The sequence below is a fragment of the Protomyctophum parallelum genome, assembly GCF_964188405.1.
Source record: "Protomyctophum parallelum genome assembly, chromosome: 22".
Classification (NCBI taxonomy): domain Eukaryota; kingdom Metazoa; phylum Chordata; class Actinopteri; order Myctophiformes; family Myctophidae; genus Protomyctophum; species Protomyctophum parallelum.
This window is the reverse complement of record NC_139714.1, coordinates 1,950,534-2,094,712: the sequence shown is the minus strand read 5'-3', so window position 1 is coordinate 2,094,712 and position 144,179 is coordinate 1,950,534. Positions and strand designations below refer to the sequence as shown.

The following is a 144,179-nucleotide window of genomic DNA, read 5'->3' as shown; positions in this document are numbered from 1 at the left end:
AGATTTTGTCCAAACATCGCGCAAATTGGTACACAGTCTCTCTAGAGCCATTCAATGAAATGGGTCTTTCAGATTTCTCAGACTCCATCCTGATTGGTTAAGATTGGCTTCCAAAGTTCACAGGAGTGCTCAGTTTCAAACAAAATGCTGCAAATCATGAACACATCGCGTGATTTCCGTGAAATTGTGCACGCACATTCCCACTAGGCCGAGGAAGAAATTCCACATGAACAATTTCAACTCAGCCTCAAGGTGGCGCTATAACTGTCCGAAAAGTGTTTTTACCTCTAATTTTCATTGTTTTGTTCCACTTTTGCTGTGGCAATGTAAACGTCACACACACACACACCCAAACAAACATGTTTAAATTACTCCTAAACATTTTGCCAAACATCACACACTCTCCTATCCTCCTGGTGGAGACCTGTGCCCAGAAGGGCACTTTTTCTAGTTGTAGATTGAATTTAATTGAGAATGTGCAGATCTACTGTTAAGTCTATGTGAGGCAGGATTTAGACACACTGTAAAATCCAGTCATCCAATCATCTGCAAGGAATTTCTTGACAGGGAGTAGCTCATAACATGTTTACAGTGGATTTTTATTTAAACAAACACATTGCAGATAGAAAGAGGATAATTCAAGCTTTCCATACAGCTGCAATGTTGGAAGTTGCACCTAGTTAGCACCTTGCTGGCAAGATGGCAGCCATGTGCATATCGTCAATACGCCAAAAAATGCTGCTCAATGTTTTGCCACTGCAGTGTAGATGAGGGGGGCGTGTCCCGGTGGAAAAGTGATGCATGTGCACACTATTGCAGTGTCACAATTATTCAAACCCTTCATGAAAAGTGTCTTTAATACTTTAAAAACAGCTTATGGCAGCATTCCTGTGGCATTTATGCCCATTCCTCATGTATAGTGTCCTCCAGTTCACTATTAATCTTGGCTTGCGTTCTGCAACCTCCTCCTTCAAATCCTATTGGGATTTTATCTGCAGCATTCATTTTGGAGTTGTACTTCTCTGATTTTATATCACTGAATTCTGGGAATCAAAGTTCTAACTGACATATTTTGAAATGACAGAACTACAAGAGGTGTTGCAAACAAGATGACTAAAATGAATGTTTTACAGTATGACTTGTAACCAGAAGGGTCCATTCGTACACTCTCAGAGTTACAAATGTACAAATAGAGTACCGACATCCTGACTTCACTCATTCCTCCCGTGTCATGGAAGTAATTTCTCTATGGAGAATAAACATTCGGTCATCTTAGAATCGTCTCATATAAGAATTTTGGTCCAAAAATAAACAAACCTTCCCGGCAATAATAGTCGAGGGGGTGGCTCGAGTCGTTTACGATAGTCAGTGACTCCTATTTGATGAATGAAACTTTCTGGTGAAACTTTTATTGGTAGGTAGGATGCGTAAATGACGTCAGACTTCGGTGCTCTAGTAACACTGAGGATCTTTGCTGTGTAGCCTAGGTTTAAATGAATGTAAATATTGCTGTGTTAAGGTTTGTCAAATCATAGTATTGTAAATCAAAAAGGTTACATAAACTAGGAAATCCTGTACTGTAATTAGATTTCATTTTATATTTTCCGCTTTGTCCCATGTGCAAAATGTAACGACAGGAAAACACAACGGGTGCATTTTAATAACTTACAATATGTTTAAAGTCTCTCTAAATGTGTAGTGTAAAGAATTGTGAATCAATTTACTACTGAAAACCGAGACAGAAATCAAAGTTGTAAGTGAAAGTCACAGACAACAACAGAATAAATTGTTTTGGTGTTTGCATCTGTCGTTTTATTCACCGTCATCTTCATATTTTTCCCATTATATTTTCCCGTCCATTTCACAAGAGAATTTATGACATAATATTTGCATCTGTGTTGGATCATTATTTTGAGGCATTGTTTAACTGGCATCACAGTACTTCTGAATAATCCTCAGTCAACGTAAAACACAATGTCGTTGTCGGCACAAACCTTGTGCCGACTTTTTTCATAAATGAATGCGCTATGACTGCGAGATACAATATGCTGTTTTTGCTAAAAATAAATAAATAAATTTTAAATAATAATAATGAAATCTTCACCTAAAATGAGGCCCAAAATAGAGGTTAGTAGTTAAGTCTGTCTGTGGATTTTATAAATATTTAACCAATGAAAAGTATTAACAAGAGCATGTGACTAATATACTACACTGGATCCATTAGAACAGTGGTTGAGGGGGTTCCAGGTGGTCCCCAGCTAAATGATGGAGAGTTGGTAACCAAATGGACCCTTATAGTATATAATTCTTGAGAGTATACAATTATAAAATTCTACACTCTTATTATTATTGTTAAACATCTGCATTACTTAATTTACATTTACAAGAAGTCGACACAATTAGAGATTGTAGGCGAATTGTTATTTTGATCACCACATCATCAATACGGCATGTAATTGTGGACACAATCTTATCCAACAACAAAATATTTGGAAGTTTTGGAACTGAGAGGCTAAATCTCATCAAATGGTGGTCCGTGGCTCAAATGCCGAATAAATAATGGACCTTGATAAGAAAAGGGTTGAAAACCACTGCATTAGAACACAGGTTCTTTTGTCCATTTCCTGAATATAAAGTAATGGCTTTGACATACAAGGTTTCCACCCGACAGCGACTAAAATCACTTACATTTAGCATCTTTTCTGGAGTCTGCTCGCGGCAAAATCTTTCACATGCAAACGATTAAAACGAGCAAGAACACACGGTGAGGCCCCTGGCACGCAACTTGCTGGGTTTGGCGGCTCTCGCCGAATTGCACATGCGTTGCTGCATTTTGTACCCACGAATGTTCTGAATTTCACATTGTGAAAATGTTCGTTTTGGTATGTGTACAAATAAATGCAATGAGACTTGGGTACAAATAACTTAAAACACACAACGACCGTGCTGTCACCCTGTTGATTCAAACGAGGGCAGTTCTGTACAACTTGGCATTCACTAGAGCTGGGCGATATGGACAAAATTAAATATCACAATATTGATTGACTTTCTGTTATGTTTTTTTAATTTTCTAAAAAAAAAAGCTAAACGATTGCCGATCTACTCGTGTCTGTGTGACCTTGAAGATCGGCAGCTTTCGCTTTTTCTGGAAGGAAGTGTCATTTATATTAAAAGTATAAAATAAGGCTTTAAGTGACTAAAACTAGAAAAAGACAACACTTGCCATATCACAATAATTACAATATCCAAAATCCCCAGACAATATCTATTCTCATATCCTGATCGATATATACATATCGATACATTGCCCAGCCCTAATAACGTCAAAGTAATCGAATCTCTGCAAGGAAAATCAAGTTCCGTTTAGGATATTACATTCAGCTGATGTTCCCGAGGCAGTCGAGGAGCAGTGGTGGAAAGTAACTAAGTATTTTTACTTAAGTACTGTACTAGGTATTTGTACTACTTGAGTAAATGTGAAATTTTGTCCATTTCGTCAATTTTCTTCTACTCTAGATATTGATTATTATTATTATTACAAAACATACATTTCAGCCATTTGAAAATATCCGATCTACAAGCTTACAATGCCTCGCGATGTAACACATTGTGAGCGTGTAGATCGGCTATTTTTATAATTGAGATTATTATTATTTGAAAACTTGAAATGAGACTGTGTATTCTGCACAATGAGTACTTTTGCTTTTGGTACATTTTGATACCAATACTTTTGTACTTTTACTCAAGTACATTTTGAATTCTGGACTTCTACTTAACAAAGTAACAAGGTATTTCTATATTGCAGTATTGACACTTTTACTTAAGCAAAACAATTGAGTACTTTTTCCACCACTGTCGAGGTGTTAGTAGAGTTGATGACATTGTATTGCTCGTAGTTTCTTGGCGTATTCTTGATGACATCACAACATCACCAGGTGCTGGCGTGACCTTGTCCTGATGTGTCTGAGCCGGACACTCTAGCAGCCAATAGGAATGCTTCTTTGAAAGCCTGTGTCGTCCCCGCCCCCTGGAAGGGGGGGTGAGGGTTGACATTGCGGGGCGTTCAGAGTTCTTTATCGCATCTTGTAGTCGTGGGAAATGGCCGCCTCGCACAGTTGACCTTTGAAGTCCAGTTCCAGGGTGAACTCCAGGTCACGCTGCAGGACAAAACAATGACAGAATGAATGGTCATTTTAGACAATTAATACACCTGAGGCCGTGTTTAAAAATTCCTTCTAAAACCTAACCTATGTTTTCAGAAAAACGTCTATTTTTAAAATAATAATAATAATACGGTAATCATGTTGCTATATAGCAGAATCAAAAAAACTACACAGATTCTTTCCCGGTTTTAAAGGAATAACAACGTATTGTAGGCTCCCTGCTCTTCTATTGAGACATTTAGATCATGTTAAAGGTCATGTCTTGATTCATTGATTGATTTATTAACAGTTTGCAGAATTACAGTACATTTCAAGTACAACTCAATACAAAAACTGTGAGTGGACGACACTATAAAGCATTACACTTGTTTACCGACAGCATCTGACATGATTTTGTACCTGATGGTCAATATTTAATGTATCCCCTGAGCAAGCAAGCAGGCTCTATTGGCTCAATGGTAAAACTTAAAAAAGTCAGCACTTTTTTTCACACAAAGCTTGCAAAGCTCATGCCCAAGCTTCCGTATGCGTCACAGAAGGGGACGTTCAATTGGCCAATCGGAGCCAATGCAAACGTTTGTTTTCTCATGCCAATAAAGCTCCTTTGGATTTAATTGATACGTCCCGAAAATGACACGCTGTGATTGGCCAGCAGCCACTTGACTTCCGCACTTCCACTTGACTTCCACCTTATTCACACTTTTCCCCGCCAACGCACTGGGGACAGAGTCGCGTGTGCGGCCCATCCGGTGGGATGCTACCACGGATGTAGCGTCACACTGTTTACACTTTACACGCTTGCATGACCAGACTGTCGCCTCCCACTGTCCCACCCACATTCACAATAACGAATAGTAAACAACACTGACATTCATTGATTGATTGATTTAGGTACATTTCACATGAAACCTAGGGTGGCCAGACACTCAGCGCATAACGATAAGACGTACAGGTCTGACCACCTCTGCAAAAAGCACTGTTTGATTTTACACTTGAGTGGCTCTGGGAGGCTGCTGGAGTGTTGCCCTGTCTGTTTATTATAAGCGGCTTATTTTTCTGTAAAGTTGCTTGTAAATATTGGTAGTTGTACTAGTTGTGGTTGCTTTTCTTGTTTCTAAAGTGGTTATTTAGGCTTTTCTCCTAATGTTGTTTAAATCAGTGATCCTCACACAGCACATTCCCATGTCAAGGATCCCCAGATGAATGCATTTGCCCAACTAAGGACGGCTAATCCAATTTTTTTTTCCTTTTTTTTCCAAGATTACTTTTGAAAATAGCAGATCTACCAGCTCACAATGCATCACATTCATTCATTAAAACTATGAACTCTGACTGCAGGGGGATATATAATGATCATTATAACAATGTGCAAGAAAATATTTAAAAAGAAGGAAGAACTTTATATTTGTGGACAATCAAAATATGTTTTTTTATTTTATCTGGATATGGCAGACTCACTATCTAGAAAATAAAAACATGGCACTTTATTTAAAATAGGTTACAGACCCCTGTTATATGCGCTTCTTTTGGGATTATTTTTATATACCTATTTACTTGTTTCTATGAGACATGGCAACAGCGCTCTTCACTGCTGCTTTCTTAATAAAATGTTGAGATTAGAAACGGCCATAATTCTTTAATTTCTCAACCTTTAAAAAAAATAAAAACATCTCCATAATCCTTGGGAAGTTTGCTTTCATACGCTGTATCACACCCGATTCAAGTCTTCTTCAATAAAATGCTTCGAGCGAAGACCATATTAGTCCGGAGGCTTAGTGAAAGGATGGTGCAATTGCGGATAAAAGCGTAATTTTTTGCATGATGGTTCGTTAGGGTCAGTTATTTAATTTTAGCCTAGGAGCCCTTGTCAAATATTTATTTTAAATATGGAATTTCAAGACTATCAATATCAATGAAATATGTGAAATATGTGAAAATCCGCCTAGTATTTTTCAAACTATATGCATCATAAAATGATCAGATTACTTCCAAATGTGATAAAGTTGACTTATTTTTACTTTATTAAAGTCACAGAACATAAAATATCATCAATAACACATTTATTGCAATGAGGAATACACATTAATATGCATCATAGTGCGAAACATGTTATAGAGCTGTTCATTCTGTCTAGCTGTCACAATTGCATTTGCAAAGTGGGGAACAGTCCAAATTTGCATTGCTGCATTTGCAGGTACTACAGTCACCTTTACAGGTGCATCTGATCAGCTCTCTGCAAGCACTGGAAACCTCTGGAATGGTCAGCCAAACTGGCACCCATGACCCTTCTTTCTTGGCCCATCCATAGTTCTGTGGAGAAGGAATCACTTGGTGGCTTTGTGTGCTGGTGGCCCAGATGCCTGCTTGGTAGACTGCCCGTTTCACGTGCTGGAGGAGTGCATCCTGGGTGGGAGGTAATTTCTCCATCATTCGATTTTGTTCACAGAAGAGTTTCTTTCTTTTTTCGTTGATGGAGCTCAAAGGACTGGATTTGTCGTACAAGATGACCGTCAGTCTTTCAAGCTCCCGGAAGTGCTGGCAGTCAACATCTAGTTGCTGGAAGGGATGCTTTGCCAGATTGACAAATGTTTCTGTCGCAGCATCATAGGCTTGCCAGGCCCGCCAAGCTGACTTCTTACCCTTTCCATTAAAGGCGGATGTTGTGTCGCATCCGGAATATGCGTGAAACATAGGCAGGGCTCGAGATTTGGGTTCCCCTAGGCTTTTGCACATACTGTTGATGTGATAAAATCTGTATTTTCTGCCCATTCCAAAAGCCACCCAGATGTCAGTCAAAGGTTGAAGTACCACTAAATCATGGAACATGCCAGCAAGGATGACAATGACATCAGTGTCCACAGTGCGCACAAGGACAGTTTTTGCTCCATGCTCCAGTGCATGTTGTACATGAACCACAATCCTAGTGTCTGCCTCCTCATGATTGCAACAATCCATGCTACTGGAACCGAAAGATGACACAGCTTGCCCTGATGTGACATACAAAGCTTTGGTGGGTGGCCAGCAGAACTGTTCAATTCTGGATGTCAAAAAGTCAAACAGCTCCTTCTTATTGATTGGGTCACGAAGAAAATCCATCCAATTTCCTGGCAGCTTTGTCTGTCCAGACACTTTCCTGCGAACACCTTGTCCTCTCTTTTCGCGGGTGGACTCCTTCAAACTGTCTGGGATGTATGAGTCCCATACAATATCCAACCGCTTGGTATCCTGTAGCTGCTTCTCCAAGTAAGGGATGAAAACCTCATCTGCATAGGCATCAAAGGTGCTCACTCTCACAGTGGGTAGGCAGTGGACAATGACTGCCCCATCAAGGACTTTGGAGTCATAGGTTGAAGGTGGCTCTGATTGCCCTGGCTGCTCAAGACATTGCAGCAAGTCTGATTTGGTGCCTGTCAGGTGAAGTTTCCCAAAGTCGGAGAGGGAAGGAGGGAAGGACTGTACCTCATGTGCAAAGAATTCTTCCAAGTTACTCTCACGGCTCTGCATAGCTATAAATAACTGGCCAAAGAGTGCCACGTTGTTCTGAAGTACTTTGATCTTCTTTCCATGTTTAGGCATTGTCTTCCGTCGAGGTTGCCTGAAGAGTGCCATGGAATTCCTCTTGATTGGATCATGGATGGAGAGGGTGCGTTCATCAAGCACCTTCTTGACAAATTCCTGATATTGTCTCTTCCCTGTCTCCTCCAAGATGAGCACTGTATTTACGACTGATTCATCTGCACAGTTGCGGCTGTCAAGAGTCACTAGATCTTTGAAATCATCCAAAAATGGATTTCCCATCCTTCTCATGGTTTCAGATAGACTGAGGACCTGTCTCTGAAAGGTCTTCTGTGTTTCAAGACCCTGCTCATGGTGCTGGAAGCTCTCTTTGTCATCTTGGAGGTATTCTTTTTCAAATTCTTTTAGCAATCTTGCCATCTCTGGGCCTGAGAGCATCCATCTTCGGAAAGCATCTGGGTTTTCTGTGAGGCCAACTGCACCACCCGAACCTTTCACATTCTTGTTCTCCTGTTCATGCGCTTGATCGAATGGGATTGCAGAGAACTTGTTGTAGGTCTTTGAAAGAACCCAGTGTGAATTATTCTCAAACTCATCCTTGACAGTGATGGGCAAAGACTTCATGTCCCTGATATGGACAGGCAACCATCTTGAATAGTTCACATGGTCCAAGGCAAAGAATAAAGGGGCCAGCGCTTCAAGCACTTCTACATATAGTAGAAAATTCCGCTGTCTTTGTGCCCTGATGAAGATGAGAATGAGGGTTTCATATCTCATGATCAGATCCCAAAACATGAAAGTAGGACTCTTCTTCAACATATCATTTCTCCAAGCCAGGAAAGACTCATCATCTTTGGGGCCTGCACTAAGCCTGAAAGCCTCCTGCTGTAGATTGTGCAGTGTCAAGACAGTTACCTGGTGGGCATGCCTGGTTCGAGTTAGATGCGATGCTTTCAGATATGATGCAGCCATGCCACTTCCTGCCACATCTGCTTCTGTAAGTGCTGTTGTCCAACCAGAGCCTTCCAGCAGATCACCCAGTGTATTCCAGAGGGCCATTTCTGTGTGTAATCCACCGAGCATGACTACATGAACTCTTTCACCGTGTGTATCTGGCCATTTCCATTGTACTAGCTTTGCCAGAGCAAACAGAGGCTGGTCAAACGTTGTGACGGGGATCTGTCCCGGATTCAGATACTCAATAGCCTGTCTCTGAACATCCATGCCATGCTTAATCATGGATGGTGTGGCTGATTTCTCGTAGAAGAGAGGAAGGAGTGCACTTCGTGCTGGGGGGTCTTCCACTGAAGGTTGTTTAGAGGCATGATAGGCTGCCCATGCAATTGCATCTTCAGAAGTCAGATCTGTCTTCTCTAGAAGTGGCAGTGCTTGTTTGACCCAACTGTGTTCTTCTGCTGTTGCACTGTCCAATAAGCCTGTAACTGTATGTATTTCACACGCTGTCACAATCACAGAGGTGTTTTTCAAAGCTACAGCTGGTACACAGGTGTAACTCTCAGGAAGGGTGAGTTTTTTATTTTCAGTAGGTGGGATTTTAATGGGTGGTCTACACACACCTGGTTCACTCTTTGTTGGCAATTGAAACAGGCTGATCCCAGTCCCGTGAAAAGAAGTCACAGAAGTAGTCGAACTTGGGTTGTGGTCAAGGTTATCCAGTGCACCGACTGTGAACAGCCCTTTCCTGAGACACGCAGGAGCCACAACACCATCTTCTTCAAAGCCTTCACATGTAGAAGTTGCCAGCCAGTCTTCGATTTGCATAATCCTGTCATATGAAATACTTATGCCCAAATTGTACAACTGCTGGACAATTTTCTTGCTTCTCGTCTGTGCATGTATATTGAGGCCTATGTAGATCGGGAGTGGTGGTTCACGTTCCAGAGTGTGTCTGGTCTTCACTGCCGTGGCAGATGCCCTTTTCTTTGTATGGTACACCATGCACTGTCCAATGGTGAGACAAGCCTGAGAGTCACATTTCTCTTGATGTTTGATGTTGGAACCATTCAGCACCATTGAGACCAGAGATTTCAGGCTAGAAGGGAGTGCGTTTTCCTGACATTTTTCGGGGAAAGAGCCAGTGAATTGGAAGCCGGAGTGGTTGAATATGTCGTTTCTGATTATCTTTGCTGCTTTTGCCAGAATAAGAGCATCTTGGTCAAAATTACGTTTGTTCAGGGCTTCCTTTAATATATTTTTCATTTCTTCCTGGAAAATGAGAAGGTTGTTCTTCCCATCAAACTGTGTTTGTGCCTCTGGGAAGTTTTCCAGTAAACGATCCTTGAACCTGGTCCTGTGGACTAGTTTCTTTATCCCCAGCTCCTCGAGGCGATTCAGATACAGTGAGTGGATCTCAGACAACTTGAAGATAAGAACTCCAGAGTCCACAGATTTCTTAATGTAGTGGATCAATTCTATGAGAACTCGAGACTCATTCATTTTTTCGTCTGTGTTTTCTGAAGACTGGCCTGACTTCCGAGCTGCACTTCGGTAGCGATTTTTCAACTTGACTAGGCATGGTAAATGGTATTTTGCATCCATTGCCATCAAATCTCCTCCGACTATTCTGGTCATAAGCATAGTGTCATTTAATTCTGTGATCATAGTTCGGATATTTTCATCAGAATCAAATGATGACACCTCATGGAGAACACCATTTTCTGTCCCACTCTCACAGAAGAAGCAGTTTTTAATGTCTGGTTTTTGGCGTTTTAGCTTTTTCCCTTCAGAGTCACAAGGCTTATCAGGACTGTGGAGTCTCTTCTCTTTTGCCTTTTCCAGCTTAGAATTATTGAATTTCAGATGGCAAGATTTGTGCCAAGATGCAGAATGCAATGCAAAATTGCTTGCCGTCTGACCATGCCCAAAACATAGTGTGGTTGGAAGAGCATCAATGGCACGGAATTGCTCTACATTAGATAGAAATGAACTATAAGCTTCTGTTTTATCACCATCACTTTTCCCAGGACCTCTCAAGGGACATCTCAAGGGTTCAGCAGTGTCCTTCTGGCAAATGATGCAGCGATCCCAGTTCAGTTCCATGTTGATGCCTCACAAACTGTCACACACATAATGAAACAGAATTACACGAGATAATGCCATCAACTTTGCTTTCACTCTGTTTAGCAACATACAGCTTTGATTTACTATTTTCTTATTTACCTGAATTATGTACTCTTGTTTGGTTGCAGCTCTGTGTGAGGATCTACTGCATTCTGATCATGCTGAGTTCTGGCTTTCTGGCTGAGTTCAGTGTCATATGTTGGCCACACAGACTGTCATACAAATAAAATAAATTAAGCAAGATAATGCAATCAACTTAACTTTCACTCTTTTTAGCAACATACAGTACAGCTCATTGTTAATGCATTTACATTTACCTGATGAATTATGTAGTCTACTCTTGTTTGGTTGAAGCTCTGTGAAAGAATCTTCTGATCTTGCTGAGTTCTGCCTTTCAAGAACAAACGCTCCAACTGTGTGCATGCCAAGTGAGTTCCTTTTTAAAGGCCCCACTGCAATCAGGTGCAGGTGGTGTTAATTGCCATTAGGATCAGGTGTACAGTGTAAACTCAGTCTAGAGCTATTTGTTTAAATCTTAAACACAAATGGAGAGAGAGAGCTCTTTACATAAACATAACACCTATTCTTTTAAATTTCCGCCTATATTGTGCAGTACTTTATTGTGTGTGTACAGGTACCAGGTGTCTTGGTACTCTATTTTACACATCATTTTGGAGGTTTAATACTCAGTGGACAAATTTAAATCAGAATCACCTTCTTAAGTGGACAAAAAAAACCAATATCACCAATGTTCTTCTTATGACTCAAGAATGTATTTATTTCCTAATAAAAAAACTATAACTATGTTCTATATGGTTATTTCCAATATTTGCGTTGGGCTCCTAGGCTAAAATCCTTTAGTATGTCCTAAGGAAGCCTCATAAAAAATTTGGCGCTTTTATCCGCAAGTGCACTATCCTCCTAAAAAAGTGCACTAAGCCTCCGGACTATATACCATCGGGGCCACAGCATATACGCAGCACGCATTCAACTCATTCCTTCATCATGACTTGAATGAATGAAATAAAATATAATAAACGTTATTTTCCCATGTGCTTGTGCAGAGATAGATTAAAAAAACAAATATGCCGAAAAGAAAGACTTAATTTAATGAGGAATGGATCAATGAACTAGAGTTCATAAAGAAAAGTCGGATTGACAGTTTCCATGCATTTTGCACTTTGTGTAGAACGGATATTGACATCAGCAACGGCATGCACTGACAGATAAACACAAGGCAAATGTGAAGAGTGCAGGAGCATCAAGCCTTTCAGTATTTTACCACCCTGTTGGAACCACAGAGTTGAGAACAGACTAACAGCAGCTGGGAATGTGGGATGGGACGGGAGGGAAGCCTCTCCCCCGTGGGGGCGAGGCTTCCCTCCTCGTCACCTCCCGCGACCCCTCCCCGTGTGCAACCGGAACTGCCGCACACACAATCACAATGCATTATGGGCTGTATGAAAAGTGTGAATAGTGCGTTTTATATCTGTGGATTTAATTGACCATTTGCAGACCGCGGCCATCTTGCCATCAGAGTTTGGAAGCACTCGTTTTCAGTAAAGCAACGTCCTGCTGCCTCCTGCATTATGTGCAGGTGGTACGCAGGGCAGATGAGTGATATTTAACGAGTACTTCCTAACTGCAACACTGCAATCACATGCAAGGAAAGAAAGTGGCTCATAACATGTCTACAGTGGATTTTTATTAAACAAACACTTTGATGATAGAAAGAGGATAATTCAAGCTTTCCATACAGCTACAATGTTGGTGAGCATGACGTTGTTTAATACAATCGGATAGGACTTTTCTGTTTCGACGAATGTACTGTCAATGGGAAATTGCACCTTGTTAGCACCTTACCATTAACTTATATGGTAAGATGGCCGTGGTCTGCATATGGACATACTATCAAAGTGCAAAAGGACACAAGATGGCGCCACCTCTCCATTGAACGTTGAATGTTAAACTGAATTAGTGTCTTCCAGTATCATTATACTTCTACTAGTAGTATAGCCTGCATTTTATTGAAAATGGATGATGAGCTTGATAAAACAACCTGTTTTGCCCAAAACACTGTGTGTCAATGATTATTTGATTCCATGTCGGAAAATGTTCTTACCATGTTCTTCTCGTTGGGTCTGACTGTGAGGCTGCCAAAGATCTCCTCTCCCTTTTTGACGGTCAAATAATCCTCCATATAGAATACGGTTTGCTTCCAGTGAGTGTTGGGTGCATCTGGAGCTGTATGGAATATCATTTATAAAGCTAAATCAATATTAGATTGATTGATTGATTGATTGATTATCCTGAGGGGGGAAATAAGTCGCCCAGAGGCGGCACAACAACTAAGGTTACAGCTTTACAGGTAAGGGTATGAAAATGAAAAAGTACTGTTGTGTACAGCAATTTTTTTTAATATTCTTTTATGGAAAATGAATAAAACAAACATTAAAATACTGATGCATGTAGGTTTGAAGTGCTCATGTGACCTTTTCACTTAAGACATTAGAACCTAGAACCTAAACATTGAACCTCCTCTACAAAGTTACATAAGCATACTGTAGGACGTTGCATGCGAGGGTGCATTAACATAAGCTTACATAACACAATCTCTGGAGGACTGGAGGAGAGTATATAGTTATACTATACAAATTAACAATGGAGATTCCGGTATATGTTGGTTGGTTGTTCACAAATGGAATTTAGAATAGATATACAGACATAATGCTTGGCTTGATCAGAATGATCACACATTCTGAAATGCTGAACATCATTTTTGTATAGGGTCCCTGAGGACACAATCTAAGAACAATCATTTGATATCCAAAATAAATGTCCTAATCAAATGAAAGTCAGTTTGGGGGTCCATAACACATAAGAATGTGAAAATCCCCATTTAGACAGATGCTAGGTTTGATGTTTTGCCCGGTATTGTAATTATGTTGCATTTTCTTTGCATTTATTCTTCCATTTAGCAGGTTGTTTGGTTAACTGTAATCTTGCACTTGCACTCTCTGATGAGCGTAAATTGTGCTGTCATTGCTCCTGGTTGTCAGGGCTGACTCTTGATTATCAGGGAAACTTTATCTTGTCACTTGGCTGGCATACATGCAACACCACCACTAGAGGGGAGTAAAGAGCTAAGTGTTGCCCAGTTGCACCTATAAATGGGTCTGATTAGCCAGGCAGTCAGTACTGTTTGTCTTCTGCTCTGCAAAACGGAAAAGCTGAATAAAAACTTGTAGATCTGCTATTTGTGAAAACACATTTTTTAACTCTTCTGAGGCATCCCTGGCCGTCGCAATGAGACGCATTATGAGCTTGTAGATCGTCTATTTTCAAATGGACAAAAAGCTCTATTTTCGTCCATGCTAAACCCCTTATCCCTAAACTACTATTCAAAAATGTTTTTCAAGGCAAAGTAGTTTAGGGATAAGGGGTTTAGCATGGACGAAAATAGAGCCCAATGTGTCTGCATGCGATCTGTGAAAAGCAGAGGTTTTCTCACCGGTGGAGAAGCCGGTCTTCTTGTGACACTTGGTGAACTCGATGTTGAAGTAGGTGACCAGCGCGTGGACATAGTCGTTCCTCTGGATCTGCAGGCAGAAGGCCGAGGTGAAGGACAGGTCCTCGCTCTTCACGGTGTAGATGTCCACCTCCTGAGACACACAAGGATCAGAGCAGTTGATTTCGTCAACTAACACTGTGATGAAAAATGTTCGTCGACAGCCTTTTTTTCACGGACGAAATCTAAATGGAAGCTAAATGAAAATTAAGCTATGATGACAAAAACTAAGACTAAATATATCGACTTATTCCTTTTCATACTTCTTTGCCCAAGCAACTAGGAGCCAGAGGGCCTAAGAGCCACATCCGGCTCTAAAGCAGCAGGTCGCCTACCTCTGTTAGCTGAACAAAGTGTGCGGGAGGGCCGAAGGTGTAGGAGTGGAACACGTCCTAAAGGTAAGAGGGTGTCAAGCCCCCATATCACCTGGTCTATCAACAGTGTTGCGCTTGTGGGGTGTTTTGTGTGTGCGTGATGTACTGTATGTGTGAGGGAAGCGCACACCCACTTGCTTCTATATCGAGCTTGACTTCAAACGCTGCATGTTTTTACATTCAACACCTACCTCCTCAGTGCGAGAGCAGCAAGTTCAACACACCACACACATCATGCTGAATCACTCGACGCATGATGAAACATATACCACTATCTATCTCCTCTGGAGATGCTGAACGCTGGCAGCATCGAGTCTACAAAACGCTACAAGCATTCAACATACCCACTCAGTCAAGTTTACAAAAAAAAGAAAATTGTCCAAGTGTCCAAAAGCTACAGTAGCGTTTCTCACACATTCTCAAGTCAAGCGCGCCCAAATTGATATGATATTGAATAGATATTTAATAATTGTATACGTCCCACTACCTGGAACAACATATTTTTATATGGGGGTTGGAGGCCAATATAATTTTGAGTGGTCTTTGACATTTATTTAGCGAATGCAAAGTCCTTAAGCCAAGCGGTTGCCTCCTGGTCTGCTGTATGGAGGGTGATTAATCCTCCTTCCAGTCTTTGGAGAGGACACACTTCTATGATGTGCTCCATAGTTTGCTCCTCACCACACGCACACAGTGGGCTTGGGCTACTGCCCCATTTGTGACATGAAAACGTTTGAGCACCAATCCAATCCACTTCATATACAGTATAAAGCACATTTAAAACAACAGAGTTGAATTGAAACAAAGTGATGTAGAAAGAAGAAAAAAAGTGTATACCGTCTGCCAACCATTTCATCCATTGACCACATGCAAGCGTATTGCCTATACTGTACGTGAGCATGTCGCACAGGGAATAATTATGGTATACCATCTGAAAAAACAAGACTACAGCACTGCCCGTATGGTTGAGCAGAGTCCCTCAGGGCTATATACTAGTGTCGTTTCTGGGGAAAGCTTTTGCTGAAAACAGCCGATCGACAATCTTACAACGGGGCACGTTGAGCTTGTCGATCTGACATTACAATAGACCTACACAGCATTGTGGTTGTATAGCGCTGTGTCCCAGATAATTGTCCACTGAACAATGGAACGTAACCTTACCCCTACCAGCTGCCAGGGATTTTAAAGTGCAACCTGTTGTTTTTTGCCCAGATGGAGCCTCAGTGTGACATGTTGTGATTCATAAACACTGTCACTGTCCTTTACTGCAACACCAAGACAAAATGTCATTATAGAGGAAAAGGACATGCAGGACACCATGTATCTGTCATGTCAGTGTGAGCTATGGGTGTCTGTCTGTCTGTCAGTCAGTCAGTCAGTCAGTCAGTCAGTCTGTCTGTCTGTCTGTCTGTCTGTCTGTCTGTCTGTATGTCAAAAAAGGATGACAATACAAATTGTCACATGTTAAAAACATAATGGTTTTCTACAAAAGCTTTTGGTTAATTTTACAAACAACATTATGGATGGTGACTTGGCACAGCTATAGACAGCATAGTCAGACTAGTCGACTAATGCCGAAGAAGAAGAATAAGACTAGAAAAGTACAACACAGCATTCAAATCAGGACAAAGTCTGTTGAGACGGTGGAGAGGTATTTAGATTTCCAGCAGTGACTCACATAGTCACATTGTGTGTGACATTTCAAAATCACTTCAAAAGAAACCGAGTGCTAAAAATCCTATTCACACACGAGAGAGAGAGAAAGAGAGAGAGAGAGAGAGAGAGAGAGAGAGAGGTGCGTAAAAGGTTAAGAGGAAAAGGGTGATGTAGAAGTGGAAATTATCATGAAATGGATTTGACAAGAGGCTTCGAAAACAAAGAACAATGAAGCAGCGGCGACAAAATTGTATCGGCACAGTACATTTGAATAGAAATGGAAGAATATGAGGTTTTTAAAAAAGAAAGCAATGTGAATACAGAAACAAAGCTATTGAAAGACGCAGAGAGAGAGGCTGTGGTCGGCTTTTTATTGTGATGTTGATTTCTGTGATGAAAGACAGGAGACTTCACCCATTAAAACCGCAAAAGCATCTTTTTGAGTAGTTTGAGAACTTGAAGAAATTTAAAGCCGCATTTGCAGAATCGACCCAAGGTCTTAATGGGTTAAAAATCACGCTATACAGGCCCAGAGAGGACGAGATCAGATGAGACTTGTATTATTTGGACAATGAATGGGCTCAACAGACAGAGATAGGGGCTTGCTGATGGATTCATCATATCACACACTATTTTGAGTATTTTAATGTCTGTGTTGCAGCTACATGTCTACAAAATGCATGCACAGTAGGCTAACCAAAGCCAAAGCCTCCATTTTTCATGTACTCGCGCACACACGCACGTACACACACACACACACACACACACACACACACACACACACACACACACACACACACACACACACACACACACACACACACACACACACACACACACACACACACACACACACACACACACACACACACTGACCTTTAGGAGGCAGGAGTTGGTAACGACCTGCTTGGGGTCAACCACGTCCACCAGAGGTTCTTTGATGGCAACGTTACGAATGCAGCTCATGTCAAAACCGTACACGTTCTCCCACCCTGTGTGCGCACATTCACATACACAAACACACACACACACACACACACACACACACACACACACACACACACACACACACACACACATACAGGCCATGAGCAGGAAGCCTGTTCTTCGGTTTCCCAAAATGTAAGCGTTTTGTGTAAACGTCAGAGATTCAGAGTTCAAGCTATGGGATCTGTGGTCATGCTTACAGCCCTGGCATCTCTAGTGCCTGGCACTAACTTGGCTTACACGCCACAGTGGTGGCCTCAGGCCTAACATGCATTTTTAATGAGGCTACTTTCACCTGAGTAGGCTACTATAGCTCACATCCCCGTGTATTATGGAGTAGCCTACAAATTTAATTAAATGAACGCTGAAGCCTGAAGTAAAAAATCGTTGATCTCCAACTTCGCAATTTATAGATTAGGCACCGAAGTCTGAAGTCAATATCGGTAGAGGGCACTAAGTCCACAGGTTCATGTATTTTTTATTTGCATTGTAATCCCCATAGGGGGATTTTAGAACGCCTCATATAAGAACTGTGTTTGAAAAATAAACAAATCATCCAGTCCGTTTGCACTCATATGGATATATAGAATCAACTGAGAGAAAACGCTACTGCTGCTGAATTAGTTACATTTTCGCTAGTAACAGACTTCGCTGAAATATGACTGACTGACTGACTGACTGTCGTAAACGATACAGAGACACCTCCCCGACAATATCGCGAGATAGCATGTGCGTGCATGCGTGCATGTGTGTGGAGTGTGTTGCGTCGAGCCCGAATGGTCTATCAGCCGTTATTTGGCTTTTAACTTTTATAACATCAGCATTGGAAATTAACATTGTGTCCCTCCCAATTTTGAACCACTTTCCACCATGGCGTCCCTTTTGGGCATGTCATTATAGGTTGACAAGCTCACAATGTAATTCAGTGCATTCTTAGAAGCCCTAGACCAGTGGTTCCCAAAGTGGGGTCCGGGGACCCCCAGGGGTCCTTGAGGGAGTTCCAGGGGGTCCCCAGCTAAATGATGACACTATCAGAGTTAAATTAAAATTGCTTTTACAATATAAATCGGGGGCTCAGAGATAGAAATGCCATTAAATGGGGGCTGTAGATTATTATGCATGTCAAACTGGGGGTTCTTGAAATTAAACGGGTTGAGAATCATTGCTAGAGACGTAAAAATCATATCTTATGGGGGTCCCTGGCATATCTCTTCAAATGGGGGTCTGCGGGAATAATTAGTGTCAATTTGGGGGTCCTTGACATGAAAAGGTTTGGGAACCACTGCCCTAGACCACGAGTTCAGTGTCTGTTTTAGCCTGATTAGCAAACTGAAGCTAGAGGCAGTCCACTCCAGATAGTGGGCGGGGCCTACTATGGGCTGGTTCCAGGCTACATCCCATAGCCTATACCACTTGAGTAAGGACGCGCTGTGATTGGCCAGTGCACTTGTGCAGGGATGCGCTGTGATTGGCCTGTAGCCACTTTGAGTGGCGTGCAGTCGGGGCAAACGCTCACCCTAAAACATGATTTAGGATTCTGTGCCGCGGGCCGCAGATGGCCAGCAGGCTGCTAATTGGGGAACCCTGGTGTACTATAAGGGTAGCTGCATGTCTTATGGAGCCTGTCATTCTTTACTTTCAAGCTGAACTGGTAAAACAAACTCATTAGTGAAGTGGACGTGGAGGCCCCCCTACTTCAAGCATGAATATTTTGGGAACCAGTGGCACAGAGAGCATACGAGAAGGGTTTTCTTACAGTGTATCTTGAAGTCTTTGTACTGTCTGTCTTCTATGGCTGCAACGTACAAAGCTGCTCTGTCAGGAAACATCAGACCGCCTGGTTTCTAAACACACAGAGAGAGAGAGAGAGAGAGAGTTGATATGTTAATAAATGCGCACGCACACACACACAGACACGTGCACTTGCACGTGTGCACTAGCACCGCTCCAGTATATACATAGTACATATTGCATATTGTCGCTGTCAGGGCACAAACCTTCTAACTCCATATTTTAACTTTTTGTGTCTTTACGCAAATTAACGGCCTTCGTGATCATACACGGATCATACAAAACCATCAAAAGTAGCAGATCCGCAAGCTCGAAACATTGCGTTTTGAACTTGTGGATCTGCTACGTATGATGCTTTTGAATTGGAATCGTGATAAGTAACAGTTTTGGATATATGAGGTTTCCAACCTGACAGAGTCGATGTACTGAAAACTCTAGCACACTCTCTCTCGCACATCTCCCACGCACCTCCCACGCACCTCGTGCATGCCGCGGAAGCACGCACGTGCGCACACTCACACATGCATGCATGCATGCGCACACTCTCACACACACACACACACATACACACACACACACACACACACATACTGAAAGGCGCAACAGATCTATCCTGGTCATTGTCTTCACACCTGGCATGTAATATAAAACCACAATTACCCAGTTTACAAGCCTCAGGCAACAGCAGCAGCATGGTGTGTGTGTGTGTGTGTGTGTGTGTGTGTGTGTGTGTGTGTGTGTGTGTGTGTGTGTGTGTGTGTGTGTGTGTGTGTGTGTGTGTGTGTGTTTGTGTGTGTTTGTGTGTGTGTGTGTGTGTGTGTGTGTGTGTGTGTGTGTGTGTGTGTGTGTGTGTGTGTGTGTGTGTGTGTGTGTGTGTGTGTGTGTGTGTGTGTGTGTGTGTGTGTGTGTGTGTGTGTGTGTGTGTGTGTGTGTGTGTGTGTGTGTGTGTGTGTGTGTCGTACCAGCCACTTGTCCCTGGCGAAGATGACGGTGCTCAGCATGGACTCGTAGAACAGACAGTAGCCCATCCACTCAGAGATGATGATGTCCACCTGATCCACGGGAAGCTCCACTTCCTCCACCTTTCCCTTGAAGACCGTGATGACTGAGGGACAGGAAAGAGGGGGGGTCGCATGGACACGGACACAAGCACGTTACTGCCTTCACTAAGAAAAAGGAACGCCCCAAAACAATATGCAGCGTTGCGAAGGACTTCGTTTCTTGGGCCTCATGGACAAAGCTACGCAAATGTCCTGTATCAAAGACCAGGACAGAGACACAGCGAGACGCATGGAGAGGCATTTGTGATAAAAGCGCTTGGCTGGCGCATTGCTAAAGTCCCTGGTGGCCACCACCACAGAGGTTGTGGGTTTGAATCCACCGTGGGGCCACAGGCTTTGTCGGGCGTCTATGTGAACACAACTGTGCCGTGTTCAGGTGACGGAAGCCAGGCAGGGAGGTGTGATATTGGCCATTATACAACAGGTCGTTTCGAGGAAGCAATCTGATTGGTTGAAACGGCTTATATCCGTGGATCAAACCAGCACCATTCACCACCTAATCAAAACAAAGCCAAGGCACCTTAGGGTATTCAGCAGATGTCTCCTGGTGCTTTTGAGTTTTTATTTTTTATTCAAGCTTAATGCTGGAGTGTTTCAACTTGACTAACTGAGGGCTAACACACACAATTACCAGGAGATGTTCACTGTGTGTCTGACTGATGGTGCAATGGTCTAATGATCAGGCTTTCAATACAGATATTCCATGTTCAAGTCCCTTTCCTCCTACAGCTCAATGATGCAGTAATTTGATCTTTTCAAGGCTTGAATAAAAAATAAAAACTCAAAAGCACCAGGAGACATCTGCTGAATGCCCAAAGGTGCCTTGGTTCAATGGTGTGTTGCGCTTGATCGGTTGCCTCTGCTACAGACAGTTGGCAGGTTCAAGTCCCATGTCATCAAGGTGCTGGAGGACCATCGGGAGACGGTGCTCTCTCCCCCTGTTTCCTGAGATGTAACGTTTGGGGCTTATGTCTGAAAGAACCCTGTCCAGCTAACCTTTTACCATGAAAATGTCCAATTTAACATACTCTTACCACCTCTCAGTGTGCCCTTTTCCAACTGGCCTGGAAGCCAGACATAAAAGAGTTTTGGGCCACCAATCAGGGCCCAGTATGCAAATACACAGCCTATTCTGTCAGATGATGGGCCAAAACCATGAACTATAGTATGTCGTTTTTTCATCATTTTCATATTTGTTTTTGAAATCGTTGCGAAAACCATGAACTATAGTTCATGGTTTTTGCGACGATTAAAAAAAAATATGAAAATGATTAAACAAATATACTATAGCAATAGCACAAACTTTGGCATGCTACTAGTCCTACATACTTACACCTAGCAACCCCATTCTAGCCTACTTAGGTTCATCTTAGGGTGGACATGATTGCCTGAAAAGGAATCTTTGAAATGTTTCATCGTTTTAGAAATATAGTGCTTTCAAATTTTAGAATTTTACAATGGGGCTCAATGGCAGACATTGGCACGTCAAAAAAGCACTTTCACCTAGAAACTCCATTCACACTTTTTATTATTCAGCTTACTGTGCAGACACATGCTGGAACTTTTTACTTTGAAATGTTTTGTAGTTTCTGAGATATTTAACTTAAACGCCCAATGCATTCTCTATGGCAGGGTTCCCCAATTAATTTTAATTCAAACTTTCTCTACTCTCTCTCTTCCATTAAACCACACAAGGACAAATGTGTCTAGTGATGATAAGCTAAGGTCAATTCAAAGCCAAGCTAATCACGATGCTAATCGGAAATATCCACGGCGCAGTCGGCACACCCCATCTGTGAAGTTCAAGGCAGTCATTGAACACAATCAAATTTTGATTGATGGCAGATATTATAGTTATTTGGCTTCGGGTACAAGTTGCCAGTCGAACTGTGACAGATCAGTGGTGGAACGTACATTTACTCAAGTACAGTAGGTTATTTAAATACAATTTTGAGGTATTTATTTTACTTGACTGGAGTATTTCCAATTTTCAATGCTTTTACTTCTACTGCACTACATCTCAAATGCAAATATTGTACTTTACTCCACTACAATTATTTGAAATTTTAAGTTTGTAGATTCTGATTAGTTATAAAACCACTTCAGACCTATAGACTTGGGCAATTTGAAAATAGCAACATAAGCTTTGCGACACACTTTGCGCTTGTAGATCAGCTATTTTCAGAGGATTTCTCAGGTGGAGCGAAATTCCTTCACGACGGACGACGTACGTCGCGACGTATATTTTTCCGTCGCAACGTATATTCGAGTACGTCCTGGCGTAAATATCAATTCGTCCCGGCAGAACGGACTCGTCGCGGCTATATCTACCCGTTTGGGACGTAATAGGTTGACTATTATTTTCCGTCGCGGCAGAACGTGACTCGTCGCGACTATATCTACCCGTTTGCGACGTGCGCCTCGCCGGTCCGGTCTCCAGGCGAGCCTGCGTCCTTCATATATTTTTTTTTCTGCTCTCGTTGGACTTAACTTTAAAAGTCCAATGGAACACCTCTTTGTAATGGGCCGCTGTAGTATAGTGGTATAATCCCTCGCCTCTCTATTCTTTTTTGCTGAGGACGCTGGTTCAATTCCCGCTCGCGGCAGACCAAAATTATTATATTTTAGACAGACACACAGACAGACAGACAGACTGCCTGTCTGCCTGCCTAATGTATTGTAAATAATGTATTCATTCCATACGGCTATTTTTTTTTAATATAAAAACTTTTGTCTTTCGCGCGATTCGAACCAGCGTCGTCAGCACCAAAACATTGAGAGGCGAGTGATTAAACCGCTAGACTACAGCGGCCATACGTTACAAAGAAGTGTTTCATTGGACTTATAAAGACAATAGCACCCAGCTGCAGTCTCGCAAGGGGAGGGACCGGAAGTGCTTTTATTTCCGGCTTCCACGTGCACAAGCGCACATACACGCACGCGAAATATAATGCGCGTGCACGACACGCACTTGCTGGTGCGCGCTTAAATGCCGGGTGTATATAGTACCATCTGTGCTTAAACATAATTACGTGGTCGGTTTGGAAAAGTTTGAAGTAGTTTGTTGTAGGTAATATTTTAATTGAAAGCTTATTAGTTGGTGGTATAAGTGTGCATATTTGAAGAAATGCAAATCTAACAATAATAAAATGATATGCAATAATAGGCTAGGCCTATATGGTCGATTATAACATAATGATATCAAGGCATTTAAGTAATGTAATAAGTTGCTATAACCCCGTACCCCTGTCCCACACACACCATGTCCAGACCATAGACCACAGACACACGACCATATGCATTTAATTTACTATGAAAACCTGCATTTCCCGTCAGTCAGTCAGTAAGTGTGTCATGTCACGCCTCGTGTCATGCCTCCATATATGGTCACGCCTCATGACACGTCACACCACCATATATGGCCGTTTCCATATGATATAAGATCCCGACACTGACCTCATCAAACCCTGGATAGCCATACATTGAAAAGACTGGATCATCACCTAGATCTCCATATATGGAGCTGAGGCGGCCAGCAACTCTACATCTGACCTCATAATGTAATAATCAGCTCATAATGTAATTAAAAGACGAGCACATAACTTAATAGATTTTTCTATAATGTAATAATGTGTTACATTAAGAACCTCCACATAGGCGACTCATACTGTAATAAAACTTCATAATGCAATAATGTCTTTATAATGTATGAGCTGATTATTACATATTGCATTATATTTCGCGTGCGTGTATGTGCGCTTGTGCACGTGGAAGCCGGAAATAAAAGCACTTCCGGTCCCTCCCCTTGCGAGACTGCAGCTGGGTGCTATTGTCTTTATAAGTCCAATGAAACACTTCTTTGTAACGTATGGCCGCTGTAGTCTAGCGGTTTAATCACTCGCCTCTCAATGTTTTGGTGCTGACGACGCTGGTTCGAATCGCGCGAAAGACAAAAGTTTTTATATTAAAAAAAAATAGCCGTATGGAATGAATACATTATTTACAATACATTAGGCAGGCAGACAGGCAGTCTGTCTGTCTGTCTGTGTGTCTGTCTAAAATATAATAATTTTGGTCTGCCGCGAGCGGGAATTGAACCAGCGTCCTCAGCAAAAAAGAATAGAGAGGCGAGGGATTATACCACTATACTACAGCGGCCCGTTACAAAGAGGTGTTCCATTGGACTTTTAAAGTTAAGTCCAACGAGAGCAGAAAAAAAAATATATGAAGGACGCAGGCTCGCCTGGAGACCGGACCGGCGAGGCGCACGTCGCAAACGGGTAGATATAGTCGCGACGAGTCACGTTCTGCCGCGACGAGTCCAGCTCACGCCACAACGGGTAGATATAGCTGCGACGAGTCCCGTTCTGGCGCGACGGAAAATAATAGTCAACCTATTACGTCCCAAACGGGTAGATATAGCCGCGACGAGTCCGTTCTGCCGGGACGAATTGATATTTACGCCAGGACGTACTCGAATATACGTTGCGACGGAAAAATATACGTCGCGACGTAGGTCGTCCGTCGTGAAGGGATTTCGCTGTCTCTCGGATTTCTATGCATTGTAAACATTTGAAAACTTCTACTTAATGACAACTTTTACTTTTGGTACTTTTAAGTATATTTTGATGCATTTGTACTTTTACTCAAGTACATTTGAATATCAAACGTGTACTTGTAACAGACTATTTCTACGATACGGGTATTGATACTTTTATTTAAGTAGTAAAAAATGTGAGTACTTCTTCCATCACCGTGACAGATAATGGAGGTGTGACCGCAATGGTAGAAATGTAATAATTTCTACCATTATGGTCACACCTCCATTACCTCCATTAGCAGATCTTTCATGCACAGACAGACTAGACAGACAGAAATAGATAGATGGATGGGTTGATGATGATGATGATGGAATAGCATGCCACTTACCATTGTGAAGGTGATTAGACTTGATAATCTTTTCTGAATATTCAGATATGCTTGAACATTCGATCTGCAGACACAAGGATATACAGCAATGATTACAACATGCACCAGATAAGAGCCACAAAGGAGGGGAGATGGTAATATGGCAGAGTTTGGACCCCTTTTGGTAGACTGCAGGCATCAACTCTTTTTGCTAATTCTAGTTTCTAGTTTGCTATAGTTTCTAAACTAGTTGGGGCGGATAGAACTTCACGTCACCATGTTTGCCGGAAAGACGAGTGGACACCAAAAACCTAGACCAGCCTGGTGACGCGAGGTTACGCTCATGGTTGCTTGTAGATTAGTGAATTATTTGAGAAGAATCTTCTTAAAAGATTATACCCGCACGGCGCATACTGTCACTTGCAGGTTCAAGAGACGTTTATTTAGAGCAACTCAGAAATAAAGTTCTCTTAAACCTGCAAGTGGCGGCCTGGGCCGTGGCTCAGTGGTCCAGGCACCCGACGGCCTTTACTGCATGTCACCCCCCCATCTCTCTCCCCATTTCCTGTCAGCCTACTGTCTATCTCTCCATAAAAAATATAAAATAAAGGCGAAAGCCACAAAAAAAACATTAAAAAAAACCCTGCAAGTGGCAGTGTGCTGGTATAATCTTTTAAGATTCTTCGCACCTACTGTTTTGTCACCTATATGCACCTTCTTTTAAATAGTCTTTCTTCACTATTATTGAATTATTTGAAATTTCTTGAAATTTCTGAACATTCTATGTAAGTGTGACAAGCTCAAAATTAGGGCTGGCAGGTTGATCCCTCCCAAAATAAATGTACAATTTACAATTTACAATTTAGGCATTTAGCAGACGCTCTTAATCCAGAGCGACTTACATTTAAGCAAGAACAAAAGCATGGGAATACATCACATAAAAGCATTTATCAATATCATGAAACATGCGTAAGCTAAGAATGTAACATGAAATAGTATACACTACACAGCATGCATTGCATGAAATGTGAAATTATATTGTATTCATGTCCCTTACATTAATATTTAATCAAAGATAATAATAATAATAATAATAATAATAATAATAATAATAATAATAATAAAGTTATCAACAGGTTTTCCCATAATTATAAGGAACCTTTATGGAATAAAACTGTGCTCCTCTGCCCAAATGTCCACTCCTCTCATGCCGGATGCTGCTGTAATGTCTGTTTTGATTACTAATTAAATACATTTCCTGTCTATGAGTATAACAACATAGCATATAAATCATGCAGGAATGTGGTTGCGGTTGCTTGTATAATGTATTTGCTGTGAATCATGAATGTCAGAGCAGTGTTCCACACGGAGCCTGTTGGAGCGAATGAACATTTCTAGAAATATGATGAAGATTGTGGGGGGAATGAGGGGGAATCTTTAGAAAATGTAGACGACTGATATGTTTGATATTTGTCTTGTTTGATAGCTCTAGTCTCGGTATAGTCCCGGTATAGTTACTTTGCCATCAGTGTTAATTTTGCCTACCTATTTTCACTTCAAGTGTATAACCAGGCATTAAGATGCCATCAAGCATATATATATATATATATATATATATATATAATTTCAAGCCATCCAGGATCCTGGTGATTCATTAACCATAAAACCTTTGATTCTGTGAGGTCTATGGGAAGAATGAATGGCCGATTCTTCTGTGGAATCAGAAAACCACACCCACTGCCAATGTTCCCCCTAACGTGCGCCCGTGCGCGCGCGTGCACATGGCCAAATGCTCTCGCGCACAACTGAAATCTGTCGCGCACAGACACCGACGCTGGTGTAAAAAAAAGTTTTCTTTAAAAGAAAAAGGTGTTCCCCCCGAGTATCCTCTACATTACAGTAATAATACCTATCCCGAGTCGACAGTTGCCCACACTTTATTATTTCTATTTACTTTACAGTTTATTTAGATTACACATACAGGCGAGGCGACAGACAGGTCTCCTCCCCTCCTTTTTTGACTCTTTGCTCTCCTCTCCTCTTGTGTATACTGCGCCCAGTGCGCCGTCTGCGCGGCCTTAGGTGGAGACGTAAGGAGCAGGCAGCACTGCAGTGCAGTCAGTGTGTTAAACCCCAAGAACCAGATAAGATCGCGTTGCGCCTTGGACCCGTGCTTTGATGGGACATTTAGATTTAAAAGGCGAACGGATGGAAGTGCGGCTGTGCGCGCAACAAGGAGAGGGGGAATAACGTTAGCTTCGCATTAGCTGGTTAGCTAACGTTGTTATCACTACAGCACAACAAGCCTCTGCAGTCCAGTGTAGTGTGGAAGTTAACATTAATCTCTAGCGGTCTAGTCCCATATGGAACCTCTCTGTAATTATTATCCAATCTGTTAATACAGCTTTCTTCAATCAATCCCTCTGCTAGCTGGCGTAGTAGGGCTGTTGACGTTCGACAATCTGAGAAACTATAGGAGTTGGAGTTGACACACCAACAAACTCGGTCTTTGTGTGTGTGTGTGTGTGTGTGTCCCAATAAAGTGTTTACGGTTTCTCATGCCCCCCAAGTAATGCACAATTAGTAGGCTATCCATATACCAGTCGTTCTCAACCTGTGGGTCTCCACATGATTTGGGGGTGGGGGGAGGACCCCACCCCAGGCCCAGATGACAGTGAAGTGACAATTTAAGGACTTTTAAGACTTTTATAATACCTCAAAGACTCTAAAAGAAAAAATACCATTACTGCATCAAAAGTAATCAGCAGCAAACCATGCTATAAAAACTGGTCAAACTGGTGAAAATAGCCGATCTACAAGTTCACAACGAGCTTGTAGATTGGCTATTTTCACAATATTTATCTGTGGAACCATTCTGTTGCTTGTCTGGGTGGGGGGGTCCCCAGTTCAAATATGATTACTTTGGGGGGGCACAGCCTGAAAAGGTTGAGAACCACTGATAACTGAATATTTCTAAAAATGCTAGCCTACCACCTTGATATAAAATAAAAATGTTGTAACTTGCGTAACCTTATGTGACTATTCATTGATTCACTCGTATACCAAAATCCATTTTGAAAAAAGAAAAGAAATCACACATGTGTGAAGTGAGGGGCGCTCACTTCGCATTATGTAACGTTTGGATAGTTGGTGTCAAGGTGACGTATGTTTGCTCAGCAGTTGCTGATGTCTGCTCAGGAGGTTTGAGTGTTTGCTCAGACCGAAAAAAAAATAGAGGGAACATTGCCCACTGCTATGCCCTATATACTAGTGTTCACATTTAACCTCAAAGTCCGTTATTATATGCAAATTGTCCCCAACGGTCAATTGTATTCGCAGATTAATCTGATTTCATTGCAATCATTAGATAAGCAATTCATTGTATGCAACCATTCATTTATTATCCACTTTCAACGTGGCATCCCTAGTTTGGGAATGTCATTATACTGTAGGCGAACATTGTCAAACATCTACAAGGATCTACAAGCTCTCAACGCGATCCACTATTTTCGAAGTGGGGCTTAAGTGGTAATGGTATATATCTTTCTGAAGTGTGTGTGTGTGTGTGTGTGTGTGTGTGTGTGTGTGTGTGTGTGTGTGTGTGTGTGTGTGTGTGTGTGTGTGTGTGTGTGTGTGTGTGTGTGTGTGTGTGTGTGTGTGTGTGTGTGTGTGTGTGTGTGCTTGCGTGCTGAATGTCTGTCTTTGGGACAGAGGCTCTCACCCCGTACACGTGCTTGGCACCGGCGTTGGCGGCGAACATGGCCAGAATACCAGTGCCGCTGCCCACGTCCAAGACGATCTTGTCCTTGAACACGTGCTTGTTGTGGTACATGGCGTTCCGGTAGGTCAGCGTCCGCACCTCGTCCTTTAACATCTCCTGTGTGTGTGCGTGTGTGTTTGTGTGGGAATCAAAAATGTCAGAATAGCAGATTCTACTGCAGGCAGAGGAATGCAAAGGAAAGTATAGTTCACCCCATGAAGCCTTGAATTCATGAACATTCTTTTAGTTTTTGTTATTATTTGACCAGAGACTCCGCTCAGGAACGCGATAAAAAACTAAAATGGCCACACATTAAATTTTTGGGTTAGCTACTACTTTAAGCTGTGTTACATAATCCATATACCAGAGTGAAATATTAAAAAAAAAATCCACCATGCCAAATTTGTCAGTTGAAAACGGTGTGAACCGTATAGTGTCCCGATTCTGGGGTGAGTACATTTGGTGAAAATAGTCTACTGTATCTACAAGCTCACAAGGGGGGTACCCTTCCATTCATTCATTTGGTGAGGTCCCGGGCATTTACGCACAACATGAATGTGGAAGTGCCGTTCTCAAACTATAAGATGTAAAATGGTCTGGCAGTTGAAACGACATGGGAGCACCATGTAAGGGTACTGCGCTTTAGTCCGACGTCCCGTTAGTCCGACTACGTGGCCGGTTATCCCATTCAGGACGGGAACCCCTGTTGGTGTAGGGAGGTCCTCGAGGCACGTCCCACTGGGAGGAGACCCCGGGGCAGACCAAGGCGCAGTTGGAGGAAACACATCAACTCACTGGCCTGGAACGTCTTGGGATCCCCCAGGAGGAAGTCACTAATGTTGCTCTGGAGAGGGACAATGACAGAGTCGGAACTCGATGTTACCCCGTCTAAAGCGGACTTGAGCCACGAGAGGCGCCGCCGAGTGAGCCATCTGGCGAGCGAGTCATGGTGCCGAGTGTTGCTCCAGAACAGGGCCACTAGGGTTTACGTGGTTAAGTACGTATGGAAGAGAGGGACTATAAGAAGAGGCTGTATTTAGGCCAAAGGCCTCTGCAACCGTTAGCAAAAGCCTCTCAGAATAGAAGTGTCTTTAACATGAGGGCTTCTGGGACCTGCTGGCACCCATTCTCCCTGTGCACCATCTCACATCCTACTTTCACCTGCTCCTTTATCGAGGACAGACACGCCCCTGTCTGAAGTTACATAGACAGAAACCTGACCCACATACTAAATATGGACATCATTTAACATCCCCCAACTTTTCTTTCTCTCTCTCTCTCTCTCTCTCTCTCTCTCTCTCTCTCTCTCTCCCTTCCAGTTTTAACCCCTCTGTTCATCAAGGTCATTAACTGGGGTAGAGCTTTTCAGCTCGATTCTGGACTGGTTCTGTAAAGATGGGACATGCTTTTTCTGGACTGCCAGTTGATCTGGGCTGGAAGAACAAAGACATATTGTCCTGGTTGTGTGAGGGGAGCTAGCCTCTCCTACAGGTTTAATGTTTGTTTTTAGTTCAATGTTTGTTTTAAAACATCATACATCATATTGTCCCTCATTATGTCATATTGTCTCTTTATTGTTAATGGCATTTAATGTTTGTGTTGGCACCGTTTGTTTTACATCACCATTACATCACCTAATCAACATGAGTTAGACTTTAATATATTAGCGCCCCTCACTTCACACAGGTGTGATGTTTCTAGTCCATTTAATTTCAGTACACTTTAAGGGCTGTCCTCTCCTAAACACATTCTTACTCGACTTAATGGTCCAGTGAGAATGTGTCGATTCATGACATCAACAGATGTGCGAAATAGTGTTTGTTGCATCCAACAATGATGCGGAGACCAGTCTTTTTAGCGTTTTACAACACTTAACCCAAGACCTGAGGCCGATACAAATGCCTTCTTGCTATATATCGTCTCTGTCGGGTGGAAACCTCATATGTCCAAAACTGTTACCTTTCAGGATTAAAATTCAAACGTATACATTAAAAGGAGCCCATCTACAAGCTCAAAACTGCTACGTTTGATGCCTTTGTGTGATATATATAGCTATGCTATATACAATATATGATCAAGTAGGGCATTCATTTACGTGGAAAACAACACAGGTTAGAATATGGACATAATAGGTTTCGGCTGGGTTAGGGTAAAAGATTCACATCCTCGTACTGAAGGCCATTCAATCAATCAATCAATCAACTTATCTAAATGCGTACCTCGTGGATGCCAAAATGCGCATAGGAGTCAAAGTAGTAATCTCTGGAGGTCATTTCTTCGGGGCTGAGGAACTTGGCTATCTTGCCTCGCCCCGGGCAGGTGGCGTGGTGGTGGGCTGCCCCGTGAGGCACGTGGGGGGCACATGGCGGTACGTGGTGGTGGATAGGCACTGGTTTAGGCAAGGAGGAGGGCTGGGCAGACTGGGATAGATGAGAACCTCCCGAGGCAGAATGATGCTGCTGCTTTTAGAGAGGAGAGAGAGAGAGAGAGAGAGAGAGAGAGAGAGAGAGAGAGATTGATTGATTTGTGGAGGATTGTTACTAAAGCACGTACAGCTGCAGGAGAGTCGTGAGATGTGGATGGAGCTGGAGCAACATGATGATGCCTCTTGGATTGCAAACATTGTGACAGTGGTTCTCAAAGTGGGCTGGAGTCTGGGCTCTGGGGACCCCCGGGAGTTGGGAGGGGGGTTCTCATCAAAAATGAGGAACAGCTAGTTTTTACCCTATTTCAAAAATAGTGAAAATAGTCGATGTACATGCTCATAATGCATTACTATGTGATTTAATGTTGATGTTGTAGATTGGTGCTGAAAATTATTTAAATTAATCAGTTCATTCAAGGCTGCATGGGCTATTATTATAATTATGCAATTGCTAGTAGGCTACACATTGAGGGCTTGGGCATAGTAGGCCTAACCCACAAAAAGATATTCTATTAATTGTAGCCTATTAACACTATCCAAATGTCCGCGGTGGTGCAACGGTGTCCCTTGCCGAAAAGCTCGTAGATCTCTCGGCAAGCGACGCTCTTTCCTCTCGTGCAATGGAGTGGAGTTTGTTAAGTAGCCTAATCAACCGAAAGATGCGTAGAAGAAGAGAAGGGCTTTCAGGACCAAGGACAACGCTGGTGCTCCAACACACACTCACTCACTGATGTGATCTTAAACGGTATCCTAATAATCGACATGTCTGACTATCAAACTGCAGTCACGGTCATATTTAATAGTAGAAATCAAAGGACATTTTGGACGTGACGCCGACGGTATATTTTTGGGGAGACTGCTGCTTGCGCGCACTGACTGCACTATATGCCTGCCTATATATAGCCTGGATGGCAGCATCAGCATTAAACGTGCAGAACAATTGTGGGGGTACAAGCTAGGAAAAACAGATAACTAATTAGATCATCAAAGGAAGAAAGGCAAAGTGCCATAAGTCACAATTAATATGCATTACCGTCCGCCCGCCCGGACCGGCGGGCTCGTATACCGGCCGGCTGCAGGACACACACACACCCCACGGATTCGGTTCGGTTCTTACCTCTGAGTCGTCCGTCTCCGCCATCTTCCTCCGGAGCAGCAAGCAACGTGACGAATGCCTCAGTCCCATGAGAGGCAACGAGATTTAAACATACACAAATAATATAATAAAATATAGATAAAAAAATAAAAAAACGTTTGAATTTAAGCAGACTTTTAAAAGTCACTGCATGACCTGATATTGCTTCAGTTTATCTTTTAATGTATTATTTAACAAGTAATAAAATATGCAGGTGGGCTGCTATTACTTCCCAATAATTATTAGTAACCTGCCAAAAAGTTGTTTTGTGGATTCTCGTCGAGTAATTATTACACTCCAATGACTCCATCCTGTCACAAAACATCAAAACGATCGGTTCAAATGAGCCGGCTCGTCGCTCCTGCTCTCTGAAGTCAATCGCAAACGTGGTTCTTCACATCAAAAAAACGCTCCCGACTTAATTGTTCCACCTCACTGCAACAGTTGACCTCTCGCCTGCCTCCGCCGCGGCTGCGCCGCAGGTGACACATGGCACACGTGGGTAAATGGACAGCTGAGGAGGCTCCACAATCCATCGCATCTTTAGAGCAGCATTGAGGAACTGATATAATTAGCAAGAAGGGAAGACCAATGGAAATAATAAATAAATATATTTCGGGACAGGAAAGGAAAGGGTGGCACGCTGTCCTTCGCTTATAGGCTACAGCTGGTGTGTGTGTGTGTGTGTGTGTGTGTGTGTGTGTGTGTGTGTGTGTGTGTGTGTGTGTTGTCACTGTTGTGTGTGGTTTGTGTGTGTGTGTGTGTGTGTGTGTGAGAGGCAACTTGGCCTGTTGTAGCGCCACCATGAGGCTGATTTGAAAACTGTCAAGTGGCATTTCTTCCTCAGCCTATAGATAGAGCGTCGCAGTCCCTCCCCCTTTCAGAACGACGAGTGGCCCAGGAAATTAAATGCAATGCATTTCTCCCATAGGATTTTCTTTAAGTATTTATTTAAAGACGGTTACGCCGCGGACAAAGCCAACTCGGATCGTGACAAATCATGACAATGAACACAATGTTTTGGGCCGATCAAATAATTTATAAGAAGAAAAACAAAACAAATAGTGTTGTCTCCTGCCTTTATTTTCTTCTTTCTAATGATTTGATCGGCCCAAAATATTGTGTTAATTGTCATGATTTGTCACGATCCGAGTTGGCTTTGTCCGCGGCGTAACCGTCTTTAAATAAATACTTTAAGAAAATCCTATGGGAGAAATGCATTGCATTTCATTTCCTGGGCCACTCGTCTTTCTGAAAGGGGGAGGGACTGCGACGCTCTATAGTGGGAATAGGCATGCACGGCTTGGGAAGCCGTGGATATGCACGGCTTGGGATATCCGTGGATATGCACTTTGGGATATCCGTGTGCTCCTGAGGAGGAGGATTCTAAAAACGACTTATGAATCCTAAAGCCTTGTTTATACTTCACTGTGCAACGGTCCTATGCTGGAAAATAGCAGATATGCAAACTCACAGCACATCTCATTCAAGACACTGAACTTGCAGATCTGCCATTTTTGCCATCCAAATGCATTATATGGTTAAATGGGCCCTAAGAGATGCAGAAATTAACTATAGAAAAAGGGGGGGGGGGGGGAGCTGCAACACTCAGTTCACACGGGTGTGATTTTTTATTCATATTCAAAGATGAAGACATGCTCACAAAACGTTCACACACACGTTCTGAGGACCACATATATTTCCAAACTCATTCTTCCAGATGGCCACATTGCCATATCTCCATATTTAACCGTTTTGTAAATGAATGCCGTATACTTGTCATTCATGTCACACAAAAGTATAGCAAGAATAACTTTTGAGCTTGTAGATCTGCTATTTTTGTAATTGGAATCCTGACATTTTCTTGTGTGTGCAAAAGTAAACCTCACTTACCCCTAGAGTCCTGGAGCATAATTTCAAAACATTTTTACTCCTGTTTGTTTAAACAAAATGTCTAGAGAGTATTCTCCTATATGTAACAGATACATAGGAGAATACTCATAAGCGGCAGTGGCTCAGGGGTAGAGTGAACGTAGAACCGAAAGGTTCCCAGTTCGAACCCCGGCTCCCCCAGAGTTAGTGTCGAAGTGTCCTTGAACCCCTAATTGCTCCCCATGTGCAGGTTAGTGCCTTGCACATGGTTTCCCCCCGGCATCTGGGCATCGGTGAGTGAATGGGTGAATGTAATGCACAATCTCTGTAAAGCGCCTTGGATAAAGGCGCTATATAAATGCACCATTTACCATTTAGATGTAAACTAACTTTGGACACTTTTAAAATTTTCCTTTATTTACCCATGCAGGGTAATAGCTGAGCACACAACTCTGCCCATTGTCTCCCTATATATACAGATGAATCCATGCAGGAGCAGTGCCCTTAATGCCAGATGCAGCTAATCAAGGCTAAGATGTAAAACTGCACTTTGGTACTCCTCAGTTATGGCAGCGCCCGGGGCACTACGCTATACTTAATAATACAGTCGAACCCTGCAGGCTACAAACCCTCCCGTGCGCTCAGTTCAGCCAACGCAGAGAAGCTGGAAGTACCTTCACTAAAAACATAGACATAGCATTATGCATAGTTTCATTAGGTTATAGGTAAGGCATATGTAAGCTAAGAGCTTACATATGATTCGGCAATGTCCGTGTTCACCTATGTGTTGCTTCACCTATATGTGTTCACCTATGTGTTGGTTCACCTATGTGTGTTCACCTATGTGTTGGTTCACCTATGTGACGTTAATGAGCACCAGTATGAGTACCAGTAGGGGCGCTGTTGTGCCAGAAACAGAGAGAGAGAGACAGTGCTGCACTGTTGCCTGCTAATGAGAGAGAGAGAGAGAGAGAGAGAGAGAGAGAGAGAGGGGAGTTGCACCACTCGGTTCACACGGGTATGATTTTATTACCCCGTATTACTATACTTTTTTTCCCTTTTTTTTCTTTACTGTAAATCGCTCTGGATTAAGAGCGTCTGCTAAATGCCTAAATTGTAACATTTTAAATTATACAGCCAACCCCCTTGCAGGGAACGTCCTGAGTCTATGCATTTATTTATAGATGATTGTTTTTGCTTAGACTTTATAATTTTGTGGGACATATGCTATAGTTGTAGTGACAGTGACAATGACAGTGTGACAGTGACAATATTTTAGGTGCCAACTGTCACGCACGCACACGCACACACGCACACGCACACACGCACACACACACGTCACACGCACACACTCACACACGCGCACACACACACACACACACACACACACACACACACACACACACACACACACACACACACACACACACACACACACACACACACACACACACACACACACACACACACCACACTCCAATGCACATCATGTTTGTTTTTCTCTGTGTGTGTGTTTAGCCGTGGCCCCCTAGCTGTTCAAACCCTGCAGAGAGAGAGAAAGAGAGTGAGAGAGAGCTTACAGCATGCAGCAAAGAATGAACCGTGATGATGACAAGCTCAATCCATACTTCATCAGAGCTACAAGCTCACAACGCACAGCGGGTTCCACGCATTGTGAGCTTGTAGGTCTGCTATGTTCGGCTGCGCGACACCGTCGTGCGACGGAGCATAGATTAGGCCATAAAATCAACAACTGTGGAAAAGGAGCTGGACAGCCTGGCGCTGGACAGGCATAGAAATGGGCTGATTTCAGAGCGCTGGTGAGGTCAACAATACCAGAAGTAGGCCTATAGGCTTATACTCAGATGTTTTACTAAAGTAGAAGTGGCAAAACCACAATAGAAATAACACTAACGCTAAAACTCCTGGATTCAAAATATTATGCCATTTTACTTGAGTAAAGTGTAAGTGTTTGTCTCAGAATATACTTACCGGTAGACTACAATACCAATTGTGCAGAATGTGCCATTTCAAAATGTGTCTACAGATCTACACGATCGACGATCTAGTAGATTGGCTATTTGAGGGCCTCCTATGTCCAGCTTTGAGGGTGTGTGTAAATACAAACATTGTCCTAACACAAACATTAAATGCCATTGATAATGAGTATAGCCAGTTTTACGCCATTGTCCCGACACAAAGATGAAATGCCATTGACAATGAATGGTCAGCTTTGAGTGGTTGTGTAAACACACACACATTGAAGTCAGAAAGTAACTAGTAAATACCTTTTCAAGTAATTATAGTGGAGTAAAAGTACAAGATTTGCCTCCGATATGAGATAGTTACAAAGTTTTGAAAAAAACTACTCTGAGATGTAGAATTACAGTTGTGTCCATTTGCATGTCTGTGCGTTGTGTGCATTATAAACTTGAGAGAGATTTCAAGATTCTGTGATGAGCCCTCAAGGTTATTTTTTTACTTTGTGTCAGTGAGAACTTGCTTTGATGGATGGAGTCTTCCTTTGCCGAAGATGTTTTTCCAGACAGCTTGTCAGCAGTGCAGGTGCATGACCACAGAAAGTCCATTTCCCAGACCCACTATAGCAGTCCATCTGCCACTAATGGCTGACTGGCTTTATTGGGTTACTGATGTGGAAAGATATAGGGTATATAGAGCAGGGATCTTCAACGTTCTTTCAGGCCAAGGACCCCATACCAGCTGAGAGAGAGACAAAGAGATATATGGTATACTCTGAGGACCCATCCTATAGGGGTCCCGGACACATCTTCTAAGACACATGACACTTTTTCCCCCTAGTCAGTGTGCCATGTCAACATAAATTGTAATGACACCACAGCAACATATTTGGATTGTCCTCTTAATTGATTGATATAGTCGGACAATCAATATACAAATATTTTCTTTCACATTGTTATAACCATTAGGCTCAGTGGCAATAATCCACCTATCTCCTAGACTCCCTTGCAGTCAGAGTTCAGAGTTTTAATGAATGTAGAATTATGTGCAGGATGTAATTTACATACAAATGTGACGGATTCATTTTTTTAATAGTTTATTTTAAACAAAATAAATCCTCTCTCTTATACCAGTGTGCCAGTGATCACCCTTCTTTGTGCCAATGATGGCACCCGTGCCAAAGGTTGCCTACCCCTGGACTACAGAGCAGTGGTTCTCAACCTGTGGGTCAGGAACCCCAGGGGGGGGCCTCACATGATTCTTTGGGGGTCCCCAGATGACAGTGAAGACGTATGACCCTTTAAAAACCCCTAGGGGCAAAATATTTGTGTGATAGGTGATAGGTTATGGTTCATGGCCATTCATGGCCTCAGCTGCCTGACTCAGTGACAGAACATTTAAGCATTATATAACCATGACATGAGGATTGCCCAATACGGTATCAGAGGGATTGACTGTATGTGCAATATAATAGGAGATGCATGCATGTTCCTGCATCTGTTCTTTTCATGGTTTACATAATCTATAGGGACGTCATATATCCACTGTTCTTATACTGTATATAATTCTCGATGTGTGTAATAAACTCCAGCCTAAAATAGCCGATCGACACGCACACGCCTCGCAGCACAAGATCAGCTACAGTATATGAGAGGTTTGGTATATGGGGAGAAAAAGAAGACCAAGTAGTAAATGATAGTATTGAGGGTTTAAGTGGTGAACTGTCTGAAAATACACATTAACATGAATCGACACAATACTACACAATGACTATGTCTATGAAGCTATATGAAAGTTCAATCTGCAATATGTAGGTAGTAGCCTAGGGGTGCCTGCTTCATCTTTCTCTCAGCTAAGGGGTCCATGCATAGGCTTAAAAACGTTGAAGACTCTAAATATTAGGCATTTTGTTGTGTACAAGGTCCATGTGGCTGCCTAAATCCTATCTCCATTGACCTGTGACACTGTCAGTGTGTGCATGCCTTTTGATAAACATCACCAAACATAAGATAGTATTAAGCCTACAGCTTTTTCTTATTTAACTACTGGAATAAAGGCATTTTGCTGCAACAATACCTAACAGGCAGCATGCACATTTGTGTGTGTGTGTGTGTGTGTGTGTGTGTGTGTGTGTGTGTGTGTGTGTGTGTGTGTGTGTGTGTGTGTGTGCGCGTAACGTGGTTACATTGTAACCAGGGTTGTGATGTGAATATGAATGGCATCCAGTGGGTGGGGGCGGGTCCTTTTCATTACTCAACCCCACGTTGACCCTTCCTTCCTCCTCCAGTAACACCAGTAACACGCTGCTCTGTCTGGTGTGGATCGCCGTCCGCTTCACTACAGACAACTATACGACACTACACGTTTCTCCTTCCTTCCTACCCAGCTGTGCAGGTGAGTGAGTGTGTGATGTAGGCTAATACTGTAGCTATAGTCCGTGAAATGTTTGTAGGGACAGACTGAACGGTACGCTGCTAATGCACCAAACTTTGTCGTTGCACAAAAAACGCAGGTGGACTCTGGAGTGATTAATTGTAGAATGTAATTGGCGCTTATATACGTCACCTCCCGTGTTTATCTTTTCATAAACATAAACGGAGGGAAATTATTCACATTTTAGGCTACGTTCATTGTAAATATATTTACAGGCAGAATGTGACTGCATGCAGCCAAAGTCAGAATAGATTAGAACCGCATATGCAGCAGCGCAAGCTTGAATCATGAAGCCTGAGCTGAACTGGATACTTAAAGTTGCGCATCGTAGTGTGTGTACCTCGCTCTGGCAACGACATTTAGCAGAGATTGTCTCTCTGTATTAACTGTCTCTCAGACAGACAGACCGTTATACCAGCATAAATCAATGGACGGGATCAGAGCAGAGGACACCACAACTGACACCATGCAGTGGCGTTGTTGACTGTCTGACATTTGGTCGCATATGATGAGGGTGTGTGTCGCTTGGCTTGTCGAGGACTCGAGGGGTGTTGGTCTGGTCCTAACCTCCAGAGCTTGAAGATCTGTTTTTGCGGCAACGTTATTTATGAGGCATTTATGCGGTTGCATATTGAATGTAAATAATGGCCTACGGACTGCAGACAGTCTGTCCCGTTTGTACTTTGCACACAGTAACAAGAATAGAATATAGTATACGGTATAGCCTATACAAATTGGGAAAATGCCTTAATAAGTGATGTAAAGTAGGCCTATAGGCCTACATACATGATTGAACATTTGACAATATGTCTACTTTTTGCTACAAAAGCCTGGGACAGGCTTTTGTCATTCGGTAGCCCTACAAGCAGAACCCAATGATACTGAAGTTTCTGACATTTTTGAGACCCAGACCATGGGGTCCTATTCCACCTCCACTCTGCCACCGGGTACGCACACATAAATAAACGTAAATACCTTCGGATACGTCCTTCTGCGCTCTGACGGCTTTTGTTAGTTTGAGGGCTTCTGAATTTGTGAACTATAAGTAGGCCTACCTATAAATACCGCTGCGAATATCTCCTGTGGCGCGGAAGCCGTTAAGTAGTTTTAATCTTTGTTTGATTCTTCTCTTCCTTCCTTGTTTATTGACACCTCATTGTACCGCCTATCTGGCTAGCTAGTGGCTATAGCTATGACAGAGCAGATCAGAGGCAGGAACGTAGCCATGCACAAGCCAACCGCACATCGGGAGGCGGTACAATAAACGGTAAATAAACAAGAAGAATCAAAGCGACCAAATCGGTCAAACAAATATGTATTTATGTATACATAAGGTACTTGTATAGGTACTTATAGTTGACACATTCAGAATAACTCAAAAGAAAAGAAGCCGTCAAACGGCGCAGACACGACGTTAACGACGATATTGATGTCTGCGTTCTATCATTTCAATACGAAAACACAGTAACGCACAGGGACCCTACGTAAAGTGACATCCAAATTTCAGAAAAGCTTTACGGAGGGTTCCGAGAGGGGCTAGTCATTCAGGGGCATAAACATGAAGTTGGAAGGGAACATTAAGTATGATTATGTAAAGTGTATGTTATCACATCATGTACTTTACAATTTATTTGTATTTTTATTATTATTCTTTAATTTAGGACAAACAAGCACATTTTACATTGAGGTGCCCACTCTTCATGGTGACCATGCACTGCAGTGCCCACTCTTCTTGTATCCTTGCAGCCCCCCCCCCCCTCCCCTGTAAACATTCAATGGAGAAGGTCTGTTCATGTTGGTATTATTATTGATTGAGGGGCGCAAACTTTGTCCTACACAAACATGGATATGTTGTGTGTATATAGGAGGCTTTCAACTCTCAACTGTCAGTAAGAAGTTGGTGATGATGAATGATGCACGATGATAAGAGTGCCCCTCCACAGAAGTTCACACGGATGTGATTATTAATATACGCACATGAGTTAGAGTAGGCTAGAAGTCCACACTGATGTCCAGTGTCTACACACATCAAACTTTCATTTTGAATACATCATTGAGCAGCTAAACTGTCTTCCCCAATCCCTACAGACATTAAATTGCCTCTGGCTTATGTAATGAAGGTTGATCAGCTTCTGCAGGATGTTGTGCTGCTATTAGATCTAGGCAATGTTTGTTTTTTTCCCCAGCAAGCAAAACACAGACCCTACCATGCACAACACGGACCGTTAATGTTTCATGAAACTCTGTTGTTTCATAAAACTGTATTGTTTAATGTTAGATTGTTTCCTCTCTGTCAGTTGATCGACATGTCATGATGGACACATACGTAAATGTATGCTTATGGTTCTTAATTGCTCTTCACTTGCATTTACAATATTGGGTATAGAGAAAATTGTGTTTTCTATTAAAGGCGCTGATAAAGCTCTCCGTTTCTCCAGCTCCTTTTAGTAAACAGAAAATACATTTGTTGGGTTACACATTTCAATCAGGAGAGAGAACCCCACACAGATGTATTTATCAGCGTGTTTTAAATGTTGTCCACAGTGCTCATTCCTCTGTTTCGACACTTCCGATTTCACTTGTTGATGTCACCTAGATGTGGTCACTATGCTGTATCCTGTTATGAGTTCTCTCTCTCCTGACTGTATCCTGACCTACACATGTATTTTCTGTTTGCTAAAGAGCTGGAGACAGGGTGGGTCAGACCCCCCACCCCTCACTGAACAAACACTACTGCATGTCTATAGCAATGATTGCCATGGGAATATAAAACTTTAATATGTTTCCACTCTATTATGAAATATTACTATCACGGTTAGTAGATATGAACGTGACTATTGTGTCCCTGAAAAGCTAGTAGTAAGAAGAAGCCAAATGCTTTTAGTGGTATGGGAAAGCAAATAAAGATAGCAACACTGTAAAGGGTTTCTAGGGAGTCCTTTAACTACAGTGGTGGAAAATGTTCTCGCATTTTCAATATGCAATGGAGAAACACTTAGCTACAAGTAAATTAAAAATGAACTTGAGTTTAAGTAAAAAGTACTTAAGAGTACTCTGTAGAATGTCGCATTTCATACGTTTTCAAATGTAAACATCTTTTGAAAAAGATCTACAAACTCGCAATGTGTGTGTGTCACATCTGTGAGTTTGGGGATGCACACGCAGATTAGACACACCTATGGAATGACATGTGGAAACAACGGTCAGACATGCGGTCGAACATGCACAGCTCCCGTGCTTGCGGTTAGGGTTTAATAGGTTAGGGTTTGAGGTAGGTTGTTAGGGTTAGGGTTAGGTTAGCCCTTTGAGGTAGGATGTTAGGGTTAGGGTTAGGTTAGGGTTTGAGGTAGGTTAGGGTTAGGTTAGGGTTTGAGGTAGATTGTCAGTCTAATGACAGTCAGACCAATAGTATATAGTCTCTAAACTAAAGCTTGTACCCGTGAGTTTGTAGATTGCCCAAAATGTATAGCTGAAGGGGGTAAAGTATGTTTTGTAATAACTATCTACTGTAACGTTTTCTTTCTGAGATTGTGCTTCTGAGATTTAGTGGCAGCAAAATGCTGCAAAATGTCAATGAAGTACTGTACAGTACTTGAGTAAATGTACTTGGTGCCTTTGGCAAAGAGCTACAATAGAAATGTGATCCTGATGGAGTGTTCTGTAAATGTCTTGAGCACATGTATCATATTTCTCACCAATCTCTCCTGAGATTTGCAACCCAATCTGTATTCAGCCCATGTGTTTTGGTTGACACATGCACAACAAGCATCTGTGTGGGAGAAAAATGACAATTGCCATAATTGTATTTTGATGGGGATATAAATAGGCCTTGATAGCTTGGGTAAACTACACTGACATCGCATTTTACAGTGACTAGAATACTAATGCATGTTTGTGCTGTGGCATTACCTGTTATTATTTAAATGACCAGATTAAGTAATATAAGAAGCCATTGCCTATTCAGTATTGTATATTTATTTTAGGTATGGCAACGTTTAAGCACATTGATTGATTGATAAAATAGGCCTAACTTAGTTTTATTAGTAAAAGGATTGGAATGTAAACAGCATAGTCAGACATTAAGGCTAAAAGGATACAAAGAAGAAAAAAAGAAAAACGTGTTTACATGTATTCAATATACAAATTAACACAATGATACATGAAATTAATTAACAAATACAAACACTACAAAAAGAGATGGTGAAATTACAGTTGGCTCCCCTTTCGGTGTCCTGATGTTTTTCAGGGCCAATTTTGAAAGAAACCGGTGTTACACATCCTTTCTGGATGGTGTCAGGGCATTCCACATTTTGGTGGCAGAGCAATATAATTTTACCTTTCCCATGTTTGTTCTAAATTTGGGTGGTACCAGATCATGGTCACTCCTGAGTCCCTATTGTGCTGTGGGTGTCCCTCAATATGGACACAAAAAAACAACCTTTTGCAATGAAAATAATCGATTGTTGCAACACCATAACCAACTGTAGCTTAAAGGACAACTTTAGTTTTTTTCAACCAAGGTTCAAGTTTTAGGTTGTTATTAGAGAAAGTAAAAGATGAGTGTTAATTGTTTTTCATTTGCTGCTTTCTTTTGTTTTAGGGATTTTAGCTCTTTTTGGGGGGCGGGGGCATTCGAGCATGGGGCTAAATATGTATTTTTCCACAACATTTGATGGTGATTTATTATTTTATTATTTACTATAGTCCTAATAAACCCCAGGAAATTACATCTGGCCACAAAATATCACAGGATCTACTGAATGTAAAGGAGGCCTACTGGGGGAAGGCTTATACTGTGTGTGTATACTGTAGGCTCAATATGTCAGTTTGTCACATTCAATAGATCTTGTGATCTTTTGTGGCCAGATGTAATTTCTTGGGGTCTAGTAGGACTATAGTAAATAAAATAAAATAAAATCGCCATAACATTTTGTGAAAAAATACATATTTAGCCCCATGCTCGAATGCCCCCGCCCCCTGTCAAAAAGAGCTAAAATCCCTAAAACAAAAGAAAGCAGCAAATGAAAAAAAAATAACACTCACCTTTTAGTTTCTCTAATAACAAGCTATAACATGAACCTTGGTTGAAAAAAACTAAAGTTGTCCTTTAACTTCAATGTGTCTTGAAACAATTTGTAGAATATGAAAACATTCTGCTCCAAGCTGCTGGAGTCACTGGTGGAATTTGCGGTGCACTGTGCACATGATTCATGCTCCTTCGTTCAAAGATCATGAGCCTACTGCATTTGGTGACCCCATGGTCTTTCCTCTTGTGCCACCCTCAGACCAAAAGGTCAACTATGCCCACAAGATGTCTAATAATTGTCTCCACCAGGCCGAAGGCATGAGGGGAGAGTATGTTTTGCACTCCGTCCGTCCGTGTGTCCGTCCGTGTGTCCGTCCGTCCGTGTGTCCGTCCGTGTGTCCGTGAGCAGCTAATCTCCGGCACCGTTAATCCGGTCCATGCCAAATTTTGCACACACACTCCCTGGATGCCAACGATGAACCTCTGCCCCAAACTTTCCAGAACGGCCTGTTATAGCGCCACCAGGAGGCCGCTTTGTGCAAAACAAGTTTTTGCACAGTACACCTACAGATTTTGTCCAAACATCACGCAAATTGGTAACCAAACCGGTCTTTCAGATTTCTCAGACTACATCCTGATTGGTTAAGATTGGCTTCCAAAATTCACAGGAGTGCTCAGTTTCAAACAAAATGCTGCAAATCATGAACACATCGCGTGATTTCCGTGAAATTGTGCACGCATATTCCCACTAGGCCTAGGACGAAATGCCACATGAACAATTTCAACTCAGCCTCAAGGTGGCGCTATAACTGGCCGAAAAGTGTTTTTTACCTCTAACTGCACGGATCTGTGGATAACTTTGTATGCCAACTCCCTAGAGGCCAAGGAAAAACCTTTGCCTGGAATTTTTCACATCTGCTCTTTATAGCGCCACCAGGAGGCCGACATATGTAAAACACATTTTCTATTATTACTCCTTCAGATTTTATCCAAATTTCACGCAAATCGGTACACATGATCTCCATAGTCATGTGATCAAGACAAGGTTTGTTTGATTTCTCATATTCCATCCTGATTGGCCACGATTGGCTCCTACAGTTTTCAGGAGTAGCCCGCTTTGTACAAATCGCCACAACTCCTCAACGCAGCGTCTGATTGCGATGAAACTGTGCACGCATATTCCCACTAGGCTGAGGAAGAATCCTGGTGGAGACCTGTGCCCAGAAGGGCACTTTTTCTAGTTTAAATATCAGTTTGACATACTGTAACATTCGGTTAATTGCGATGTACTATAGGGCGGGGAAGTATCTGTGTCATTTTAGATTTTGTGCCGTGCTGCAATCTTGTACATCTGCTATTTTTGAACATTTTAGAAAAATCTTGAAACTGTGAGAACTATTTATTTAGAAGGCATTTGTAGAATCGCAGTCCACAGTCCTTAATGGGTTTCTGAATATACAATTTGTTGTCTATTGTCTGTTTTTTGCCCACCAGAGTGATGACAGTGATGGAACATATTTCATGACGGTCCTTTCATACTATTTGTGTCCTCCTACGGCTTTTATTTTTCACAATTTCCGAGGGTAATCAGTGTGGCTTTGTCTGGCACCGGAAGGCAAACCATAACCCAGTGTTGTCGGATTGTTGGTTGAGTTCAGCCAGTGTGTCACTCAGAATCTGTCTAAGAGGTGACATGTTTTTCATTTCATTTAGTCAGGTAAAGAATTAAATAAAGATTGGCTCTCCGTTTCGAATTTAACCAAAAGGCTAATTAAGATTTTATTTGCACGGTTTTGTTTTTGTCTCCCAGAATGCTTTTCAGCATTCACCCAGCAGATGACTTGCTCAGATAAGTGCTCAGTGGGGAGAGCTGTTAGGGGTTAAACGGGGTCAAAGTCGAAACGTTGACAATTTCCAGACCCACTCAACTACAGCCATTTAGATCATGTCAAAGGTCATGTCTCACCTAGACACAGGATCTGGCACGAATTTGGACCTGATGGTCAAGATTCAATTTGTCCCCTGAGCAAGCAGGCCGGCTCTAATAGCTCAATGGTAAAAAATTCTGCACTTGCGCAGGAAACCGGGTTCAAATCCGGGGTAGAAGATGAAAGTTACATAATACAGATTTAATAAAACTAATCAAGTTATTGAACAAAATAATGGTCATATGCGGAAAGTAGAAAATAAATAAAAAAATAAGAAATGCATACATCACTATTTTTGCATGACACTGTTGTGTGACCAAGTATAAATTAAATGCTAAAATGGTTAATCGATTTGTTGACATAGGCTATAATATATAATATAATGTATATAAAAAGTGCACTATAACCAACTGTAGGTCTAACTTCAGTGTGTGTGTGTGTGTATATATATATATATATATATAAATACTGAAAACCTACTGTTCCCAGCTGCTGGTTATCAGATCCACACAGTCTGTCAATCAAAATGCATGGAACTGTCCAGAAACCACTCAGTCGGTCTGTTTTCTCTGTGTTGCAGTCGTCACAGGCCCAGTCGAACTGGCGAAGGGGAAGATGTCGGCCATGTACAAAGATGACCAAGAGGACTGGCTGACGGTTTGTCTCAAGTACCTGCTGTTTGTCTTCAACTTCCTCTTCTGGGTGAGTTACAACTTCTAAAAACGTTTAATATCTCCCTAAGAAACCAATCCATCAGGCGACTGCAGTTGATTCAGAACTCTGCTGCTCGAGTCCTTGCTAATGCCAAGATGGTGGCAAATATCACTCCAGCGCTTAAATCCTTACACTGGCTCCCTGTGGCACTGGGGCCAAATTTCATAATCTGATCTTGTGGGATATTACGAAACATCCAGATCTCTCGGGTCATCTGGGAAAGGTCTGCTTTCTGTCCCTAAAACTAAATGTGTGGGCATTAAGCAGCATTTAATTTTCATACAGTATGTGGAACAAACTCCCAGTGGCATCTAACTGCAGATCAGTTGCCACTCTTGTCTATCTATAAATGCACCATCATGTCTCTGTGTGTACGTGTGTACGTACGTCAGTAATCTACGTAACTCGAGAACCCCACCGATTCAAATTCGACACACATGTTCCACACCACCACAGGGAGAGCAGTGCCCGGCCTTGAGTCGGTCGGACTCAAGGTCGGTTTTATTGCATCCTAATGTCATTTCATAATTGTGTTTCCTTTGCTTGTTTTGTATAAAGCACATTGAATTGCCTTGTTGTTGAAATGTGCTTTGCCTTGCCTATTAACAAAACCCCCTGTTGTCAGACTGACATCTGCCAGTTTTTGGCTGATTAAGATTGGAATCATATAGTTTTTATTCTCATGTCTGAACAGTTAAATAAACCACTTAGAAACTTCCTAAAGATCTGTCTCAGTCTCAACACTCTGAAGCGTGATTTATACTTTGTTGTATTCTTGCTGTAAATATTGGATCAATAAACTCACAACACGACACACTGACCTTGTAGTTCGACTATTTGCCACAAGCAACGACTATGTTGTTAAGTCGTTACCACAGTAACTAATATCTGAATTCGCAAAATCACAAATCCGATGTGACCACTTGCAAATCACGGCGTGGACGGTCAGCCCTAAAGCCTTTGTGATGTTTAACTTTAAGAGTGAACAAATGGAAACAAATGTACCCTTGTGGGTCCATTGGCTCTAGGAAAGGGTTCTAGAAGCACATAAAGCCAAGGGCAGCTTTGTTTTGGTGATGGAAGGGGAGTAATGCACGGAGTTCAATGGGAATCATAGACTATTTGCTATTTTTGAGTGGTGCAACCACTATAGACAGCTATGTGTGTCCCTGGGTCCCTGGTTGGGGCTGTCTGTCTGTCTGAGCATGAAATAGCAATTGGTCGGTTTTCACAACCGTGTGTGTGTTTGTGTGTGTGTCGGCTCAACAGTGCCATCCAGTGGTATTAGCGAGGTGTTTCAGCTTTTCGTGCACGGACAGACACAGGGACACATAGCTACGCAATGGAGTGGCTGTACCACTAAAAAAAACAACCAGTAATTCAACAATTTGTATTGGCCACTTTCCTGCCGTAGGAACGTTAACAAGATAATGATTTCTGACAGTCCTTACTCCCTATGCACTTATTTGTCAGTTCGCTCAGAGGACGGCTGGTTTTGATGAAAGTTAGGCCCGGCGCATAAGAGTGGATATCAAGCACTTCAATTTTGAAAGGCCAACACTGGAGACTGGACATTGTCCCACCCTGATTCCCTGGACATTTTCCAGAGTTCAAATGTGAAGTGGCTTTATAAAGTCAACTTTATTTATAAAGCGCCTTTCAAAACACAGTTCCCTGGTGCTGTAACATGAGAGAGAGAGAGAGAGAGAGAGACCTTAATTAGTTTACAATCTGTAATCCGATCATCATATAAAATTAGTATGCTACTATGCATATGCCATTTTAGCTATACAGTTTATAGATCATGCTTAAGCCTGTGTTTAATTTTGCAGTATTTATATTTAAACAAGATGAACAAAGTCTCCAGCATTTGGATCCCCCCACACAGTGACAGCCCTCCATGTATACGCACAGACAGACAGAATACTCTGTACACTGCGGTGTTTTTACGTGTTTCCTTAAGCAATTGGTTAATGTGCTCATCTGAGCATATTTCGATGAGGGCTTCGGTCTCGCTGCGTAAAATATCCCTTCTCCGTCTCCAACTTCACTCCTCATTCATTCGCCACATTGTCTGCTTCATTTCCTTTATTTGATGCGATTGCATTTCCACCTGCACCGAATCAAAATCAAGTGCGATTGGAAGCACTTTTCGACATTCGTTTTAATCGCAGTAAAGCTTTCTGGTGTGAAGACGACCTAAGAGAGGACACTTAAAGAGTCACTTCCCCCTCATCCTCTTGTTTTGTTTATGGACCTGGTTTGTTTATGTAATTGGTTATGACTGATAATCATTTTCCTAAACGTAGTGTGTGTGTGTGTGTGTGTATTTTAGAGCTGGGACTCGATTACAAATTTAATCTAATTCATTAGAAGCTTTGTAATTAATTAATCTTGATTAATCGCATATCAATATTCAACCCGAGAACAGTGAGAAACCTTTTTTTTCAAATGTTTTCTGGTATCCCAGTGAATCAATGAATAGTGACTTTGGGATACCACTCATTTTCAACATTTTACTGTCAATAATATACCTTAGAGGGCCCAGTCCGTAGCGTAACGGTCTGGGCACCGGACTGGTAATCCAGTCGCAGTGTGCCGCGGGTTCGACTCCCGGACCCGACACGGCCTTTACTGCATGTCATCCCCCCATCTCTCTCCCGTTTCCTGTCAGCCTACTGTCTGTCCCTTCAAAAATCAATAAAAGGCGTAAGCCGCAAAAAAAATATCTTAAAAAAAAATATATATACCTTAGAGTTGTTGTGTGGATATAATAAGAAATCCCCCCCCCCCCCCCCCCCCCCCCCAGTTGCATAGAACTGGAGGTCTGAATCACAACAATGAGGATATGCATGCATGCATGCCAGGATTTAGAATGCATTTGTAGCAGGTCTCAATGGGTTCATTCCCAAAGGTGCTGGACCTTCTCCCGTGTGCTGCTGCTGTTGTTAAAAAGTGGGAGTCAATGCTTCTGAAGGGAAGGGAAGATGAAGGGAGCGTCTCTGACTGTGGCATTTCCTACATGAACGCTGAGGGAAACAACATGTGTGTGTGGGTGGGTGTGTTGGGACAGGACACGATGATCATTAACTCCTGATGTCTCATCTCCTCAAGTTTGTTTGGTTTGGAATCTTAACCGCCCTAGCCCTATTTTATAGGCTGCGTGGTACGACAGTGTCTTGTGCTGAAAATAGCACTAGTGGATCAACAAAGCTCACACATTTGATTTTAGAAATACAGGTCCGTCGATACTATGTTGTGAAATCAAAAGTACAATATTTGTCTTTGATATGTAGTGAAATGAAAGTCATAAGCCTGTGCATGTGATGTGTTGTGAGCCTGTAACCTGACTGTTTTTGCGATTTACAAAAAGAAAAAGAGAAATTTGATTATTTTTATATTCCCCAAAATAGGGACACCAGGTTGAAAGTTGTTTTCCGTACTTTCTCTCTATTCACCCCACTGTTTGACTGTTTCCCAATCTCTCTCTATCCTTCCACCTCAGTTTCTCCCCTTCATTCCTGTCCTCCTCCCACTGTGTCTGGCTTGCTGGGATCTCTCTTTTCTTTCTCATTTCTATCCAGTGTCACGGAGTTCCCCCTCTATTCGTCACCTCCTGCCCTCCGGTTCTCCCTTACAGCCTTTTGTTTGAGGTTCCTTTTGTCAACAGTGACTGAGACTCGCTCCATTGACTCACTGTATCCTATGTTTCTGGCTTTCTGCTTTATCATTTTAAAGGCCCAGCTTGTCACATAAACAGTGGTGGACAAGGTACTCAACCTTGTTTACAAAGTATACACGACTGGTCAAATATTGCTCACTTTCTATAAGTGAAAGTTGCTCAGTCAAATTTGTACTCTACTTAAGTATTCATCCAAATTACAAAGCCCTGGCAAATTTCATTCATAGCTGTGAAAAAAATATTCTAGTTCATTGCGTGTAACATTGTTGTGCGGTGTACATAAAATAGGGTTTATTATGGTGCGGTTAAAGTGTCATGCTTCTGTTGTCCACTGCTGCTTCATGTCATATAACTTCATTCCTTTTCCTTTTGTGTCGCCCATCCTTTTCTTTCGCATTCCTTTCAAACTTCTGCTTCCTTTCTTTTTTCTCCATTGTATTCCTTCTTTGGAACATCTCCCTCTTAACCCCTGCCTCACTGTTCATTTTGACAGCACATTTTCATTTAGTTTTAGTAATCAATTATTTATATTTTGAATGCTTCGGTTGATGTTGCACTGTTTTAAATTTGAATTGATTTATTCCTAGATCAGTGGATCTCGAACCTTTTAATTCCATGGACCCCATCACGCTGAGAGTGTGCAAATTTAACCAAAGGCGCCCTGGGGTTCATTTGTACGCTCTCAGAGTTACAGACCTGTAAAGGTCCATTTGTACGCTCTCAGAGTTACAAACCTGTAAGGGTCCATTTGCACGCTCTCAGAGTTACAAACCTGTAAGGGTCCATTTGCACGCTCTCAGAGTTACAAACCTGTAAGGGTCCATTTGCACGCTCTCAGAGTTACAAACCTGTAAGGGTCCATTTGCACGCTCTCAGAGTTACAAACCTGTAAGGGTTCATTTGTACGCTCTCAGAGTTACAGACCTGTAAAGGTCCATTTGTACGCTCTCAGAGTTACAGACCTGTAAGGGTCCATTTGTACGCTCTCAGAGTTACAGACCTGTAAGGGTCCATTTGTACGCTCTTAGAGTTACAGACCTGTAGGGGTCTATTCGGAACCCCCTCAAGGAATCCTGAGTCCCAGGTCCCCCTAGATTTTATTTGATTTGTATTTTCTTATTACACGTTGTGTAATCTCTCTCTCTCTCAGGTGGGCGGGGCCGCAGTACTGGGCGTGGGCGTGTGGACCCTGGTGGAGAAGAGTGACTACCTGAGCCTGCTGGCCTCCAGCACCTTCGCCGTCTCCGCCTACATCCTCATTGTGGCGGGCAGCCTGGTCGTGGTGACCGGCTTCCTGGGCTGCTGCGCCGTCATCCGCGAGCAGAGGAGCTGCCTGTCCACGGTGAGAACCGCGCACAGTCGTGGGAAAGTAACCAAGTTCATACTTAACTCATCGATTGCGCAAAACGCTCTAAAGCGTTTTATTAATCTCGAGCGCCGTCTGCGCGTGACGCTTTAAGGCGTTTTATTGGTGTTTTTACTGTATACTGTACATCAACTTCTCTGACGCCCGGACAACACATAATGTAACACCGATCGCCTCCACAGAGGTCCGGTTGCGTCATCTGAACGAAACCTATAAAAAGGGCCCAGATTCCCTGGTTCACTTGTGGGAGAAGGAGTTTGTGGAGACACGTTGATATCAGTATTCAGTTTGCTTGCAGTTTCAGTCAGTCAGTCAGTCAGTTTCAGTCAGTTGTATCGTATAGTATAGTCGTCCGTTTTAGTCGTAGTAGTAATTTAGTAGTCCTTTAGTAGTGTTGGTATTAGTTTATAGTATTAGATTATTTAGTTGTATAGGTATAGTTTTATAGTTTAGTCTTTTAGTTAGTATACGTCCCGTAGTACGTCCCCATAGTATAGGCCCCACGTTAGATAGTTTTTTTTCAGTTAGATTTAGTTTGTAGTGTTAGCCGTCGGATTTAGTTTAGATCAGTGTTCAGTGTTCAGTGTTTTTTGTTTGTTTTGTCTAGAGTAGTGTACTGTTTGTCTCGTCGTCTCCCGATCCCTTTTCCCAGTGTCGTTAGTCGCCATTTTGCGACATGCCCCGTCGTCGCCCTCCCGCCCCCCTCCCTGGTCAGGGATCGCTTGCCGCCTGGCTCCTGGGCTGTAAGATCGAGAACGAGACCGACTCTGAACCAGAGGAGCCTGAGGAGGAAACATCTGCCCAGGTTGGGCTCAGCCCGGACGGGCCACCGGTGTGTGCTGGGACCAGTACAGAGGCTTTGCCTCCTCCACCGCGCCGTTCTTCGCGCGTCGCTGCAGCGGTTGCTGCTGCGGCCTGCCCACCGCCTCCAGTCCCTCTCTCCCCCGGAGAAAGCGATCAGGAGGACGAGGAGCCCGATGGCGCCGTTGACGCGGAGGAATGGAATCCGACGAGACAGGACCTTGACGATTATGCCGAGGAAGGCGGTAAGAACCTCCATTTTGCAATGTTACTGTGTACGTCATGCCACGTTAGTTTACTGTGGTACTACTAAGCTAAATACTGAATCGCGTTTTGTTACTGTACTTTATAATCTACTGGGAGAGGAGACCCTGTTGCATCTGAATCAATTATTTATAAGACGAAAATATCTAATGTATTGGCGTGCGTTATACTGTCATCATGTCCCATAATGTTACTGTGTACGTCATGCCACGTTAGCTTACTGTGGTACTACTAAACTAAATACTGAATCGCGTTTTGTTACTGTACTTTATAATCTACTGGGAGAGGAGACGAGACGCTGTTGCATCTGAATCAATTATATAAGACGAAAATATCTAATGTATTGTTGTTGGCGTGTGTTATACTGTAGCTGCATCATGTCCCATAATGTTACTGTGTACGTCCATGCCACGTTAGCTTACTGTGGTACTACTAAACTAAATACTGAATCGCGTTTTGTTACTGTACTTTATAATCTACTGGGAGAGGAGACCCTGTTGCATCTGAATCAATTATCCCATTCTGACCTGAGATCAGATTCTAAAAATGTCTTCTACATCCTGACAGTTTTCTGAAAAAGCTATGTTTCTATGTCAGTCGTTCTTCTTTTCAAAAATAGCAGACCTACAATCTCGTATCGCGCCACTCGGTGGCGCGATATGAGCTTGTAGAGATCTGCTATTTTTCAATAGCTAAAGCATAACATGATGCTGACACCAAAATGGGTGCCCGGTCAGAATAACCCATTCTGACCGGGCACCCATTTTGGTGTCAGCATCATGTTATGCTTTAGCTATTGAAAAATAGCAGATCTCTACAAGCTCATATCGCGCCACCGAGTGGCGCGATACGAGATTGTAGGTCTGCTATTTTTGAAAAGAAGAACGACTGACATAGAAACATAGCTTTTTCAGAAAACTGTCAGGATGTAGAAGACATTTTTAGAATCTGATCTCAGGTCAGAATGGGATAATTGATTCAGATGCAACAGGGTCTCCTCTCCCAGTAGATTATAAAGTACAGTAACAAAACGCGATTCAGTATTTAGTTTAGTAGTACCACAGTAAGCTAACGTGGCATGGACGTACACAGTAACATTATGGGACATGATGCAGCTACAGTATAACACACGCCAACAACAATACATTAGATATTTTCGTCTTATTTATATAAGACGAAAATATCTAATGTATTGTTGGCGTGCGTTATACTGTAGCTGCATCATGTCCCATAATGATGAAAGAACATGTGTAGTCTAGAAGATGAATCAATTATATATATTATGAATACATTGTAATATTGATTATGTTTTCAGGCTGGTCAGACCACTCGTCAGACAGGTCAGACCACTCGTCTGAAGGATGGGTTTCAGACGAGGAGGACATGGATGGGTCTGCCCAGGCACCCCATGGAGGTATGAGAACAAAATGTTCTACATTTTCAAACACTTCGATTATAGCACTATATATGTACTATATGATATGCATGCGTGGAACAGCTGAGGCCTGCTGAGGCCTCAGGCCTGACAGTTTTCATTTTGACCTGAGATCAGAACATGTCAGGATGTAGAAGACATTTTTAGAATCTGATCTCAGGTCAAAATGAAAACTGTCAGGCCTGAGGCCTGCTGAGGCCTGAGGCATGTGATCCTAGTTTACTATGCACCTCATTTGATTATAAATGTAAATTTACTATGACAGTACTTTTACTTTATGACAGTACAGTAAATGAAGGCTAACTACATTTGCTTGGACCTAAATGCCTGCATTTATCTACATTTCAGACATGCTGCTGCTGCTGGATGATGTATTTATAATGTAGATGGTGACATGTCAGGACATGTCAGATCCTGACGTCAGGATCTGACATGTCCTGACATGTCACCATCTACATTATAAATACATCATCCAGCAGCAGCAGCATGTCTGAAATGTAGATAAATGCAGGCATTTAGGTCCAAGCAAATGTAGTTAGCCTTCATTTACTGTACTGTCATAAAGTAAAAGTACTGTCATAGTAAATTTACATTTATAATCAAATGAGGTGCATAGTAAACTAGGATCACATGCCTCAGGCCTCAGCAGGCCTCAGGCCTGACAGTTTTCATTTTGACCTGAGATCAGATTCTAAAAATGTCTTCTACATCCTGACATGTCCTGACATGTTGATAAGATACAATAGATTTCATGTACACATTTTGATAATATTACTGTGACTATAATTTCAGCCCTGTCTGATGATGACCACCACCAGCCTTCAACCAGTGCTGCTGCAGTTTCACATGGATGGGGTGAGTTTAGAATGTGATCCTAGTTTACTACGCACTACATCCAGTACAATGTAAATTCAATTTCACAATGCAAACACATGTACTATTGTACTGACATTATATGCAGGCTAACAATATCTGCATTTGATATCTGTGCTTATTGTAAGTCTCTTCAATAGAATTGATATGTATGTACATATTTTGATATTTTACTGTGATTTTTATTTCAGCCATATCTGATTCTGATGAGCAGCTGTCACAGCCTGCTGCTGATGACATTGACCGGCCATCACCTGTTGATGATGCGGCTGCTGGTTTGGGTGAGTTTTGCATGTGATCCTAGTTTACTATGCACCACATTTGATTATAAATGTAAATTTACTATGACAGTACTTTTACTTTATGACAGTACAGTAAATGAAGGCTAACTACATGTGCTTGGACCTAAATGTTGATCTACATTTCAGACATGCTGCTGCTGCTGGATGATGAACGGCCCTCAACCAGTTCTGCAGAGCCTGTTGCCAGCGAGCTGGGTGAGACTTATTTTGAGAATCAGATTTATTGTCACATCACAGGTTTACAGAGTAAAAAAAGTGTGAGCATAGCAGCAAATGTATACAGTACCACACAAATAAAAATGTATTTTATTGTAATTTTGTATATATGTATTTATAATGTAGATGGTGACCGTCCAGCTGAGGCAGCAGCGGAATGGTCGGATGTTGGCTGGAAACCCCACCACATCCCCTTCACCGGCTCCCCGGGTGCCCATTACGGACCGCTGACGGCCGACAGTGAGCCGCTGGAGTTCTTCCAGCTGTACCTCACTGATGAGATGCTGGCCGACATCGTGGTGCAGACCAACCTGTATGCTAAGACGTGTATAGCTAAGGTAAAATTATGAAATTTAGATGATTTTTTTTTTTCAGATTTTTTTTTTTTTTTTTCAGATTTTTTTTTTTCTTTTCAGATTTTTTTTTTTCTTTTCAGATTTTTTTTTTTTCTTTTCAGATTTTTTTCTTCAGATTTTTATCTATCTATACTAATTATTTTTTTTGTAGGTCGATCCAGAGTTCATCCACTCGAGAGTGGGGCGGTGGAGAGAGGTCACCTTGAGGGAGCTCAAGAACTTCCTGGCCCTCTATTTCCTCACCGGTGTCATGGTGTTGCCCCGCCTGGAGCTGTACTGGAGCACTGAGGAGGTCCTTTCTACGCCCTTCTTCAACAAGACCATGTCCCGTGATCGGTTCCAGATCCTACTAAGGTTCCTCCACTTCTCAGACAATGGGGCAGGGAACTCAGCGGACAGGCTCTATAAGGTGAGGCCAGTGCTGGACTACTTGTTGGCCAAGTTCAAGGACCTCTTCACGCCTTCAGAGAACATCTCTATAGATGAAGGAATGATGCTCTGGAGGGGGAGGTTAGCCTTCAGAGTTTACAACCCTCTGAAGCCTATAAAATATGGCCTGAAGTCATACATACTTTGTGACAGCAAGACCGGTTATTGCTATAACGTTAAGCCCTATGTAGGGCAAAAGTCTCCTTTGATTCCGACAGTCGAATATCTCATGGGTGACTTGAAAGATAAGGGTTATCGATTGTACATGGACAACTATTACAATAGTGTCAAAATGTGTGACCATCTTAGAGGGTTGGGAACGCATGTGTGTGGGACTCTGAGAAAGCACCGGGGAGAACCTCCTGCCATTCGAGATGTCACCATCGGCCAGCTGGCACCTGGAGAGCTAGTCATGCGCCATAACAATAATGTAATGATTGTTGCATGGAGGGACAAAAAGATTGTGAAGGTTGTGAGTACGCTACATCCCAACGACATGGTCACAGTCCAGGAGAGGGAAAAGGGGAGGGCGGTCAGAAGAGACCTGATAAAGCCTGCAGCCATTGCCGCGTACAACAAGTACATGAATGGGGTTGACCGGTTAGACCAGATGATCTCCTATTATCCATTTACCCGCAGGACTTACAAGTGGACAAAGAAATTTGTAATGTATATGTTTAGCATTGCCTTGTATAATGCATTTGTCCTCTACAAGGTCGCCAATAGGAGGTCCACCAGAAGAAGGACTCTGTTATCCTTCCTGATAAGCATAGTGAAGGCATGGGGCAACTTGAGGGATGTTCAGCCGGGTGCAGAGGGGGGGGAGCAGGTGGGAGAGCCGCTGGGAGAGCCGCTGGGAGAGCAGCCGGGTGCAGTGGGGGGGGAGGAAGCCCCTGGAGAGCAGCCGGGTGCAGTGGGGGGGGAGAGAGCCCCTAGAGCCCTAAGGTCAGCGAGGGGGGGAGCCCACAGGTCAGCGAGGGTGGGTGCAGTGGGGGGAGCCCGTAGGCCACCACGCCAAGACCCTAACAGCAGGCTAGATGTACAGTTTGCAGACCATGAGCCAACTAGAATCCCCCCAATCCCTAACGCCCGCAAACCGACGCCTCAAAGGCGCTGTCGGGTTTGCAGCATTGCTGGTGAACGGCATGAGACGCGCTTCATGTGCAAGAAATGTGAGGTGCCCCTGCATCCAGGTACTTGTTTCCACAAGTACCACTCGAAAAAGAACTACAAGGTCTAATTTTGTCGTGTTTTTTACATTTATTTTGACTGAACTTTATATTGTGTTTTTTATGTTTATTTTGACTGAACTTTATATTGTGTTTTTTATGTCTATTTTGACTGAACTTTATAGGCTATTGTGTTTTTATGTCTATTTTGACTGAACTTTATAGGCTATTGTGTTTTTTATGTCTATTTTGACTGAACTTTATCTTGTGCATTTTGTACGATTATTGCAGTAAGCGACCCACTGATATATAGTGGGCATTGTATTGCTCAGAGAAGCACTTTATCTCCTTCAGTTTAGGCTCTGAGTGCCAATTCTCCCATTATAAAAAAGAGAGGGCGATTTTTTGTGTAAAAAAAAAAAAATGTAAAGAGGGCGATTTTTTTGTGTAAAAAAAAAAAAAATGTAAAAAAAAAAAAAATTATTATTTTTTTTTTTTTTTTTTTTTTGAAAGTACGTCTTGTCGTCAACCACTGATAGAGTGGCCACGTTGATTCCCCCCCCCAGACAGACCAAACTGCAAATAAAAGGTTTACATGACTTTCTGCCTCAGTCCGATTTTTATTATTGCAGTAGAAGTAGAGAACAGAGTTGCACCGCTCACTTCACAGGGGTGTGATTTGTATTATTACAGTAGAAGTATTTTTCTTATGAAAGCAGAGAGTCTTATGTTTCATACGGTATATAGTATGTATATGTAGCTATAGGACTTATTTTGTGAATATTGGAGCAGTTCAGGTCCATGTTTTAGTCTTGGTTATCTCTGGTGGGCACAAGCTGAATTCAATGACCAATTACTGTCAAACTGTATATGTGTACAATGTGTGCTGTTTTCCTCCTAAAAGTAGACATTCAGGGCTTTCATTTGGTGTATGGTATGTATAGGATAGTATTTGTGCTCATATTTATATCGGTCTGTTGAACTGGAAAAGAAAAAAAAAAACTGAACTGAAATGTCGGTCAACTTCAACCTTCCATATCTCTGCTGTTTTTTCAAGCGAGCAGTGTGCACCCAAAAGCAGGTGTTAGAAAAAGGTCAATATCTCCAGAATGGAAGATGGTAGAATCATAATTATTTTTTTAAATTGAAGTGGACAAGTGTGGCTTTCTTTTGATTTATGCGGTGTGATTCTCACTATAAGAGGCCCCTCGCTGTGGGCCCCTAAACATTTTCTAAAGTCCAATGTTAATCGCCTTAGCACCACCAACCCTAACCCCAATTTCACATTGTAGCATACAATGTGTTAAGTGCAATCTTCTTTTTTTTAGGTGTTTGTACTTTACTTGACTATAATACCAACATACAATGCCTTTAAATTCCACTCCACTATACATCTTAGGATCGAAATGTTGTGCTTTTTACTCTGCTGCATTTATTTGAAAACTTCACTAGTTACTTTGTAGATTTTGATTATTATTCCAAAACATACATTATCCTCTGTGGACTCTGTGTGCTTCAACACGATCGCAAGCTTGCATACAAGGCACTGCTCACAGATGGAGTATACGGACAGCTGGTGCTGCCTGGTAGCCCTTCCCATGAGCAGCTACTGGGAAGAGAGGCATCAGACCTGGCCTTCTAGCGGTGTGTCCGTCTGCTGTCGGAACAACAGTGTGTGGATTTTGGGCCCATGGGATCAGCCACGCTGCGGAGAACGATATGACACCGGGCAGTAAATGGTGCATTTATATAGCGCCTTTATCCAAGGCGCTATACATAGATTGTGCATTACATTCACCCATTCACGCACACATTCACACACTGGTGGTGGCAGAAACCATGCAAGGCACCAACCAGCACATCAGGAGCAATTAGAGGTCCAGTGTCTCGCTCAAGGACTTTTCGACACTAACTCTGGGGGAGCCTGGGATCGAATTGGCAACCTTACGGTTACCGTCCGGCCACTCTACCCCTGAACCACCGGGCGGCAGTGCAGGAGTTGACTGGGAAATTGTTTCCTCTGGTGGTCCAGCCTGCGACATGCCAGCTGACTGGTTGTTGGAGGGGGTTTCGAACTTAGGATGCCTACATAGGCACTCCTTGTGCCTATGGAATGCTGGGTGACATGACATGCTTGTTGTATCGTGACTGAGGACATATGCCTTTTGCCGTTTTGTTGATGTAACTTTTCTGCACCTGAAGTGTGTGTGTGTGGGTGTGATCGATAAACGGGCATACTCCTTTTCAATTTTGGTAGAAGGATATTGTATTATTATATGCCATATGATATTCTATTGTTGGGGTCCAGCTCTAGTGAGAAAATCTGTATTCTGTATTGAACCATTGTATTTTCATCTCTCATTGTTTTTAAACACTGCATCTCTTGTTAATCTGGTCGCAGTTAGAAAATGATGATTCATGGTTTGTGCACTGAGGAGACCATTCATCTGCTATGGTCTAGTCACTTTCCATGACATTTTGTTGTCATTTTTTTGTCCTCCAGTAAGTGGACCTTTGTTTTGCTTTTGTGGCCTCTATTTTGGGACGAGGATTGAAGTAGGGATGGCTCAGAATGAACTGTTAATATAATTTTGACTCTAATCTAAATTTAAGTACCTACTGTGTGTGCAATACGGTACCATTAGATTTTTAATGACCACGATATGAGAAGATGAATTTATTACATGGATTAAAGTTCAGTCATTTGGATTCCATAGAAGCATTCTGTGGAAGCATATTTGCCCACCGCCAGTAAACCTAGACCACTGGGTACTTGCGTCTTGGAAAGTCTCGTGCGTCTTCTCTTAAATCTAGGGGGATGCATTCTAGCATGCATGCGCATGTACCGTTCCGTACCTGCGTGTGTACGTCACAATGTTTTGGTACCACGGCTTGGTACTACCTTCTACGGCCATGACGCCACTGTGCGCAGACACCAGCATTTTGGGCAGTATTGCCAGCTTTTCCGATATTGGTATTGGAACAACTCTAGCTGTAACATGTGATCCGGTACTTCATGCATGAGGTCTGGTACTGCAGCATAAGGTCTGGTACTGCAGCATGAGGTCTGGTACTGCAGCATGAGGTCTGGTACTGCAGCATAAGGTCTGGTACTGCAGCATGAGGTCTGGTACTGCAGCATGAGGTCTGGTACTGCAGCATGAGGTCTGGTACTGCAGCATAAGGTCTGGTACTGCAGCATAAGGTCTGGTACTGCAGCATGATGTCTGGTACTGCAGCATAAGGTCTGGTACTGCAGCATGAGGTCTGGTACTGCAGCATGATGTCTGGTACTGCAGCATGAGGTCTGGTACTGCAGCATGATGTCTGGTACTGCAGCATAAGGTCTGGTACTGCAGCATGAGGTCTGGCACTGCAGCATGATGTCTGGTACTGCAGCATAAGGTCTGGTACTGCAGCATGATGTCTGGTACTGCAGCATAAGGTCTGGTACTGCAGCATGAGGTCTGGTACTGCAGCATGATGTCTGGTACTGCAGCATAAGGTCTGGTACTGCAGCATGATGTCTGGTACTGCAGCATAAGGTCTGGTACTGCAGCATGAGGTCTGGTACTGCAGCATGATGTGTGGTACTGCAGCATGAGGTCTGGTACTGCAGCATGAGGTCTGGTACTGCAGCATGATGTCTGGTACTGCAGCATAAGGTCTGGTACTGCAGCATGAGGTCTGGTACTGCAGCATGATGTCTGGTACTGCAGCATGAGGTCTGGTACTGCAGCATGATGTGTGGTACTGCAGCATAAGGTCTGGTACTGCAGCATGAGGTCTGGTACTGCAGCATGATGTCTGGTACTGCAGCATGAGGTCTGGTACTGCAGCATGATGTCTGGTACTGCAGCATGAGGTCTGGTACTGCAGCATGAGGTCTGGTACTGCAGCATGAGGTCTGGTGCTGCAGCATGAGTTCTGGTACTGCAGCATGAGGTCTGGTACTGCAGCATGAGGTCTGGTACTGCAGCATGAGGTCTGGTACTGCAGCATGAGGTCTGGTACTGCAGCATGAGGTCTGGTACTGCAGCATGAGGTCTGGTACTGCAGCATGAGGTCTGGTACTGCAGCATGAGGTCTGGTACTGCAGCATGAGGTCTGGTACTGCAGCATGAGGTCTGGTGCTGCAGCATGAGGTCTGGTGCTGCAGCATGAGGTCTGGTACTGCAGCATGAGGTCTGGTACTGCAGCATGAGGTCTGGTGCTGCAGCATGAGGTCTGGTGCTGCAGCATGAGGTCTGGTGCTGCAGCATGAGGTCTGGTGCTGCAGCGCAGCATGCTGACAAATGATTGTGACGGCAGCTTCACTGTCCTCGTTATTTTCTAGAGGCAGGACCCAGTGAGAGGAGGCGAGTGCTCGCTGCTGCAGGTCTATTTATAGCTCCATCTATTCTACAGTATCTCTAGCTCAGTGGTTCCCGAACTCGGCAGGTCGAGAGACCCAAAAGAGAGATTAGATGTTTGCCCGAGACTCGAACTACTGAAAATAGCAGATCTACAAGCACGCTTCGCGCCACGCTGTGCGCTTGTAGATTGGTCCGAGACTAGGGATGTATACCGATGAGACATTATGGCCCATATTGATATCTGATATAATGAATTGCTGTTATGGCCGATAACCGATATGATCTCATTCTTTAAGAAAATATTTAAAAGAAATGCCATTCTGAAAAGTGGCTTATAAAAATGTTCCAACTTGTTGACTCTTTTGAAAGCTTCCCCAGATGGCACTGATATAATTTGCAGCCTTCATCATAACAAAAGGCTTTTTTATTTATTTTTCAACATAATTATTATGAAATAAAATATCTGCTATAACCAATATATAATTTTACCAATGTATCGGTTTAAGGCCAATATCGGCTGATACCGATGTTTGCCCATTAATCTCCCATCGCTATCCGGGACCTATACTGTATGAGTATGAGTATAAATATTGAAAATGTCTTAAAAGTCCTTAAATTGTCACTTCACTGTATAAATCAAATGGGGACAAATGCACAGACAATAGAACATTCTAGGGTCCAGTGTGTTTTCTTGGTTGGAATTCCACCTGGGCCAGCAGTCAAGGTCCTTTTTGAATGTGATGATACAGTATGACAGTTTATTTTTATTTATTTTATTGAAAGTTTTGTAGTAAAGTGTAGATTGACAGGAAACTGGGAGGGAGAGACGGCGAGTGACGCGCAGCAGCGTCAGGCTTCCTAGAGCCCAGACGTGGTATGCACCTTAACCACTAGGCCATTGGCGCCCGCTGTGAAGTTGGTGGTTAGATCTGATGTCGCTTGAAGCTGTTTTGAAACAAACCACCTGGAATAAAAGTGAAACGCAATGTAAATTCAGCCTTAGTGTCGGGCAGACTCAGGGCTACTAGAAAACCAACAGCCTACTGAAATAGGACTGTGCATGAATAACTGTACACTACTAACTGCACACTTTTTCTTTTACAAAACAAGTTGGCAAAGTTGTGTGGTGTTTGGTCTCCTGACCTTCTCCTGCTTGTTTTGTCTATAATTCAATTTTATAGACTTGTTTTATTTTTATATCCAAAGGCTGCTTTTCATTCTTGTGATAATCTAAGCTGACATACAACCAAATGTTCTGGATGATTTCTACTTTTCACGATATTTGATGAATCTGTGCTTCCTCGGCCTGCTACCTTTGCTGTGCTTAGAATAGCAGCTAGCAGCAGCTAGCATCACCAGGCTGGTCCCCAGCACCAGCTAGCAGCCCCAGGCTGGGCTACCAGCAGCAGCAAGCAGCCCCAGGCTTGGTTACCACCACCACCACCACCAGCAGCAGCTAGCAGCCCCAGACTGGGCCACCTCCAGCAGCAGAAGCCCCTGACTGGACTACTACCACCACCAGCAGCAGCAGCTAGCAGCCCCAGACTGGGTTACCCCCACCAGCAGCAGCAGCTAGCAGCCCCTGACTGGGTTACCTCCACCAGCACCAGCACCTAGCGGCCCCTGACTGGGCTACCACCACCAGCAGCAGCAGCAGCTAGCGGCCCCTGACTGGGCTACCACCAGCAGCAGCAGCTAGCAGCCCCTGACTGGGCTACCACCACCAGCAGCAGCTAGTTAGCAGCCCCAGGCTCCAGGTCAGTGTCGGTGAAATGGCCAAGACAAGAAGCGACGATGCTATTACCAAATCAATGGTTTATGAATTACTCGATCTACAGAAGTCTTATTTTAAAGACTTAATTGATCAGCAAGAAAAGAGCTTTAAGGCATGTCTACAAGTTTTTGTGGACTCCACAGTCTCTCGTGTTGATGATAACCTGGTGATGTGGTAAACATGTCGAGGAATGTTGATGATTTAAAAGCTAGCCTTCAGTTTTCTCAGGCTGAGCTTGATGGCCTAAAAATCAGTAATGCAAAATGCATGGAGGTTGGGAAAACCATATCTGAAAGGCTGTCGGCCTCTCTTACCTCCACAAATGATGTGTCAGCAAAGCTAGATTACCTAGAAAACCAATCTAGGAGAAGCAATGTGATAATTGACGGCATTCCTGATGTGAAATCAGAATCTTGGTCTGAAGCTGAGACCAAAGTTAAACATCTGTTTTCCAACCACCTTGAAATTGACCCTAAACCCTAAAATCGAAATTGAGAGAGCACATCGCGTCGGCAAATATGATCCTAAAGGACGCCCAAGATCAATAGTGGCAAAGCTCCTCAGATTCAAGGACAAGGAAGAAATCTTCAAACGCGCTAAGAAACTGAAGGACACAAACTTTTATATCAACGAAGACTACTCTGAAAGCGTCAGGCCAAAACGAAAGGATCTGTTGCCACAAATGAAGGCTGAACGTCTGAAAGGAAACATTGCCTACTTGAAGTTTGATTAGTTGATTGTTCATCCCCCTCGCGAAGCTTAGATCTATTGCTTATTTTTTATTTTAGCAGTCTTTCTAATTTGTTTTTTCTTTTTCTTTTATCATGACTGATCATACTTATGTGCCTTTACAACCCATATCTAGTCTACCAGCATTTAATCCTTTTGATTTATGTATTGATAAGGATAGCATTTATGATGAGTTCTTTAATCCTGATTCAAATCATGTTGACCTGAAAAATGTAAAATTATCTTGTGAATATTACACTGATGATCAGTTTAGTAAATCTGCTCAAGTAAAAGCACCAAATACATTTTCTTTTTTGCACCTAAATATTCGTAGTATACCTCAACATTATGATCAATTAACAGATTACCTATCTATCCTAAACTTCTCATTTTCAGTAATGGCCTTTTCAGAAACATGGCTTCACGATAATATTACTTGTCTCTATCCTTTGGAAAATTATAATGCTATTCATTCCTGTAGAAACACCACACCAGGTGGTGGTGTTTCCCTCTGTTTCAGATCAGTTTAATTTCAAGGAAAAAAAGGAGCTAAACCAATATTTTGATAAGACCTTAGTGGAAGCTGTGTTTGTAGAAATTCCATCTTGCTTACCCTTTAATGGGGAAAGCATCATAATTGGGTGCATTTACAGACCACCTGAGACAGATCTTGCCATTTTTAATGATGCCCTTTACCACACGCTTGAAATGATTTCTAAGGAGCGGAAAAGGTGTGTATTATTAGGTGACTTCAATGTAAACCTTCTCAACAGTAAACAGTCAGCTACTGTAGATTTTCTAAATGTTCTTTATTCTACTTATTTTTATCCTTCAATTCTCAGACCCTCCAGAATAACTACTTCGTCAGCCACACTTTTTGAACCTTGAAATTACTTCTGGCCTCTTGTTAAATGATATTTCAGATCATCTCCCAGTTTTCCAAATAATTCATATAAATGATAATGCACTTAGTAATAACTTGGTACAAGAGGAAATTAGATATCGTAAATATTCCAAAAGGAATGTAGAATTCTTCATATCTTCTATAAAGTGTGTTTCATGGGATGGTGTTTTAGGGCTGCAAGATGTGAAGAAAGCTTACCAGCTGTTCCTAATGTTTTTTAATCCTGTCTTTGAAAAATGCTTCCCAATGATAACTTCTATAAAAAAGAAAAAAGCTAATAAAGCAAACCCTTGGTTCACCACAGAATTAAGAAAACATTCTCTTCTATAAAATAAACTATATAAAAAATCTACCCTAAGTCCCACGCCTCTTAATGTGGACACTTATAAGAAATCCAAAAATGCTTTCACTCAATCTTTAAGGAATGCAAAAAAGAAATATTTCTCAGATAAATTCATCCATGCATCTAATGACATTAAGTCCACGTGGAGTGTCATTAATCAACTGTTACAACGAAAAAACAATTAATTGTTCCAGTTGAGGTACTAGGAAATGAAGGCTCTCCTCTCAATCAGAGAGAGATTGCAAATGGTTTAAACGATTTCTTTGTCAATATTGGCCTCTCGCTGGCAGCGAACATAAATGTTTCTGATGAAATACCAGCTAGTTTGATTAAGGGTCAGTTTTCTCCACTCTGCAGTTTTGAGCCCCCGAGTATTGCTGAAGTGAGAAGCATTGTCTTAAACTTAAAAAATTCTGCTGAAGGGCATGATGGGTTCAGAAGTAGTTTCATTAAATAAATAATTGATTTTATTATTCAACCTTTAACTCATATTTTTGGTTTATCTTTACAATCTGGTGTCGTTCCGCATGAACTCAAAATAGCAAAAGTTGTGCCGCTACACAAATCAGGAGACTCAAATAATTTTAGCAATTATCGTCCTATATCAATTCTTCCCTGTTTTTCAAAGATTTTGGAAAAACGTATTTATCCAGAATCTCAGCTCACTTACTTACAGAACAACATCCTCTATTGCCACCAATATGGATTTCGCAAGAAATACTCAACTGAACAAGCTCTGTTACAGCTTGCCAACAATATCTCTTCTGCTCTAGAAGACGAGAAATTTGCTCTTGGGGTTTTCTTGGATTTAACCAAAGCTTTCGATACTGTAAATCATAAAATTCTTGTTTCTAAACTTAATAGATATGGCCTACAGGATGTTGCTCTCAAGTGGTTTTCTAATTATCTAGAGGACAGAGAACAATATGTATGTACTGTATCAATGGTTGTATATCTGCAAAGTTGAAAATATCAGTCGGAGTGCCACAGGGCTCCATACTTGGTCCTTTATTATTTTTGATTTATATTAATTTAACCATGAACTGCAATAAGTTTCTTCCTATTTTATTTGCAGATGATACTAATCTCATTGCCTCACACAGGGATTTAAACACTCTCGTTAAACATGTTAATGATGAATTGTTGGATGTCTTCAAATGGTTTCAATTGAATAAGCTTACCCTCAATATAAAAAAATGCAACTTCATGATTTTTAGTAATATAAACAAAACATTTCCCAATGAAAAACCTAGAATTTTAATCAATGGCTCTGAAATTTGCCAGGTTCCCCATACTAAATTCTTGGGTGTCATTATACTGATTATAGACAAACATTTAAATTGGAAACAACATATTGATGCTGTATGTATGAAGTCTATGAAGATGCTTGGTATATTGAGAAAAATCTGCCCTTTTGTTCTTCCTTCATGTCATTTAACACTATTATAGCTTAATTTTCTCTCATATTAATTACTGTAATATTGTCTGGGCTGCTACATACTCAACACATCTCACTAAATTACTGATCATTCAAAAAAGGTTTCTGAGAATGATTTCACATTCAAATCGGTATGAGCCGTCTGCCCCGCTCTTTATTAAATACTCACTATTACCCATTGACAAAGTAAACGTTTTTCAGACCTGTTTATTTATGTTACATACAAAAATGCATACAAGACATTCCGTCTTCTTTTCACAATTTCTTCCGTGTTACTTCTGACATTCACTCCTACCCCACAAGGCAAAGACATCATTTTGAATTACCCTATTGTCGCACGTCCAAACATCAATCTTTCATCAAATTTAGAGGCCCTCATCTATGGAACTCCCTAGATGCTTCACTTAAATCCTCATTATCCTTGCCAATATTCAAAAAACATCTAAAGAAATATCTTATTTTTTCCTCTCTGTAGATTACATGTTTTACCTTGATGCGTTATATTTTCTTTTGTTGTTTGTTGTTGTATTGTTTATTTCAGTTTTTTGTGCAGTCTTTGTTTTTATTTCTTTAATGCACAGTTGCCCCCCTTTGCCAACTTGAAGATTTATGTCCTGTTCTTTATGAACTTTTAATCTTTTAAATGACCTCTTCCTTCAGGAAAGGATTCCATATAAGCCTTCTGGCTTCTTCCCTTCCTTGCATTGTATTTTTGTTTCTTTGATATGTTATTGTCTATTTTTTGTACCACATGCTAAATAAATAAACCTAAAACCTACTGTACTATCATGGGTTTCCAGAAGGTGTCGTCATGCATGTTTCCTGTTCCGGTTCAGTTTAGATGCAGATTAGAACCTGAAACACGTGATGATGTGTCACTATGCCTTCCAATCTGCTGCTTTTAGAAAATAGCCGGTCTGCAAGCATACAGCGCATCGTAATGCGACGCATTGTGAGCTTGCAGATCTGCTAGTTTTGAAAAAATTCCCGTTGACAAAATGTCCTTATGGGGGTTCATTCCTGGCACAAAATCTTTTCAAATGGATGTTGGTGGCCAAACACACAACACATCCATTTGGGGGTCCTTGACATGAAAATATTCATGTTTCAGAACAGAACCCCTGCCTTACACTGTATATACTGAATCGAGAATCGTTTTTGAATCTTGAATTGCACTCAATCAATTTTGAAACGAAGCATGAGAGATGCCCCTTTAAATAGCAAAAGGATGTTTTCTCGAGAAACGATCGTTCCCCTGTAGACGTGTAAATAGCAAACCGAAGGATGCGACCCGTCACCTCACCATGTCGCGTCCTGCAGTGCGTCAACTCCTGCCGCACGACCGGCTATGATCTAACATCTGGCCTCAGGGCTCAGCGACAACACTGCTTCTGTCGGAACACTTTGAGCACAGGCTGCCTGACAGGTGGGCCTAATTAGCTCTCTCTGCACACGAGTACACGTGCTTATATTGTTGCTGTCGGGGCAGAAACCTCTTGTCTCCATAATTTAAATGTCCTAAATCATGAAATGAAACTTTTCCCATTTTATTGTGAGCTTTTTGGGCTACCCTACATGTCTTCTATACCCACAAATACCCAGTTTTGAACAATCAGGTTTTCTCATCATAATTGGGTTTTTATGTACAGTGGTCTCACAACGTGCCAACTGATTTGGTGCTTGCACTTCGCCAATAGAACTCTATGTAGAAGAGCCGCCATTAGACCGGCTCCATGAAGTGAACAGAGTTGTCGTAACTCTGTCGTATTTCAATGGCTCTGGTCCGGCTTCCCCTCCCCCGAACTCTCATAGATGCCCGACAAAGCAATGCCGGAAGCACCATGGTGGATTCGAACCAGTAACCGTTTTTGTCATAATAATAATAATATTTGTATAGCACCTTTCATGACATGAAATGCAGCTCAAAGTGCTTTAATGAGGTTTCCACCGACGGAGACGATACCCCATTTTTCAGTTTAGCCTGAATTCATACTTAACGTCGCAAGAGGGTGTCGTGTGCTGCGATATAGTCAACAGTCAACCTCGAATCTCACAACATGTTGTTGATGCAATGTGTTTGACATTGTAGTTTTTCTATTTTTGGCATCATAAATTAAGCATCAGGCAACAAGGCCTTCGTGTTTCTGTGTGTGAGTTTGCATAATATACAGCAAAGTTTCCACGTGTCAATTTGCTCCTGCGAGCGAGCACATTAGTTTTGATCCGTTGCTCACTAAGAGGCAACCTGTCAAGTGTTTTTAACCGCGTGGGCGATTGGGCCACTCTCCTGTCTCCGTAATTACTACCCGCCCGCTAGTTCACCCCGATGGTTCTGCGCTTCACTAATTAAGTTGCCCAGAATTAGCTCTCTGAATCATATTTTTTGTCATTTCCCGTCTATTCTACACTACAACGTTGACAGCATCTCAGTTTAATTAAGAGGGGGTTGTTGTTTCTTTTCTTTTTCTTTCTTTCTTTTTGTCATAATGAAGTAAAGAATGTTCAAAATGTTTTGAATCTGCACAGATCTCTTGATTGATTGTTTTATAAAGTCTCATTAAAAGACTAACCAGGGACATTTTAACAGCATTTCCTTGCTCTTTTCACCGCAAGCACCCCATTCACACTTTGTCGCATGATGGCATTGCGCACTGAACAGCAGGCCTACAAGCTTACTACCCGTTGTGAGTGCCGCCATTGTGTGACAGATCATAAATTAGACAACAAATTCACTTTGTTGGTTGTCTCGTTGTGGGTTTTTTTTGTGGCGCTGTGCTGTCTGTACACGCAGTTCTAGGAAACTTTTAATGAGTTGTCGCAATGAGTGAGTTACTTTCTTAACCCATTAAAACCGTGTCAACCGTGTAAAATCTGTGTCATTTTGGACTTTATCTAGATTTTAACAGCTTTAACCATTATTTTAGTCTTTTATATATCATTTTTTTCAGCATTTTTAACTCAAATCTTTGCTTCTGGGAGAACCTGAAACTGAAAATGTGGCCAAATTCATAATTGTGGTGGTCCTTGACATTACAAATGTGAGCACCATATAGCAACATACATGTTTCAGAAAATCTTTGTTTATAAGTGTTTTGTTTATAAAATGGTCTCTCTTTGTCTCTCTCTCTCTCTCTCTCTCTCTCTCTCTCTCTCTCTCTCTCTCTCTCTTCCCTTGTCTCTCTCTCTTTTCCCTTGTCTCTCTCTCTCTCTCTTCCCTTGTCTCTCTCCCCCATCTACAGTATTTTTCCTGTCTGCTGTTTATCTTTCTGATTGAATTGGTGGCTGGTGTCCTGGCCTATGTCTATTACCAGAGGGTAAGTAAAGTACCTGCTAATTCATTAATTTCACTAACAGGGGGGACATAAATCTGTTCAAAATCACACTTGTGTGAAGCGAGGGGCACTTTTATATTACATCCCCCCCCTTAAAATAATTTGGGGGACCCCCTGGCGGTCCTGACAACCAGTGGGTTTGATGTTATTCCACTGCCATGCAGGAAGACGGTTGTGTCTATTCAACAGAAGCATCAGTTTTATGTAATTCATTGTTTCTCTCGTCTAATGGCTGCCTCTCCTCCTATCCACCCCCCACCCTCTCTGTAAACCTCCATCTATTCCTTCTTCTACCGTCTCGCTCCACCCTCTCCAGCTGAGTGAGGAGCTCAAGCAGCATCTGAATCACACCATGACGGAGAACTACGCCCAGCCAGGGAGAGACTCCATCACCATGGCCGTGGACAGACTACAGCAGGATGTACGTACGCACTACTTTTCCCATCAACCAATCAAATATAGAGCCCTGATTTACCCCAGTCAACTGTGTGTGTGTACACACACAATTAATACAATTAATTAATAAAATAAGAATATAAATAGTACAGTAAGCGTATAAAACAGTGCAAGTGCAACATCAACTGAAGTATTCAAAATAATTAGATTTTGAATGACACATCATCCTGTGATAAATGACATGGAATCGGAATGGCATAGAATAGACTGACATGCTCGCAGATACCAGCATGTCGTATCAACCTTATTCATGAAGGAGCCTTGGTGGTATTCCTCTTCACATGAACCTTCCAGTTCAAATGCTGCGGCAGCAACAACTTCCAGGACTGGAGGCAGAGTGCCTACATCTCCTCTTCGGGGGCCGAGAGCAGACTGGTGCCCGACAGCTGCTGCAAGACCATCACCCCCCGATGTGGCATGCGAGACCACCCCTCCAACATCTACAAGGTGGAGGTCAGTGTACACACAACACGACAATTGCATATTAAACATGCATATAAGTTGCTTATAATAAGCGAACATGGCAACACAAACCGACGCAAGGGGGCGTCATTTCCCAGGTCTCTATATATATATATATATATATATATATATATATTAGAGCTGGGACTCGATTAAAAAAATTAATCTAATTAATCAGAGGCTTTGCGATTAATTAATCTAGATTAATCGCATTTTAATCGCATCTCAATATTCAACCCGAGAACAGTGAGAAACCTTTATTTTTTATGTTTTTTGGTATCCCAGTGAATCAATGAATAGTGACTACAGGATACCACTCATTTTCAACATTTTACTATCATTAATATACCTGTTGTGGAATTAATAATAAAAAGTCACCCCATTCTGTGTTGCCTAGAACTGGAGGTCTGAAAAAAAATTAGTAACAGTAACAAGTACATCTCAGTGACAACACAAAGCTGTACTTACTTCATATTGTTACTGTTTTTTGTCAGACCTCCAGTTCTAGGCAACACAAAATGGGGTGACTTTTTATTATTTCCAGTTTTCAGTACTATAGAAAAGCGCCCAGTGAGAAACGTTCCGCGGTGAAGAAAAAAGGTGCGATTAATTTATCTGTAGTTAATCGCGATTAATTTTTCTGTAGTTAATTAATCTAAATTAATCGCAATTAGTCCCGGCCCTATCTAAAGTGAACGCGTATGGTGGCCCCTGGAACTGGGGTTTATGCTAACAGCTAGCAGCAATAAATGAGTTCAAGGGAAACATCACTCTATGTCATAATTATCTCTGTATCGTCGCTGTTGGGCAGAAGAAACCTTGGATCGTCATTATTACATTATGGTTTCTCATACATTGATAGCCAGTTGCAGTGGTTCCCAGATTGTTTACATTACATTATGGAGATTCAAGACACCTGCCTGACGGTAATGGTATTCCATTTCTGCAACTGAAATGAGAAGAGTTCAATGGTAATTCTCTGGTGTGAAAACACGTCAAAAGGCTATACTTCACTTTTCCCTGACAGCGTGAACGTCTAGAAACGAATAAAAGATCATGTAGAACTAGAGCATTTTTGATTGTCTGAAAGCAAAAGACACACTTCACACTTACACTGTTTCTGAGATTTGAGATTCATGAAATACCGGTACTTGCATGTTATGGTTGTATGTGAAAGTATGTCAACTGCAGAGATGTTCTGGCAGAAAAAAACCGGAAACAATTTTGCAATGGAATTGTTGTCAGTCACATACAGAAATACAGACTCATCATGAAAGATTACTGTGTAACTTTTTAGAATTTAGTTCCGTTACACATACCTTATTTAAATTGGAGATGTACTGATACAATCTTTTCCTTCTTGATACTGATTCTGAACTATACTGAGTACCTACTACTAGTACTAGTACTGATACCAGTGTGTAATTTGACCCATTAAGGACGGGAACCCATTTTGGGGTACTTATTGCTATGTACAGTATATAGCAACATATCGGCCTTAGTCCTAAACGGGTTAAATAATATATTAGACGGTGGTTCTCAAAGTGAGGTCCAGGGACCATCTGGGTTCCTTGAGGGAGTTCCAAATGGACCCTTACAGGTCCCCTTGTAGCCATCTCTATAGCCCAGACTTTGAAGATCTGTGCTATAATAATAATAATATATACGATTTATATAGCGCTTTTCTGGGTACCCAAAGTCGCTTTACAGAAAGAAGTACAGACATATACTGTAGGCTACTACAGGTGTTGAGAGTTCTGACCTCTTTAGACTTGGAAGTAGGTGAAGTTGTGCCACAAAGTGCTGATCTGTGCATAACAGAAAGCAACACGCAGTGGATGTTCTTCCTTGGATGGAAGCCAGTGTCGGAAGCAGAGGAAAAACTTCAACGTCAACTTTATATGCCCCCAGAGAGGGCTGTTGGTTTTTGCTGCAAGACAGATACAAGCCGGTAGAATTCAAAAGACTACCTTCCCAATCTAGTATCCCATACAAATATATATATAATGATTACTAAATGCTGCATACAGAATAATAAAGTGCTCAGTTCTACATGTCATCAATAAAAACATAATAGTTTGAACAGCGTTATGTAAAATGAACATGGTCATCAATGTCACCATGAAAAACAAAGTCAACGCAGTTAGCCACGGTCACTGGCTTCACTGTCATCTGTGGGCCCACTGGTTGAGAACTGCTGATCTGACACAATTTTTCCCTTTGACCCGGCAGGGCGGTTGCATCACCAAGCTGGAACAGTTCCTTGCGGACCACCTGTTGGTGATCGGTGCGGTGGGCATCGGAGTGGCGTGTCTGCAGGTGAGTGAAGCCTCACAGCACTGGAACCTCGAGACGTTATAAATTGATGTTGTGTAAGTTGTTCATCTTGAGGGGGCTGTTGTATCCTCCTCCTTACCAGACGTGAGAATGCTCTCCAACGGTCTCTCTACAACCCTATTGTTTTAGAGAACAGGGTGTTTGCCTTTACGTTTGAAGTTCTGCAAAACATTGTTCACTCATTGTTCAAAAGAATGCAAATCCCAGGCACACATTAGGCTACTGAAAATGATACGTTTCCAGGTAAGTCCAACAGTAATGCACCCTATATAGCCTCCCAGCGATCATTATCCTATTCCATTTGGGGTAATTTCCCTCGCTGTTTCAGAAGCTCCTGAGCTTTTAAACCTCACAGAGCCCGTGGGGAAGTGGATGTTGGGTTTCTCGGTAATAAATCGTATTAATTCAGGAGATGTCCGGCTGCTGTCCAGAGATGCTTTTCTGTAAATACATTGGAGTGAAACTGGACACCACCCAAACGTGTATCGATCCTCCTAACCCCGCGGCATTTTTTAAATGGCTTCTTTGTTTGGCCTGTTGTTCCTCCTGTCTGAAAGGCTGTTGTTCTAACGTCAGGCAAAAGAAAAACCCTTCCTGTCACATATCAACTTTCTGGAATACTGAAAGGCTAGAAATAGGAATGCATTAATAGTCCACCTCTGTAAGGTTCCAGGATGTTTGTTGCTTCACAGATATTGTGCCATATTGCGTACTGTAAGCCTTGATAATGGGGTCATTTAGACCACTTATCTCTTGGCATGTAGCCTACAGTACCTCCGGCCATAGTGAGTGCAATTTGCGTTTGTCTTTAATCCGTCTTTATTAGACTGGTGACCGGCCCAGGGAATGGCAGTTATTAGAACAATTAAAATGTTTTGTACGGCTACCGTACTCGTACTGTATGTCCATTGTCTACGGTAAAATGTTTACACAGCTGGCAGTTTGTGTTTGTCTTTTGTCTTGTAGAGCCTGGCCGATTTTGAAGAGTCCTCTATCTAGACCACCGATTTACCAAAGTTTTATCTAATCAATTTCAAAAATGTATATTTGATAACATTTCTATTTGACATTTGAGACTTAAAATACTTAAAAGATAAGTATATATTAAAGTTGAAAAGAACATTTAATTTGGAAGGAAACAAGTGAAAAAAATCCAATCAAACTGAACTTAATTTCACTTTACTAACCACACCAAAAATAGTTGTGCGCTTGTAGACGAAAATAAGGACGGCAGGTTGAAAGTGGTGCTAACATCAATTAATGAAATAATGGCCGATATCGGTCGGGCTCTCTAATGTCTTGAGTACCCCACTAACTTGTCTAAGGTACTGTCTTTGTCTTATGTGTGGGACGTCACTGTAGCTGGTCGGGGCAGTTCTGACCGCTGGCTTCATCTATCTACTATATAAAGAAGAGGAATACTTCCGCACAATGTGATTGGCTCTAGAGCCCTCTGTGTGGTGGTAATCAAACGGAGAGGACAAGGTGGGAGGGCATTGTGGGTGTTTGATTCATGTCTGTCTGCACGTCTGTCTGTCTCTGTCTGCACGTTTGTCCATTTGTGTCTGCATGTCTGTCTTTGATTAATTGAATACTTAACGGTTTGCAAAAAGTACAGATGTACAGTTTTGACAGGGCTCCATTGTGGTCCTTTGTATTCAATTAATCAATAATTCCTCCTTTGAGAGTTATGCGTTTTGTGTTGTTTGTGTTTGGTGTACTGTATACTTTTAACCCCTTAAGCCATTATGTGGCAAATGGCGGGAAATTAGCAGACCTAGTACAAACTCACAACGTGTTACACGTCGACGCATTGTCAGCTGGTGGATAATTATTAGCTATTTTAGCATTTTTAGGGATCTGCTGTTAGGAATGCGTGATTTTCCCCTTCTTTAAATGTGAGTTCCAGCAGCTGTAGACTTCATCACTCTTCTATCACTTTGTGACGCTTGGCTGAATAATGTGTAGAAAGCTGCCGGAGTCTACGTGGATGATTACCTTTGCATGGCTTGTGGGGGCGTGTAATGTGATTCACAGTTCAAAGATTTTAAAGAGCCTGCCATTACTCACACAATCCAAGTGCTTCTGCACGGCTCTAAATTAACTGTCATTAACTGTATATGGCTCAAGAAGCAGCGTGTTGCATACGTATATGTTACTCTTTATCTCCACAGTACCTCATACTGTTGGGAACAGAATGATGACATGTCTTCCTGCGTTAGTCCAATTCAGATCTCTGTAGAGACCGGCAAGCCCTGCTAGTTGGTGTGCGACACTGTCATAAATTATGCTTTACTGTGACTTGAGTCTGACACAAGTCTCAAGTATATATGCTCTGCTCTGTAGTTTGGTGTAAATGATACGTGCATGTATGAAGCCCAAAGAGCCAACTCTCGTGTTATCCTTTGCTTTCGAGTCGCTCTCATGGAGAACTGTCATATTTTCTTAGCACTCTTACTATCTTCATTTTGACTTGATCCAGTGGCATTATTGTAGCAGATGTAACTGTGTTCTTTGATCAGCAGAGGGCAAAAGTCCGACACGCTTCCCCTCTGGTATCGGCACCACTGTCACGCACCCGACTCTCTTCTGTCACATGGATTGTTGCCGGTGGCAGCAGAGAGGCGGAAGCCACAGTGAACTGTCCCAAAGCAGAGCTGTGACGACTCCATTCAGCGATGACCCACGGTTTTAGAGCGAGACCTGTTGATTGAATCCTGTTTGCCCTCCTTTAATCCTGACAAGCCTGTGTGTACGCACGGACACACACACACACACACACACACACACACGACAATACAAAGCAGTTTGTGTACTATTGCTCTTGTAATACGAGTACCAGTGATTATTCACCCACTATTTTAACCAAAACCATAGTGTTGCGGACCTGCGGTTATAGTTATCTTGATTAAACGATGGAGAACGTTCCAATTCAACAGTGTCCTAATGGAGAAACCGTTGCTCTTGTCTTTATTTTAGACAATGGGCATAAAACATTAGCTTTAACCCTATGTTGACTGGAGTCCCCCTCTACACCAGTGGTTCCCAAACTTGTTCATGTCGAGGACCCCCAAATTGACACTAATTAGCCCGCGGACCCCTTTTTGAAAACGTATGCCAAGGACCCCCATAAGAGAAGATTTTTACGGCTCTAGCAGAGATTCTCAACCCGTTTAATTTCAAGGACCCCCCAGTTTAACATCCATTAGTCTACGGACACCCCATTTAATGGCATGTCACCTAGACTTTGACAGAAGCTGCAGAGATGTATACATCCAAAATGTTGATGACCTTTTAATAATGTTAGTTGATACTATAGGTTTGCAGAGTGCTTCTACAATTGCAACATAATCCTATTTGGACCCATTTGACTGTTTGCCGCATGTGCTCTCATTTTAACACGATGGATTATCTTTTATTTCTAATTTTGGCAAATTATTCCATACGAGCGCAAACACCAGTGAGATCTTCAATCCAGCTTTAGCGTGCATTCATTTAGACATCCTTCTAATCCTAGATTGTGTCCTCATTCATGTTTATTGATCATGTCTTTTTTATGCAATTTATTTAATTGGATTAGTACTTGGAGTTGGCAAATATGCAGTTTGATAATTGGAAATGTTTTCTATATACATACAGTGCATGTAACTGTGTTCAATGCTGAGTTTTATACTGTGCCTACACATGACGCACGCTCATTAATGGCTGCTCAATGCTTTACATCGCCATAGTAACCAACCCATCCATCAGCATCCCCCTGCCTCCCCACCTTCCCGAAAGCAATCCCCCGAACCCCACACACCCCACGATGACCCTGACGCTTCCTGTTTTCAGATCTGTGGGATGGTGTTTACCTGCTGCCTGTACAGGAGGATCAAAATGGAACCTTACTGAACGTAACTAACTGGGACGTCCGACGCGCGCCACCACTGACCAACAGCCGGGGGTGGGTTGGGGTGGGGGGGGGGCACCACCGGACCGCCTTAACGCAGCCCTTGGCTTGAACTGTGGACTCTTTGACCCGCCGAAACACGAAACTACTCGCCAAGTCGCCACTAACGGGGGACTTTCCTCCCCTGGTCGGCCTTCTTCGAGGTCGGAAAAGAACGGTGGTTCTCAAACTTTTTCAATGCAAGAGCACGAAGGGCAGGGCGTAAATGTCATTTTTGGAATTTTACAGGACAGTTTTTCATTGATTGTAATAATTTAAACAAATCTATATTTAAAAATACATTAATTGAAGCATTACTTGTGGCAAGCTGTCCTGTAAAATTCAGAAAATTTCACTTTTCACGGTTTTTGCGCTCTAAACCCTCGCCCCAAATCTTGTGTTGTACAACACTCTCAAGAGTTACAGACATATAAGGGTTGATTTGGAATCATTCAAAGAAGAGGGTCTTCTACCTGGACCCAACTTGAAGAATTACTGGAATGGAAGCGACGGCAGCCTACAAAACAAAACAAAGCAAGGTTATTAAAAAAAATAATGACTGATCCAGGCCTCTCGGAAAGGTCAGCCTTGTTGCACTGTTACCGTGACTGATTCAAGTTTATTTCTGTCACTGCTGAAGCATAAATCAGCCTTTACCTTTTGGCTTGGATGCATGCGTAGCACTCTGTTTAAGTAGAACACGCAAAGGGGGAGAAACTTAATTGCATTCCATTCTCTTAACTCGCATGAACCCTGGCATTCTGCGGAAATTGAGCATGGCAGTGGCGGCCATTTTGTAGTTCCACAAATAGAAAGCCCATTTGTTTTTCCCCATAGAGTATATTTACATGAATTATTTTAAGCCTGGAACAAGCCATCCAGGCTCCTGGAGAATCAAGATCATAATACGTGTTCCTGTGTCAAAACAATAGAGGGTATACGCGTGACATCATCATCAAACCAGGAAGTTATGCAGGAATGCCTACTGAGTGGCAAAAAACTACTTTCTGGCCTCGACAGCCCATACATCCACACAGAAAAGGCCTATTTGATTGCATTAAACGATGTTAAACTCAATTTTCCTGTTGCTTTGCCACTCGATGTGCCATTCACTTTAAGCATGTGCATACCCTCTATATTAGGGTATGTATTCAGTAAATAATATAATTAAATATTATTATTTTGACACAATGCAATGTTTTATGGTCATGATTAACCAGGAGCCTGGATGGCTTATTTTCCAGGATTACAATAATTCACAAACATATTATCGGAAATCTCTGGGAAAAACAAAATGGGCTTTCTATCCATTGCTATGATCTATATTGGATCTACAAGCTCACAGCGTGTCATTTTGTGGGCTTGTAGACCGGGTAGGGGGAAAAAAGGATTGGAGTCCCAAGGATAGAGCCCTGGGACTAAAGTCATGTATGGTCAAAGTGCTGCTGCAGCTGCAGTTTATTTTTATCACATAGTTTATTGTCACTCACCTGTGATGAACATGATAATAATGATGATGATGACGACGTGACACTCGCTTGTTTTTCTTTGTCGCGCACCACCACCATTATGGTTCTGTCGAGCGTGACCACGATGTGCCTCTGATTAAAGTGAAAGGAACACTTGTCCAGTTTTCAACCTGTCTTCGTGTATTTGTCCTCACTAATGCTCAACAGAATATGGTAAAAAATGTAAAATCTGCTCCCATCTGTGTCTTATATAGGAGCGATGTGGACACTTAAAAAACCAGTGGACATATCGTTGGGCTTAAAAAAACAGGATTTCGAATTAGATTTGTATTAAGTAACCCGAGAACAATGGCTTCCATTACAGCATGCTAATTTTCCAGGAGTAGAAAGCCTGCAGTTTCTATTCGCTTCGATTTCCCCAGCGTTGATGTCACTGGTAGGCAGGTTTCATGGACGGTCGGGTCCACAGCCCTCCTCTGAGACACAGAATGTATAAACATCTCTTGAAAATAGCCGATCTACAAGTTCACAATGCGTCACGAAGCGACGCATTGTGAGTAGACAAAAATGGTACCATCTTATATTGAGCTAGTGAGAATAGTGAGGACCAATTATATGATGATAAGGTTAAAAGTGGGTAAAGTCGTCCTTTAAGCTGCCTTGTAATGTTTTACTAAAGAACTTGGATGCAATGCATGGGTATCCCACAAAGGTGCTGCTGACCTTGCACTGTAAATATAACGGGAAGAATCTAAACATGTTAAAAAACAACAACCTATCTATCTTTATATTTGTAGTTATGATATGTGTAATGATTGGGATAGCGCTTATATACTGTAGATATCGAATATTAACACCGGAAGTGAATCATTATTTTTTTGTAAGAACTAGTTATTTATCATATGAAAGTCTAACTGTACAGTGTACACTTATAACAACCGTTGAATACAGAACAATTATTATTATGACTTATCAATTTAGTTTTTGTACACATTTAGGCATTTGCCATTGTTTTTTATCCAGGGCGACTGAGTCCAGACCCAGTGTTAGTAATACACATACATGTTTTTTCTTTTCCTTTTTTTTTTGATTAGCACTCCACTTAGTGGTTAGAAGAAGTCACTGCTCCACTCTTGCCTATATTGTATTCTGATGAAGTTTTAACCTGATAGCGTTATAATTATGAATTACCGATGCAATGGGTATCTTAAAATGGTCAGTCACGAAGGTCATTGTGTAACACTACTTATTGACGGTATATATATTTTTTACACCATACTGTATGTTATAGAATTTAATTCCATGCACGTTTCTGATATCATTTACATGTTTCATTCTCACATGAGAGAGAAAGAGAGCGAGAGAATGGAGTTAATGATGTTTTCCTAAATCCTTAGCATACTATAGGATAATCAGTTGATTATTTTCCCGTCACAGATCCGGTGATCTCCTTAGCTGAGATCCAGATCAAATCACACATGTTCACGTTTCTAGATAAACATGTGCTTTGTTAGTTTGGGTGTTGCACTGTTGTGGCAGTGGGGTGAACTGGATGAAAGCATATTGTGCCTGTAATCCCTGATGTAATTATTTCTCAGGAAATGTGATACAGTATATTAACCCCTTATGCCCTATTTAAAAAAATAGTGAAAATGGCAGATCTACAACAACACAACACATTTGTAGAGCTTGTAGATAAGCTATTTTCTTTATTATTATTTTTGATTTTTTAAACTACATGCCCAAAATACTGACTCCAGGTAGAAAGTGTGTAATGGAGTTAGTGTTAATGCCTTAATAGTTATGAAGATAACGGCTTAAGTGGATTTAAAACCACATTGTAATGGAAAATAAAAATGGCATGTGCTGTTACAGTGTGTGTGTGTGTGTGTGTGTGTGTGTGAGAGCATTATTGCCCCTCCTGCATATGATATAGGCTTCCTTGTGTCGCTTTTTTTTTTTTAAATAGGTCTTGTATGGTATACTACGTAGGCCTATATAGCGTAACACGGTACAGCACAACACACCACTGCCGTACACATGACTTCAGTTCACAGTCTATGTCAACAAGGTGCCACTTCACACATTTGTTGTGAGACAGACTATGATGGAGTTCTGTCTGAACATTAACATGTACAGTGTGAGCAAAGTCTTACCAATCCCCTAGTTACAGTATATTGTCATGCATACTTAAACAGCCTGATTTGTGGATGGAAAATATGCTATGTGGAACCTCATAATTACAGACGAGGCAATTAAGGGTTCAAGTGTTTGATGTAATTAAATAAATGAAGTTGCTATCACAAAGATTTGGCGGCCCCCCTGTGATAGGGGTCCCCGGCCCCCCTGTTGAAGACCCACTTATATAGGGTTTAAGATCTAAGTGGTTAAAGACCATGGATGTGGCACCAAGTCCATGCAACCACTAGAGGGAGACAAAGCCTTAATTTGACAATGATGACCAGTATGATTCCATGTCTTGAAGTTCCCCTTTCAGGACAATCCAGAAACAGCGGAATTGATCTAATACTATATTTCCTAATTTCCACACTCACTCCAGAGGGCCACATTGCATAATTTTTGCCCTACTTTGTCATTCTTTGTCATACAGTACATAAGTTGCAAAAAAATAGCCTATCTTGAAGCTCAAACCGCGTTGCAGTGCGACACATTTTGAGCTGGTAGATCAACTGTTTTTTCTACATTTGAATTGGAATCCTGAAAACTATTTTTTTTATTTAATTTCAAATGCATTTAGTTTAACTTCATGATTAAGCAACTAATATAGACTGAAGTAATTCAAGCAGGTCATGTTTGGAATTGGAACAGCTGAAATCAATAATATATCAATATTCTGTTATTACCCTGCGGGGGGGACGCATGTGGCCCCTGGACCGCCAGTTGCCCATGCAGTTGCCTCATTTGACAATATGTCAAACTCAACACAGAATGTCTGCCATAACAACTCACAAGAGCTGCATAATTTCATGTTAATGTCATCTCCACATGACTGAAATGTTGTCCGTTGATGCTACGTGACTTCCTCCCTTCCTTCCATTTTTGTGTGGAGGCCTCATGCCACGGCAGGCAGTATACACACACACACACACACACACACACACACACACACAACCACAAACACGCATGCATCTGAACATGTTTACAATACGCATACGTGACGCACACATCTGTTCATGTTCACACATGCACATTGCACACACAATCTATGTGGAAATAACTTCAAAAGCCAAACACAAACTGGATAGAGGTGCAGTCAATCACACACCAACATACACAAAAGTGGAATCAATGCGCGTGCAAAAAGACCTTTACCAAAATATATCAAAGCATTCTTAGGTGGCTGTTTGAGACGGTCATAAAAACAAAACAATGGTTTATTTAGTCCTGTGGGTAATAAATACATTTCTTTGTCTTAAGTCTAGAAGTCTGAGTGCAACACACACACACACACACACACGCTCGTGCACACAGTACATGCAATGCACAGGCACTAGACCGGGCAAACACAGGCCAAGTTTACAAAACCAAACCCTTTTCTTTATACAGAAACACCACTCAGCCCATATAAATTACAGTGTAACTGCCTACCAAGTCCATGTTCAAGTCTTCGTGCTTGAAGCCGTGTTTGGCCACATAATGAGGAAGACAACCCCCCACCGCCGTGTGTTGAGACAAAGACCGTTGACTCAACAAACACGTCTCTTTGACGGATGCTGGAACAAATCAGCGGCCGGCCGTGAGGTGGGGCTGCAGTGTAAACAAATCGTACATCAAAATAGATCCAGTGCCTCAAAGCACTCTCAGCCATCTGTCCGGTATACCTACTGTACTCTAGATTCACTGGTTCTCAAAGCTCTATGGCCCTCATTTATCAATTGAGTGTAAAATCATCTTCCCCAAACTCGAGTGTAGGTTTTGTACTCACGTCGCCATGACATTTATAAAGTGATCGCAAACAGCTGATCCTACCTTAATTTCATTCCTAGCAGTGATAAATGTGACTGCTGAAATCAATCTGGCACGCCCTATGAAATCAAGCTTCACCCTCGTTTTTGCGACATGAACAACTGCAATACGACCAAACAACGTATTGAAACACATGGTTACATGATGGAAAAAGCCAATAAAAAAGTTTTCATCGTCCCGCCACCATTTCTTCCTTTGACTGTTGGCCCTGCCCAGCCGCTGGGGAGTGCGCAGAAAACAAGCACTCCTTTTTCAATCGGACTGGTTTTTCAATCGTACTGTATCATATTCATTTCGGCCAATTGAAAACAGCCGACTTACCATATCGTATTGCAGATCTATTTCAAAAAGATCTTTTAAATGCATTTTATATTGTGGACTACTTTCTACTTTTGGTACTCTTCAAGTACATTTTCATTTGTACTTTTACTCAAGTAAACTTTAACCTTTACTTTTAATAACATGCATTTCTATATTGCTGTATTGATACTTTTACTTAAGTAAATGATGTTAGTACTTTTTCCACCACTTTTTCCTCCAGCTCCGCAGGCGAGAACTTTGGTCTGCATGTGACAGGATGTGTTTCCGTGTCGCAGTCGGAGGGCATGGACACTCACTGGCACCTATATCTGCAAAAGTACATTTTTAAACACTTCTTGTCAGAGGACTCCGATCCTTTCCTCGCGTCCGAGCCAGTGTTGATTTTGTCGACTAAAACCATGACGAAACTGTTTGTCGACTACCTTTTTTCACTGACGCAAACTAAATGAAATCTAATCTATGATTACTAAGGCAAAATATATTGATATATATTTCGTCAACAAATAAAAACTAGACTAAAATGTTAGGAAGGGACAAGAGATCCATTATAAGTAATTTTACAATTGTAACTCTTTTTGATACAGAGACAGTCATGGCGGCAAGACTGTTCAGGAGAGGAGAAAAACTGTTTAAAAAAAAGTCCAAAAATGAGTTAATAGCACAGGCAGACTATTCACATACTAACTAGAGCATGTCTGAAATAATGTAGGTGTAATGTTAGAGACCACAGAAGTGAACCTTTCAAGCCTGTTTTCTCAACTTGCTGTTTTCTGCAAGACATTACTCTATAAGCCATATCACCATGGGTCAAACTGAACAACCAATATGTCAATTTGAAGCTATGATTCCCTGCTTTCATATGACATGAAAAATTCAATGACTTAGCCTCGGTCAGAAACGGTCACAATTGGTTGCATGCTGAAAATAGCAAGTGTAAAATCAGTCATTAACACGGCATCAAGGCCCACCAAAATACATTTTAGTCGACTAAATCAACTGTAGATTTAGTCGACTAAAATCTTATGATACTTAGTTGACTAAAACTAGATCACACTATGACATTCCAGGTGACTAAAATGTGACCAAAACTAAATAAAAACTATTCAAGAGACTATGACTAAAACTAAAATCCAAATTTGCTGTAAAAATGAACACGTTTCCCCAGTTCTATAAAGGCCCCAAATGGTGGGTGATCACCTCCGTGGCATCCACGCGGCTGCAGCCAGCCCCGTGTTTGACCATCCCGTCTGTTTGGCATCAATCAGCGCTCTCATCAACACCACGCTCATCATCATTATCAGACAGCGGGGGTTTTTGGAAGAAAGAAAAAAAAATCACCGTCTTGAAACACTTTCTTGCAGTTTTGTTTCCACCGAGGCTCAGTCTCCCATGGTCAGAGCCGCCCCACGCACACACACACTGTGCAAACACGCGCGCATACCCAGGAAACCACAGAGTTCAGGCCATGGGCACCGAGGGAGAGATGGATGTGGAGCATGTGGGCACCAGTGTTCATTTCGTCGAGTAACACTATGAGGAAAAATGTTGTTCGAGCACCTTTTGTCACTGACAAACTATTTACTAAACTATAACTAAATAAAAACTAAGCTATGAAGACTTAAATGGTATGACTAAATATACTCACAATTTCGTCAACAAATTAAAACTATAGTCTAGATTTATGTCAGGAAGGGACTAGTGTAGAAGAGATCCAGTAGAACTTGAAGGCAAGAAATGTTATGCTTGGTTGCACTCAGGTGTTGCTCTCTGAAAATTGCTGATCCTACAAGCTCGTTGTGAGCTTGTAGATCGGCCATTTTCAGCATGCAACCAGGGGTAATGTAGTTTTAGACGACTGAAATCGTAAAATTAGACTAAAACTAACACATTTCAGATTACTAAAAATATGACAAACTAAATTTTATTTTATTCAAAAGACTATGACAACAGTGGCAGTCAAAATTAACACTGCTGGGAGCAGCAGGAGATCCTCCGGGAAGGCGAAAATGCATGGCTCGTTTCGTTTCGTTTCGTCTCAGTCTGTGCTCAGGTGTACTCCGATATTCTAAACACCATCTGGATTGCTACCAAGTAAAGTCCCCCCCACCCACCCACCCACCCACCCATCCCATCCCATTCTCTCACACACACACACACACACACACACACACACACACACACACACACACACACACACACACACACACACACACACACACACACGCGCACACACACAGAGTAAAACAGTCGCAGGAGGACTGAGCAAAAAGCTGACGCAACAGATTGGTAAATTGAAGGTGATTTCTACGAGGCGATGTGGAGCTGTGCCTCTTTTCAATGTCAACTTCACCTCTAGGTCCTTCGACGCCGTCAATACACATAATGTACATCATAAATATAGTTGCTCCGATACCAATATCGGAAAAGCTGCCGATACTGCCTAAAATGCTGGTGTCGTATGCCATTCCGATACCATGTAATTTATCACATGATATGTAATTAACAATCGTCAGTTATTTTGTACTTTGATTTTTACTTTGTACTGTACTATTTACATTATTTTACTGACTTGTAGCTGCATTGTAACAACTATTAATGGATTAATGTATTCCTACATTTTTCAAACTTTGGTTACAGTTGAACATTCTAAGTGTTCTTAGTGAACCCCGATCTCCTCAAAGAAGCCAGATGGGTCCCTGGACCCCACTTTGAGAGCCACTGTATTATAGATTTGTTTAAATTTCACAATGGTATCGGATCGGTACTCTGTATCAACTGAAACCCAAGTCATGGCCATCATAATCTGTATCGGGATGGATTTTTTTTATATGTACGTATATCTCTAATCACAAAACCCTATTGCTATGCAGGCTCTGTTCTATACACTCACTAACAGCTTTTGTAATGTCTATCAATATTGATCAGCAACTCTACATCTGACCTCAAACCCTTAGATCTCCATATATGACGCTGACCTGTTCTGACATTCCATATGTCCTTCCCCATCTATCCTTCCTCTTCGATGTCTCCCTTTTGACTGATACCTGTCCATTTAAACTCTAGACAGGCCTGCTCCAAGTTATTAGTGCAGCCTCAGCCGGCGAAAATTAGAGTTCTCAACAGGCCTGTAAATTAAGGCCCGGCCCTACCTGGGCCCTCACCAAACCATGTACACTCAAGACACTGCCCCCGCTGCCACCCTTAGATCTCCATATACGTACAGTATGGAGCTGACCTGTTTTGACATTCCATATGTTGATCTCACCTCATCAAACCCTGTACACTCAAGACACGCTCCATATATGGCCAGTACAGAATTCTTTCCATATGTTAATCTGACCCCCCATGCCAAGCGCCAGCGCTCGCCGAGCAGTCTGCTGTCACCCAGGCAGATGCGTGCATGCAACCTCGCCGCTTCTTGCCCTCAGGCGTCAAACTGGTTTTCTTCTGTTCAGGGTTATTACCTTTGTCATCTATCTACTGTCTATCATAATATACCATCTTGCGCTGTCCATTTAAACTACTGAGAGGTTTGTCTTGCAACCATGTGCATTGAATGAGAAACTCCATATAGTTGAGAATGCATTATATTTGTCAAACACAATGTTTACAATTCTCACGAATAAAACCACATCAATCAATTCTGTAGTTTGAATGGTTTCCATGTCTCCCGATATTAGCCCGCACATTATTGTTCAGGTCGGTTTGCCGCATCTTCACTCGATTTGAACCCTTGTGCTACAGTATTAAGCCTGATCTCTTTCCCATGGGCCTGTGATACAACGCAGGCCCGGTTCTGAGGTCCGATTACGCCAAACCCCCCCCCCCCCCCCCCCCCCCCCCCGATCCTACGTCTCGACGGTTATCTTTTATCTGCATGCGGGAGCGGAGCTTTGGGGGCAGTACATCCATCCGCACCAACAACAGTCGCTCCGCACATCTGGCATTCCCACGTCGGAGAACCCCGGTCCTCCAGGGGGGCCCCAGGCCGACACATGGCAGTGCGCTGACAGTGATATTGGTTTCGATTTATGTTGTCGTGAGGGGCTTCTGGCTCGCGAGCTCCGACGTCCAGCGCCGCGGTTATCTAACACTCCCATCTCCCCCCCCCCCCTTTGCGTTTGATCACGGCAGAAGTCTGTCAAACACATTTACGACCATGACCGATGTGTTCCTGTATGCGGGCCAGATTGCAGCCCTCGTTGAGAAGTGTGCAGGTTTGAGTGCAGCGTCGGAGAGACGAGCAGCTCTGACAACAACAACACACCCAGCCATGCTCCGTTTAGTGGCCTCGGTCTTGTCGACCCGAACATTTAAAGCCTGTTTCTCACGGTGGACCTAGAGTGTTCTGCTAGGTCAGCCAAGAGCAACCGCTCTTAACAGAATGGGACGTGAAGGTGTCTAACCGTACTGAATGTGAAGCAGGGGAGTGATGTGAAAGCATGCACACACACACACACACACACGCCACGCACGCTGGAATAAACCTTCCCATGTTCACTACCAGAGAACTCGGAAATTTGGTTTAAATTAAATTAGGTTAATTAAAACGCTAATTTGATTCAATTATCGTCGCTGTGCTGTCGGGAGGAAATCAGTGCGTGTGTGTGTGTGTTATAATATATCATAAATATTGAACAAATGGAAAGTATTAAAACGCTTCGGACAAAACCTCTTAACTCCATTGGACCCTCAAGCTGTCTGATAAAACTCCACCACCTCTTTCCCTCTCATAGAGGTAATTGGCAATATATAAAAGTGTAAAGTCACAACACAACTTTGACGAGGCAGTATCGCTTTGTTTTCAAAATATAAGGTTTTCTTCATTTCCTGAAAATTGTTTATTTTTTTGTTTCCTGAACAATGAACGTTTTTGAGTTAAGAGGTTTCTTCCCAACAGCGGATACATTATTGTGCATGAGTAATAGATTCACAGCGGTTGACATTGAGGCCTATTGTTATTGCCTCTCATACATTACGAGAGGCATAATGTATGAGGTAAGCCTGTCAGTGACCCCATGGGGTTCCCACTTTGATGGGAAAAAAAACGTTTTAGGGTTCACTGGCAAGGCAACGAGAGTGGCAACCCCCGTGAAACCGCCCTGAGATCTTAGTTCGCGTTTATTGTTCCAGTGCTCGCTTGTTTTCTCAACGTGGCTGAACTGTTGTGGGACCAGTATGCCCATGTCAACACATTGAGTGAACCTCTTAAGCCCTAAGAGTGTCCCGCGCTGCGGTGCGACACGTCGTGAGAATGCAGATGATGCTATATTTTTTATCGTAGTTTTTTCGCTACCATAATAACATGCCCAAAATAGAGAGACTAGATTGAAAGCACTTAACATCTACATCCATACGGTGACTGTTTGTTCACCTTCTGGCAGGTTCCATATTCATCTGAAAGAAAAGATCATGTGATTTTTTTCCCCTTCTCCTTTCTCCTTACACACATGCATCATTTTAACGTTGCTTAGGGCACTTGATTGCAGATCAGCGGTATTCAATCATCAAACATAAACCCTCCGGCGTTTCTCTGCACATATTGGATACAGGTGCACATTTTCTCAGACAATAGCCGCCGTGTTTGTCGAGTGCCAGAACACGTCTCATGCGGGACTCAACAAAAACCTCATAAACAATGCATACATGTCCATCCAGCATAGCTCAGCCGTGTGATTGTACATTAACATGCGAGGGGGGGATAGCCACAGTATTGAATTACATGCGTTTAGAGGACTTATAAAATGATTTAAAGAGTGTTTGAGTTCCCTCTGGGGGTTGTGCATCTTTAGGATGACTTGTACTACAGTACTTGTGTACACACACACACACACACACACACACACACACACACACACACACACACACACACACACACACACACACGTATCTATATCGTAATGTGTATTATGGTGACTTCCTTGTGAAATATTGTCTGCTGCAATGATTGTGTGTGTGTGTGCGTGCGTGCATGTGTGTGTGCATGAAACCTCAGCATATGGAGGTGCAGAGTGCGCTTGAGTCTGCAGCTGTTTCTAATCCTGCCCCATGCGTCTGTGTACTCTCTCTCACACACACACACACACACACACACACACACACACACACACACACACACCGCTGGGTGTGTACTGCATGCTAATGTGCACCGTCTCTACCTGGGGTGTGCGTGTGTATGTCTGGCAGCATCACTGTCCCTTTGTGTGTGTGTGTGTGTGTGTGTGTGTGTGTGTGTGTGTGTGTGTGTGTGTCTGTGTGTTTGTGAGACTGTGTGTGTCAGACTGTGTGCGTGCACGCGCCCGCATCACTGTCCCTTTCCTGAACTGTGTGTTCCTGACATAGATCACATCTTTGGGACAAATGTTGGAATGAAATCAGTTGATTGCGATCTCCAAATTGGGGGGAAAGTTTATGTCATTTGAAAACACCACATTCACCACTTGCCTTTTATCCCCTATGTGGTGCAAGGAGTCAACCCCCCCATATATATATAATACACATCTTAAAGAAACCTTCCTCAAATATCAGAAGAAGGCAGGAACGGGGCACAGTTGGTAGTGCTGTCGCCTCACAGCTAGAAGGTCCTGGGTTCGATTCCCGCTCGGGGCGCTGTGGGTGCTGGCGGCGTGTTTCCTCCTCCGCGTCATCAGTGCCCATACCCGAAGGCGGGGTTGGCGAAAGGGCCTTTCTGTGTGGAGTTTGCATGTTCTCCCCGTGTCCCCTAGGGTAGGTACCCTCACAAAAACATGCAGTAATCCTGGTCTCTAAACTGCCTCCCCCTGGCCAGCCGGGGCGCCTGATGGAGGGGAAAGGAACTGGTTGGAATAACGTGTTCCTTCCACGCGCTACGTCCAACCAGGGAAACTCCCCCCTGTCAGGTGTAAAGGAGCAACTTGGACACTCATGCATGAAGGAAGCATGAGTTAAGTCCGTTGCTCTCCCCAGGTTGGTGGAGGGTGTGTAGAGCCCAGGATCACATTAGATGATTGAGACAAGGGTGAAAAATGAGTTACAAAATCGTGGGATAAAAAATATATTAAAAAAAGAAGAAGGCAGGAAGAGCATGCAGACTGGTGAGCTTAAGTAGCCCGCCCAATTGGTCAGCTGACTGCCACATCAGCGAATGACATGTGGGTCTTGCACATACGGAATATACCCACATAGTAATGCAGCATATTATGCAGTATAGTATGCCCCCTCAAGCACGGCATGAACCCCCTCGAGTATATCTGACTGAACTAACTCTGCAAGCTACGTATAATGTATTATACACAACAAAGTATGTGTATAAAATAGGACATTGATTTATGAAAAAACATAACATTTCTGACCAACTGTGACGATATATCTGCCATAAGCGTTTTCATTACAGGCCCCGGCCGAGTAATGTCTAATTTATGTTCTGTTGCACAATGTCATTGCGTGCTGAAAATGGCTGACCTATACAGGCTCACAACATGTCATCTTAGTAGTCTTTTTGGCAACGACTCTGGTCTGCCAATGTTCTGTTAAGAATTGCAAATTGTTGTTTAAATAAAAATGCTCTAAACTTAACTTAAAGGTAGGATAAGTGATAGTAATTTGTTAAATAACTATATATTCTGACTCATTCACTCATTATGTGAGTGTTTGTTCAGTATAACAGGGGTTGCCATGTCTCTCCAGCATACAGATTAAACAAGTGAAATTGGAAGTGATGGCAAAGATAAATCGGCAGACACATTTGGAACTGGAACACTAACATTGAAGCTGATAAATGGGTACTCTCCTGATTGGGCAAGTGTCAAGGGTAGACACACCAATTGGAATGGTTACTGTGGATAAATATAGGCTACCAGTGAAAGATATGATCAAAAGTAACTTGAGTTTAAATTAAAAATAAGTCACCCAATATGACTTCACACTCTGCGTTCAGAGAGAACGCGAATGTTGTATGACAAGATTGGTTCTGCCGAGACGTGTTTGTTTACACACTGAGATGAAGACCGGAGGGCCGGAAAGGATACGATATTTGGACAAAGACCTGTGTTTGACAATAAAAACGCCGGGGAAACTATAGTTGAGACTAGAAGCGTCTGCCAATTCCCTCTTGGGATGGATGGTGCTAACGAGAGGGGCGGAGCGACCTTGCCGTGGCGTCCTGGCATTGGCGTGCAGCTCGGAGGAAACACACAGTGGTGGGAAAAGTACTTGCATGTTTTACTTAAATAAAAGTATCAATACTGCAATGTAAAAAGACTCAAGTTACAAGTAAAAGTCTGGAATTCTAAATAAGTACCCAATGTAAAAGTTCTTATTATGCAGAATGTCCCGTTTAAAGTTTTCAAATGTAATGGAATCTTTTGAAAATGGCACATCAACAAGCTCACAATGTGTCACAATGCGACATATTGTGAGCTTGTAGATGTGCTATTGTCAAATGTCCCAAATGTATAGGGATGATTGCAGTGCAGTAAAACAATTGCAGTGCGGTAAAAGTAGAATATTTGGATCCGAGAGACAAATCCCTCAAAATCGTATTTAAACGTAAATGTACTTTCCAGCGCGCGGACAGACAGGGCTGGTAATCAGAGCGAGGCAGTAAACAGCCTCTCAAGTACCCCCCCCCCCGCCCCCCCTCCCCCAGGAAGTAAACACCCAACACACAGTACGACCCACGGCCTTGAGGACTTGAGATTCAGACAATAAATACAGATGGCGGATCCTACAAGGCGAGGAGGAAGGGAGCGGTATTCTTCTTTCCAAAATATACGCAAAATATAATGGAGAACACACACTAGCAATGAGTGGACACATCCAACCCGGGCATTTTGCCCTTTTCTGTTTTCTTGCGGCTATAGCCTATACTACGCTACAGAAATAAGATCCAAGATCCTTTATTGTTACGCCCGACTATACAGAGAGAGTCGTGTTCTTGCAAAATGCTCTGTAAAAGAAAAGTAAAAATCACACCTGTGTGAACTGAGTGGTACTGTACTATGCTCTGTACTGTATTGTAGTGTACTGTGCTTTGTACTGTACTTTAGAAAACATCTTCGAGAACCCGGGGGGTCCCCGGAACATCCAGACCCCCAGGAACGTGTCCAGGGGGCTGGCCCGGTTCCGACGAGCCTTCCCATTACATGTCCGAAACGGTCGAGAAATGACAGAGTTTCCGTGTTGCAGTTTTCCGTGCTCGGACAAGTACGCAGACATAGGGACAGGCAGTTACCGTGTGGGGGTCCCTCACATCCAGAGCCCCAGGCAGTTACCGTGTGGGGGTCCCTCACATCCAGAGCCCCAGGCAGTTACCGTGTGGGGGTCCCTCACATCCAGACATAGGGACAGGCAGTTACCGTGTGGGGGTCCCTCACATCCAGAGCCCCAGGCAGTTACCGTGTGGGGGTCCCTCACATCCAGACATAGGGACAGGCAGTTACCGTGTGGGGGTCCCTCACATCCAGACATAGGGACAGGCAGTTACCGTGTGGGGGTCCCTCACATCCAGAGCCCCAGGCAGTTACCGTGTGGGGGTCCCTCACATCCAGACATAGGGACAGGCAGTTACCGTGTGGGGGTCCCTCACATCCAGAGCCCCAGGAACGCGCCGAGGGCTCGTACTGTAGTGTAGGCTACTCTCTGCCACTTTACTCTGTGCTGTACTCTACTGGCCACTTTAGGTGTTGCAGCTGGCTGTGCTTGGACATGTATGCATGCATGCATAAATACATGGATGCGTAATGGAGCGGAGGCACTGCTCAAAAATATATAATATTAGGTTAGGTACCACACACACACACAGACACACACACACACACACACACAAATAGGAGATCTTCAAGCTCACAATGCATTGCATATTGTGAACTTGTAGATCGACTTTTTTCAAATGGCTGAAATGTATATAGGGCTGAAGTGGTTAAACACATTGACTGCCGGCATGTTTTGGGGCACCTCAGTAGCCCTTGGCACGCGGAAACAATGGCATCCCTTTAATAATTCACAAAGTAACTAGTAACTAAAGTTGTCAAATAAATGTAGTGGGGTAAAAGTACAATATTTGGATCTGAGATGTAGTGGAGTAGAAGTAAGTAAGTATTGGAAATATTCACGTAAAGTACACATACATCAAAATTATACGCAAGTACTGTACTTGTAAAGATACTACTGTAAGCTCATTTAATGTGCTGACAGTAGTATCTTTTCACCACTGGGTGTGAGTAATGTGACTAGTGCCGTGATTTCTTTTCAGGTATTATATTTATTATTTTAGGAGGAAGATTTGAGGGGGGGTTTTCAAACAAGTGTACAGTATTTGTAAGGTTGTTTTTATGTGGACACACCCACCAGTTCATTAAGTTTGCCTGATGGGTGGTGAATCGGTGATCCACCTGAACTGAAGCCTGTTGTATGATAATGAGGGAGGGGTTGGGGGAGGTGATGTTAGTGTAATGTCACCATATCACTGTTTTTTTCCATTGGCACGTTTACAGTAACTGTCAAGGTTTCAGCCTTCAGGAAGAAACCCTAAATACAAAGGGAAGATATTATTGTACGTAACAACCAGACCAAGGAGAAGTACTATGTCACCTCACAAACACATGGAAAACTGGAAAGAATCACGGCACTCCAGCTTTAACTTAAACTCTGTCTTAACGCTGGTTTCACTTGCCAATCTACAAGCTTGTAGCTCACTATTTTTGAGTGTTTTTGGTGAGCGAGAGAGAGCATCGTATCATTCGTATGAGTATCCAGTCTGGAACACACAGAAAAACACGCAAATCTGATTTGCATCACATTTCAAAACACATATCGGAATGTGGCTCAAATATGATTACCAAAAGTCTGTTTCCATATGCTTGGTTTTTGCTGTGCAGGCTTGATAAAACCAATCTGAAGTGGTGGTAAGAGTACTACTCACATTCTTTAGGCTACTTTAATAAAAGTATTAATACTGCAATGTAGAAATAATCTGTTAAGTAGAAGTCCAGAATTCAACATGTATTTGAGTACAAGTTAAAAAGTATTGGCATCAAAAAAGTACCAAAACTAAAAGTACCCATATGCAGAATGTCCCATTTCACAGGTTTAAAATGCATACAAATGTTTTGAAAATAGCAGATCTACAAGCTCAGAACGCGTTGCAATGCACCACTGTTTTGGCTATTTTCAAATAGCCAAAACAGGGCTGAAGTGGTTAATGTATGTTTTGTAATAGTAATCAGAATCTACCAATTAACTAGTAACTAAAGTTTTCTTAATTGTAGTGGAATAGACTCTGAGATGTAGTGAAGTAAAAGTACTGTACTGGATGAGAGAATCATGTGAATGAGAACGTGATGCTGAGGCGACCCAGTGAACGGACGCCGGCAACTGCACTGAGTTTCCTGACTGTGCTCTGCGCATGTCTGTGACAGGCTCATGAAATACTCCAGTAAACGTACCTAAAACCTTTTTTATTTAAATACAGTACTAACTGTATTTAGTTACTTTCCACCACTGCCAAACTGATTCCAATCTGCAAATACAAGAATTAAGCAAGCTGTGCAATCTGACATTTTCATCCATGATCAGGAGGAAGTGCTATAATCCTGAGTTCTGGGAACCCACCATGGGAAGAGCAAAGCAGTGCCAGGGCTCTGCAGTGGTCAAGTCGAGGTGACGACATGCCAACTGGACATTGAAGCAACTGAACAGCGCCATTTTTTACAGTACAAACCATTACCGGCAAACTCCCAACAATCATAATGGCCAAGTTCTTCCTGAGAAAAAGAAATTCCTGTAAATATATTTAAAAAAGAAAAAAAGGCTTGGAATGATTCAAATGTTTTGGAAAATGTCTGCATATAATCTACATTTTTTTTGGCTATTGATTTTGTTCAGAAGAAACAAAATCAATAGCCAATTTCTAAACAAACTTCACAGGTTCTGGAAAGTGTTATGTTAGGGAATTACCCTTCGTAGTCAAACAGAGCCTTCATGTTAACCTGTTTTGCGTGCATGACATTGTTCTAATCTCCCCAAAGCCCTCGCTTAAAGTCTTAGATACTTGTGATGCAGTCAGCAGCACTGACCTTAAGTATGTAAAACAAGCACACGGATGTACTCCTGCCCTCAGCTTAGCGAAGGAATGCGACATGTTTACAGCAAACCAATATTTTAATTGTGATTATCACACCACGCCGACGCCAGTCGAGTTATTTGTCTTCATCTCAGCCATAATACGAATATAATTTTGACGCACGTAAAGCTGTGTCGCAGGTTTGGGGTGGTGTAAACAGCTTCTTGCGTTTCATGGGAGTGTGATAACGCTGTTTAGACTTTAGTTTATGCATGCAGGCCTTGTGGCGTCGAGTAACATTTTTAAATGTTGCACACATGAAAGTGTGTGTCAGGCGCTAACATGTACAGCTGTGTGAGACTTTGAGACCTTTTCTCTCTCACCCCGTATACCGGTATGTACAGTACATCTGGTTATCCTTGCAGACACCAAGCTAGGTTGGAAATGTGTCTCGATAAATCAGGATATATCCCTTGTACATGGCTTTTGTGTTGTAAGCAGCGCTTCCCTGTTGTTAGCCCTGGCGAGCGCCGCGTCCCATCTGTGAAACATATCGGCAAATCAAATTAGCAGCCCATGTGATTTATAAACACAGGAAATTCAGGTGGGGAATTGTGTTGGGGTGGGGGGATTGTCCCAAGATGCCTCATAGAAAACTTGTAGAGACAGGATACACAATTGCAGAGCAATCATGAGTCATGATGAGCAAAGGAGGACTGATCTATACAAGCTGGCAGCACATCGCATTGTGACGTGTTGTTAGCTTGTAGATCAGTTATTTTTGGCAAGCGATGCGGTTGATGTGTCAGGTTTTCAGATATGAAAGAAGGCCACCTTGAAACTGCCAAATGACACTGAAATCTGTACTTTCAACACTATGTAGAGTGGTTAGTTAAAGGACTACTTTATATAAAGGACACTCATTTTCAAGCCATGGACACTTGGGGGGAAAAAGACGGGTTTAGCGTGTTCCGCAGTCAAACTGTTAATGTGTGGATGTCATATTATTGGTTGAAATTGGTTGGTTCAATCCTACATAGCCTCATTGTTTTAGGGGATTTTTTCATTCTGATTAAGTAGGTGCATAATATGACCAGTGACATGAGTTAAAAAAAAGGTTTAAAACCATTTCATATCAACTTTAAAACGAATGAGTTTGACAACAACACTCTGGCATACATTGAAGGGGGTTTCAACTTATTCTTTCCTTCCTGAAGACAGAATTTGTTGACAGAACTTGCGGATTGGCTTCTAAAGCTCGTAGAAACTCCACGAGGAGGAAATGGGAAGCATGTCAAATGCGAAAACATCACTGTTTTGGAAGTGTAACCGCTTCCATTTTATTTTTATGACAGATAACAATACTTTTCTCTCCGCGCTGTTGAAATAGAGGACATTTGATGTTGATACCAGTTTAAATTTAATTTGTGGTATTGGTAGTATGGACTTCCTCTGAGAAACTGTTTGGATTCTGCTGTTTGTCAGAAAACTCACTGTTTTGGGGGATTTGACGCAACAGGTTGAACTTTGACAACGTGTGGCTTGGTGTGCAGACGGCCATGCAGACAGCGGTGAACCAGTCTCCTGTTGTAGCAGCGCTGTGCGTGTGTGTGCGTGTGTGTGGGGGGAACTCTGGATGATACCGGGGAGAGCATACCATTTCCAATGGAACATGCAAAAAGACCACATATCAGGGCCACACACGTGCTCTGATGATCACTGTCAGCCAGCCAACAGCCCTGTCCGTCTGTGGAGTTAATGTAGTCTCTCTCTCTCTCTCTATTTCGCGCACGCACGGACGCACGCCTCACATAAGTTCTGGCGTCTTCACAAGTACACTTACTTATACTATACATAGGTGTGTGTGTGTGTGTGTGTGTGTGTCTCCTTGGGCCTCTCTTTAAATCTGGTTATGTGTGAGAGACATGGCCCATAAGAATCCAATTTGCTTCAATAGCACTTTGTGTCAGTGCTAAAGATTACACCATTATAACACGAACAAGATGATGTCCCCCTGCATGCGATCCTCCCTTTATCCACCAGGTGGACTCGGTGTTCCAAACGTCAGCCTCGCCCTCTGCATTCCTTGTCGCCATGCCCTCACAGGGGTGTGTGTGTGTGTGCGTGTGCGTGCGTGCGTGCGTGCGGGGTGATAATAAGTAACTGCACATATTTCCTACGGGCTGGGGTGGCACCTGTCAGCAGGGAGTGATCATAGACATATAAAGTGTCAGAGCCTCCTTCGGCTCTGGGGCGTGTGTGCGAAAAGTGAGGGCAAGCTTCCTTGATTGGTGCTTCACTAGTCTCGTGTAGCCAGACAACTATAAGAGGCAACAGTCGTTCGGGTCTGACAAGTCCCGGAAAAGACGCACTGTGATTGGGCAGTACTCACTTGGAGTGGCAGCATGGTAGCGTGCCTTTCGCACTTCCGGCGCACTTCCGCCCTCACGTCGACATGTCGCTCCAATGAACTGCAGTGGCTAATCTATTTTTTAAATATCTATGGGAGTGATGGGCGGGAGGAGTAAGACGAAGGCTTTACATCCTCCCGGTGGGGGCTCCTCACTGAGTCGGCAAGATACAACAGCGGTGACAACACAGAAATGTGTGTGCGGAGGAATTAATCGGCATGACAATTACATTGGGAAGAAAACGGTGAAACAATAAATAATTAAATAAAAATAAACCAAAATCCAGCATCAGTCTAAACAATTTAAAACTGGCTGCTCAACAGTGGCACTTTACAGAAGGTCACCCAGCGGTGTTGCAGCTTTTCGTATCCCAAACATACAGACAGACGAGGCATGAGTTGCTGCATGCCTCGTTTTAATTTTCTCACGTACAAACTTCTCTTCAACTGGGATTTCAGATAATGGTCCATAGATTATGTGTAGATGATTTCACGCAAATATCTCTTTAAAATCCTGGCAGAAAATCAGGTTTAAGCGTTTATCAAACTGCTCAAAATGGTGGAAATATGAGTGTGGAGCTTACTGGTCAAAGTGACAGATGTGTTCCACATGAGTCAAGGCACATGTGTAAACAACGCCCATGGCTTTACGCCAAACAAGGCATGAGTTATGCCTGTTCAAAGTTTTTATTTTCAAACGATTGGCCAATGAATGGCCAATTGGAGTAAGACTGGTTTCAGTGCTATTTGGCATGACCCTCTACCATACTATAAAGTTTCATAAACATGTGATGCTGCTCTACATGCATTATTAGGGGCAGAAGAATAATTTTCATAAAACTGCAATATTTGGCTTAAATTTTCACTAAAAAATGTGATTCCGATTTTTTGTCTATGCTGTAGGTCCAAAGTTCACGTGTAGAAATGTATGTGCATTTTCATTAATCCTTGTGTTTTTCATATAATTCAAAAATGGTGAGAGATCTAAAGGGTCAACACTAAAGTTGTTCGGCATGAGGAAAGCATAATGCGTATCAAAGTTATTTTGCTGACGGTCAAATGGTTCATGAGCTATGCCTGAGTGATATAGCACCACCCTTTGGCCAATGGTCGTGGGCTTCCCGTCTTCATCGTTTGGCATAGCCCTCTACTCTATTGCCGAGTTTTTCAAACTGCTCAAAATAGTGGAATATCTGAGGGTGGAGCTTACTGGTCAAAGTGACAGATGAGTAAAGGCACATGCTGTAAACTAGATCCATGGCTTTAGGCAAAATGAGGCATGAGTTATGCCAAACGATTGCAATAGCGCCCCAACTGCACGGTTAAGCCAGAACTGCTATTTTTGGTGGAAAAAGAAGAAGAAAAATCTGAGCAAATACAATAAGGAACCAATAGGCTCTTCGAGCTTGGTCTCTTTATAATCAGCATTTATTATTGTCTGGTTATGGTGTTCATAGACACAGAACAGAGCCATTATGAATAAGTAATGATGGTTTCATTTATTATTGTCTGGTTATGGTGTTCATAGACACAAAACAGAGAACTTATGAATAAGTAATGATGGTTTCAAACGAGGAACAAACAATTTAACAGATGCGGGAGGGCAAGTTCACATGGGCACTAAAACAATCACCATGGCGACCAGGCGTGCGTGTGTGTGTGTGTGTGTGTGTGCGTGTGCGCATGCGTGCACAGTCTCCGTTTCCAGAAGTGCGTGTAAAAAAACGATTATATGCCTCCCATTTGGCGAGCTGAATTGTCTGTGGACATTTCTGACCAACTGGTGTGTCTGTGATCCGAGTACTGGCGCGCGGTACAAGAAAAAGAACAACAGTGTTTTGTTATCATCACGGAAGCACTGAAACGCGATCAGAAAGGGAGAATTCAAATTCACCCTCAACCCAGTAAGACCTGCAAATCAAATTCCGTCTAAATCAGCAGCCAACACAAAAAATTATCTAAAATGACAGATGCTTTCCCGGTTTTAACAAATTATATTAAGTCATCCTATTCTCACCACAAACGAGAACACATTTTCAGTTCCGTCCACGATAACGCATGAACCCTAGTAGCGACCCTATTCTGGACACCCTGTCATAATAGGCTCAAGCTTATAGATCCTTGTAGAAAATTGCGGATCTACTATTTTACTATTTGGGGCTTAAGTTGTTAAAGAAAGTAAAGCTAGGAGAATACGTCCAATGCATTTGATCACAAGAACACAGGCAGGAATGACTGTTTATCCTAGCACGCCGTCACTCTCTTGTATTTCCATTCAAAACAACGGCAGTGTGCCTATTGCAACAAAGAGCGTCAAGACTTTCTGTGCAGCCCCCTCATTATGCAACCGTGCGCTTTGATAACTCTGGCGTTTAATTAGAAACACATGGCTGTGTGGGATCACGCAGGAGTACAGAGGCTCTAATGTCTACACAGCCTGCACTGCTGCTGCGTCGTTGTGAGTAATTGTCTCTCCATCTCTACTAGCGCATGGACATTTTTAACCTGCCTGACAAGACGATAAGCAGGACTAGAACTGCAGAGGATAATGGAGAAGAGAGTTTAAAGTGTGCAAATCTTTGAATAAATATATATTTTAAATATTTTACTGCCATTGACGCATGTTAGTAGTATATGTATTTCAGTGCAACGCACATATTGTTGTCCGTTCCTACTATGGTCATTGTCACGGGGCAACCCGTGCCCTATGGACACTAGAAGACTCCACAATGTGAAACTGAACATTACAAACGCACACTGCACAGCTGCTCCCATTAATTGACTGTCATTAAGCTCCTTGGAGGTGTGGCTATGTGTAGCATCATATACTGTACTACTTATCGGTGTTGCCTAATGCTATCCTAATTGTTTTGTGTTTGATGTGATGCCTTGGAAAACATTCAGACTCTAAATGTGTAATTGTATAGTTGGTCTAACTCATGGGTCATGGTTTACCTTGTTTGAGTAGATTGGTCCAATTACTAATCATTGTGGGTGGGGTCTCACCTGGTATATAAGGGAGGCTGGTGGAAATGTTTGGGAGATTGCTCAGTTGGCTTGAGACAGCAAAGAGACAACACCAAGGGAGAGCTGCCAGGGTCTTCAGGAAAGGCATAGCCTGTTTTCAGTGTCTTTAGTTCTTGGTTTGTTGTTTTTGTCTTTGTTAGTTATCAAGTGTTTATTTCTTACTTTTGGTTTTTGAAAGTGTATTGTGGCCAGTATCATTCGTGCAGTATTTTGTTTTGCCTCAGACCCAGGCTGTGACAATCCGTCATATGGGCTGTTCATCAGTTTTGGAGGTAAATAAATACAACAAAAGATGGACTGCGTCTATTCTTGGAGCCTTGGCTGTTCGGGCAACTTTACAGTCATGAAGTGTGGGTCATGACCGAAAGAATAAGGTCGCGAATAGCTGAATTGAGTTTTCTTCGACAGGTGGCTGGAATCTCCCTTAGAGATGCGTAAGGTGAGAAGTTCAGTCACGCGAGAGAGACTCGGGAGTAGAGTCGTTGCTTCCTCGCCTGGAAAGGACCCAGCTTAGTGGTTCGGGCATCTGGTTAGGATGCCTCTCGGGCGTCTCCATAGAGAGGTCCTCGAAGGCACGTCCCACTGGGAGGAGACCCGGGGGCAGACCAAGGCGCAGTCACTTGCCTTGGAACGCCTCGAGACCCCCCAGGAGGAAGTCACTAATGTTGCTCTGGAGAGGGAAGTCTGGAGCTCTCTGGTGAAACTGTTGCCCCCGCAACCCGACTACGATAAGCGGTTGAAGAAGGATGGATGGATATTGGATATTGTTGTCCGTGTTTACGATAGATGGCACTCTTCCGCTACCGATCCTAGGACTTCCGAATAAGAGTACACCCGGAAATAACCTGATCTAGTTTTAGTCTAGGTTTAGTCTAATATTATAATGATGCTTTCTGTTCCCAGGCAGTGTTTTTGGGTTAAAACAAGCTATAGTCAACTGCCAATAACATTGCGGTGAAACACTACCCCCACAATATAGTCTGTGGGTCTTAAAGAATTGGTAAACATGCTGGCGGTGTGGTCTTAATGGGGGAGGAGAGGAGATGAGAGGAGAGGAGAGGAGAGGAGAAAACATGGGCAGATGAAGGAGAGGAAAGGAGAGACAAGAAAAGGCAGGTCATTCCAAACATGCAGTGCGTTTTTGGGCCCATGGGAATATGTTTTTATTTTATTTTTTCTCGTGAAGGTGCTTCTGAGGAGACCGTGGAGCCAGGACAGGGCAGGCAGGGATCTCTCTCTCTCTCTCTCTCTCTCTCTCTCTCTCTCTTTTCCTGCTGGATGTGAGGGAGGTCCCAGGTGAAACAGAGAACCGGTGGAGTTCTGACATCATGACAGGACACTTCATCACAGCCTGCAGAGGCCGTTTGGAGCACTGCCCGGGCCAGCCCAGGTCTCCTCTCCTAGCTTCTCTACAGCGCAGTTCATCCACCGTGTGTGTGTATATATATATATATATATATATATATATATATATATATATATATATATATATATTCACAGGAACCACGTCTCTCTGAGAGATTGTGATAAGGCACATGGTTGGTGTGTGCGCGTGTGTGTGAGAGAGACAGCGATGAAGTAGACGAGCCATCCTTTCATGAAATCGTTCACAATCTGAGGTCATCTCTTAACAGGATATATTCTGTTCCATCTCTGTTTCCTGTCAAGAAGAAATGGCCGCACAAGTCGATCCCCCTTGCTCGGGAAAGAGAGACCTGCATTATGATAGTCTGTTGTGGTTTTTCAGCCGTTGCCATGGTTTTAGCTGTTTTTCTCCCATCGTGTCTTTTAGAATACGATTTTTTTCTTTAGACACTTCGAGTCACTTGCAAACCCTTGCACAGGCCGTACACGCAGCGAGCGAGCGAGCGAGCGCGAGCACACACACACACACACACACACACACACGCACGACAGAATCACAAGACAAAGGGAGAGGCAGCATGAAGTATTATTTTCACAATTTGTTCCTCTGAGGTTTTTGCCTGCAGATGAATGAAACAAATGAGTTTCCGAACAGATATCCATGGCATGGCCTCGTAATAATAAAACACATTATGGAATATTACATTAACTTAAGTTCCATTAAGTCATTATTGGCGGTCTATTCTAAAGCAATGAAAGTCTTATGAAACACTGTTGAGTGTGAAATATTATGTATTTTTAGGTCTGACTCATACACTTCAGGCCAGCAGACTGTGACCTTCGCAAATGAGGGGCGAAATGACTTTACCAAACAGAAAATAAAAAAAGAATATGATCCAGGTTAACCACTGAATCACTTGAACCCTATGGTGTCCCAACCCTAGTTCCGGTGAATTCTGTGAATATGGCCAATCTTGCGACACATTGAGAGTTTGTAGATTTTTGGTGCAGGTATTTGGTGTCGCAGGGGGAAAAATAGTTGTATTTCCCATGTGGAAAACCGGTCAATGCAGTATATCATTTTACTGGTTCTGCCCCATTTTTGGGGGGTCTATCGTAATAGCGGACTCTCTCTTTTCCCGGTGTTTCGCCCAGGGGCCAGGTGGACATGGTTTTGAGGTTAGGTATGTTTCTTTTTATTTTTATCAAAGTTTTTTTATTAATGTTCACACGAAAATATTATACAACATTTTTCGAACATTTTTATTCCCCTTTTTTCCCTCCCCTCCCCCCAGAGTTCCCGCTCTGAAAGAGCCACAACCCCGGTATGAACCAACCATGCACCATATGAAATAAAAGGCACATACAAATATACATAGACATAATAGAAGACTAATAGAAGTATGCAAACAAATAATAATAATAATAAATATGTATAAAAAATAATAAAAATAAAAATAAATTACAGTAGGGTCAGTGTAATAAGTTAAGGATTGTTGATGTCAGCCGTGTTCATCCTCTCAATGTGTGTCAAAAAAGGTTGCCAAATGGTGTAAAATTTTAAAGCACCGGCGTACCCTCTTGTGGAGTAGGTATGGTTTTGAGGTTAGGTTTAGGCATTATTCCTGTGAGGTTATAGGGTTACGTTTTGACATAGCGTTTGTGAGGTTAGGGTTTTTTTTTTTTTTGTGAAGTTAAAGGATGGGGGGGGGGGGGGTTTAGGCGCCACAGCAATGAAAGAGGCAGTCCCTGATGGATAAATTTAAATGGGATCCATCTTTTATAATGAAAGCAAGGACTGTATAATTTGTAAAACATATTGTAAATCTATAACTTCAAATAACCCAGCTGGGAGACCAATTAAATACCGTGCTGTACCTTAAAAATTAGTGATTAGCCCTTTAAATGACAATCACTGTACCAAAAATAGAAACATACCTTAAAAAAATATTTTGAGGCAGGATTAAATAAGTTTCGGAGAGAGCTTAAGGTTTAACAATTATTTTAGTCGGTATAAAGTCAATTTACATAGAGAATGTGCTACATGGTTCAGAATATATTTACATCAATATAATTTAGAATAATCAATTGTTGATTCCAAAAAGAACCCGAAGCTGAACTGAACTTCACAGTATTTGTTCCAGGCTAAATACTGCAGATCCCGTCAGATTTGTTGATATAATGTTCATTGGCTGGAGATGTTTCATGTCCGCAATGTCAGATGACAAAACCAGTGTTGGCTGTCCCTCATTAGTCCAACGCCTAGATGATGAGGATGGCGTAGCGACGCAGAGTTCATCTTCCTTGGTTCAGTCATTGATGCCCATTGAGGCCTGGAGAGCGGCAGCGCCTAGGCAGGCGTTGCGAGGCAACCTGTAGATAACTTCTTTCCCTGTACCAAGTTACTAGGCCAACTGGCCAAGGTCAAACTAGACTGATAACACAGCAGCTGCATGTTGAATTAAAAACAGCGCCTACAGTATTGAAAGTTTGTATAGCTGGAGGCAGACCCCATGGAGACTGAATAAGGAACATGGTGACTGAATAAGGAGTCAACAAGATATTAAATGGGACAGATGAAAACATATTTTGACCATAAACATATGAATGACATGACATTATAGATGATAAGGAGAACCACAGGCAGTAGGTTAAGAGTAAAATGATGATCTGGAGCATAAGGTGACAATTATGAATCCGGCCTGGGTCAAAGTTCAGGAGAATATGAGACCTTGACCACTGGACATTAGTTTGTAAACAAATAAGACCCTTTTTATCTATCAGTCCCATTGAAATATAGCAGATCTACATGATTGAGCTACAACTAAGCCACGATTTTATAGACCTATTTTTCTAAATCGAAAAATTGTGAAGAATGTTTAAAGAAAATGCCGTAACTGTTTCTGTTTCTATGGCCAGGACTCTGTGAATGGACCCATCCACTTCATTCATCATCGGTTCAAAGTTCGCCAAGCCTAAACTCTTCCTCGTCAGTCCCGTCCCCCCCCACCCCACCCCCACTGGGGGAAGTGTAAGCCGTTATTTAAATACCCTCAGCTGTTCATAACCCATCCCACCCAGAGAGATAGACAGAGAGAGAGAGTGAATGAGAGCGGAAGGGGAAAGTGAGTGAGAGACAGAGGGACAGACAGAGAGAGAGAGTCAGAGAATGAGAAACTGGAACTCGGAGGATCCGCAAAGTCGTGAAGTTCATCAGCTTCTCAGACGTCCCAGGGAGCTTACCCAGAATCCCTCACACCCTTCCCCTTTCTCTCCAGAATAACCATTAAGGGATCCATGTGGTTGGAATTCAGTCTCACGTGACTTAAATCCTCCTCCTGTGTGGGAGCTAACTGCTTGGCACCTCGTGCCGCCGCCTCCGGCCAGCATCGATGTTGTCACGGATCTGATGCCGGGGGCCCCCCCGGTTGTTGTCCGTTGGGAAGGATCCCCCCGGACCCCCCCCTGAGAGGACGATGATGTCGCAAACTGGCATGGCGCGAGATAAGAGAGAGACGCTGATGGACAGCTTGGTGTGGTTGCACGGCACAGATGGTTTGGGTGGTGCTATAGTGTCGAGCGCAATAGTGTCTTATCAAGTGGTGACACACACGTGCATGCTGTTCCTTTTTGACGGGGACATTTCGTCCAATTTAGTCTCATATTTTGTCTTGCCTATTTAATCTCGATCGTTCTCTTCCTCGTTCAAGGCATTCATTCAGTGTTGTCAGGTTGCCTTTTCATTGTCATTGTTTTAGCCCCTCCAATACATGGCTTTTGAAGATTGCGTCATGTGGCAGCCCTGCAGTCACAGTGTATGGGATTTAAATGTTTTGTTTAGAGCACTTATGACGTCAATCGTTTGCCAGCCAAGTCTATGGACTTTAATGTTTGTTTAGGGCACAAAAATACAATCATTATGTCATATGGCCGATATAAATACATCTTGTAACTAATTTAGTTTCATACAAGAAACAAGCCAGGATGGATAAAGGAAAGAAACAAAAATAGAAAAGTCCATATTCTAGGCTGCCACCTCACCAAGTCTATGTACAGTACCCCCTGTGAAAAGCAAAAAGGCCCCTCACTTCACACAGGTGTGATTTTTTTTAAATGACTTGTTCCTTTGTATTAACCATTGTGGCTCTTATTGCTGTGAACCTCCACCTCAAACCTCTCTCTCTCTCTCTCTCTCTCTCTCTCTCTGTCTGTGTCTGTCTGTCTGTCTGTCGTACAACCATAGGCTAGTGCGCGCCGAGCTGACCTGCAAGACTCTACATTGATTGGCCATTACAGACGCTGTCACATGACAGTATAAATTGGGGCTTTGTATGGTCTGTCTCGTCTGCCTTCTCTCTCTCTCTCTCTCTCTCTCTCTCTCTCTCTCTCTCTCTCTCTCTCTCTCTCTCTCTCTCGTCTATCCCACCATCCCATTTATCCTCTGTGTCTGATGTGGCTTGCCTCCCCTCCACCCTCCAACAAGTCTCTCTCTTTCTTTGTCTCTCCTTTGTCTCCACTGTCAAACCTCTTTCCTCTCTCATTGACAGCGATGGCAGGCTCAACCTCCCTCTATGATCCCCCCCCCCACACACACACACGCACCCTCCACCCCCACTGTTGCACACTCTCTCTCCATCTGAAAAATGGACTGAGTCGTCTCCCTCCCTTTCTCCCTTCTCCCCCCCCCCCCTCTCTCTCTCTCTTCCTTTGCCTTCACTCCAACCACCACATTGTCCACTGTTTCCTCCCCATCTTGCCAAACTCCCCGCCATCCGATGGGGAGGGGCATGGGGGGGTTGTTTTGTTTTGGAGAGCTACTGGGCTTCAGCAGGCTTCACAGAGATTAATGTCCAGACGGACGTAAATGACATTTATGAGAGAGAGAGAGAGAGAGAGAGAGAGAGAGACAGGGAGAGAGAGAGAGAGAGGGGGAGGGAGGGAGAGAGAGTCTGGAATACAGAGAGGCTGGATGGAGAGGCGGGGGGTGTCATCAGACGTGACCCCTCACGGCGACGCATGCATGCCGCCACTTCAGAAGTGTGTGCATACGTGCGTGCGTGTATTGCTTGTGAGAGCCAAAATATGTCCCACAAATATAATAGAATATGACTGAGAAACAGACATTGTGGGGGGCTATTTTCCTGGTGTGGTGCACCGAAAATAGCGAATGTACAAGCTCACAACACGTCGTGTTGCAACACGCTGTGGGCATCTAGAGAAGCACTTTTTTGGCTTTAGGCTTTTTAGGTTAAAATAATTATCTTTGTGCGCTTGTAGATAGGATATTTTCAATAGCCAATCTACAGTATATAGGTTTAAAGTCATGTGGCCTAGTTGCAAACACTGATAGCAATATGTACTGTAGAGAGATATATTGTCATTTCTTACTATATTAAGAGATCCCTTATCCGTTGCCATTTATGCCCAGTTCTATTGCTTCATAGCCTGGTCTTCCATGGAAGAGTGATGCGTTGCTTGCCTTGAAGTCTCACTTGTGCTGCAATTACATACGGCTTATGGGTGCTTTTAAACTCCACTATGCGCCTTCCCAAATATGTGTGCCCAAAATAGAAATTTCGGGAAAAAGCGTGTCAACACGCCTATGACCACACCTCTAGGCACAAATACCGGTGTCGGCATAATAGATAGCGGGTGACCAAAATACCAAGCAAGCTCCTATACTCGTAATTTTCAGCAGCGGCTGACTCGCGGGCCGCGGCGGCGACAAAAATGGAGCCCGAAGTGTGTAATGGAGTCCTCTCCGAGGTAGGCATCCAGCAGCGCTCCGGCGTGCTCGCCCTGCATTGTTCCGTGGCACGTCATCGGTCACCCTGATGGATTCCGGCGGTGTCGGGCCGCGCGCCGGTCAAACTGTTGACACGACTTAATCAAGTCATTCATCTCTCAGCAATTTGCTCCCAGTGATCATTAATACATCTATTGACAGTCTTCGGTTAGACTCGATCAGTGTGCGCACACACACACACACACACACACACACAAACGCGTGCAGGCACGCGCAGACTGTGCAAACACACTCGCATTTTTCACAAATGTCCCAATTATATCCGCCCTTTCAAGGAAGATGAATGCCGCTCAATGGCTGCTAAAGGGCACTTGTTCGAGCTTGCATTCCAATACACACACATGCACAAAACGTGCAGGCGAGTGAGCGCGCAGGCGTGTACACACACACGCACACACACACACACACACACACACACACACACACACACACACACACACACACTGCTACAAAGGCATATGCAGGGGAGAGGCTATCAATATACGGCTAAATTAGAATGGATCTGGGTAGAATTAGAACATGCGGTCCACTTTCTGCAAAGCGCCAAGCTCCATCGCTCTTCACAGCGTGGTGATCAATGGAGCGGAGACGCCGGGGGACGCCAGACACTATCCATTCTCATTACTGACACCACTGTCCTGCTGCTGGTGTCTCTACACCGTCTCCCTGGTGTCCGTCTGCCCTGTAGGCCGCGAGATCGTCTGCAGCAGACTCTCCGAGACGGAGGCGGCAGACCCCTAAAACCTGAGTGGATTAGATAACAGTGTTGGAATGGTAACCGGAACGCTCGCCCCAAAACACATTGCCCCCCCATTTCTTGTATTCATGTGTTCATTTGTTTTACTGAGGTTAAGGTAGGGACTGAGATTACGTTTAGGAATACGGTTGGGTTTAGCCATATAGTTTTTCTGAGGTTAAGTTTAGGCATAGTTTTTGACTGAGGTTACATTTAGGAATAAGGTTAGGTTTTAGGCATAGTTTTACTGAGGTCAAGTCTATGAATAAGGTTAGGTTAGGACATAGATAGCAAAAAGTGTCAAAGTTGAGAAAAGTCTGACACAGCCAGAGCGCCAAACCAATCAGAAGCATGCTGTTAGCTGAAGTAGGTGTGGTGTAGGCATATCGCTGCTGTCACGCAGAAACCTCAGTCGTCTCCAGTACATTTTGTGTTTTTTCATAAATTAACATCCCTGAATGATCCTATAGTGTCACACGAAAGCATCAAAAGTAGCATATATCCAAGCTCGTTTGAGCTTGTATAAAGTAACAGTTTTGGACATATGAGGTTCCCAACCGACAGTGACAATATACTGTGCAGTACATGCCACAACACAGAAACTCAACTGAAGTGTTATTATATTGACAGTTTTAAGTTAATAAAAAGAAAAAGTTGGCATAAGTTCTTACATAAAAATGGATAAATCCTTTACAAACTGGCTGCCAGAAATGAGCATCCGATATCTGTACTTCTCCCCACGTCTATGAGCCCCCCACCTGGGTGCAGCTGTTGGCTTTGATCCACTTTGACCACCAGAACTCTCTCTCTGGAGCGCAACTCGCTTATTTATGAGGGTTTCACTCATAACCTCGGACACGCCCAATTTATTGCGTTTCGCCAAATGTTTCTCACTGTGAAAACAGCGCTGACCGCTGCTGGTATGAATTCAGTGTTTAGTTGCCGGCAGTAACTCAGGAGGTAAAGCAGCCATCTAGAAACGAGAACTGGATGTCAGCCTTCTGATTGGTCCCTGACTGACTAACCAGCAGGCTTTTTCTGCTTGTTCCGCCCTGTTCCGCCTTGTTTATGTTGAATTTGCTAAAACATCACTTTTGGAAAAAACTAAAAACAAACATGATATGCCCAGTCACCATGCTGTACCATGTGATGTTCCTTTGTACTGACACCAAGTTTAAAATAAGAATTGAATGCACAGAATGCGAAGCGGTAGTGATTATGAGAGAGATGTTTTTTTGTCCAACCACGAAACGGCAACCAATGGGTGTGAAGAGGGGCACAACCATGGGCGGGACATGACAATGGGTGCTGCTGGCATTGTGGCGAAGTGTCTTTGTGCACGACACTGAACCCCTAACTGCTCCCCATGAGCAGGTTGGTGCCTTGTACGGTTTCCTCCATTGTGTTGCAGATGAAACCTTTTCAGATAGCTTCATAGCTATAGAATTGATGACCTTTGTACCACTTAAACCCTCGATACTTTATAAACTAGACCTTTGGCACACCAAACCACTTTGCCAAAAGCTTGTAGATCTGCTATTTCCGGCTAACGGTGAATGTAAAAAAAAAATCCTATCACACAAAGATTTGGTGGCCCCCGCTGTAGTAACTCTAAGGACCCCATGTTGTAGAAGGCTTTGGGTTAGCCTGAGCTAACGTGTTAGGTTTCTGGTCTAGAGAGGCGGGTCGCGGCTGAGATTTGCGCACGCCCTGATTGGATCTCATCGATCTGTCCGTCACCCCCGGCCCCTCCTCTCCCCCCTAGTGCAGCGCTACGTCACATCATTTGGAGCGACGCCCACCCGGAAGGGTTGACTCCCACTTTTAGACCAGAGCGGCCAATGCGTTCCTCCAGGCTTTCAATCTTTGCACCAACAAAAATGAAAGCCTGGTACCGAGGCTAGCTTTGGGTAAACACAGCGTAGAAACGCACCATTTCACTTTTCAAGTACCGCTGTCGTCTTTATAGCATCCGCACTCCCGGTTAAACACACACTGAAAATGTGTCTCTGGAGAGAGTTGCAGTGAATCTGCACCGTGGTACGCTACAGTACAGCTGTATTTGGAGTGTCAATATCGCCTCAGTGTCCATTACACACACTCTTTCCTGTGCTAAATACAGGAGCGGTTCACATTTAATGTATCCGTTTTCAGGATCTATAATACATAATGTACTAACTGCAACTCAGACGCAGGCAGTATACTTACTGTATATTCATAGTCTGAAATCTGAATGCGTTTGAGAATCTGTGTCAGTTTCTTTTTTTGTAAAATGATCTATACTGTAGCTGCAAATGTAAAACATATTCGTTCTGCAAGACGAGAGTTTAATGAAGGACAGGGGTATATTTGCCACTGGTGGACAGTAGACATATCAAGTACTAAAGTTGCACTGTGTAACTTTTCTATTCTACACCGGATTTGAACCATGTTTCCTGCGCTGACATTTTTACCAATCAAGCCTGCCTGCTTGCTCGGGGGATAAATTGAATTTGACACTTGAATTCGTGTCAGTTACTGTGTCTAGGGGAGACATGACCTTTGACACCATCTCAATAGAAGAGTTGTATAAATTATGTTCTATTAAACGTACGGATTGGCCAAAATTGCATTTAATTCATAAAAAAGTTACATAGTGCCGCTTTAAGTACAATTATCTGGAACCATTACAAAAAAATTCATACAGTAAATATGTCAATATGCTTCTTATCAGAGGCAAAAGTTGTACTTTTAAGACAGCTTTAGTAGGTTATTAGATTTAGACCATTACCACTTAAACCCTATGTATTTTATACTGCAGTTATTCCCCCAGGAAAATAACCAGTCTTAAAGCTCACAACGCACTGTGATGCAAGGCATTGTGAGATCTGTGATACATCTGCAATATTTGTCTCCACCAGGCCGAATTGCATTGCATTGCATTTTACCTATAACTGCACCAATATGTGTGAAACTTTCCATGCACACTCCCTGGAGGCCAAGGAAAAACCTTTGACTTGGATTTTTCACATCTGCCTTTTATAGCACCACCAGGAGGCCGGCTTACAAAACACATGTTTTGATATAACTCAGAACTCCTTCAGATTGTGTCCTAAAATCCTACACATCGGTACACAGTATCAACATGGATCTGTCCGGTATTTCATATTCCATCCTAATAGAGAATTTCCAATTAATTATTCCCATAGACATTTCAGAAAGTATTTGTATAAAGACCTTTAAGCCTCGGACAAAACACAAAACACAGAACACTTTTTCTTAGTTGTTCTTCTTTCTAATTATTTGTCCGGCCCAAAATGTTTTGTTTGTCATGAGTTGTCACCATCCGAGTTGGCTTTGTCTGAGGCTTAAAAGGACTTTAAATAGTTTGTGAAATGTCGGGAAAAAATGAATGGGAATGGGACATTTGAACAAAATGCCTCAAATCAAGTAGTAAATCCCAAATCCCACCCTTGTCACATTGGCCTGTTATAGCGCCACCCTTAGGTGGACATCTTTTGAACAAAATGCCTCAAATCATGACTTTGAATGTTGAATTGCTGATTGTCTATTTGTTTGTGTGAAATGGGACATTGTGCATAATGACTACTTTAAGTATACAGTGTTCTTCCACCTGTGGTCATTGTATCCACAATGACTGGACATGGACATGGACATGGACATGGACATGGACATGGACATGGACATAACAAGGACTGAATGGGCACATTGTTGGCCCTTTGTGTCTCTATGCTAGATGTCGTGTGGAATTCAGATTATCATCAGGATGCTTTGTAAGAAACATGACTATGGTCTCATTTGGCCCCCGGGGCCTCGCACATGGATCTGACTTTTATGAAGTGATCCATCACTGTCACATGTTGACTTATTGGGTTTTGAATGATGCATCAAAGTTAGAAACGACCCAGGGCTTATTTAAATGAATGAAATAATGAATGAATAATGAATGAATGACTAAATTCAACGAAGTAGCCATGGACGCTTTTTCATTTTTCTTAAATAACAGCATCGCAGAGCCGATACAAAGTCTTTTACCCTTTTGCCTTCATATTGAGGTGGTATCAGGAGTGTTTTTTAAAGCACTAGGCATAGGTTTGTTAGAGCTGGTTTCCTCCGCTGTCCAAAAGCCCATACCTGTACATTAATTTAAGTTTTTGTCATAGTCATTTGAAGTTTTCATTTAGTTTTAGTCACATTTTAGTCACCTGGAATGTTTTATTGTTAGTCTAGTTTTAGTCGTCTAAATATCATAAGATTTTAGTCGACTAAATCTACAGTTGATTTAGTCAACTAAAATGTATTTTAACGAGCCTTGATGGCTGATCTTACACTTGCTAAAGCCGATCTACAAGCTCACAAGGTGCCAAAGCGTGACACGTTGTGAGCGTGTAGATCGACTATTTTCAGCATGCAACCAAGTGTAAAATGACTTGTATCTTTATCTTATACTGGATCTCTTCTCCACTAGTCTCTTACTCCCTTCCTAACATTTTAGTCTAGTTTTTATTTGTTGACGAAATTGTCAGTTGTCAGTATATTTACAGACCTACAGTATAGTTTTAGTCATCGTTTCATTTAGTTTTCATCAGTGCAAAAAGGTAGTCGACGAACATTTTTCGTCATAGCATTAGTCGACAAACTAGAAAAAGTGCCCTTCCGGGCACAGGTCTCCACCAGGTTATCCACAGATCCGTGCAGTTAGAGGTAAAAACACTTTTCGGCCAGTTATAGCGCCACCTTGAGGCTGAGTTGAAATTGTTCATGTGGCATTTCGTCCTCGGCCTAGTGGGAATGTGGGTGCACAATTTCACGGAAATCACGCGATGTGTTCATGATTTGCAGCATTTTGTTTGAAACTGAGCACTCCTGTGAACTTTGGAAGCCAATCTTAACCAATCAGGATGGAGTCTGATAAATCTGAAAGACCCGTTTCGTTGAATGGCTCTAGAGAGACTGTGTACCAATTTGCGTGATGTTTGGACAAAATCTGTAGGTGTACTGTGCAAAAACTTGTTTTGCACAAAGCGGCCTCCTGGTGGCGCTATAACAGGCCGTTCTGGAAAGTTTGGGGCAGAGGTTCATGGTTGGCATCCAGGGAGTGTGTGTGCGAAATATGGCATCGACCGGGTTAACGGTGGCCGAGATTAGCTGTTCACGGACACACGGACACACGGACGGACGGACGGAGTGCAAAACATACTCTCCCCACATGCCTTCGGCCTGGTGGAGACAATGAACACTGGTTGGAAGTGGTCTCTCTTCTCTTCCATGGAGACGTTTAGACCCTGAGTTGGATAGGACACTCACTGGCTGTCTTTTCAATGACCTCTCTCAGTCTGGAGAGACATAAAACCTGTGGATTGTTGTTTTAATCACTGTAATTGATTCCAGGCTGTTGACAGCTGGAACTTATAGCAGGGACAAAATATCATGCATCTTCAGTGAGAATGTACAAACATTCCTGTATCATTCCATCCATGTTCCAACTCTGTGATAACACCTTTACATCTCTGACAGCTAATACACCAGATATTGTTGTGGTTGATGAAGAGTCCAGAGAAATGTCTGTATTATAGAGATAGCCTGCACCTTTGACCCTAGAGGAAGCCTTTATGACCACGGTCATTCAATACCAACCACTTCTACATACAGTACCATCTCAGAGCTGGGCTATAGGTGCAGACTATTTGTCTTTATATTTGGCAGCCTAGGCCATGCCATACACACAGACTGGTTGTTGGAGGGTTCCAATAACTTGGGATGACCAAAAAGTATTGTGGTGTCTCCGCTATAATGGGCAGCCGTCATATATGGCAGAGGCGCTGTTGCTTATACCCATAGTGAGTACTGAGTGACATGCCTATTGTATCATGAAAACACATGCCATGATTTTGCAGATGTACTGTAACTCTAATGCACCTTGTGTGTGTGTGTGTGTGTGTGTGTGTGTGTGTGTGTGTGTGTGTGTGTGTGTGTGTGTGTGTGTGTGTGTGTGTGTGTGTGTGTGTGTGTGTGTGTGTGTGTGTGTGTGTGTGTGTGTGTGTGTGTGTGTGTGTGTGTGTGTGTCCAGAGAAGTGTCTGAATTAGAGATAGCCTGCATATTTGACCCTAGCCTACAGGAAGCTGTATGTCCACGGTCATTAACCAACCACTTTTACAGTACATTTCAAAGCTGGGCTAATAGGTGCAGACTATTTGTTTTTATATATGGCAGCCTAGGACATGATACTTAACTGTATACCAACAGACTGGTTGTTAGAGGGTGATGACCAAAAGGGAGGCTAGAAGGCTCCCAAAGTACTGTTTGCGTGCGTGTGTTTGAGAGAGAGTGTTTGTGTTTTACACAAATTAGGCACAACGCTTGCAGGTGGCTTTCCTTTGATGTGGGTGTTTTACGCAGAAGATAAAGTGGCATATAGAGATTAACGAGTATATTATTTCATTTGAGGAGCTGTAATTGTATTAAGCCATTTGGAAAATAGCTGTGCCTCATGACTGGTGTAAATTATTTAGACCTACTTAACTAGGGAGTTTACTATGCACAGCCTGCACTGTTTGGTAGGCTACCTTTAGGGTTTTTTTCTCCCACACGTAATTCTTGTCAACAGCCCTGGTGGGGGGTGGAGAGCAGGTCGGTACGTAGACCTTTACTGGTCCACAGGGAAATGCAGTGGTAATGTCGGTAAGGATGAAGTAAAGATACAGGTATAAGGTTGGTATGTTACAGTACATTACATATTAAGTAGAGAGGTTACACTGGCTCTATAGTATCGGAGACCCAGGCTATTTGGGGCTAAAAGCCTTGGTCAAGTCCCCAGGAAATGTGGCGTAGGAGTGGGAGTGATTATATTTTCCTAGCCAATAAGACTGCAGAGGTGCGTTGCTCCAAATTTGGTGACGTCCGTGTTCTCCGCTGTGTTCTACCGGGGAGGGGAGGAGGAGGAGGAGGTGGAGTGCGGTGTGACGAGGGGAGGGGAGGCAGACTCATAGATTGGTGAGCCAATAGGGAGCCGGCGTAGGTTTCCAGCTCTAGTTTGAAAGACTGTTAACTGTGAGTGGACGACCCAATTAAGCATTACACTTGTTTACAAGAGGGTCCACCATATTCAATTCATCAAAACATTTAGAGACGTACAAATAGACACATAGTAATACACTCACTGATGTAAAATGTACAATTCCATAGTAAATGCGACCTGCAGTCGCAATTAAAATGTGTGTTGTCTAACCTCAATGTGTCGTCAATCGTCATGGCATCAAGGGCAACACATTGGTCAGATATGGAGCTCGTGGCGCCGGCTGACCACGAGAGCAGAAGGGCGACATAGCTCATATAGGTGACTTCAACTTGACTTAAGCCCTATAGATTTAGTACAATATCTATCTAATAGCAGGTCCCACAAGCTCACAAAGCTGTGCATCGTGACATATTTGATCTGCAAATATTAAATTATTATTTGGAAAAAGCAGGATCTTACTAAACTGTGTATTCGAGTAGATGCGGAAATCATCGCTTATGACCCGCTAGAAGTGTGTGACAGTGTGTAGAGATCTATTATTTGACCTTGTTCGAAGCATCAACCTTTCGGTGCAGTTAGGTGTGCGCTGCATGCTGTTGGCGCGGGGAGCCGGACAACGCTGAATATTGTGAAAGCCAGAGGGCAGGACTAATTACGGCGATTACCTCAGCGCCTTGCGGTGACCAAAACACTTCGGATTTTTGGGGAAATCTGATTTGAATCGTATCCTGTTTTTGTTTCTGTGTAAAAACCACCCGATGTCATAACACGACAAAGCAGCCTCTGTGTCTCGTTTTCCCTCTGGCTGTAGTTCAGTACAACAATCTAAGCAGCGGCGGGGGGGGTGGGGGGGGGGGTGGAGCTGGGGAGTCTGATATGAGTAGTCGTAGCCGCGTATCCGGTGTTTCACAGAGGAGCGTCTTTTTCTCTGCATCAGCGGTTAAAGATGGCTGACGGATCATCCGAAGCGTGGTGGTGATGCTTTTCTGGCTCACCAACCGTCCCTGGCAATATATCCCTGGGACCTCCCGAGACCCGCAGAGTCTCTGCTCGTAGTGTTGGATTACCCTGAACCCACACTCTTAATTTGTAGACAGATAATTTCAATGACCTTTGACAGAGACTAACATATTGTGCTGCTTTTGGCACCGTTACCCCTTGGGAGGTTTGACACAATACCGCTCCGGTGTCGTTCCGCTCGGCAGAGCGTCTAGCTGCTTGCAGGCCAATTAGTGGTTTTGGCTGATGGACCAGTGCATCAGTGTCGGGTTTGCAGACAATGTTTTCCCTCCCGCGTTTGTACCTTTTCGTAAGATAAATGGAGATGCAGCTATACAAATTGAACCTGTATCTGTTTTACTGTGCCTTTACTTTTCCAGAATACATTGTGGGATGAGGTGGTGCCCTTTTAGATATGGTGTGCTGGAAATATTCTACTGACATGGGAAGGCTTAGAGAGAGAGAGGTTAGACTATAGTGTAAAAGTCAGTACAGTACGTATGCCTACTGCTGGTGATGAATTGAACATTTACTTACTGTATACTAGAGGTCTTCACAGGTCCAATTTCACCAACCTGAACCCAAATGGACCCAGCAACGAATGGATCCGCTGATTTTATTAAAATATTTGCTCCGAACCAAAAAGTCTCTCATGCCATTGTATACTGTAGGACCGAACACACTACCTACATTATGCCTGTAATCTACTGGTTATACTGTGTACATTATGCACAATTGCACACCTGCAGTCCAGGCGCAGAGGGCCAGTACAGGCCAGATGTTGAGTTGTTTAACAGACACTAGGGTGCTGAATGTGTGCAGTATTGTGCAGACTCTGAGTGTAATCCGCTGTTTAACCCCAACCACTGCTGCTTCAGTTTCCAGACCATACATCTTGTTATGTCTTAATTTAATTATTCTGGTATTCCAAACATCCGTGCGCCTGTTTGTCTTTGTTAAGATACTGTACACATTCATCACCATTACAGTATGTCAATTTGTCAACTCAAATGTCCACTCTGCTCTTTACAAATGGCTCCATTGTAAATTGGAAGCCCGGGCGGAGAGGATAGATCAGACTAATTAGATGGAGTGGCTTGAATCATTTCGGTTCCTCCAGACACATGGCAGTGTAACTGTATGACGCTAATTGTTTCGGGGTGGTGAGACTACTTGGATAAACATACAAGACGGCTTTTGTTTCCGCCGCGTCGTCCCGTGTTGTCAAACACGCCTTGGTTCAAACGGCCAAAGACATTTGATTTGAGTTTGAGATCAGTTGCGCAGACATATGGATTCATGCTCCCATGAGGCGTTCATGTGGCGAGTTCAATCGCCCCACAGGCTGTGGGAAATGTCCGTGTGGGAATGTTCAAAGCGACTTGTCTTCATTCACTACAATGTCTTTCAGTTGTAGAGCACTCGTTTTCATTCACTATAGAACGTCTTTAAGTTATAGAGCACTCATTTTCAAAGTGCAGGCTGAGGTCCCCAGTATATAGGGTTGGCGCCATGGAGGCCATTTGGAATGGAGATGAACATGGAAAAAAAAGGTCATTTTATTTCGCACGCACGCACACACACACACACACACACACACACACACACACACACACACACACACACGACGCCTATATGTATGGAAATGTTTGGGAACCGCTGAACTAGAATGTGTTTTTCATGTCACAGACGCTTGCCTGCCGACCCCCATTTGTGCTATGCACTCCATATAAGATTCTTTGACTACGCCTAAGTATATTCTCAATCTTTTCACATTTGTCGTGATTTTTTTAAATTTATTTGTTTTTAATTGAGATTGCATCTGCAAGCTCGGAACGTTGGAACGGTTACTCCAAAACGGTAAAATATGACCTACAGTATTTGTAGTTACTTTAAAAAGTTATATTTATTTACATATTACTCCCTGCCAAAAGTAACTTGGTAGTAAAGTACTTTACTTTTTTTCCTCGCCCCCAGTAATAAGGGCCTTTCTCAACCCCACCCCTCTCACATTGTTTATATTGCGTTTAGGATCCAAGATGGCCGCAGCACCAGGAGGGGGTGGGGCGGAGGTGAGCGGGCTGGGTCGACATATGCCCTTACTGGGCTGCATTCAAGTCACTTGCCTTGTGTCTGAACCATAGACTGTAAAAAATATGGACAAAGCGTTCGCCGGGTCTAACATGGACGTAAAATGAAGCCTGTTATTCCTGCACTGTAAGTCGCCATCTTTCTAGATCCGTTTGGTACCAGCTGGCCATTGGCTGGCTCCGTTTTGGACCAGCTGGCCATTGGCTGCCCAGACAACGAGGCGGGACTTCCCCCCCTTCTTCTCCGTTGGTTTTTATTTTGACTCGAGTGGGAGGGGAATCCCGATCATAGACTGTAACGGTAGCCACGCCCCTCAGAACATACGCGATGTTTTTTTTTCTTTATGGTCATTTTTTTAATTAATGGGACCATCATTTTCCAAAAAGAATATTATGACATTAGAAATGAGACTTTAAACTAGTGACTGGAAGAAGAAAGTATTCATGACCATGTTTATTAAGGTAATACAGTCTAGGTGAAGTTGGGCCAAAATACATGGGCCTCTATGGAGCTATGGGGCTTTTTGGGTCCAGTCCAGCGCCACAACAGGCCATTATTATGAACTACCGATTTCAAATGAGGCTTCACGAAATATCTGGCTGACTGCCCCCCTGGTCTGAACACAGCTTTGATGGATGTGTTCTGTCCCCCTCCCCCCCATCAAACAAAATGTTTGGTCAAACCATATGGGCTTCCATTGGAAATGCATTAGAGTGGCCATTATACACAGACTCAAGACAGGTGTCTTGAATGTGTGAACGCAGCCCAGTAAGGCCACCCCCTCCTGGTGCTGCGGCCATCTTGGAAACTAAAACACAATATAAACAATGGGAGAGAGGTGGGCTGAGAAAGGCCCTTATTGCATCTTTAGTCCCCAAAAGTGTCACATACTACCCAGTTGGTTCCGGACAGTTTAATGCCCGCCCTTCCGCATCCGATAATTCACACGTACAGACAGGTGTGCATCGTTTCCGGATCCACTCTGGAGTCTACAGTTCTAGACTGGATCATCAGCCTGCAGAGCAACTCAATCTCCACCCAGTCTACTGTTATCAATAAACTCTCCAACACCAAGGCTCGTAAAAATAGTAACTATAGTTTCTTTTGGAAAGTAGTAAATGTGAAAGTAAATTAGTTCAGTCAGACAACTCACAAATAGATTTACTGTAACCAATATGTATTATAGAATGATAATACAAGTGTGCATACGATATTAGACTTGGCGTTCGGCTCTGCTGCATTTTCTCCCTGCATCGGCGCGATTAAACACCATCATAAAACATTAAGAGCAGGGAGATGGATATACAATAAAACCCCCCATGGGGAACATAAATAACAGAGCCCACCGGTGGTGGTGGTGGGAGCAAACATCACATAACCAGGAACCATATGCAGAGGAAGGCTAGGACAAATAAAGAGGATAGAGCACGGAGGTGTGGCCCGGTCTCCTGCGGGAGGTTTGCACATGCTCAGTGTAAACAGGAACTGTGATGATGGAGTGTTCCAGCAGAGGTGCTAGATAGAAAGCTCATAACTTGTGATGTAAATAATGAGATCCAGAACAGTTGAGAATTAAACAGCAGTCACCCTTCCCTTTTCAAATGTTTTATATAATCCACAGCACTTGAATGAACAGTATCCATGTTCCTTTGTCTTTTCACAAAAATAAAAGTTTGACACATGTACTAAAGAACATGGAAAGGAAAATATACAAAAACATTAACATTTAGTAAATGTACTTGTTCTTTATCTTTCAGTCTGTTATACACAACATTTGTATGTTGTATGCATATGAAATTGATAATAAAATCAAATTAAATAAAAACAAAATCAACTTTGTACTATTCTCTTTTTTTTATATCCTTTTTATTATTTCAGTTCAGGGTCAGCAACTCTAGTACCTCTGCTGGAACACTCCATCATCGCAGGTGAGCTTAAGTAGCCCGCCCAATTCGTCAGCTGACTGCCACATCAGCGAATGACATGTGGGACTTGCACACACTTATACACCCACATAGTAATGCAGCATGTTAACCCCTTGAGTATATAGTATGCGCCTTTGAGCATGGCATGAACCCCCTCGAGTATGTCTGCCTGAACTAACTCTGCAGTGTACGCATCATTTATATTAGTATAGTTACTGGAAAAAGGTAATTACTTTAAGTAATACGTTGCTGTGGTGACCTACTGCATATAAAGACATTGAGTGACATTCACCAAAAAAGGTATTGTGCCTTTCAGAGCACGAGGGAAGAGAGTATTTCCGGTTCTGTTTGTTGTTGTTTATTACCGACACATGGAAACATTAGTAAACTACTGTACCTGAGGTCTCCTGTCTCACCGTTTCCTACTCCACGTTACTTTTGTTTTACTTTCAAACACTGCAAGCTCTGTCGTGCCACACCACGACTCGTTGTGAGCTTGTAGATACGCAGCAATGTGTGTCTGTATGTAGGTGTCCGTCCGTCCGTCCCAGCAAGGAAATAGCGTTTTTTCACCACCAAGTGTCACTGTTGCACATCCTAACACACACACGTGTGCGTGCGTGCGTGCGCGCGCGCGCACACACACACACACACACACACACACACACACACACACACACACACACACACACACACACACACACACACACACACACACACACAATTTCTTTATTTGAGTCCACATTTATAAAAATACATTATCAAGGGCACAAATATTTTTCAGTTGCTTTTGATATCCCACACACTCGAAACATCATGTGTCTCAGTGCTTGAGTCCAAACAAGCCCTACATGTACAGAATATAGGCCAGTAAGGCCACACATGAACTTATTCACATCCAACATTGTTCAACACACACACACACACACACACACACACACACACACACACACACACACACACACACACACACACACACACACACACACACACACACACACACACACAGTACAGTACAGCTCCACTCAGTTCAGACGGGTCTGATTCTTTAACATAACCTGAGTTATGTACTGTATATTGTGCTTAGAGTGGTTAAACACATTTAGTTGAAGAGCCCCTGGAACCCCATCAAGGACTCTACTTTGAGAACCACCGTTATAGAATACTGTACTTAACTTTACTGTACATTGGTGTGTTTCTTCAGAAGCACCATTTGTGGAGTGATTCATATTGTGTCCTTTGCTGCACCTGTGTAGAACAAAGCCAACGTCATTCGTTACTCCCCCACAGGAAGTGATGAAGCCTTGCATCTGGATCAAACATCATCATCATCCGCCACACATACAGAACATCATATTGTGTTGTCATGTAAATATTTTCAAGTAATCTGACAGCATTTGTCATTCATTAATCCCTGGTGAATTGTTACAGAGACCGAGAGCAGGCCACGGAGGCAACAGGCGAGCCTTGAAAGGCGATATTGATTTTTGATTAATGCCAAATGCACGCTAGCTGCTGGAAATGCGAGCACTTTCACAGGGGCCAGGGGCTGCGTTAAAGCGCCTCGCCAGGTCTCCGGTTTCGACCTCATGTTCATTTGGGAAATGCGCCATTCATTTAATTTGGTTCTCTTGTGTAGGAAGTTCCCAGACGAGGCAGGTTACAGCGATGGCAGCGGCTGTTGTGCAGCCCTCCGTCACGTGTGTGACGGCTGTGACAGTATAACGCAGACCGTAGCTGCTAATGGGACCGCGGGGACTTTTCCGATGTGCGCGACATCAATCAGGGCCCAGCTCGGCTGTGCCTCGCTCAAATAATGGCCCTCTTCACTCAGTCAACGCAGAGCAGACGATGCACTGCTCTTTATCCGCCCAGCTCGTATATACGTATACATTTATGCCAAGACACAAAGCTAATGAAGCTGTTCTGTCGCTCTGGCAAAACAACAAACACCCCCATTTTTTGGCGACAAATGACTGCAAGGTGTTGGGTGTGTGCATGTATCTCATTCCAATGTTGTTTTGCAAGGAGTTTATGAACTTAACAACGCAGCTGAGATTAAGCACCCTACACCCCCCCCCCCCTTTTTTCATAACAAGGTCCATTATTTATTCAGCATTTGAGCCACGTACCACAATTTCACGAGATTTTGCTTCTCAGACCAAAGACTATTTTGTTGTTGTTGGATTGTTTGTCCACAATTCCATGCTGTATTGATGTGGTATAAGAGAGGTAAAAAATAACAATTATTCTACATTCTCTAATTGTGCTGACTTCTTGTAAGTAATTAAGTAATGCCGATGTTTAACAATTATTTAACTCTTGAGAGCGAAACCATTTGGTTTAATTTTACGCTCTCAAATGTTAAAAATCTATACGGGTCCATTTGGTTACCAACTATCCCATCATTTAGTTATCTGGGGACCACCTGGAACCCCCTAAAAGACCACTGATGGTCCCCAGACCACTGGTTGCAAACCACTGGCTTACAACACCAAATGATCTTAACACTTCAATCATCCACAGTGTTGGAAGTATTTTTGACTTAGGTTTAGGTTTAGGTTTATTTATTTAGCATGTGGTACAAAAAATAGACAATAACATATCAAAGAAACAAAAATACAATGCAAGGAAAGGAAGAAGCCAGAAGGCTTATATGGAATCCTTTCCTGAAGGAAGAGGTCATTGGTTTAAACAGCAACTGTATACAGCAGCCTCTGTCCACCGCTTCCTTAGCACACCTTTTCCAGACTCTCTCTCTCTCTCTCTCTCTCTCTCTCTCTCTCTCTCTCTCTCTCCGTGTGTCTGATGAAGTGACTCACCTTCACAAAGGATCCTAAATTTACCCCCCCCCCCCCCCTCTCCACCTTTTCTCGCTATGGGCAGGTGGCGGTGCTGAATCGACACACTGGTGTCTGGCGAAGCGAGGCATCGATCCTCGCACTTGTCAGCAAGTGCTGGGGGTGGGGAGGGATGGGCGGAGATAGAGAGCGATGTGCTTAACCCATTAATACCGGTAAAGCATCCGTGTCGTTTTAGATTTTAGCGTTGACGATGGACGTCGGCTTCAAAGAGCTACAAGCGGCGGACATTTTTAACTCAAATCTTTGCGTCTTGACATAGCCTCACGTAGCGATACTAATATCCCTTTGTGAATATTGGTCTCGTCCCTCTCAGTGTCTCAGTGTCCCGCCCCATATTTGCATACTGGGCCCTGGTTGGTTATAGCATGGTTCCTGACGAATCTGGTTGGCTCGTCACCACTTCGGCCGAGAAGTCCTCTCACAATTGAGAGGGGCCAGACTTAATCTGCCTGGGGCAATATGCATCGCAAAGGCAGATGAAGGCTGGCTACGCGAGGCTAGTCTGGGCTGTCCCTGGAACAAAACATTCTGAGATGACGGTCAAATACATATGAAAATGTTAGATATACGTTATAAGACATTAGAAGGAGTTAGAAGACATTCGTAGAATCGGCTTCAGGTCTTAATGGGTTAGGGCAGCACATAGTCAGCCCCCAACCACCCCCCCCCCCCCGCCCCGCCACCATACGCTAAAAGAGAAAATCGCTGAGACAGTGAAGGGATGCGCCGGTCTGAGGAAGCAACACTCCCCTGTTCGCCCGCATGATGGACACGAGAGGCTGTAACCTTTTTGGCAAAGTTTCAAGGTGTACAAGTGCAGTACATCGGTGTGAACATGCACCGCATCTTGTATCGTGGTTGTTATTGCAATATCCTCTTTATTGTTTTATTGTTTCGGTTCAGAGGTTTTGGATTCGTGCCACTCCCTCCATCTTTGTCTCTGTCCTTGGCCGCGGGCTGAAGCATTTTTGAGGTTAATAGTGGGTGGATTGTGCTTTATCGTCTGCACACACCTTACTGCGTTGCTATCCTCCACGCACACGCACACACTCGCACACACACACACACACACACATGCACACGCTCGTCCAGGCACACATAAACCGTCCCCACCACGGCGTAACCATGGGGATGGGGTGATGGCGGTCCATTTCCCATGCATGCACAGAGCTGTCACTTCACTATCCTGTGTGTCAGAAACAACCTTTTCTCCACTGCTTTAATATACCTGCTCGTTTCCACAATGAGCCCATTACTGCCTCCCCCCCATATAGCCCCATCATCCAGCCACCCACCCCCACTCCACTCTCCCTTTCGCCTGGGTATATGGGGGGCTCTTTTGTCGGTGTGCGCCCCTCATAGGCAGTAATCGCCCTGAGAATGGGGTAATTAGGGCCACTGTGTGGGGTAATTACCAGAACTCGAGTTGTTTAATTAGGGCCTTCTTCGGAGCAGTTTGATGCCGGTGACAGAGGGCGCCTCTTTGTGATGGAGAGATTTCATCCACTTGACTGCAGTAGCGTGCGAGAGCCAGACAGACAGAGGGACGGGGGACAGAGTTGGAGAAGGAGTGGGTGTGCAGGCATAGAAGCAAAGGGATGGAAAGAGTCAGATGCGCCAAAAATACGAGTTAGGAGTGAAGATAAAAATGTCATTATGCCAAGAACTGTGGGAAAGGCAGTGGTCAAAACGACAATATTCACTTTTGATAGATGTGTTACTCTGCGCTGCAACTTCATGGCCTGTCTTCGTAATAGATTTTCTCCAGTGCTATAATTTTACCTACAAATCATCCAAGTAAGACATTGAAAAAGGGAGGAAAAAAAGAAAAGTAGATGTCCAGGAATTATGAGTTTGCAAAGCTTATGAATATTGTTTCTGGACCGCAGTGGAAAGTAGAGGGCAAGAAACCAGGAATATCTTTACAGACAGTGGAGAAAATTAGACAACTGCTAATGAATCCTCCAGGCTCGCTGAAAGGCCTGGGAACGGTGAGCATGACAGAACGCTGTCTAAAGATTCCCATCGTGACCCACAGCTCCGTTCCTCTGTATCGCCCTGTGGGTTGTGACCCCTGTGGGTGGCCATCTTAAGTATCCAAAGCCAAAGGATGTGTGGACACGGGGACGGGGCATGCGTAGGGCAAAGGGTTGCAGGGTCAGACCCCAAACGAGGACGACAGGAATCCCAGCAGCCAACATGACATTCCCTCCCGACTGGAAAGATGACTCTGTCTGTTCGCCGTCTCGAGCCAAAAATAGTAACGCGGCGAGGACGTTATCGCCACCCACAGACCATAATCTCTGTGATCAGCAACCCAGCGTAGGTTAATAAATATGATTAAAACAATATCCTAATATTTGTACAACAATTAGCTGGTGAGCGATCGCAGGGCTTCGGCGCAGCTCTTGATTTATTTGGCATTGGAAGGTTGTAATTTGGTTCAACATAAACCGTGAACTCAGCCCGCTGGCGGTCTTGAGTTTGACCGGGGGGCCAGTCGGACGTTTTCACTCACTTGTTTACTGAACATCCAACTTTTTTCCATCTCTCTTTGAACCTCATGAATATGACGATTGAAATCCCCTTTGATGCGGCGCTGTTCCTATATAAGACGACGAGTTGTGCGTGCGAAGCGCGCCTGAACGCCTCTCTGTGACAGGCACTCATAACTCAAAACATCTGATGAAGATGTTCAGGGGGGAGAATGTGCTCCGACCGATGTGTTGATTGGCAGGTACCCCTCGAACTTTTGATCCCATGGCCCCTGGTCTGCTTATATCTGGGATGCTTACAGTTAGCAACATCAGGGGCAGCCCTGAGTGGGAGACACGTACTTCTTTATGTCAGGCGTATAAAGTGCTAAGTTCATACCCCATACCTCTGGCATACGCACTTAATGGATGCGGTTGCCATATTTTAGCTCGGCTAATCCGGGTTCCCCAACAGCAGGTTGTAACTCTTCCTGCATCGTGGCACTGGCTTCCTCGTCTTTAAAGCCTCGAATGACAGGCATGTGTTTCGTATACCTCTCTTCAAACGTGAATGAATTACAGTGATTGCTGAGCACCGTCCATGTGACATGTAATCAGTCTTTGGGATATTCGGCGTGCTGCGTGACAGATGTTGCAGCATGCCGGTGGCGGTCCGATGGGAGGGGGGGGGGGTCTCGTGAAAGATGAACTGGCTACCTTGCCCCGTAGGAAAACGGGTGATGCTTGATGAAACACAGTGACGCGGGTGAGATTGACCTCGGGCACCTGTGGGCACCTTGACTTAAAGACCGCAGGACCTTAGTGACCCGTGACCCCGCCTCAAAGCCTTGTCGGGGCTTTATATTTGCTTTTAACGCACTGCGACCGCGAGGCAGGTGGATCCACCGGGGTCATATGAGCGTAAAACGAGGAGATGCCCTCTGCTATTTCCAGACGGTCCCTGCCCTCCCTGGCGGTTACGAGGGTCTAGGGGGTGGGGGGGTGGGGGGGTCTCATGGAAGTGCCTCAAACATCCCTGACACTCTGCACTCACTACCTCTGTCATCAAGTCCGCTAATGTTTCTCCTAGGACGTACGAGACACTGCGACTTGGTCCAGTTACACGCCGGTGCAATTTTTAGATTTCGGTGTTCACACAGTGTTCGGGTTTTAGAGGGGACTCTGTATATCGATGTAAAGCCTTGTAAGCACAAACTTTTATGGTGGTTCTTGTGAGTAGTTATTTCTGAGTGCTCATCCATGTGTTTTAGATTACCTCGGCTGTAGTGGTTTCCATGCCCATAGAATGTCAGACGGTCTGTCGTAAATTAATAGACGCGAAGGCTTGGGATAGTGTGAATCGTATCGCCTTTCTTTGTGCCGAGAAATATTAACGTTATAAGCCTATTCGAGTAAGAAAGAAAAACTAACATGTGTGTTCTCTATTACTTTGCTTTGAGATTGACTGTAGATTGATTGCATAACGTATAATTAGTTGCTCCCGGCATAATTACTCGCTCACTGTCTGGAGTTCCCATACAGAAATAACTTTGACTGTATTTAGAACCCACATCCACTGCCAATGTTTTCACTGCCTATCCATGATCATCACCTGGTAGATCTCTCTCTCTCTCTCCCCCCCTCCCTCCATCCCCGCTGTCTCGTGGGAAATAACAACATTGTGCTTTTTTGAATCTCTTTCCAGGCATATTTTAAATGAAACTGACTCATATTCAGTATCGGTTGGCCCTCCCCCACTCCCAGTCCCAGCTATCTCCCGCGTCCGCCGTTGCATCTCGGAAAGGAAGTCTTCCCTCCAATTAGGGAGAGAAATAAATAAAGCCTGACTAGTCGGAACGAGACAAATTCAAGCTTTGGCCAAAAAGAAAAACTGTCTGAAGCTTTGATCCCTGCAGTCAACGGGTAAAAAAAAAAAGAAAAGAAGAGAAAGTGGGTCTTGGTTGAAGTGTGTTGTTGGTTGAGGAGTGTTATCTTCAGAGCAGAGGAAGCAGTCTGAGCCTCCTCTCTCAGGCTGACCTTGTCATTTAGCTCTCCCTCTCCTCTCATCTCATCTGTGGGGGAAGGAAGTGAAACCAGCGCTCATCTCTTTCTCTTTAACAAGGCCCCAAACCAGACTCTCTCTCCCTCTCTCTCCCTCCCTCTCGCCACCAGACAGTTAGAAATAATTAACGCCAGTGGTGGTGGGGAAGTAACTGAGTACATTTACCTACTGTAAGTACTGCACTTAAGCACAACTTTGAGGTACACACATAAACGGAACTGAAATTGATTCAACCCCTTAAGCCCTATTCAAAATTAGCCGCTCCGCATGCACACAAGACGTTGCAATGCAACTTGTTGTGAGCTTATAGATTAGCTATTTTATTTACTTTTGACTTTTCAATCACATTTTTGCCTATAATGGTAAAGTTGTTCAAAATCTGGACACATCGGCTGCAAAATTGCCAATAGGCTACTGATGATCAGGCTCTTTGATCGATTTTGACTTTAATAGTCAAAAATGTAAACAACACGTGGCACAGTTGGACATTAAGGGAAAAAGGATATCACAAAAAGGGACTGGGGATTTGTAATTACTTCCCCTTTTGTTCTCCTGATAGATGGTGTAAAAATAATTTGAAATAAATCTAATAATGACAGATGTATTGGCCAAATCGATTCTTTCTCCTTACCAAGTCTGGAAACCAGACACTTTCTGCCGGCAGCCAGTTAGAAATAATTAACGCTGATGGAGGGGAAAGGAACTGGTTGGAATAACGTGTTCCTTCCACGCGCTACGTCCAACCAGGGAAACTTCCCCCTGTCAGGTGTAAAGGAGCAACTTGGGCACTCAAGCACGAAGGAAGCATGAGTTAAGTCTGTTGCTCTCCCCAGGTTGGCGGAGGGTGTGTAGAGCCCAGGATCACATTAGATGATTGACACAGGGGTGTAAAATGGGTTACAAAATCGTGGGATAAAAAAAAAAAAAATTAACGCAGAGTCTCTCACTGACCTAACAGGGGACCACAAATCCATAAGGGTCTGTATTGTGAAACTCTCCAAACAATGGGCGAGTTATCGCTGCAGAAAGAAAGAAAGAAAGAAAGAAAATGTGGTGTAAAGTAACTAAGTACATTTTACTCACTCATTTTGAGCGATTTCTTACGTTTTACCGTTTTCCACTATATCTCAGAAGCAAATATTATACTTTTACTTCACTACAATTATTTGAAAACTTCAGTTACCAGTTACTTTATAGATTTGGATTATTATTACAAAACATACAGATTAAGCTCCATATATATTTCAACCATTTGAACAATGTACACAATGTACTTTTGTTCGAGTAAATTTAGATTTTTTTTTAATACAACAAAGAATCGCTCAAACTCCTCCCCACGGCTTGTGTTTTGCTGTGGGTGTCACATGGGAGGGCAGTATAACGCAGTTGGCTGCCAAAGTGTGTTGTTTAATTGGCTCCCTCGTGTTGATCACGGGTTGGTTGTGTCCACTGTGCACTCCTGGAGCACAGTGCTACGCCACTAGCGTCTGGCTGCCCATTAAAACTGACACTTTAGCATCCATCATGGAACACTTTCAATTCCGCCTCCGATCTCTGGGAAAAAAAGAAAAGACAAAATCCCTGAAAAAATTGTCTGGTTCCTCCTCCCCTATGACACTGCATGGTTCTCAGAGATGGGTTCGGCCATATGAGTTCAAACACTATTCAAGCCTATTTAATTGTTTGACTATTTTAGAAAAAAGTCGACCAATCTGGAGAAACATTGACAAATCTTCTCTTATACCTGGCATAAAATCTTTTCAGTTGGGGTCCACGGTCAAATCTATATAATTATGTGAGCATCCTTGACTTAAAATCTATGATTTTCCATCTTTTACACTAATTCTTCTTTTGTTGCCTGCTTCATGTTGTGAAGCAGGCTTTCGGAACTCATTCCTGCAGCGTGCATTAATGATGTTAAACCACCCCCTCTCGTGTAATATTGCTTCATTTAACCACTCAAACCTATGTTATACCTCATAGTATGTCACACACAAATAGTGAAAATGCAATGCATTGTAAGCTTGTAGATCTGCACATTTTTGACTTTCAGGGGCGCTAGTCCCTCCTATGCTAAACTTTGTGTTTTTGTGTGAACACAAACATTGGCTGATCATCACCCCATAGCGATGATTTGATTGGCTACATAAGTACATATTGACGATAAAAGTGAGGGCAGAAAAGTGAAGACGCCAAAAGTGATTGGCTGGTATTATGATTTGATTGGCTGAGCACGGAATGTGATGTATGTTGATAAGAGCGCCCCTCAATTCACGTGTGTGTGTGTGTGTGTGTGTGTGTGTGTGTGTGTGTGTGTGTGTGTGTGTGTGTGTGTGTGTGTGTGTGTGTGTGTGTGTGTGTGTGTGTGTGTGTGTGTGTGTGTGTGTGCATACACGGTATGCACAGTCCACCTATTAATGACATGCCCAAATTAGGGACACACCTCTTTGAAAGTGGTTAAACCCAGCCCTTTTCCATAATAAATATGTCAATCACTGTCCTTTTGTGCATGGCATCACTGTTGCCTGTATAGCCCCTGATCTTGGAGATGAAAAAAAAAACACCTGAGTCCCTGACCACCTTTTTTTAAATGCCAGCTCTGATTGAGGACCCTCTGTGATCTCCAATGCCATTTGGAACCCTTCCCCCGCGGTTCGCATATACCCCTCCCCACCCTCTCACCCACGCTTAATGGCTTCTGACACTCTCACTGAGATCAAACCCCCCCCCCCCTTCCAGGACCCCCCCTCCTCCCCCCTGCTGGGGGCTTCACTTTGAAAGTGCTAGTGACCCTGTTTGTGTAAAGAGGGAAATAAAAACACTGCTCTCCCCCTCCTGTCCATGATTGTATTTCCATGCTTGTGTTGTTATTTGCTGTCCTGTTCATTCAATGTATTTAAAGCACTTTGTGAGTTCTCTCTGTGAGAAGTGCTATATAAATAAAATGTACTTACTTACTACGTACTTTGTGCACCACTGGCCTGACGCATGCCAAGACACCAGACATGTCCATTTTGCCATGTTGTCTTGTAAGGTTACGGGCCGTGATTGTCGGCTTTCTGGCGTGTAGTTTGCTTAACTTGCATTGAAGCTGAAAGAGAAACTACAAGTGAAATCAATGCCTGCGGAGTGGGGTCAACCCACTGCGCTTTTTTCCCCTCCCCTGTTGGTTGACATCTGGCACAAAGTTCACCAGTGTTGAACTCCAAGCTTCAGACACATTGGACTGCATATGCGTTAATCCCATCCATGCACCATGCTCCCATAGAACGGATGTGAACGGGTGGGGGGGGGGGGGGGGTACCGGAAATAGCAGACCTGCAAGCTCACAACGTGTTGCGGATGTGACCCGTTGTGAGCTTGTGGATCGGATATTTCAGAGGGGAAAGAGGGGGGGGGGGGGGGGGGGGGTCACATCTCTTCCCTCTTGTCCACTTTCTCCCTCGACCCCTGACCTCCGCCTCTGCTCCCCCTCTTGCACAGAAGTGATTGTTTTAGCACTTGTGTTCTTTCTTGTTTGATCTCTGGAGGGTGGAGGAGGAGGGTCGGAGCTCTCTCCTTCGGGGTGGATGGACGGTGCTTGTCTTTCTGGTCTTTGAAGGGGACAGACCTGGGGGTGTTAACACCTGCTGGCATTCTGAGTGGCACAGGTGGTGACTCGTGTCGTGAGCATGCCATCAAGGGTACATCACTGGATTAGTACACTTTACTTTGCAAGGTTCTATAATCTTGCAGATTCCTCACCCTCTCATTTTTTCTTTTTTTTTTCTTTCTGTCTTCCTTTTTTTTCTTTCTTTCTTTCTCTTTTCTTTCTCTGTCGTAAAAAAAATACAAGAAGAATAAAACATAAAACTGCAATAAATTGATAAAACAAAGACAATGTAGATATCTTAAGAAATTGGGGTCTAGCTAGTATAGGAGGGTGTGGAGGACAGTGATTCAGGAGTCCTGAGTTGGCGCTGGCTAGACCGCACTCTCTCGTCACATTACTGATCACATCATCACATCATCATCACATTATCTATTGCGGTGAGCCAATATTGCAAAATTAGGTCTCACTTAAAGCAGTGGTTCCCAAACTTTGTCATGTGAAGGACCCCCAAATGGACACTCATTAGCCCACGGAAAATATATGAAAATATATGCCAGGGACCCCCATAAGAGAAGATTTTATGACTATAGCAGTGATTCTCAACCCGTTTCATTTCAAGGTCCCCCAGTTTGGCCTGCATTCGGCTACGGACCCCCCCATTTAATGGCATTTCTATCTCAGGGACCCCCAATTTATATTGTAAAATCACTGTTAATTTTAACAGTGTACAAATGGAACCAAATGGACCCGTCACTCTCAGAGTTACAGACCCATAAGGGTCCATTTGCTTCCCAACTATCATGTAGCTGGGGACCCCTTGGAACTCCCTCAAGGACCCCTGGGGGTCCCCGGACACCACTTTGGGAACCAATGACTTAAAAGACCCTATAGCTCCCTAATTCTGGGGTGAACATTTAGCAAAAAAAATAGCAGAACTACATTGCAATGCAATGTGAGCTTGTAGACCAAGTATAAAGCCCTCCAGGAGCACGGTCAGTATATAGATGGAGTTTAAGTTGTTAAAATTAAAGGTTGAAACATTGAAGCATAACATTTAATCTTGTCCATTTGATCAAAGTTTCTATTGACATATGACCTACACTGGCAGAACAAATTTGGGGTTAGATATGTCAGAGTTTGTTTTATGGAAGCTGAATACAAATCAGCAAATCACTTTATTATGTAATTGTACACGATTAAACTAGATTAGATGTGTTTTGAACATAATTAAAAAGGACCATTAGTTAAATGAAGCCAACTCTTCTTCGACTTGATAGTGCTTGACTCTTGTTTAGACACCATGTTCACGAGCGAATATTAAACAGGTGGTGGATAGAACTGCGTTTACAGCATGGAGACAGATCGTGCCGAATGGCCTACAGTCCTGTAAACATGTGTCCTTTAGAACACCAGAGCCAAATCAATAAACAAAACCAAATTGGCTCATTTCAGATCCGACAGCTTACACTAATTTCACTTGATCTAAAAAGTTGTTTGTGTTCAGAATAGTTACTTTGTTGTGGTACTGGCACTGCCGCTCAAAATAACTCCGAAATGAGACGTTACACTGAAGATGGTATGGTTGCTATTTACGGTGTGACAGCGTATTACCAGCCAGTCCGCTAAAGATAAGTAAGCCCTCTCTCTCTCTGTCCAATAACTTAATGACATTTTTGTGGATGTTTTTATGTGTGGACTAGAGCTGTTCCTGAAAAGCCAGTCTTTTTTTATCACTCCCCTGAAGTCTCCAGCATAGTGGTGGACTTAAACTTGCAACACATCTAGAAGGAGTATAATGGCTTCATTCTCACCACAGATTGGTATGGGAAAGTTTACAAACCCTGCAGTGACTGGAATGGTTCTTGGCAGATGCTTTTTTCCCCTCCTTTCTTTTACCCCGAGGTCCCTTCGAGAGTAGGTGCCTTTGGAGTTGGGGGGGGGGGGGGGGGGGGGGGGTTTGCAGCCTCTGTACCTGTGTGAGAAAACCATTCACTCCACTCTTAACCCGCTTATAGTTTGGTTATTCAAAAATAGCCGATCTACAAGCTTACATCATGACACCTTTTTTTCAGCAATTTAACGACTTAATTTTTAAAAATAAAATTCTAGTTAAAAATCTTGAATAAAAGAAAAAGTGTTTTTCGAAAATCCTTTTTTTGGTAATGTTGTGATGCCAGGGTGAGAGTGGTTAAGTCTCCCGTCTGATTAGTGGAGGGCTTTGGGGTAAAGCGCACTGGATGCTTGTGGCTTCCAGTTTGGAGGCTTGACAGGCATCCAGATCGTCTTGTGGTGGTCCCCAGAATAACTTCCCCCGCTGGCGAGACCTGGTATGTAGAAGTGGAGACGTCTGACCCCCATCGTGAAGATTAACCAATCGCAGTCAGCGATGAACCATGGGAAAAGTAAACACTTTTCTTCCGTGTACCAAACTGAGAGCTGAACCTTTGCCTGGTTTCGTCATCTTTATTCTTATTTTGCAAACGGCAGATTATGTTGACATTGTGTTTAATTTACTGTGAATGAAGATGAAAAGTTAAACACAACCAGGTGCATTTGTACAGTTTCTAATTAGTTCAGTATAGCAAAGGTAGAAATTAGAATGAGACAATCTTTTGTAGTTGTATTGATAACTTGATTTGATAGCAGGGGTTTATGATACTGTAAATGATGGGGATTTTATGACCGCAAACCTGTAGTTTTCTGTTGTACAAGCTCGGGCTGCACATAATAAAGGCCACAACTATCACAATGCGATACGTGAACTTGTATCTGTCTATTGTTCATTTAATCAGCTCGATAAAGCATTGAACCACTAATGCATATAACACGGTCGTACTGATTTGACAAATCCTGCCCTGACAACAGCATTGTGTTGTGAGCAACCTTGAGTTGTGATGTCTCATGATCCCCTCTCTTATTAACTATAGTCTGGTGGCCTGACAACCATGGAGCCATGATGTTCATTATGCTGCTAATTAAGTGTAGATGTTCTAGTCTGGTTCCACCGGCCGGTTCTTTCTGCCAGAATCTCACTCGGAGCACGGAGCAAGAGTCCCCTTCACAGCTGCAATCGATACGTTCTGCCCTGCGAGAACGTGATGCACGAATAGATAATTACAGTTTAGTGTGTGTCTGTGTGTGTGTGTGTGTGTGTGTGTGCGCGCGTGTGTGTGTGTGTGTGGGGCGCTCCAGGAATACCGTAATTACCCGTGCGGCGTGTGAATAAGAAGTGCCGGCCGTGCTGTTTTCGACGGCTGCGAGGAGTGCCGGGCGTTTAAAAAGTAAACGATAACGCCTACAGACTCACCGCTATAGGACTTCAACAAAAAGTAGGTTACACGTTTTCAATGTGAGATGCTGAGCCGATGATAAAACACGGCTACACCCCCCACCCTCCCCATTTTGCTTTCATAGCCAAAGCAGCAACTCTGATGATTATGATGCGATTATGGTGTTAATTATTTTTCTCATACTGTGCGTCAGCCTGATTTATTGTTTGAGGTGGCGTCAAAAGATCACGTCTAACTTCTGTCCCAGTAAAGCCTCTCTATGTAACTTTTTTTAATTAATGAAATTGTATTAAATCTGAATGGTAGAGAATGTTAAAACAATATAACTTATACATATTTCTGTTAATACAATATTACTTATTCAATGTGCGTGGTAGAGTAAACCTCTTAAACCCCACGGGGGTCCGGGAGGGAAAATCTAAAATATCGGAGTTGGAACCTAAGACCTTGACCAGCCCCATTTACCCGCTGAGAGCTGTTCATGAGGTGGACAGCCCCAATCCCCCGCCGGCGGGGGATTGGGGCTCAAAAGGTAATACAATATAACTTATTCAATCTGTATGGTAAATACAACTTAACAGTGGCTATATTTTGTCTCCCTGCTCTTCTATTGAGACATTTAGATTGTGTCACCTAGACACAGGATCTGACATGAATTTTTACCTGATGGTCAAGATAAAATTTATCCCCTGAGCAAGGAGGCAGGCTATATTAGCTCAATAGAGCTAATAGAATACTTGTTATATTTTAGCTATTGAAAATTAGTAGATCTACAAGCTTGTGCTATGAGGGGATACATTTAATCTTGACCGCATTGTGAAAGAATCGTGAAAATGTTGCACAAATCTTTGAATACATGCTTCTTTCAGAGCGAATGTTTTTAACTCAAATCTTTGCTACTGGGGGAGGTCCCTGGAACAACATATTTTCAGATGGTGGGTCGGCGGCCAAATACATATATTTTGCGGGTCCTTGAGATGAAATTGTTTTGAGAACGACTGACATAGAAACATGGGTTTTTCAGAAAACTGTTAGGATTTAGAAGACTTTTTTTCTTTTTTAATCGGCCTCAGGTCTAAATGGGTTAAGCAGGAAACCAGGTTCAAATTCGGGGGTAGAAGAGGAAAATTATAGTGCTGCTGCTTTAACCTGTTAAATCCCAGCAGTATGCTGAGGTAAAACACTACAGTGGTAGTGGTGTCACATATCCAAGATATTCAACACGTTTGTTCTTATGGTGCATATAAAAGATTAAGCCCAGGGTGTATCTCTGCATGGTTATTATAGGCCTGCAGTCAATCTAAGATTTGACCCAAAATAAATTAGAATAGTAATCGTAGTAGTAATAGTAGTAATAGTAAAGGTTTTTTATGATCCTTAGGGTCATCCAAATAACAAAAACATATTGTTATATAAAATTTGAATCATGGTAAATTCAGTAGTTGAACGTTGGGGTACCATTGAAAACATATAAGGCAAACATTTAACATTTGAATGATGCTTTAAGTTTCATGTGACATATCAAACTAGGGGATATTCATTATTCTGAATCAATTGCAAGCATTAGTTTTGCACGAAAAACACTCCTTGGGCTAAAAACGGTCTTCACAAATGTGATGACTATTTTACTAATTTATTTTGGGTCACGTTCCTTTTTAGCTTAGATTTACTGGCCTATAGTACAATATGACTATATATCTGCAATGGCTGGAGGTGGTCTCCCTACTCTTCCATTTAGTAGTTTAGACTCTGGTGTCAGGGAGGACATCACTGGTTGATGATGCCAATAAAGCTATTTGAAGCAGGCGTCGCACTAGATGTGCCGCCATCTTTATTGTCGTTCAGACATCATTGCAATTAGCCCTGTCCGTTGGGAGAGGTGTACAACAGCCTGTAGCATTAACAAAATAATCCCTTCTCATGAGGGGGCGATCCAGAGGTGAGGGATGAATGACTGAACAATGAAGCATTAGTCATCGAAAAACCAAAATGGGACTGTGTGGGTGGTGCGGATGGTCATGTTTGTGATGGGCCCTGTGCTGCATGCAGGGTCGATGTCCCGTATCTCTGTGTTGTTTCACACATGACGGAGCGAGGGCACGTCAACTAAACACATAGAGACACGGCTCTGATTTCGCCATGCCAGAGTGTTTTCAGTGACGCAACCTAACAACTTGAGCGTGACGGCCAAACGTGGCCGCAGGAATCCATTACGGAGACTGAGAGGCCGAGTTTAGACACACGCGCGCGCTATCCGTACATACGAGAAAATGAAAACCTTTTAGTGGCCATGCGTGTGCAGTCTTCTGGGACTGACTCCACACCCAATTGTGTCTGTCTGTCTGTCTGTGTGTGTGTGCACTGGGAATTGGTAGAGGGGGGGGATCAAAACCCAATTTTGTGCTTGAATTGTTTTCCTTCAGCGGAGCTTGCCAGAGTCTTTTCCTGTAGGTATCTGGGTTTCCTCTCAAGCGGTGAGGCCCTCGCGGAGACCTTGTTTGTTAAGTTGCTGTTGCGGCCGTGCTGCGTTCGGGCCCATGGCGGTGGGATCACAGATCTCCTCCTGGAGGCTGATTGAGTTTGAATCGGAGCAGGTCAGTCCCAGGGTATCTGCACACGGCTAATGGACCCTGCATCCCCCCCCTGAGGGCGAGGCTGAGCTGGAGGGTTAGCAGGGGTCATGTTTACTCAATGCACCTCGGAGTGTGTCGGGAGGCACGTGGTCTTATTGACTGACCGCTAGCTTGACTCTGGTTTGGACGCATCTGGATGTGATTCCAACCGTAAGATGACAATGAAACATTCCTCCTGTAATCCTTCAGACCTGGGAGATTTTTAATATCGCACCAAAAAAAGAAGATCGAATCGTAAAAAGGAAAGAGTGCTTTATTTTTATTTCTGTTTTCATATACTGTGCACTCTGATGTGTGTCAGCATCACACAACGACTGGTTCTGTAGGCTGTCAAACCTGTGGATTTGGACAAAACCTGACATATTTATATGGATATTCGCCTTCTGGGATTAGGCGGGGGGACGAACGGTTTCACTTTTAGCCGCCTGTTTAAAATGGGCAGTCACATTTCATTATATCCAACCAGATTTTTGAGCACCTGCCAATAGCTAACGAGAGTCTATTAAATTGACGCATTGGGGGCCTCACAGGGCGAGGGGCCAAAATTACAAGTTGAACGTGCGACAGAAAGCGAATAAGGTGAGAGTATATGGACTCGTTTGCCATGTGTCAGTCATGAACCATGGCTCAGGCACAATAAACACAGTGTCTAACCCTAAGTTGAAGGCCTGGCATCAGCCGTCAGAGTAACGTCAGCACCGACCCATTATGTTCTCAGTTCCAGATCTAATCAATAGCTGGAACTGGAGCGGCCCACAAATGGGAATTCTCTGGCCATTAAAGTTTTGAGCAACTTCATTCAGCTCCATGCCAACTGTAATTTCAAGGCCGCGTCGCTGTTCCTCATTATATTTTACACTGCATTAGTTTGTTTCTTTCAACAACAAAACTTTTATTCAAGGAAATATTATGCCACTGATGATGAGGTGCAAATGGAAATAGACATTTCGATGCAAATGGTAGCAGTCGGTTTGGGCAAAATGCATTGCTATTAAATGGCCTGTGATTTCCAGCAATTACTGCAAGGAACTCGATAGTACAAACATACTGTACGGTCTGCAGTAAAACTTCACCCAGAATTCACTTGAAACTGGAAAGTTTGGATTAATATCCCGTCTGAAATAAGAACTCAATACAACGGGAACGCTTGTTATTTAAACAGTCGTTAAGGGAGCAATATAATACCCTAGCCTATTAGGATTTCACATCCTATCTGCTTACAAGGGTGTAAATCAAGTTTGCTACACAAATACATCTTAAAACAATCTGTTTTATGAGCCTGTCTCATCATAATTGAGGACTGCCTGGTCTTTCAGTAGATGTGGCACTTAGTGAGATGATTGGATTTAGCTCATTAACTGGTTAGTTTGCTCTTCTGACAGCCGAGTGGTTTCACTGGGTCCACACGGAGGACCCCGGGACGTCGCATCAGCGGCCTGTTGGGATTTAGTGGGCTTTTCTGAAGGGCGGCCCGAGTCAAATTGCTTGTGAAAGCTGTTCATTTGCATTGACGAGCTGTGAACTCGCCCTCAACCCCTCGGACCGGGAGAGCGAAAGAAAACATACTCGCCGCTAACTTCAAACGGTCCGGCTGACTCCAGAGGTGAAAATCCTTCTGAAACAGCTAGGAATGTGACCTGACATCCTTCATGTCCTGTACTACTGATCATGCTTTAGCTTGGAAAAAAAACATATGAATCGTGCGTGCCATGTACATGTGTTTGTGTGTGTGTGTGTGTGTGTGTGTGAGTGTGTGTGTGTGTGAGTGTGTGTGTGTGTGTGTGTGTGTGTGTGTGTGTGTGTGTGTGTGTGTGTGTGTGTGTGTGTGTGTGTGTGTGTGTGTGTGTGTGTGTGTGTGTGTGTGTGTGTGTGTGTGTGTGTGTGTGTGTGTGTGTGTGTGTGTGTGTGTGTGTGTGTGTGTGTGTGTGTGTGATGTGCTCACGCATGCACATCCCTCAAAAGGCACGGAAATGTGTGATGACCTAGACGTGACATTTCAATATGTGCACATGCACCCATATGTGCATGCACGCAGATGTATGTGCTGTACTTAACACATAAGCAGCTGTTATTCACCTGTGTGTGTCTGTGTGTGTGTGTGTGTGTGTGTTTTCTTCTGTAAAGTTGCTTTTATGTATTGGTGTGCTGGAGTTGTGGGGTTTTTTTAAGTGTAGTTTTGCTAATTTTGATCTTTCGTATTTTATTTCATTGACCATGGTTGCTTGTTTCTCCCGCAAAATCCAGCAGCACTGGCTTTGAGGTGTGTGTGTGTGTGTGTGTGTGTGTGTGTGTGTGTGTGTGTGTGTGTGTGTGTGTGTGTGTGTGTGTGTGTGTGTGTGTGTGTGTGTGTGTGTGTGTGTGTGTGTGTGTGTGTGCGCACACTCTGCACACACTTTTCTGCGTCGTACGGGGGTAAGCAAGCAACCTTGTCCTCAGGGATTCGGAAGGTATATCATGTTTGGGTTTGTGTGATCCGGTGTAAGTCGCTGACTGACCCGCCAGGACGGCAGCGAAATCAGAACCAGCTGGGAGACTTCGTCCGCCGCTCACTGCCGTTTATGTGAGATTTAGACCGATTGCACGGATCCTATCAAGGAGGAGGAGGAGGAGGAGGGAGTCGGTGAGGATGAAGCGCGGGTCTGAGAGAGAGAGAGAGAGCTGAAGAGACACGGGGAGGAAGAAGATTGACGGAATAAACGGTGAGAAAGGGAGACATGCAGTGGAAGACGATAACCAGCGCCTGAACGATGGCAGATTTCTGGGTCTGATGCCGATCTAGATTTTGGAGAGTTTCAGACCACCGAACGAAAAAATCGGATTGCCTATAAACAAATCCACCACATTTTTTTAATCGATTTGAAAACGATTCACATAATATTTTATTGCCTTTTTCTCTTCTTCAATTAAATATAAATTCAAGCTTCACTAAATTAACATTCAACTTTTAATTATAATGAATATATTAAATAAATATATTGAACCACTTAAGCCCTAAAAATCATCAAGCTCACAGTGTGTTGCATTGCATATCGCGTTTCAAAACGTTTTAGGGCCCTTTTCTGGAACCATATCTATAACGATCAATATAGCGGTTCATCCAGAGCTTCAGACAACCATCCATCTTCATACAGCGAACACGTCGACGCGTGAACCACCGGGCCTGGTGATGCATTCTGGGATGGCTTATCCTTCAGGCCGCCCTGCCCCCACAGTCTCTCAAATCAAAGTGTGGAGGGCAGGGGTTACGAGGGTCAGCAGACCCCCCCATCCCCCCTCACACACACACACACCGCCATCACCAGCTTCATCCTGTCTGGGGGCCTCAACGTTATCAGCTGTGTCAGCTTCACAGACAGTGAGGGTCGTTGTGACCCCCCTGCCCCCCCCCGGATCAGCTCCCAGAGGAATGACACTAATGAGGGACTATCGGGAACAGATGCACCGGCCGGCCCAAAACAACCTGCCACGGTCACTTAATGAACACACAGGGTTATGTCACTGGGGCTTTTGAGCTGTGTTGCCATGTCCGCTTCTTATAAGCCACCTTGGGCCTTGTTTCTTTCTGTAAAGTTGCGTATTGGTGTGTGGGAGTTTTTTTTTTTTTTTTTGTAATTTTGCTAACTTTCGTATTTTATTTCATCGACCATGGTTGCTTGTTTCTCCCGCAAAATGCAGCAGCACTGGCTTTGAGGTGTGCGCGTGCGCGTGTGCGCGTGTGCATTTTTTATATTATTTCGGCACACAAGTATAGTAATAAAAATGTGTGTGCGTGCGTGTGTCTCAGAGGGAGAGAGATTGTCTCAGGTTTTGTCAACCAATCCGTGTCGCTCCTCTTCGTCTGCGAGGAAATAGAGCGGGAGTCCAGATTTCGGCGAGAGATCAAGTGTCTTTATTTAGCACGGTGGAGGAAGAGACCATCTTCGAGGGGTTGTACCGTACCGTACCCCCAAAGAATGGATGGGAGCGAGTGAGTGGCGTCTGGGAGAGTGTGTGTGTGTGTGTGTGTGTGTGTGTGTGTGTGTGTGTATGTGTGTGAGAGAGAGTGGCCACACGGCCGGAGCACTCGTTACTATTGGCTTTCATTGCTTGTGCATATCTTGAGAGATGCCCTCAGCATCTGGTATGTAATTTCAGGACGGGCCGGGGCCTTTTCGGAATGCTCCCGTCCCTCCTTTTCACCGACGGATGAGGCGGTTTATTATTACAGTGCGGATGTAATATCAGATGCCATCTTTTCACACGCTACAGAATAATGTCCAGTATAGGACACGTCTTGAATTACACGCAGTCGCCGCCGTTCGCCTCTGAGATAAGGCCCTGATTCTCTGAGATTTCTCCAGGCCTTCAACTTCAATGTAAATGTTAGGACATGTTTGTGTTTGTGCGAGCGCCCTGTGTTTACCCCAGCGGCCCGTGTTGATTTTCCTCAACGGTGGATGGATGTGTCTTTAAAGGGCCCACTCAACAAAAGATGGCAACAGGATCACATCAGAGATCTGTTGCCATATAACCCCACGGACATTAGTGTCTAATGTTCTTCTGTTCTTCTGATTTCTTTAACCTTAATTCTTCGGACTCCTCAGGCAAAAGTTTATTTACTGTAACCGAATATGACTGCGGCGATATTGAATTAATTTCCTTCCGTTGAATAGGATGGTCATACATAAAGGTTGACGCGGGGAGGCGAGGGGAGGGCCGCCATGCTGACATATCTGCTCCAGATGTGAGCCGACGGACTGTCAGCCCGTTTGATCATGCAGGGACCATGGGGCACTGACCCAGTCTCTGGCTTTCTCCATCGTTGTCTCATGTCCTCTCGTCTTGCTCTCGCTTGTTTCACTCTCTGTCTCTCTCTCTCTCTCTCACACACACACACACACACACACACTCCTTCCCTCTGCCGCTTATATTTCATTCTCTCTTGTCTTTCTTTGTCAAACTTTCTCCCAGAGACCCGATACATCCTCCTCCAGCCTATACTACAAACCGTAGTTTCACCGCCTGTCTGATGAATTTGTCTCCAGACACAAAGACGAGAAAAAGAGGAGGCTCGGCCCGATGGAAATGAGCACATTCCAGCTGTTGGTACTGATCATCTCGCACTTACCTCAGCCCCGAGACCGGGCCGCAGCAGAAACACAAAACAGAACCTCCCCCCCCACCCCGGTGCTCGCTCACACAGCATCTGGACCCCGGATTCCTTTTCGGGAGAGCTCCTCAATGGCTTTTGGCACGGAGGGCCTCGCCTTTTTGTACGATCGTTTAGATTTATGAACTTCCCGCACTTTATTAAAGACGGATTGATTTCCATTCGCAGGTGCAGATTGGAAGTCGAGGGCCTTCTTTGGAAAAATGCGGCATCAAGAGTGATTTTGCATATAAATCGATGAGATAACAACCGTTTTATTGACATGTGGCCTGAATAAATCGAATGATTCACGTCGCATTTCATCATCCTGAAACATTCTGTCAGGTCTTATTACATAAACCTTTCCAGGACTGTGTTAAGCTCATGTTTGCTCAGTGCGGCTGTGCATCTGCCCACAATGCATCTGGGTTTTTCCCCTTCAACGCCCCAGTTTATGTGTCTAGAGTCTAGACGCACTTCTAATTGTTTGCAATGCCCTGCATTAACAACTGGCATTAGCACTTTCCTGGCAGGAAACAATGGATTTTAAAAGCCAACACAATAGCATGGCACAATCGAATCTGCCCAGAGCTACTGCTGGCCCGGGTCCACCCCGAAATCTGGAGTATAATTTACAATGTGAAGAGGAGGATTCATTAAAGGTGTTGCCCTCTTGGCCTCGGCACAGAGCAATGACACGCTTAAATGTCTCTAACTGTTCCCAAGGGACTAAATATGCCCCCCCCACACTTAAAAGTGAAGATCATGGTTGTGCTGGCTGGGAACTCAATAAGGCAGGACAAGGATTTGCGGTCACGGTTTAATTCACACAAGCACGTCAAGACACCCCCCCCCCATCATCCAGACATCGTTTGCTGAGACCCTGACGACTGACATCTCGGGCAGTGCCAGAACCTGCCCAATCAGCGCAATCCACTCATCAAAATGGAACTGGATGCTTGGAAACTCTCCACAGATACCTGAACTTGCCTGTAATCATATTGATTACCGTATAGGTTCCAGTAAGTCCACATTGATTAAGTCATAAATAAGAAGCAGAGGCTCTGTACGTATACCAACGGTTGCTGAGTATCTGCAGTGTGTCTGAGTGTCTGCAGTCAGCTGGATGGAGGGGCTGCAGTGTGTCTGAGTGTCTGCAGTCAGCTGGATGGAGGGGCTGCAGTGTGTCTGAGTGTCTGCAGTCAGCTGGATGGAGGGGCTGCAGTGTGTCTGAGTGTCTGCAGTCAGCTGGGTGGAGGGGCTGTGAACTTGTTGGCAGATTTGACCCCAGGGGGTTTCGAGTGCCTGACTTTAGAAAGTATCATCTCCGTGCCGGGGGTGTTGTCGGGATTGGCTCCTTGATTGAATAATCGAAGATGCTCCAAGAGGAAATGAGAGAATCGGTTCAGAGGGATTGGGTTATTTAAGTAGAAAATTACACTATTGATTTTCATTAAAGGGCTATGGCGCTTGTAAGAGTGAATTTGTTAAGAGGAATTCTTTAGGTGGGCTCGTACAACTCGTTCTCTCTCTCTCTCTCATTTGCATTGTCTCTTTATCAGTTGGTTTTTACTCTCAAACTCTCTGAACCCTGACTGGTGAAGATAAG

At 43.1% G+C, this 144,179-nt stretch overlaps 2 protein-coding genes across 5 annotated transcripts; one reads left to right on the top strand and one right to left on the bottom strand.

Moving 5' to 3' along the window:
* Positions 1 to 3,841: 3,841 nt before the first annotated feature.
* prmt8b (protein arginine methyltransferase 8b) lies at positions 3,842 to 32,476 on the bottom strand (the record flags this gene model as incomplete). Of its 3 annotated transcripts, none has more annotated exons than XM_083757500.1 (10): positions 3,842 to 4,157; positions 12,883 to 13,004; positions 14,272 to 14,422; positions 17,235 to 17,350; positions 19,102 to 19,189; positions 20,099 to 20,241; positions 25,127 to 25,190; positions 28,827 to 28,982; positions 31,085 to 31,302; positions 32,383 to 32,476. In XM_083757500.1, 10 exons carry the CDS (start codon positions 32,474 to 32,476, stop codon positions 4,074 to 4,076), a joined length of 1,236 nt encoding a protein of 411 aa, XP_083613626.1. In that variant the 3' UTR covers positions 3,842 to 4,073. The 3 variants fall into 3 exon arrangements, with proteins under 3 accessions (XP_083613626.1, XP_083613625.1, XP_083613627.1); XM_083757499.1 differs by having other exon boundaries at positions 31,085 to 31,327; positions 32,408 to 32,476; XM_083757501.1 differs by having other exon boundaries at positions 31,085 to 31,324; positions 32,408 to 32,476.
* Positions 32,477 to 38,574: 6,098 nt separating this feature from the next.
* Positions 38,575 to 80,667, top strand: tspan11 (tetraspanin 11). Of its 2 annotated transcripts, XM_083757922.1 has the most exons (9): positions 38,575 to 38,671; positions 46,245 to 46,366; positions 51,211 to 51,402; positions 70,054 to 70,128; positions 70,463 to 70,567; positions 70,897 to 71,055; positions 73,297 to 73,383; positions 74,764 to 74,886; positions 77,236 to 80,667. In XM_083757922.1, exons 2-8 carry the CDS (start codon positions 46,280 to 46,282, stop codon positions 74,836 to 74,838), a joined length of 780 nt encoding a protein of 259 aa, XP_083614048.1. In that variant the 5' UTR covers positions 38,575 to 38,671; positions 46,245 to 46,279; the 3' UTR covers positions 74,839 to 74,886; positions 77,236 to 80,667. The 2 variants fall into 2 exon arrangements, with proteins under 2 accessions (XP_083614048.1, XP_083614049.1); XM_083757923.1 differs by lacking the exon at positions 74,764 to 74,886.
* The last annotated feature ends 63,512 nt before the right edge of the window (positions 80,668 to 144,179 follow it).

Bases quoted from the DNA above. Each gene is read 5' to 3' on its own strand.
- tspan11 (XM_083757922.1), top strand. From the start codon at position 46,280: ATGTCGGCCATGTACAAAGATGACCAAGAGGACTGGCTGACGGTTTGT. The intron at 70,568-70,896 runs GTACGTACGCAC...TGAACCTTCCAG, and splicing joins TGGACAGACTACAGCAGGAT to TTCAAATGCTGCGGCAGCAA. The intron at 71,056-73,296 runs GTCAGTGTACAC...TTGACCCGGCAG, and splicing joins CCAACATCTACAAGGTGGAG to GGCGGTTGCATCACCAAGCT.